The sequence below is a fragment of the Rhinatrema bivittatum genome, chromosome 3 (genome assembly GCF_901001135.1).
Source record: "Rhinatrema bivittatum chromosome 3, aRhiBiv1.1, whole genome shotgun sequence".
Taxonomy (NCBI): Eukaryota; Metazoa; Chordata; class Amphibia; order Gymnophiona; family Rhinatrematidae; genus Rhinatrema; species Rhinatrema bivittatum.
In genome coordinates, this window is record NC_042617.1 from 290,647,668 (window position 1) to 290,791,846 (window position 144,179).

At 45.6% G+C, this 144,179-nt stretch overlaps 1 protein-coding gene across 1 annotated transcript; it reads right to left on the reverse strand.

Annotated features, from left to right (window-relative positions):
• Nucleotides 1–806: 806 nt before the first annotated feature.
• On the reverse strand, nt 807–67,507 carry CTDSP2 (CTD small phosphatase 2). Its single transcript, XM_029594940.1, has 8 exons — nt 67,235–67,507; nt 29,580–29,728; nt 17,257–17,295; nt 10,103–10,204; nt 8,215–8,271; nt 5,456–5,548; nt 3,613–3,798; nt 807–3,155 (listed from the first exon to the last, which is right to left on the reverse strand). The coding sequence occupies exons 1-8, from the start codon at nt 67,296–67,298 to the stop codon at nt 3,030–3,032; spliced, it is 816 nt and encodes a 271-aa protein (XP_029450800.1). The 5' UTR covers nt 67,299–67,507; the 3' UTR covers nt 807–3,029.
• Nucleotides 67,508–144,179: the final 76,672 nt, after the last annotated feature.

Genomic DNA, 144,179 nt, shown 5'->3' on the forward strand with positions numbered 1-144,179 from the left:
CTAGAGGATGGAAATGAAGAAAAGAGTGCATGGGGGTAAGTTGCTGGTGTGATGGTTACTACTCTTAACCAACAAGCCTTCATATTGTTGATACAACTCCATTATTGCGCTCTGCTTTAACAGAAAGAGGAAAAGTAGAATTAATTTCAGACAGCAACCAACAAGGACATGAATTTTACGGTCTTGGAAAACAAATAAGCATGGGGGTAACTTGCTGTTGTGGCTATTACTACCCTTAACCAATAAGTTTTATACTTGTGATGTAACTCCAACATTGCTTCTCTACTTCCTTGGCAAGAGATAAAAGATAACAGGGAAATGGACTAGGACAGCAACTAATAAGGGCCCTGACTTTAAATGGTTTGGAAAAATAAATATGGGGGGTAACTTGCAAGCCAGTTGCCACCCCCTGATGATACCTTTACGGGGGAGACCTGTATGGCACAGCTGGGCAGACTGGATGGACCATTTGGTCCTTTTCTGCCATCATTTCTATGTTTCTATGTAATACTATAAACTAAATTAAACACACAAAGTTGCTTTATTAAACTTAATAAATCCAAAATTAAAAAATAATCAAACATCACATTTATCAGTAATACCCACACATTTATAAAAATACAAAAATGTATTGTATAAAGACAACTGTTTAGTGCTTAGCTATGGCACAAGTTGGATATGTTTTTATAAATGGGTGTGAGTGATAGTGAGTTTGATTGTTTTGATATTATTATTGTTAAAAAAAACTTTTGTACATTTTTGTATTTTTATAAATGTGTGTATATTATCGATAAATGTTATTTTTGATTATTTTTTAATTACTTGGATGTGTTAAGTTTAATAAAGCAACTTTGTGTGTTTAATTTAGTTTATAGGATTAAATCCTTTAAGTAGTTATAACTATCTAGGTCATTGAGCACAGGCTAAGTCAATCCTTTTTTTTTGGTCCTATTATTGCCTTTAAGGATTTGCAGCTTCAATGCCCCTAAGAAAACAGGAACTAAAAGTCCACAGATGCAATGAGTGGAGGGGACCAGGACTAAATCAACCCATGCCTGATGACTGGAGCCATCTGCTAACTCAAGCCATACCCTAGAATTGGCTTTACCTGGTGGTCAAAAGTCTTTATTCAAACTCTGCAACCATGCTGAAAAGTGCCAGTGATAATCCAAATGGCTGGTGGTGATCCCAGTCACCAGAGGAGGAATTCGACTGGGTTTTGGTGACCACAGGGCTATGTCAATCACAGCTCTACAATTCAAAACAAACACCCGCCCTGCGCTGGTTAATTCCAATCTGATATTATTGAAATTGATGCCCTTCAGGTTCAGAGGTACTAATTCCATTTTGTATCTATGGGGAAAAAAATGAATACATCTAGCCCTACATTACAAGTAGAACAATGCAAGGAAGAGATGTAAAAGCCTTAAAATGTGGGATCCGTCAACCATGACAGAGGGGAGCTGTGAAATGAAAGGGCCCTGGTTAGGCCCCCAAAGCCTGAGGCCTACTTTGGAACGTTTCATATAGTGAAAGGAATGGCATTGTCTGTTTTGTTTACCTGAGGGTCATATACAGACAGAAGAGGTATGCACAGGACTGAGGTTTTCTTGTTATTTTTGTGCTCCAGAATGAGATGGAAAGGATAACAAGGAAAGAAAGGTAAGGGGGAGGGGGGGGGGGGAGATGATTTGGGGAGAGAGAGATGCATTGTTTTGAGCATTCTGGCAAATGTGCTGCAACTAGTTTCTTAATACAGTCACACTATGGACTAGACAATGTGGGGTACATGTTTGGTCCTATGCAGCTTGTCTGTCATTTCTGCTCTCTTCATGGATGAAGCCTCCCCACTCCCTTACCTTTCTGAAGCCACCAGCTATTATCAGCTCCATCTAGGACAAACCAATTCATGTATAGCCCCCATGGCTCAGACTGCAGTACAGGATATCAGGGTTTGGATACCCTTGTCTATCAGGGCCAGTTGGGCCTTGGTGCATCATAGGAGCGGGTCACTCAGGCCTGGTGAAGAAAAGATGGCAGCTACCACACTAGTGGTTTCTGCTAGCCAAGGAGCAGCACGGAGTGCACCTGGGAGGAGCCTCGTCTCCAGCCCTAGGGACGGTAGAGGTTCCCAGAGCCTCCAGGGCATGTGATCTAAGGTGTGGAATGTCAAACTATGAGGGATAAAATGACAAAAAAAATTATAAAAAAAAAACTCAGTGGGTAGAAGGGAGAACTGAGGACCTCTCCAGCACTGAAAGCACAGCTGCTTACCACCATAGAAGCTCCACATAATTAACCGAAGATCAGATAGTAATGTCATGTTTGCAGGATTTCTTTGATCAGGCTCCTGGCTCTTTTCATGTTGCTAGCCCTTCAACAGTCTTCATAGCCCCTCCTACTGAAACTGGAGTTCTAAACTAACAACAGGAAAAACAGTCAACTATTAAAATGTACCTGTCGAGTCAGGTCTCTTTCCCTTTGTGCTCTATAAAATTGATCATTTTTGGGCCCTTTTACAATGATTAGTGCAGAATATAGCAGCCAGAGGATATGACAGCAGGTCCACATGAATGTCTAGGACACCCCAATGAAATCCTGTAGACCCCCATTGCAATTCTCACCTACTTGGCTAACACATGAATGACCTGCCTACAATCTGATAAACCAAAACCCATTATCCCCCATCAAGACAGCACGGATGTCATTGCTCATGCGCATCTCAAGAAGAGATATCCTCCTAGAAAAAAGAAAAAAGTGTCTCAGATATGTCCCTTCAAAGGAATAACACCACATGCCTGAGTGGGCCGAGACCTTCACGCTTGGCTAGACAATGTCCGTGAGCTGAGAAGCTCAGGGTCTGGTGTCAGATGCTCTGCCCAGACACCCAGTGCTGGTCTGACATCTGGTACCCTCCCTTGGATGTGCTCTCCACTGTCACCCTGCTGAAAATTGAAGGCACTGTGAGAGTTTTGTGCTTCCTCCCCTCCCCTGCAGGAGTCAGCCGCCTGGTTTCCATGGGCGGCTTATTATGGAGTCCTCAGCTGATCGAGGCTGGTGTAAATATCCTCCGTTTCACTGAGTTCTTCAAAGACAGGGATCAAGCTAAGCAACTCCGTATCAGACATATCATCGAACCAGGACTGAACAGGCACCTGATAACAGAAGAGTCCAATTAGCCACTCAGCCAAGAATGGGGCAGTATTTTGAACATTAGCACTGGAAAAACAAACATTAAGCTGAGAACAGTCAAAGTGTTGAATATTTCTGTCTGAGAAGAGTCAGGTGATGAATCTATGTATGGCTTCATCATGGAATGCCCTAGCTTGACTGTCATGGTCAAGATAATTTTAAATCAATCAGATTGGAGCAAGTGGATGGAATTTTCAAGTGGGTCTACAGCGGTTTGCAAGCCCTGAACATGCAACGTCTTTCCAGTGGCACCACCGGTGACCTCTTGTCAACTGCTAACTAATCGAGATTCTTTTTTTTTTTTTTTTCTCAAAGCAATATTTTAAGTGGACATGGGTTCACTAGAAGAAATGGCCCTTAGCAGTTAACCATAATCCAACAAACCTTCTGCCTGTCCTGGAAATAATTCAGGTTTCTTACCGCATTCTCTGGATGGAAGATGTAAGATGCTGGGGAGTTATCCAGAATGATTGTCTTCTTCAAGTCCCTCCCTAGGCGGCTGAGGTCCTTGACGTAGCAGCCCTGGTGGAAGACGCATGACTCCCGAAAGAGCCGCGCCCGGAAGACGCCACACTTGTCCAACAGGTCTGTCACAGGGTCGGCATACTGCAGAGCGAGAAAGTGAATGAAAGGTCATTTCTCCCTGGGAGTCTTGTGGCTCCACCCCCCCCACCCCCCACCCCAAGGCTTGCCCCTAAGCGTGCACCGATTAGCCTTGGGGGCGCATCACAGCCACCTCCTGTGCTGCTGTGACTTGGCACACTAGATGTTATTGCAAGACCAGACCTTAGGCTCTCCTCCCCAGGCCTGCAAGCAATACCTGTAAATGAACAGGAGCTGTCAGTGACTCTACAGGAGTGTAATCACATACACACTGGGCTCAAGGGATGATTCTGGCAGCCAAACGTGTGTACAGGAATACATTTGCACAATAAGAGACGCTGGCAGCAGCATATTATTAACTTATAATAAAGCAGTTACGAATTGTGCTTTTTTGGGGGGGCAGAGGGGCAGTCAGTGGAGTGCTCGGATCGGCTGAATGCCACGACTGATGCTTTATAATTTAGTATTTCCCAGCTCTTGCTTGATTATGAAGATCATGAACCACTGGCCCCTGGGAACATAAGAAATGCCATACTGGGTCAGACCAAAGATCCATCAAGCCCAGCATCCTGTCTCCAACAGTGGCCAATCCAAGTCACAAATACTCAGCAGGATCCAAAAGAATAGATCCAATCTTTCCCAAATCTACACGGCTAATAAAGGTTTATGGACTTTTCCTCCAGGAACTTATCTAAACTTCTTTACACCCAGCTGTACTAACTGCTTTCACCACATCCTCCATCCGGGAGGAGGACAGAGCAAATTTCATGAGTTCTGGGCAGATGAAAAGGGCAACTTTCTCAAGCTATTTTGAGGCATTTTTTTAAATGTTTATGTTTATTAACATTTTTCAGACAACATAACAAAGAACACGTAACATCCTGTATGTAATCCCCTCCCTTCCTCCTCACTATCTCTTCTCCCCAATCCCCATATTTTTTATACTTTGCTAGTCTTTTAGACATAGCAGGTCTTTATGGTAGTGAATGCACCCAAAAATATTCATTGCTCCTTATTCTGCACAACCATGCCATCCAGCACATGAAAAACAATTTAGGGTATTCTTCTAAATCCCTCATCTCCTCCCCTCTTTCAACCTCCCACCCCAGTCTACATTACTTCTTCCAGTCCTATCTCCCTACCCATTCTAAACCTCCTTAAATTCCACAAAGGGCTTCCAGATCCGAGGACATTATTTATATTTTTTTTTATTTCTTATTGCTGTGGTTCTCTCCACCAAGTATATATATATATATATATATATTCCAGATCTTCTTATACCATGGACTACAAGCTGGGAGCTTTGCTCTGTTTCTGTGCTGCAGCAATTTCGTCCCTTGCTGCCACTAAACATGGCACGATTGGGGACATCATTTTGCCCATAACTCCTTCCCTTTGAGGGACATTTTAGGGTAAGTATGTCAGGAATGGAGGCCGTGTCCTACAGCCCCCTAATGAGGGATGGCAGAACAGGGACCGAAATAACGAACCATTCTTAACCAAAATCAGGGACTGTCCCAGCCCCCAAAGCAGGAAAGTTAGCTATCTCCTGTGTGGTTCTTCGCCTGGCAGGGCTTGCAAAACCAAATAATACAGGGCACGGTGGGGCAACCTTGTAGGTGCTGCGGGTGTGGGAATTAATGGAAGCAACCCCTAGTACCTTGGCAAGACTGGCTGTGAAGAGCACACACTCAAAGAGTTCGCCCATCCTCCTCAGAAACTCATCCACGTAAGGCCTCTTCAGCACGTACACCTGGGGGAAGGAAGAAGAGCCAAGAAAGGACACAGGACAGCGGGAGTATTAGGAGGCAGGCATTCACTTCAGATTTCTACAGTCATCAAGTGTTTTTGGTGCGCACAACTCCCAGGATAAATCAATCTGTTACAGGAGTCCCTGCCTCCAAGAGCTTACAATCTACAGCATCCTGTGACATTACTAATACTAATCATTTACAGTACATAGTGCCATATGATATATGCAGCATTGTTTAGAGACAGATAAGAGAGAGTCCCTGCTCCATGGAGCTTACAATCTAGTTATGAAACAGACATGTCAAATGAAAGGTTTCGGTGACATGGAGTCAGTTTTAGGAAGCAAAGAGAAAAATTAAGTACAGGGATCTCTCTATATTCAATTATATGTCTGCATGCCTTAGAATCAGATGACTCGCTGTCTATTCTAATACAAGACCAAATTCCCTCCATTTTTAATTCAGGTGCAGGAAGTGTCAGAAGGCACTTTGAATGACAAATAAGCCTCATTAGTTATGGCTCATGTGGGTAGCCAAGAAATTCTCAGCACTGGGCCAGCCCTTATGGCTATATAGCTAATGATTTTATTCATTTCTTTTATTTAACTCATTATACCTTGATACTGGGGCCATCCCAGACAAGGTGAAGTGGTAGACATGAGAAGTTCCTAGGTAGAATATTCTGCCTCCTAGTGGCTAGAAGAGAGCTTTTTGGGTGCAGAAGACAAGGCATGCGCACACCCCAGGAGACAAATGACATCTTTGCAATTCAAGATGAGGAAAATTAGAGAAAAGTTGCCCATTCATGGCTACAGCCTGGAATCCACAGGCCCATAGATGACTTTGCCTTTGCTTGTTCAGCCAATTGGGGCAAGTACACCAAGATGCACGTGAGGCAACTGGGGAGGCCACAGACTGGAAAAAGAGATCGCAAAAAAGGAGTGGTCAAATAAATTAAAATTTTATCTGAATTCTAATTCTTCTCTTTGGGTTATGGTTTTAGCCTTTTTCTGAACATCCTGCACTCAGTGTGTTAAGACTGAAATGATATTCAGTTCAAAAACCGTTCACAATGTCCCATTGTTGAAGTTGTTCTCAAACAACTCCTGCTCCCCCACCACAAAACTAATGGTGCCTGCATCAGTGGGGGGCTCTTTATGCCTCTGTCGTATACTGGCCACCTCCCGGAACAAGTAATCGAGGGTAGGCCGCGTTGCCATGGAAACAGCCTATCCTGGATTACTTGAACCCGGCTGTGGCCACTTTCAAAGCTATGTCCTTGTGCCCAGTCGTTGGCAACTGACCCCGCCGTACCGTCAGCACTTTCGGGAACCAAATAAGGCCAGAGGTGGGGAGAGCTGGGGAAGCAAGATTAGTTATCATATGTTTTATCCATTTGTGGCCTGGCCTCAAGTCTTCTGGTAAGGTCTGGCAGTTTGTTTACATTCTTATGGATTATAGCTAATATGAGCAATCCTTTTATTGTCTATAAATATAACTGTAAAAATTATGTGTGACCCAAACAGACTGCCCCAACAGCTTATTTGCTGCTGCTGCTGCTAGGAACCTTCATTCTGTGATGCAGAAGTGATGTTAGCATGCTCCGCTCCCTTACCAGACCATGCTGACCTCATCTCTCCAACATTTTGTTTTCGTGGAAGATCCATTTCAATCTGATTGCTTAAAATAAACTGTGTTTTCAAAAATATTAAAAACCTCGTTTTTTAAAAAAGCCACCACACAGGGCAGATTATTCTGATGACCAGACCCCTTTGAAGCGTTTTCATTTATTTGGCAGACTATTAAATACTGAATGACCGCCCTTCATGCTGTGGGTGGCAAGAAAGAGAAAAAGGATTCTCTCCTAATGGTTCCTGACATAAAGGGGTGTGGGTTTTTTATCTCTCAGAACAGGCCTTTTCCATATTTTCTTATACAATGGTTTTAGAACAGCAGCACCAGCAAACAAAACAAAAATCACTTTAGAAAATTCAGTTAGCTGCTAAAGCAAACAAAATCATCAATATCCTCCTTAAAATCTTCCTTTATCATTCGGATTTATGTCACTCCTGAAGAGATTTTACCATTTAAAAGTTTCTAAAGGCAACTCCTACTTAACTGATCCCACCGCTATTATTCTACGTAAATCAGAAGGTGCTGCTGTGCTGATCATCATCTAGACCCTCCCACTGCCTCCCCCATGAAAGTGCCATATGTAAAGCATGAATACAACTCAGACAGCTGAAGCGTGGATTTTCATCAGAGCCTCATGCAGGCTTCACACTGATACATGTAAAGCATGAATACAGCACAGACAGCTGAAGGCGGGGGGGGGGGGGGGGGGAGGAGTTTGCTTATAAAGAAAATAAAAGGCACACACCTGATAGTTCAAAGAGGTATTGAAAATACAAGTAATAAAATCTCAGAATAAAGAAGAATGGAAACCTGACAATGAGATAACAGAAGGCAAGGGTGCCAAGTAATAAGCAAATTATTTTGAAGACCCCCAGATAATGCTGCTGCTTTAAGCATGAGACAGCTCCTTCTATAAGGCACCCTGGAAAACCAGCTTAAAAAGTCACTCCGTGTTGCCTGCATTATCTGCGTCATTGACCTCAGACTGGCACAGTGAGAAACTGAAAATATAAAACAGATGAATTGATCTCACCTGATGTGTGGTCCCTTCTATCTCCACAGGCACGATAAAATCTGCATTACTGATGGGCTGAGGAAGGCAGGAAGCGAGACACGGGAGAATCAGAGCCAAGTGCGTGAAAAGCGTTAAAAGCAGAGACAAGAGCTCAGGAGACTGGGGGACTCCAGGGGGTTGGGCGGCAGCTGAAAGCATCCTCCTGGGGCATCACTGCTGCAGGCAGGAAGAGGTACAGGTCTCCTTTTTATATCGGAGCACCAGGGCTCCATCACCCCACCCCCCCACCCCTCACTGTATTTTTAGCAAGAAGGAAAACAAACTGGCATTGCTAAAAATAACATATTTTGGGCAACTTTTCAGCATATGACACAGGGAGGATGAGTCTTAGCACAGGGTTTTATGTTTTTTCCCCCCTCTCTACTTAGTAAAGCTTTTTCCCTTGCTCCCCGTTCCCTCCCCCTCCCCCCTCTCATCCAGTTGTGGTTACCTCTCCCTCGTACTGATTTTAGCAAACACTGATGTCATTTTTTTCCTTTCCCTTGATTTTGCTTATATTTAGGGGGGGCTTCATTTGTAGTTTTTAATTTATTTTGCTGGGGAATTTCAATGATTTGAACAAAAAGAAATCCGTGGAAAATTACTGATTTTTCTCATGTGTGGTGTATCTAAATAATCTTTCTACTGATCTTTTGTTAGAACACTGAAATTCCTAGGCAAAAATAAAATTAAACTGAAACCAAAGGTTGCTATTTATATTATATCACATCCTTGACTACGATGAGCAAGGTGCTGTCACTTTTCCCCTACTATCATTTTATAAACACTGAGGGGCGGATTTTCAGAGCCCTGCTCGCCTAAATCCGCCCAAAACTGGGCGGATTTAGGCGAGCAGGGCCCTGCGCGCCGGTGAGCCTATTTTACATAGGCTCACCGGCACGCGCAGAGCCCCGGGACTCGCATAAGTCCCGGGGTTTTCGGAGGGGGGCGTGTCGGGGGCAGGACCGAGTGCAGTGGCGTTTTCGGGGCGTGTCGGCAGCGTTTTGGGGGCGGGTACAGGGGCGTGGCTACGGCCCGGGGCGGTCCGGGGGCGTGGCCGCGCCCTCCGTACCCGCCCCCAGGTCGCGGCCCGGCGCGCAAGAGGCCCGCTGGCGCGCAGGGATTTACGTCTCCCTCCGGGAGGCGTAAATCCCCCGACAAAGGTAAGGGGGGGTTTAGACAGGGCCGGGCGGGTGGGTTAGGTAGAGGAAGGGAGGGGAAGGTGAGGGGAGGGCGTTAGAGGATTCCCTCTGAGGCCGCTCCGATTTCGGAGCGGCCTCGGAGGGAACGGGGGTAGGCTGCGCGGCTCGGCGCGCGCCGGCTATACAAAATCAATAGCCTTGCGCGCGCCGATCCAGGTTTTTTAGCAGATACGCGCGGCTCCGCGCATATCTGCTAAAATCCAGCTTACTTTTGCTGGCGCCTGATGCGTCAGCAAAAGTAAGCCAATTCGCGCTATTTGAAAATCTACCCCTGTGACATCACTTATTCCCCCTGTTTTTATAAATATTGTGATGTCACACCCTTGACTTTGATCAGTTCTTCATTCTAACCCTTTTCTAACAACCGTGATGTTACTTTCCTCTTTCCCCTTGAGATTTGAAAAAGTAAATAAATAATGCAATAAACCCCCCCCCCTTTTTTTTTTTTTGCTCCTCATTATGTGAGATCACATCCTGTCCCCGCCATCATGGTGCCCTGTCCTTATAGCTGGCGGGTGAGGCATGCGACAAAGAAAGACAAAACTATTTTCAATCGTTGCTACGGCTCCCGCTTCTGAAGAGCTCACGGGTCACATCATTACACGTGCAAGATGGACACGCGAGTCCCCCGGCCGATGTACAGTTGACACCCGGGATGCAGTCACCTTGAAAGAGCTGTGGACCAGGGTCTCATCCAGATCAATAACGACGCAGAGCTTGCCCATGTCCTGCTGCTTCAGCTCGGGCAGCAAACTTGCACCTGGGAACTGAGAGGGGGGCACACAGAGAGAGACAGAGGTTTCAGTGTAAAAAGAGAACTGCCGAGGCCCTCAGGCTGCTTTATTAGGTTCCTGTCAGAGGTGTTTTAAAGATTAGCGCTTGCTGATGAGCTTGCCTGGCACGTTGAATGCCTAATTACGGGCCCCCGCTACAAATAAACCTGTTTTCCTGGAATTTGACATCTCTCCCCGACTGGCTGCAGGCTATTTTTGGAGCAGACTGTGCCGCTCCCATCCATGCTCCCCATCCCTCAGTTCCACAAGCAACTCTGACAGAATGGAAGAGGGGGGCGGCAAAGCTGCTATAAACTGATGCTTTCTTGTGGCTTACGCATAGACGTGACTCCCTTCACTCCTCCAGTACAGCCGTGCTTGTAGCAAAAGCTCATCTAAGAAATGTCAGTGTATTAAGAGAGGGAATTTCTGCTTGCAGTGATACTTTCTTAGCACAATGTGTTATTAGCAGAAAAAAATAAAAACTTAGTATACAATGAGCTTTCCTAATACTGTGTATCAGAATTGTGTAACAGATGCACACTGCCTGCTTCTGGGAAATCCTCTCAAACCTGAGGGCAGAGAAATGTTTGCAACAAAGCATCTTAACTGTAACAGGGGGATTTCTTACAGCAATAAAAAATGGGCTGGAGTGAGGACCCTGGATGATCCCAAGTGACCAGGGTCAGGCTCAGGCAGTCCTGGTTTTGCCCTCGGTGTCTCCCCTGGGATTTGTGGTTGTACTTTCTCTAGTACAGGGGCTGCCCAAACTCAGTCCTCAAGGGTCCCAACCCAGTCATGTTTTCAGGATTTCTACAGCGAATATGCGTGAGATCTGTTGGCACACAACGGAGCCAGTACATGCAAACAGATCTCAAGTGTATTCCTTGAGGAAATCCTGAAAACCTGACTGAATTGTGGCTCTCAAGGAACGAGTCTGGACAGCCCTGATCTATGCGAAGCAGGTATGGATAGGGTAAAGGACATATGTAGTATGACAGTCACACAAAGTAACTCACCATATTCCATTAGCAAAAACTATTGAAATCTTTATTACAGAACGTCATCCAACCTATTTAAACAAATTATAAGGACAGTGTAAACCCCTTTTGTCACCTTACGTCAAGTCTCACTTATTTAACCTGTATTATATCCCCCCACACAAAAAACACACTAGACATGACAGACATCACAACATAAACAAAAATTCCACTTCCACAAGGGGGGGGGGGGGTAGGAAAAGGAAGAAAATGCAAAAAAAACCCCAAAAAACTAATAACAAGAACATTCAAGAAAAATCATATTGCAGAGCCCAAAGGCTTCCGAGAGGTTTCCGAACATAAAAAGAACCTTGATTGTATGATGAGGATCCAGAATTTGTATAAGACTGGAACAAAATATTGAATACATGTGCACTAGATTTAATGTTACCAATAATCAAGAAAGCACAGGGTACTGCAGCTCAAATCAGGGTGGATTTATAAACTGAAATAGTGCTAGCAAAGTCTAGGCTATCGTTAAGAGTCTTTTTAAATTTGAAGCAGATCTAAAAAGCACAAATGGAAGAGTTTGCTAATGATTTACGTAAGTTTAAAAACTCCAAGTTTTTGAGAGATGAAAATTTTATAAACGTGGCACCATTTACCAATGGATGGGACCTTTGGGTCCCCGCTCAAGGAACAGAAAAGTGACTTTTCAGGGTTCATCAGATGACTCATGAGGTGACGAGAGGGACAGATATCCACAGGGAGAGGACAATCGTACCTTCTCTTTTGCCTCTGGTTCTTTTTTAGCCCCAACAGATTTTCGGTCACAACATCGAAGCGGACCCCTTTTGAATGGTCCAGGGATGACCCGAGGCACAAGAACATGTCATCGAGAGTCTTGAGACAATCACAGACCATGGACTAGATCTCAACTCCCAGGTATTCATCAGTAGTTAACTTATCCTCTAAGACCCTTAGTTCAGATCAACTATCTGTTTTAGAGAAGGGTCTATCATTTGCACCAACTAATCAACCAAATGAGTTCCAGTTACAACTAGCTCTACATAGGTTTACAGGATCGTTGAGACTAAAATTATTTTTTGTGGATCTAAAAGAGCCCTCTAATGAGATCTGAATAGTGTATCCAAAATCTACATGGTTACCCCTTGGTCCCTTGGATCCAGCTAGCTCCACTTTTGTGGAGTTGGTCAAGAGAGATATTCAGGCTATTAGACCCAAGAGGCCCCTTTATAGCTCTAGTGATAATCTCACAAAGTCTGAACGGTGAGCATTAATACAACTCTGACAGATGAGGATATCCTCATCAAGCCAGCTGATAAAGGGGGCACAGTTGTAATTTTGAACACTGGTGATTATATAGAGGAGACTGAACTGCAGTTGTCGAATAGAGAATTTTACCAGGTACTTACTGTGGATCCTACACTGCAGTTGAAAATGACTGAGTTGATCAGTTGATTGAAGAGGTGTTTTTAGCATAGTGGATCACTGCTAAGGAACGATGACTTCTGTTAGTTTCTTTCCCTATTTGTCCAGCTTTTTATGTATTGCCCAAAATACACAAATGGTTAGTGAAACCTCCAGGGAGACCTATAGTGTCCTCCAGAGGCTCTTTGTTCAAACCACTCTCTATTTTTGTGGACACATTTTTGAGAAGTTTTGTGGAGAAGCTCCAATCTTATATTAGGGTCTCAGGCCACATTATTACAATTTTACAAAATTTGCCCGTTCCCATTCTGGAATTTTGGATGGTAACTATTGATGTTGCCTCCACGAATATTCCCCAAGATGTTGCTATCAGGATTGTACAGGTATGACTGGAACAAAGACCAGGTCCTTGTCAAGTTCCGACTGATTTTCTGGTTGAGTTGGTTCCTTTAGCTATGAAGAAAATTTTTCTGGTTTCAGGGACAGTTTTTTTCAATAGATTAAGGGTGTGGCTATGTGGACTTCAATGGCCCCCAACATTGCCAACCTTTATATGGGGTACTTTCAAGAGCAGATGCTTTCCCGATGTCAATTCAATAAAAATATAGTCCTTTGGAGATGCTACATTGATGACATCATTTTGTTGTGGTCAGGTAGTCACACTGATTTAGACTGGTTTTCGTTATAGTTAAATACTCAGGACTATAACTTACAGTTTACGTCTATTGTTAGTGCTATGGCGATTCATTTTTTGGATATAGCCAAAGTCTAAGATGAGGAAGGTTTTCATTTCTCTGTTTTTAGGAAAGAAACTAATCGAAACACTTTGTTACATTTTGACAGCTGTCATCCTCTAAAATTGAAAGAGAATGTCCCTGTGGGACAGTTATTGAGGCTAAGAAAACTATGCTCATCCACTACTGAATATTATCACAAGGCCACCAACATGTATGACAGATCTATTGAGAGGGGCTATCCTAAGAAGATCTTGAAACAGTCCCTTAAGGAGGCTGGTGAGTCAACCAAGACCTTTTGTTGCAACCGCAACCTCAATGAGAGAGATCTTATTTGATATGTGCTCTGTCTTTTACACCTGACACCTGGCAGGTTCGCAAAAGCATTCTCAAACATTGGAATATTCTAAGTTTACATCCAGTATTCCGGGAGGGATCTACCTTTGCTCTTTCTCATGCTTACAGTTTAAGAGATGGGTTGATCCACTCCACTATGCCATCTCAAATAACACAGGCATTGCAGAAAGGACATTTCCCCTGTGAGAATGTAGCATTTGCCCCTATTTTTCAATGGGGATACGGTGACATTGTCTAATAGACGTCCTTTCAAATTGGGGTAGATTTTAAGAGGCGCGCGAACAGCCTACTTTTGCTTGCGCATCAGACTCAAGCAAAAGTACGCTGGATTTTAGTAGATACGCGCGGAGCCGCGCGTATCCACTAAAATCCTGGATCGGCGCGCGCAAGGCTATCGATTTTGTATAGCCTGCGCGCGCCGAGCCGCGCTGCCTCCCCCCGTTCCCTCCAAGGCCGCTCCGAAATCGGAGCGGCCTCGGAGGGAACTTTCCTTTGCCCTCCCCTCACCTTACCCTCCCTTCCCCTACCTAACCCACCCACCCGGCCCTGTCTACACCCCCCCTTACCGTTGTCGGGGGATTTACGCCTCCCGGAGGGAGACGTAAATCCCCGCGCGCCAGCGGGCCTGCTGCGCGCCGGGCCGCGACCTGGGGGCGGGTACGGAGGGCGCGGCCACGCCCCCGGGCCACAGCCACGCCCCGTACCCGCCCCCAAAACGCGGCCGACACGCCCCCGAAACGCCGCGTCGACCGGGCCCGCTCCCCGACACGCCCCCGACACGCCCCCCTCCGAAAACCCCGGGACGTACGCGAGTCCCGGGGTCTGCGCGCGCCGGTAGGCCTATGTAAAATAGGCTTACCGGCGCGCAGGGCCCTGCTCGCCTAAATCCGCCCGGTTTTGGGCGGATTTAGGCGAGCAGGGCGCTGAAAATCCGCCCCATTATGTTCTGAGACTTCCTGTGACTCCACAGGTGTGACCTATTTAATTTGGTGTCCATGCCACTTATGTGTTGCGATGGCCGGCCACAGAACTCGTGGCCGGTCCCTCTCACCTCCTTTCTGTGACCCTGCCTGCTTCCCTCAACCTCACGGCGCAGTGGAGATGCCACCACCGGCCCCCTTCTGGGTCTATATCGCGGCTAATTCACTGCCGCTGAGTTCTCCTCCCTTCCAAGTTTCCCCTGGCGCGCGCGCGCCTTTCTGTATGATTTAAAGGGGTTGTGGCGCGCTAGAGCTGCCGGTCCCCCCCAGGATGATGTCACTCACTGGGTCTATTTAAGGCAAGCTCTGACAGTCAGAGCTTGCCTTTGCAACAAGGTTCCTTCCTCCTAGTTGCCTCTTGTTCCGGTTCAGTTTTCCCTTAGACTGCGTTGATTTGATCTCAGTTTTGTCTGACCATTCTCGTCTACTGCCTGGAACCGACCACTGCCTGCCTGACCATCCTCGTCTGCTGCCTGGAACCGACCACTGCCTGCCTGACCACGTATTGGCTGACCATCCTGGGACAATACTCTGGCTTGACCCTTGCGCTACACTCCGCTTCCGCTTTACTACCGCTCTGGGAGACCTCCGGAGGCCCACCTAAGTCCAGGCGGTCCGGGTACCCAAGGGCTCAACCTGCGGAAACCCCGGACTGTTATTGGCGAAACTCCAGCTAGCCTCTGTTTCCTTGTGTGCTCCTCCTCCTGGTGGCAGGCGCTCTCTGGGTCCGACCAGAGGACTGTACCAATCCTGCACCAGGCCAAGGGTCCACCTCCAGCGTAACATTATGTTATATAAGCAAGATGATCCGCAAGTTGAAAACACGGATTCAGGAACACATCAGCTGCATTAGGTGTGGTAAACTGGAAAGCGCCTCTAGTTGCTCACTGGGAGAGGGTAGGGCATAAAACTGAAAATCTGAGATTTGTGGCTTTAGAAAAACCTACCCCAAATGTAAGAGGTGGAAATGTCAATATATTGTTGACACAAAAAGAACGTTACATTTCTCAGTGGGGTACTGTAATTCCCGGGGGTTTAAACAAGGAGGTAGAATGGAGTGTTTTTTTTATTAAAAGTAATCAAGAGGTGCACAGAAAAATCTATTGCTTAATCATGTCTCTGGTTATCTTAATTTATCCTTTTTTAAGTTATCTGATTTATATCTGAAAAGTTTTGGGTCCTGAAACCTTTAGTGTCAGGATTAGACACAACAATTCAACATAGGGACCTTTAATAGGTCCAGTTTATTAATTGTTAAGCCGGGTTTTGAACTCCCGGTGTGAAGGGGTTCACATTATCCTGTAAGTCTAGTGTTTATTAAGCTGTATGTCTGCCAAACCAACGGGGGGAGGGGGTTTAAGGAGTTTTCATTACGTGAGCACACTCGCGCTCACGTGAAACAAAGGGATACTGAAGCTGGGCCAAGTGTGTATGTGGGTGAGTCTTTGTTCAATTGTTTGTTTTAAGTTTGTGGAGATTTTTTAGTGATATATTTATTCTTTGCTTTTAGAATAAAAGCGGCAATCCCCTGATGCAGGCAGCAGCGGATGCCGAAATGCTGCAGCGTCGGGTGCTATGACAGTTGTTAGCTTTGCCGACTTTATCTCTAGCGGCGACGGGACAAACGATAGTGCTGCTGGATGGTCAGTATATTGTTAAAACACATGAGTGCACTTTGGTGAAACGAAACGTCAATCCCTGATGCCAGGATTTAAGATGGTTAAGTTTAAATTAGCCACGCTCAAGCCGTTGCGGCACGACTGAACATCTCTGAGTTGGCGACTCTGTATCTTTGTTCCAGAACTACAGGAAATATAACTACTATTGGCATAAAATTTGTGTTGGTGGCAGAGGATTATTAGTGATGAACTTTGGTTGGATTACCAATTTTTTATGGACTTTTTTCATGTGAAGTCTCTTAAATTTGTTTTTTTTATATTTTTCTTGAATTTTCTTGATACTAGTTTTTTCTATTTTTTTTTTTTTTTGCTTTTTCTTCCTTTTCCTTTTTTCCCCTCGCCTTGTGGAAGTGGAATTTTTGTTTATGTTGTGATGTCTGTCATGTCTAATGTGTTTTTTGTATGGGGGATATAATACAGGTTAGAGAAGTGAGACTTGACGTAAGGTGGCAAAGGGGATTTACAAAGTCCTTATATTTTGTTAAATAGGTTGGATGATGTTCTGTAATAAAGATTTCAAAGCTTTTTGCTAATTGAGTATGGTGAGTTACTTTGTGTGACTGTCATACTACATATGTCCTTATCCTGTGTGTTAATAACAGTGGCAAGTGGTTATTTTTTTGTTATTTATGGGTAGGGTAAAACCAGGACAGGCTCACACGATCCAAAATGATGTGGCACCGGCGCCCCCGGGGAACTTAACAATTAGTTCGCACTTGCAAGGATATCAACCTGCAATTCTCGTGGTCTGATTTTCAGGATATCCCTAATGAATATGCATGAGATCTATTTGCATGCACTGCCTCCACTGTATGCAAATCCCTTCTCATGCACTTTGCTGTTCGGCACCTCTGGAGCACATACCTGGTAGAAATGATATGGAAGGCACTGTAGCAGATCCGACTACATGGAAAGAGAAAGAAATCATGTAACCATACAGTAAAATGTCTGTACAATGATAGAACAAGCTGCATTCAAAGGCAGATGGGGAGTAGGGGAAAGGATAAAACAAAACAAAAAAAGGCTTTAAAATCTGACAAGAGTGAGACCACATAACCTGCAAACAAGACTTTCCATGCTGCCACTTCCAAAGATGGCCAAGTTGAAACAACTCCGATTAGGGGCTGCTTACAGGCTGATTCAGGCCCGGTTTTACACTCCCTCCACCCCAACACATGCCGGGCCTTTTAGGTCAGATGTTCTAAGAAAATCAAGGCTAGGGGCTGGTCCACGGGTTGAGAAGCAATCCTCCACATCGTAACGCGGAAGACCTGGCTTCGGTCCTGGGCCTGGCTCCCACGCCCCAAGCATCTAAAAACAATCCATCTGCTATGCAGGAAGCCATTTTGTCCCCCAATGATGGCACTCATCCTTTCTCATCTCAGGACCCATCCACTAAAATAACAGCACGTAGCACTGTTTAGTTTTGATTGTATCTCTGAACCATAAGTACGCATCAGACAGGCACAACAGAAAGATAAAACAAGATCATAACTATTCAAAATGGTTTCCATGTTTCAAGCTTTATGTAATATACAGTTCAACTTGTATGAAGGAAGCCATTTTGTGTAATGTCTCACTTCAGTGGATGCCAACAGAAATTATTTTTTACTATGCGATGTTTATTTCCAGCCAGATGGAAATACCACAAGCAAAATCTGAAAACAAAAGAATTGCTGTTTCGGTGGGCCTTCTAGTGAGCCAAGACATGATGATATCAGTGATGACATTACCAGGCAAGAAAATGTCTCCCCCATGGCAAATGTATTGGAGAAATCAAGTTTACTTATCACTAAATAGGGTTCTCCATAGACAACAGGATGAATTAGCCATAATACGTGCGTGACATCATCCAACTTTTCTCACAGTTCAGTAAAGATACAGAAATAGTCCCAATTATTTTGGGAATCACCGGTCTGATAATGAAGAATTTTAAAGCGCACTTTGATAGGCTGCCTGTAAAGATTACACTCTATGAACTCCAGAAGCAGGTTTCTCTTTGGCACAATCCAAAGGGCACCAAGAAGGGTATTATCAGTAAATTTGAGACCTTGAGATCATCCCTAGCATGACATGGCTTGGGAATGAGGTTCATTCCTGTCAAAATATGTGCAAAACAAATCAATTTGGAGAAACACCCCCCCCCCCCCGATGTTACTAAGCATGAGCAGGAGTTCCCACGCACACACGATGCCTTGTGAGCCCCTCAGCCTCTTCCAGAGTTTAAGCTTTAGCTAAGTATTTTACTTTACAGGGAGGAGGGTGGGTATTGAGAATGGCTAATTCATCCTGCTGTCTATGAAGAAACCTGTTTATAGGTATGTGAGGGTGCTTTGAGGGGTTCATGTGAAAATATACTTGAAAAGCAGAGGAAGACAAAGGCAGTATATAAAGAATTTTGGCACCCCTGATTTACTGAAAAAAGGATTTTTCTCTTCTAGCTTGTTGGTATTGTTTTTTTTTTCAGCCCACAACAGGTAAGCAAACTTACTTTCTCTGTCGACAAGCAGATATGAATTAGCCACTACATGCGGGGAGTCCCGAGATGAGGGTTGTACAGCGGAAGCACTTACTTAAAGACAACCCAGCCCCACCAGGTGAAGGGACTACTGGGGGAACAAGTTGTGTAGAACTGCTTATCCAAAGGTACTGTCTTCTCGGGACATGGTATCCAGATAATAGTTGGGCAAAAAGATTTGAACAGATGACCAAGTAGCAGCTTTGCTAATATCCTCAATAGAAATGTCCCTAAGATGAGCCACTGAAGTTGCCAAGTCTCTCATTTGATGAGCCTCGACAGAGTCTGTAATCTGTAAGTCAGCCTGTGCATAACAGTGTTCTAAGTAGTCCATTAGCCAAGTGGACAGAACTGGGATCAAAAGAAATGAACAGTTGGTACAGGACTGGATATCCCAGATGCTAGGATGTGAAGTCCTTGCAGACCCGGCAAATGCACTCCTTGGAAAGCCAATCGCTAGTCTACCCTCGCATTCCCAACGTCTTTGCCAGCAGATATACACTGTAACTAGGACAGCCCTGGCCAGTAATTGGAGGAGCCCCACTCTGCCGCTGATGAATAATCTAACTCGTCGTCTACATCAATTGGAAGTCTTGGAGCATATCACAGCTACTCGCCATCATCGTTTATCAACCTATCAGGAGGTTTGGGCCCCATTCACCTCTTGGTTCCAAGGTGCCAAGGATATTTAAATCATGGCCACATCGTGCCCTGATGACATTCAAATCCTTACCCATACCTAAAGTTGCTTCTGAGCCCTTGAAATTTAGGGATTTTAACCTTTCCTGGGCTAGGGCTTTCAGAGTTACCCACAATTCGTCTCGCTCGTGATGCATTTCCATATTTCCAAGTTTAACCTGAGGATGTACTGAATGATCACCTGCTAGAATATGTTCTCTCTTATTTTATTTTATTATCAACTATTTGTTACTTGTTGGTGAACTGGTCTCTCCTATAAGCACTAACTATTTTTGACATGTTGCTCATGGCATGTTTGGCATGGGGGGAGGGGGAGGGACATACAAATTATTTATGTCTTTTACGGTTTGGCTCACGTTATTGCTGTTTTTCAATTTATATACTGTATTGTTATTACCCATTGTGCCAATAAAAGCTTTAAATACAAAAAAAAAAAAAAAGAAATGAACAGCTGAAGCTGGACAGTCAGGTTGAGTACTTTTTAGGTAATACGCATGGGCTCTCTTACAGTCCAAGAAATGAACAGCCCATTCTCCTTTGTGTGCTTGTGGGCTTGGAAAAAAAGTAGATAGTACAATAGCTTGATTAATGTGAAATGCCAATACCACTTTCAGAAGAAACTTGGGGTGAGTTCACAGATCCATTCTATTATGAAAAAAATTGAAGGTATAGTGAATACGAACCAGATCCTGTAGTTATTTATTTATTTATTTATTTAGCATTTTTATATACCGACTTTCCAATAACAGAATTACTGATCAATTCGGTTTACATTTTAACAGAACAATAACATTGACAAGTAAATGTCTTACAAAGAACAGGTCGATATAACTTGGATAAGTAAATATGGGGTTAACCAGTAAAGATACATTGCCTAATATAGGTATAAGTAAAAGATACAGTGCCTAATGTAGGTTAAATAAACAGTTGCTAATTATAAGGGGAGGCCTAAGTTAAATAAACAGTTGCTAATTATAAGACTAGGTTATGTCTTCGACTGCCATAGATTAAGTGAGTTCTATAGATGATCTAAATAGCTCTCAGGTGGGTAATCATTGGCCGAGATGTTCCACAGGAAGCTGTTATGGGAAAGCTTGGTTGAACAACCAAGTCTTGAGTCTTTTTTTAAATGTAGATGAGCATTGCACTGCTCTGAGTTCTGGTGGGAGAGAGTTCCAGATTTTGGGGCCCGCTGTAGAGAAGGCTCTTTTGCTTAATGCTGACTTCATCGGTAGTGTATGTAGGTTGTTTTTATAGGCTTGTCTTACTGGTCTGGAGGAGGTGTGGAATCGGAGAGGGATTTTGAGCTCGAGTGGTGCCAAGTTGTGTAGAGCCTTGTGGGTTAATGAGAGCACTTTGAATAGTATTCTGAATTTGACGGGTAGCCAGTGTAGGGTTTTCAAAATAGGTGATATGTGGTCTCTTTTATTGGACTTGGTTAAGATCCTTGCTGCTGCGTTTTGCAGCATCTGTAGGGGTTTTATGGCGTTAGCGGGGAGGCCTAGTAGAAGCGAGTTGCAATAATCTATTTTCGTGAGAATGATAGCTTGCAGCACTAAACGGAAATCTTGGAAATGGAGGAGAGGTCTCAACCTTTTCAAAACTTGTAATTTGAAGAATCCATCCTTTACGATATTATTTATGAGAGATCTGTAATTCATTTGATTATCAAGGATAACCCCTAGATTTCTGACTTGTGTGGACATTGTTAATTGAGAAGACAAGATGGTACTGGGATGTGTGTGGGTTCCGTCTTGGGAGATGAGTAGGTATTCTGTTTTGCTTTGATTTAGAATCAGATTGAGGCTCGTGAGCAAGTTGTTGATGGCTAGTTGGCAAGAGTTCCAGAAGTCCAGGGTTTTTTGGAGAGATTCAGTGATAGGAATCATTATCTGCACATCGTCTGCGTATAAGTAGTGTATGAGATTTAGATTAATGAGGAGCTGGCAGAGTGGTAGAAGGTATATATTGAATAAGGTTGGAGAAAGTGACGAGCCTTGAGGGACTCCTAAGGTGCAGGTGACTGGTTGCGAAACTTCCTTGTTGACCTTGACCTTGTACTGTCTGTTCTGTAAGAATGATTTGCACCATTTGAGGGCCTCATCTCTGATGCCTATGTCTGACAGACGATCTATTAATGTGTTATGATTGACCGTGTCAAATGCCGCCGAGAGATCAAGTAGGATGAGAAGACAAGGGTGTCGGTTTTCCAGGTTTAGTAATATGGAGTCCGTTAGTGAGATAAGTAGAGTTTCCGTGCTTCGTGATTGGCGGAAACCGAACTGAGCTGGAGACAAAATGTTGTTATCGTTTAGGTATTCAGTTAGTTGTTTGTTTACAACACGTTCCATGATTTTTGCGATGAAAGGTAGATTTGCAATTGGGCGAAAATTGGATGGGTTTTCTGGAGAAAGACTAGATTTTTTTAGTAGTGGTTTTACGATTGCCATTTTTAGTGGATCAGGTACTAGCCCTTGGGAGAAGGAGCAGTTGATGATTTGTGCAATGGGTTTGGAGATGGTTTTAGCGCAGGCGATGAGTAGATTGGTGGGTATGGAGTCCTGAGGGTGTGAAGAAGGTTTGAGCTTTTTTAAGATATTTTCGATCTCTAAGGATGAGGTCGGTTCGAATTCCCTAAGGCTAACCTTTTGTGATGGGACAGCAGCTCGAGGTGTAACTGGTGAAGTGTTGATATTATTCTTGGACTGAGTTAGGAGTTTTGGGATCTTATTTTTAAAGTAGGTAGCCAGTTCTTCTGCTTTGCTTGCTGCTTTATCATCTGGGATAGATGTCAAAGCGGGTTTAGTGAGTGATGATACCAAAGAAAAAAGCGCCCTGGTTCACTTACTCTTTGTATCAAAGTGATGGCTATGAGAAACAACGCTTCCAAATGAGAAACATCAAGTCCACCAAACCAAGAGGTTCAAAAGGGGGTTTCAAATGTTGAGCAAAGCCTACATTGAGGCCCCAAGGTTCTGGTGGTTTACTGACCCGAGGTTTGGAATGCCACAGTCCTTTCATAACTTTTGATACCAAAGGGTAGAGAGAGATTATATCCCCTTCCATCTGCTGGTGATATGCTACAATGGCACTGAGATGACTGAAGAGGAGCAAAAGCCTGAGGATGAGAGAAAGAATAACTAGTGAAACAAAAGGGATCCAGACGGCCGATCCTACACCTCTTCCATTGGAAAATACAGGATCTTTTGGTTGAAGGTTTTCTGGCAGAAATTGGAACATCCTCCACCTCTTTGGGAATGAGTAAGGAAGCGACTACTAAACACTCAACCTCCCTGTCATAAGGGCCATCAATGGCAAGTTTAGATGGCAGAGCCTGCCTTTTTACTTTGTGATGAGAATTGGAGATGATACCAAAGGAACTAGAGACTAAAGTGACAGATAGACTAGATATGGGTACCACATGTACCACAACCAGGCTGGCACTATAAGATTATCCTCACCTTGTCCTGAAGGACCTTCTGGATGGTCATGGCAATCAGAAGAATCGGTGGGTATGCATAGAATAAATAGGTGCTCCAATCTAGCACATAAGTATCGAGAACTAAGCTGTAGCTGTTTGGATGCATTGAGCAGAACTTCTCAACCTTTCTGTTGTCTTCTGAAGTGAACAGGTCAATCACCAGTTATCCCCAAGTCATCTGTAATCCCTTGATCCAGGGACCATTCATGCAGTTTTAACACTCTGCTAAGACAGTCCGCCAATGTGTTCTGGAATCCTGGAATGTGGGTCTCCTGGAAATGGGCACTGTTATCCTATCCAGGATCATATTTGAAGGGAGGGAGCAAGAGCCCATATCTCTCTGCTTGTTTATACAGAACATGGCCATCTGGTTGGCCATCTGGATCAAGATTCTCTCAAGACAGTGAGCAAAAGCCCTGAGAGTATAGCAGTTGGCTTGCAGCTCCAAATTAATTTGTAGATGTTTTTTTCACCAGGGACCATGACGCATGGATCCACACAGCACCAGTAGACAGAGTCACTCCATGCGGCAGTACATGCAATGAGAGGCCCACCTTTACCACTTCCGGATTCATCCATCCTGAAGGGAAGCTACCATCCAGAGGTCACTGAGATTTGAAATGATAAAGGCTGAAAGAGCTGATCCCATAGGTTTTGAAGGTCCCACTGAAGGTCTCACATGTGCAAATGAGACAGAGGAACCCCATGCACTGCAGCAGCCATGGGTCCGAAGAGGACTAGGACTGACTGACAATGATGCTCTGTCCTGTTTGAGAATAGACCTTATCAGGCCCCTCAATAATGCAGCTCTTTCAACAGGGCCTATGGACTGAAATATTTCAGCCAATACCAAGTTTGGTTTGGCAAAGTTGACTGGGAAACCCAGGAACTGCAAGAGCCATATGGTCTTCATGAGGGACGCTAGAACTTCTGATGAAGAAGGATCTGTCACCAATGAATTGTCCAACTATGGCAAGGTTTCCCAGTCTTTTCAAGCCCAAGACACACCTTCATTAATAAAATTGAAGATCCTCTGCAGAGCAGGCAGAACGGATATGGAGAGAGGACTCATTTGACTAAAAGAAAATCTAGGAAAGCATTGAAAGCCCCACCAGCCTCTCTTCCAAATTTTAAAACAAAAGGAGAGAAGGAACGAAGACACGCATGAACTTGTTATGATTAACCAGTCCCTTCTATATGGAAATTCAGGAGAAGGGAGAAGGCAGTGTGCTATGGTCAATCAGCTCTGTTACTCAAATTGACTGCCACATGTGATTGCCAGAGCTGCTGCTGCTGCTGCTGCTGCTACTGCAACCACAGAAGCAGCTCTGTGAACGCTCTCCTCATTTCATTCAGCCTGGGGATAAGACAGAGGCTGGAAGGATACAAAGGTGAGCAACATGAGGAGCTGCTATGTGCACTGTGTGTGCTGCACAAAGCAGGTCCCAGCTATCCATGCCCTTCATGCTATCCATTAATTACCACACTCCAGGGATCATGCTCCTACACATTAAAGAGCCACTGCTGGTGCTTCTTGTTGCTGTGATGTATTGAGAACAAAGCCCAGATGCTGGCCTGGATCAGAGCATCAGGCAGTGATGACTTTTCTGTGGTACACCTGTTTTGGCTGAAGGCACACTGGTTGGGAAACACTGAACCATGGGAACATGCAGACTCCCTGCATGCACTACTACCTCATGGTACGTTGTGAGTCCACTTGGGGATGCAGAGAGGCCAAAAGGGAGCACCTTGTATTGGTAGTACATGTCCTTTACCACAAACCTGAGGAACTTCCAATGGATGAGGTGACTGTGGATGTGTGAATAAGCATCTTTCAGATCCAAAGCACACATCCAATATCTTAGTTGAATGAAAGGGAGAATCATCTAAAAGGAATTCATCTTAAACTTATTCAGTCTCCGCAAGTTCAATATAGGTCTTAGATCCCCTTTCTACCCCAACTTCTTGGAGATCAGAAAATATCTACAATAGAATCCTCGGCCACACTCCTGAGGATGGTCAGGTTTGACTGCCTTCTGCTGAAGAAGTGACTCTACTTCCAGTTGTAGTTGGGTGGACTGAGAAGGGTCAGAGCTGAAGACTAGTCCATTGGATCAGAGGAGAGCAAAAGAAATGTAAGCAGTAGCTATACTGCACAGTTTTCAGGTCTTCTGGTCTTTGGCTATATGGAGCCATTCCAAGAGGAAGGTCTGAACCCTTTCCCCTACCAGGGGAGGCAGGGAATCTGGTCTCAAAATATCCAAAACCGGTCCTTCAGTATTAGGTCGTGTCTGCTGCTGAGCCTTTGGTTGATACTTTTCTCTCTGTCGACCTCCAGTGGAACAACTGCGGCTGCTGAAGAATGAAAGGAGCTTAATGCCACTGAAAAGAGTGGAAGGGAAGACTTTGAAAGAATGGACACTTGTAGAGAAAATACTGGCACTGGTCAATGGCAAGGAGGTTTCCTGCCATAGCTAATAACATTTGCAAGTTGGATTGATTTTCTTTAATCAGAGCCCATAAGCTAAGGCAAATTAGAACGAGAGTTTATTAAACTTCAAAGATATGTCACAAAGAAATAATATATTTGTAATTGCTTTCACTAAGACTATTGATTGAGGTCCCTCCCAAGTCAGTCAATCGAAACACAGTCCGTGTTGGGGGGACCATGAAAGCGATTACAAGTGTATTATTTTTTCTTGACACATACTTGAAGCTTAATAAACTCTCGTTCTAATTTGCATTAGCTTATGGACTCCCTACTTTTAGACTACTCCTCTCTGCCTATTGCATTGCTTTTGATGGGCTGGTCATCCACCAATTATTTACATTTTAATCAGAACCACCATCTCTTGAACTTTGTCACTGAATACATTGTACGCTGTACAGGATGATTCTGCAAAATGATCATGTAATTCTATTGGAGGCCACAATAGCCATGTGAGCAATTGGGCACATAGGAAGCAGCCAAAGCCCTGGCCACATTATCAAAAGCTTCATAAGTAGAATAGATTAGGTGCTTCTCACATTCTTCCATGTCCTTCACTGCTCAGTGGAAGTCCACTTGCTCTAGGTCTGTCAAATTCATAAAAGACTTAAGCTTTTGCACGCTTTCATGCAAATATTGTACCATGCAGAGAAGAGGATCTGTGATACGGAGTCTCAACATGAATTCCTGGAAAAAACTTTTTCCCAAACAAGCGCAACGCTTTTAGGTCCTTCCCAGGAGATAAGTTGGAGTGCACTTCGCATGTTTCAGTGCTGATGCCACTACTTGTTGTGACTAGTGATCCACGGCTCCGTCCTGCAAACTGCCACTCTTACCTCCAATCCCAACCAGCTGCCAGATACCCCCGTCATCGGGGCAGAACCCCTGATGCAGTCCGCAGCTGGCCGCCATGCTGCAAAGGTCTGACACACAGGTAAATGCTGACGCACTCCAGAGCTGCCCCTAGGTGTGTGTGCGCCCGAACACCAGTGATTTAAAGGGTCCATGGTGGGAAATCCCCTACGGTGCCCTCTGATGACATCAGCTCTCCCTGGGCATATAAAGCTCGCTCATCCTGCACTCAGACGCCTTGGCAATAGGTCGACTCCATTGGAGAAGTGCTTTGCCAGAGCTAAGTTCCTGGTTCCTGATCCCGCTGTGTGTCATTCCTGAGTTCCTGTGTCCAAGTTCCTGGTCCCTGTCTGTCTGGTTTGTCTTCTGAGTTCTTGTCTTCATGGTCAGTCTTCCCTTCGTCTGTCTTCAGCATCTTGTCTTCCTCCTGTGATACTTTGCCCTCCTCTTCTTTCCTCATCTCATCAGATTGCACTTCTGGCTTTGACCTTGGATTGAACTTCTGACTTGACCGCAGACTGGACCTCGACACTACCTGACTTCCACCTGCCTCTGACCACTGCCTGCTTTCCATTTCTGACTGAACTCTGCCTGCCCTGACCACTGCCTGAACCACAACACTGAGTGAACTCAGCCAGCCTCTGACCACAGCCTGATCTCGATTCTGTTTGCCTGCCGCCTGCCCTGACCGTTGCTCAACCAGACTCTGCCTTCTCCTACTGTGCTGGCCCACACCTTCTTCACGATGGATCTTCACTTCCACAGAAGCCTGTGCCTAAGTCCAGCCTGCCCCAGCACCCGAGGGCTCGACCTAAGGGGAACGAGGGCTGGTAGTATTGAAGCTCCAGTTGGGCCTCTGCATCAGCCAGCACTGCCTGCCAACAGTAGAGACCTGCAGGGCTCCTCTCTGCAGGTTACACCAAATCCCCCTCAGCCCAAGGGTTCACTTCTGCACCACTACTATCAAGCAGTGGGGAAGCTGGACAATCCCAAAACCTGGGGAAGCTTGTACCCTATATTTTAAATCCAGTTTCCAGGCCACCAGCAGGCATGACATCAGTGTCTGCCATATCCTCATATGGAGGTCCTGAAGAAGAATGTGAACTGGGATAGCCACAGAATCTGTGGTAAACTGGAAAAACTGAAAAAGATATCTGTTCTCGGGTCCCTTTCTTTCCTGACACTGATGGACTGTGTATTTGCCAGTTTACCCAAGAACTAGAATAGTAGAGATTCTCTGGAGAAGAAGTAGGCTGAAGCAATTCAGAAAGGGGAATTGAAGGAATCCCCAAAAGATCTTCCTCCTCCCCCAATCATAGGGGAACACAACCTTGAGGAGGGTGACAGCTACTGAAGCAGAGACTTCCAATGTACTGAGGGAGAAATATCTGGTAAGAGCACAGAATGGACAGAGTCCACTTGATCCCTTTCCAACTCGTGATGGGACTCCCATAGAGGAGAATCCATCACCTCATGGCAAGGACTTACTCCTAACCCCAGAAGCTCTTGAGGAGAAGCATGTACTGGTGTGGGAAGTAAGACCTTGGGTGGCCCCACTATGTGGGAACATTTCCTTTGTCTTGGTTAGGAGAGTTTCGAATTTCCCTTTCTGATCTCCAGGGCTTAAGAGGAAAATAAATTCTTCACTTGATCTGACAGCTGAGCTCCCACAGGCTGGGAAACCCTCTGCACTGGAGATAAAGGAGATGCATCCTCTTCAAAAATCCAGACTGATTCCTCATCATTAAGGGCGGTCTGTACAGCCATGGAGGAACTCTACACCATGGCAGCGGCTGGTGCTGATGAACTCCACAACAGTTGCATCAGTACTTCCTGTCGCATGGGGCCCTTGTCCATGGACAGTGCCAACTGTGCCTGCCACCATGCCGTAGCTTCAGTGGCAGGACTCCTGGGCTGATGCACCGAAGCATTCTGCTCTGATGCGACTGACAGCACCCTGGCATTCTGCACTGAGTAGGGCAATTTTGCCTTACAGTGCACAGGGATGACGCCCTGGTTAGCCCCGGGTCTGGGAAGAACAAATGACTCGGCAACATGGAAATCTACAGTGCCATGAAGGAAGAAGAGACTGTACTGACGAGGCTATCTTCTGTCTCGGCGTCAAGGAGGGGCCTGCTCTGGGGGAGTCATGTGCTCATGATATCGACTTTTTTTTTTTTGGCTCTGATAGGGAAGGCCCCCAAATGGGATCCCTTGTATCATTTGGGCGCTCTTCTTTTGGTGTCTCAACCAGTGCTACGGGCTTCCATGTGAAACTCAACTCCTGACTGGAGGCAGATCCGAGAACTGGCACCACAGGAGGGGGAGCCTTCCTATGCTTGCAAGGTTTGAGATGGGGAAGGTCTTCTGCCTCAACCTGTGATGCAAGCCTGATGACACTTTGTTCCTGGATGCGGAGAGGCTCCGCTACCAGGGCTCTTACTCACCGGCACCTTCCTCAGGACCTCCATCTTCCAGGCACGGTGCTACTGCAACCTACAGGACAACCGAGCCCAGCTGTAGCAGTTGGAAAAGGCAAAGAGCAGGCCCAAGCAGCGAGAGCAGACGGTATGTGTTTCCGTGATGGACATACACAGCGTCCACAGAAGCTGCTGAGCATGGGACTTCTTAGTTTTTGACTTCTCCAGACTTATCCTTGATAGGGATTTTTTTTTTATTGTTTTGTTGTTGTTAGAAGTGAAAAGTTCATCTTTGAAGGGCCACTGGGGCAGCAGCAAAAAGTCAGAAAGGCCAAAATTGAAAACATTTAAGAGAGAGACTATGGACGCTTGGGCAAAGAAAAGCTTAAGGGGCTCACGAGGCAGCTTGAGAGCGGGGTCCATCTCGGCACCATCAGATGACATCGCCTACACATTATGGCTAATTCATGCCTGCTTGTTGACGGAGAACAAAATAATAATCGTTAGAATGTGAGGAAATAATTGTGACGTGACTCCATTACTTCATCACTGCCCAGGTAGACGTCAGCATTCCTCTTTTTAATAAAAGGTTTCAAGAAGGACAAAATAAAAACAACCATGACAGTGGAGGAGCGAAATAATGGCATTTAAAAAAAAAAAAGGTTTAAGTCTTCTTCGGGCCCGCTGCCCGCCCTCCCCCACCCACCTGGGCCCTTTCTCCAAGTTTACCTTCGCAATGGTGCCGCTTTCCTCCGTCTGTGGCGGGTGCTCACCCGCGCAGCCCGCCTGCCCGCCATTCCGTGCACGGAGGCAGCAGAAGAGAGCTTTGAAGAGGCTTTTGCTGCGAGGTTTCTTGGGGGAGGACTTGGACACGAGACCTGAAAGCAAAGGAGAAGTGAATGCAAAGGAAGTCTTTACAAGACATGTACTGTATAAAGAGAGTGTCCGTCACACGCACGGAGACGGCGCTGGGTGTGAGGGAGGCGCGTTAATCCCCGTTAGCGCGCGCTACCCCAAAAATGAATTTTTTCCGAAACATTTCATTAAAATTGCCTAATTCGGGAAAAACGATTGCCCATCCCTAATAGATATACACACACATGCATAGAAAGACAGACAGCTAGAGAGAGATTTGAAACTATGAAAGTCAGAGTTGTCAGACACTTTTCAACTGATTCCCAAAGATTAAGATAATATGACTTGACCAAGGTCACCCAGCAAGAATCAGTGATAGAAATGGAGATTAGAATTAAAGCTGAGAGAAATAAAGTGATTTCTCCAAACTCACACAGAGACAATCCATAGCAGAGAGGAATCATCCCAGAACCTCTCCTGAATCATAGGTCAATACTCTAACTAATAGATTACTGAACCTCCCCTAAAGATTTGACAGATACAAGTAGAGAGATGAGTACCATTTCATTTGCCCTCACTCTTTAATGTTTGGGTATTTGCCAGGTACTTGTAGCCTGGATTGGCCACTGTTGGAAACAGGTTGCTGGGCTTGGTGGACCCTTGGTCTGACCCAGTATGGCAATTTTTTATGTTCCTATGTTCTCTCTCTGCTCTTGGGTCCTGGGAAGCGGTTTCTTTACTCCCGTGCTCTCTCTCTCTTCCTACAGCCCTGGGAAGGGATTAGCGTTGACATGCAATAAGATAAAACCAGGATTGGATTCCCCTGTTATTTATGACAAATCCAGGTAGTAATCCTAACTGGGGGTTGAGGAGGGGTCCCTCACTCACTGCATGACAGAGGATCTTTAGTGCACCACCCATCAGTCATTTTTACAAGTGGGACGCAAACCTTGAGAAGATAAGATGTGTCATGCTGCGTCAGTCCAAAGGTCCATTGGGTCCAGCATCCTATCTCAAACAGTACCCAGCAGATCTCAGAGTAGATCCATTCCCTGCAGCTCCATCCCAGCAATAAGCAGTGGCTTTCCCAAGTCTACCTGCCTAATAGTGATTTATAACTTTTCCTGCAGGAACTTGTCCAAAACCCCTTTAAACCCAACTATGCTAGATGCCTTGGTTACATCCTTTGGCAACAAATTCTACAGCTCAATTGTGCATTTAATGAAAAAATACTTTCTCTGATTTGTTTTAAATCTGATACTTGTTAATTTCATGGAGTGTCCCCTAGTCTTATTATCAGGCCTGGCGCTACTGGATGTGCAAACCATGCAATTTAACGGGCCAGAACACCCCGGAGAGGCAGGGACAGAAGCACAGGTCCTGAATGGACCAAATGTACTCTCTATCACATACACATACACTGGCAGCTGAAGACTACAGACAGAGAGGCCCAGTATAGCAACGGCAGTAGCTGAAGATTGAAGAGAGAGAGGATCTGTTCGGGGTCATTGCCAACCAAAGACTTTAAAGAGAGAGAGAGAGAGAGAAGTTTAGCACACTGCCATTGGTGGCCACAAACTGCAGAAAGAGGCCCAGCGCAGGGCTAGTGGCAGCAAAAGATTGAAAAGGGAGAGAAAGGACTGGCATGGGGGACCTGCAGCCAAAGACTACAAAGAGAGGAAGATACCCAGTGCCACACTACCAGCGGAGCCCAACTGCCAGAGGCAGAAGGGTACAGAAAGAGAGAAGCCTGGCTGAGTTAAAGAGGGAGGGAGAGAGAGAGAGAGAGTGTGTGTGTGTGGTGTATGAGAAAGCATGTGTAAGTGAGAGAGGGAGTGTGTGGTTGTGGTTGTGGGTGAGGGAGTATGTATGTGTATGTGAGAGAGAGTACATGTGTGTGTGTGTGCATGTCAGTGATAGACTATGTATGTGTATGAGAGAATGCATGTGTGTGAAGGAGCATGTGTGTTTGTGTGTGTGTGTGAGAGAGAGAGGAAATGTGTGTGAAAGTGAATATGTGTGTGTGTGAGAAAGGGAGTATGTATATGAGATGAGAATGTGTGAGAGGGAGTGTGTGTGTGTGTGTGTGTGAGACAGAATGTATGTAAGTGAGAGAAGGTGTGTGTGTGTATGTGAGTGAAAGAGGTAATGAGTGGCAGTGAGAAAGCATGTGCGTAAGAGAGAATTGTGTATGTGAGAGAGATAGGAGTATGTATGTTGAAGAGTATGTGTATGAGAGAGAACATGTGTGAGAGAGTGTATGTGAGTGCATGTGTGCATATGAGAGAGTATATGTGTGTGTCAGTGTGTGTGTGTTAGAGAGTTTGTGTATATAGACAGAGAGGAGAAAGTATATGGATGACCCCTTGTCATCTCCCCTACCACACACACACACACATTTGTTCAAGACAATCTCAGGATGACTGGAAATCAAAAGTTCCCAGGTATGGAAAGTGGGGAATAATTTATAATCTTTATTAGTTTTAATTATTGGGTGTTAATGTGTCTGCTGTTTTGAAATATTTTATTTGATGTTTGGGAAAAATATTTATATGAGTTTTTCATTATTGCATAGTCTATTTGTTAGCTGTTTTGAAATATTTATCCTTTTATTAGTATGATTTTACTATTATGATTTTTGTTTCATATTACTTGATTTTATTGTTTGATGTTTTATGTGGAATGATGCTGTTTCTATTTTTCACTGTGGCATTGAATGCAAAGTCTGACTTGTTGCGGTTTCCAGTTCAGTTACTGTCTGCACATTTCTATTTATAATTTATGGTCTCTTTATTCTGTATTTGGTGAGGGTCTGTCTGTCTGTGGTCTGCATGTGTGTCCAAGGTGAAGTATTCTGCTATGTGTAGTTTCTGTGTAGGGATTTATAGCAGCTTGGATAGTTCTGTTTTCCTAATAGGAGGTGTATTGGTAATTTAGGGCCTGGTACAATATTTGCAGTGTTGCCTTTTCATTGGCAGAGTCTTTGCTGTTTGAATTCTTGACGTCAGTGCTGTTTTGATGTACCGTATTGTAATTCTAAACATAGAAGCATAGAAATAACAGCAGAAAAGGATCAAAACAGTCCATCCGTCTGCCCAGCAAGCCTCCCATGGTGGTATCCACTGTATCGTGCAGGTTACTTCATGTTTCTTTTAAAGATAGCAACTGCTGCTCTGTGCACTTACCCCCTAGCCTTATGATAACCCATAAAAATGTACTTGCTAGCAACTGAAAATTCAGACCATGCTGTTTCAGTGCTTTGCCTATGAACTTGGCCATAGAAGCAGTCTGAGTTTTTTCCCCAGACCATAAAAGTCAGGACCCCCATTGGTTGCTGTCTGAATCCAAACCCCCTTTTCTCCCTGCCGTAGAAGCAGAGAGCAATGACGGAGTTGCATCAAGAATATAAAGGCTCTTTGGTCAAGGGTAGTAACCGCCGCCCCAGCAAGTTACCCCCCATGCTTATCAGTTCCCCAGATCGTAAAAGTCAGGACCCTCACTGGTTGCTGTCTGAATCCAAACCCCCTTTTCTCCCTGCCGTAGAAGCAGAGAGAAATGAAGGAGTTTACTAATTCAGTTTACTCATGGCTTTCTCACAACCAACATGTATTACAACAGGTCTAACAGCATATGCTTTCCCGGAAGGGTTTTCCGATTGGCACCACAGCACTGCGTGTAAACAGAATATACATGTTGCTACTATAAGTGATATTTTAACCTCAGAAGACTGTAATTTGCATGCCCCTTTTTATGTAAAATCTGTTATTATAAACGCATGGTTTTAATTGTGCGTGGAGACTGCTGTGAGAGGGGGACGGTGGGGCACAAGGCTGTAAGTTTCACCTAAGGTGCCTAATACCCTTGCACTGAGCCTTCCCCCTTCCTCCTGGCCTTATCTTACCCCAAAATGCTGAAATGGGATAGAAGTGAACCCCAGGCACTCCCACCCCGCCTGCCTCAGACCGGCGACGTTCTGTTGTACGAAGGCACTTCTGGGCCAACCAGCGCTATTTCCACCTACTTGTCAGGTGCGTCGGAGCCCCTGAGGATCGATCCTGCTCCAGTCAAGCATTTTGGACTTGTGGATGGGCTAATAAGATGGAGGACAGGTGGATGTCGATATTTAGCTTTAGGAGAAGGAGCTGGGCTTTCTTTCAGACTGAGTGAGAGTGTGAGAGAGAAACTGACATAGAGACTGTTTCTATTGTGTTCTGGTTACTAAAAGAAAACCAGAATGAGGCAGCAGTGATTCTTTGCCCAGGGTAGCAAAAAAGCTAGCACCAGCCTTGCTTCAAACTAATTGAAAGGGTAAGTACCTGTTCTCTATTTACCTGTTCTATCCCACTCGTGATTTTATAAACCTCTGTCAGATCCCCCCTCAGCAGTCTCTTCTCCAAGCTGAAGGGACCCAACCTGTTTAGCCTCTCTTCATAAGGGAGCCGTTCCATCCCCTTTACCATTTTTTGTTGCCCTTCTCTGTACCTTTTCTAGTTCTGCTTTATCTTTTTGTTTTGAGCTGGGGTAACCAGAACTGCACACAATACTCAAGGCGCAGCCACACCATGGATCAATACCCGGGCATTATTACGCTCTCTGTTTTATTATCTGGTTTTATTTTTGCAAATGGTTCCTAACATTCTATTTGCTTTCTTGACCACCACCAAACACTGAGCTGATGATGTCAACATACTGTCCACAATGACTCCAAGATCCTTTACCTGGGAGGTGACTCCTGATGGGGAACCCAACGTTGTGCGCCTAGACTGGGATTATTTTTCCCTATCGCCATCATGCAGAAGCGGCAGTCACTACCCTCAACAGAACTGTGGGGGCAACCTGCACAGAGCGGCAGCTGCTACCATAAGAAACTTGCTGGGCAGACTGGATGGCCTGTTTGGTTTTTTTTTCTGCCATCACTACTATGTTACCTTGCATTTGTCCACATTACATTTCATCTGCCATTGAGATGCCCAAACCTCCTAGCCTCCTAAGGTCCTTCTGAGGTTTCTCAGAATCTGCTGCTGTTTTAGCAACTCTGAATAATTCTGTGTTATCTGCATATTTGATCACCTCACTCACCGATCCCTTTTTGAGATCATTTATAAATGTGCTAAAAAGCACCAGTCCCAGTACAGATCTGTGAGACACGTCTGCATTTACCTTTCTTCACTGGGAAAACTATTATTTAGGGTGTTTCCTGTCTGTTGACCTGTTACCAAGCCACAATACGACACTGCCTCCTATCCCATGCCTTTTAACTTCGCGGAGTCTCTCATGGGGGCCTTTGTCAAATGCCTTCTGAAAATGTATGTATTTATTTATTTTAAAATGTTTGTTGCCTACGTTCAGGGCGGGGTACAAAATACATACATCATTTAAAACACCAATAATACAATAAAAACCTCATACAGTCACTTCATTAGAAACATAACAAAGACCAAGGTCTAGCATACGGGACTATTAGGATGAAATAATCAGGAATAGGCTCTGCGGCATAGAAATGCCTTTTTGAAGTAGTAGACTGATTTCAATTGAACGGGACTTCCAGAGTAAGGATCCTGCTATCAAGAAAGCTCGTTCTCTAGTTTCCTCCAAATGTGCAGTTTTAGGGAAGGAATATCCAGTCGGCCCTGTTTCAAAACAGCAGTGATCCATAGAAACATAGAAGTGCTGGCAGAAGAAGACCAAATGGCCCATCCAGTCTGCCCAGCAAGCTTTCACTCTTATTTTTCTCATACTTATCTGTTACTCTTGGCTCTTATTGGTAACTTTATGGTTCTAATTTCCTCCCCCCCCCCCCCCCCACCACTGATGAAGAGAGCAGTGCTGGAGTTGTATCTAAGTGAAGTATCAAGCTTAATTGGTTAGGGGTAGTAACCGCCGCAATAAGCAAGCTACTCCCACTCCTATTTGTTTACCCAGCCTGTGCCATTCAGTCCTTGTTGGTTGTTGACTGAATATAAATCCTCTTTTCTTCATCTTTCCGCCGTTGAAGCAGAGAGCTGCGCTGCATATATATTCCAAGAGAAGTATCAGGCTTATTTGGTTTGGGGTAGTAATCGCCGCAACAAGCAAGCTACTCCCCCGCTTATTTGTGAATGCAAATCCTTTTTTCCACATTTTCTCTTGCCGTTGAATACGGGTATTAATCACCAGGTTGTAGCCGTCATTCCCATCCTCTAGACTGTAGCCGTCATTCCCATCCTCTAGATTTTAGGGATCCACAATGTTTATCCCATGCCCCTTTGAAATCCTTCACAGTTTTGGTCCTCACCACTTCCTCCGGAAGGGCGTTCCAGGCATCCACCACCCTCTCCGTGAAGAAATACTTCCTGATATTGGTTCTGAGTCTTCCTCCCTGGAACTTCAAATCATGACCCCTGGTTCTGCTGATTTTTTTTGCAACAGAAAAGGTTTGTCGTTGACTTTGGATCATTAAAACCTTTCAGGTATCTGAAAGTCTGTATCATATCACCCCTGTTCCTCCTTTCCTCCAGGGTGTACATATTTAGATTCTTCAATCTCTCCTCATAAGTCAATCGATGAAGACCATCTACCTTTTTGGTCGCCCTTCTCTGGACCGCCTCCATCCTGTCTCTGTCCCTTCGGAGATACGGTCTCCAGAACTGAGCACAGAACTCCAGGTGAGGCCTCACCAGGGATCTGTACAAGGGAATAATCACTTCCCTTTTCTTACTCGATATTCCTCTCTCTATGCAGCCCAGCATTCTTCTGGCTTTAGCTATCGCCTTGTCACATTGTTTCGCCGACTTCAGATCGTTAGACACTATCACCCCAAGGTCTCTCTCCTGCTCCGTGCATATCAGCGCTTCACCCCCCATCGAATACATTTCTTTCGGATTTCCATACCCCATATGATTGACTCTGCACTTCTTGGCATTGAATCTCAGCTGCCATATCTTCGACCACTCTTCCAGCTTCCTTAAATCCTGTCTCATTCTCTCCACTCCTTCCGGCGTGTCCACTCTGTTGCAGATCTTAGTATCATCCGCAAACAGACAATACTTACCTTCTATCCTATCTGTGATGTCACTCACATTGATATTGAACAGGACCGGTCCCAACACCGACCCTTGCGGCACTCCGCTCATCACCGCTCTCTCTTCCGAGTAAGATCCATTTACCATCACACATTGTCTTCTGTCCTTCAACCAGTTTGCAATCCAGGCCACCACCTTGGCACTCACTCCCAAGCTTCTCATTTTATTCACAAGTCTCCTGTGCGGGACCGTATCAAAAGCTTTGTTAAAATCCAAGTAGATGACATCGAGTGCTCTTCCTCAATCCAATTCCTTAGTCACCCAATCAAAAATGTCGATCAGATTCGTCCAACAGGACCTTCCCTTGGTGAAAACATGCTGCCTCTGGTCCAGCAATTCTGCTGCTTGTAGATAGTTCACTATTCTTTCCTTCAGCAGCGACTCCATTACTTTTCCCACCACCGAGGTGAGGCTAACCGGCCTGTAGTTTCCAGCCTCCTCTCTGCTCTTGTGAAGAGGGACCATCACCGCTCTTCTCCAATCACTCGGCACCATCCCCGTTTCCAGGGATCTATTGAACAGGTCACGCAGCCGAGCCTCTAGCACATCTCTAAGCTCCCTCAGTATCCTGGGATGAACCTCATGCTGCCCCATAGCCTTGTCCACTTTCAGTTTTCCTAGCTCTTCCCATACATTCTCCTCCATAAACGGAGTTTCATCCATTCCACTCCCCTCCAGTTTCTTGTTAACTAGCGAATGTCCTTCTCCAGGGTCCTCTTTAGTGAACACTGAACTGAAGTATTTGTTTAATATTTCTGCCATTTCTTCGTCTCTCTCCACACATTGATCCTTTTCATCTTTCAATTTCAGTATACCACTTTGGACTTTTCTCCTTTCACTGATGTATCTGAAAAATGTTTTGTCACCTCTCTTTACCTCTTTGGCAATCCTTTCTTCCGCTTGACTTTTTGCCATCTTGATTACTTTCTTTGCCTCCCTCAGTTCTACCAGATATTCTTCCTTGTACTCCTCCCTTTGGGATTCTTTATATTTCTTGAACACTGTTCCTTTAGCTTTTATTATGTCAGCCACCTCCTTTGAGAACCAGATAGGTTTCATTTTTCTTTTGCTTTTCTTTACTTTTCTAACATATAGATTAGTTGCCTTGGTAATTGCTCCTTTTAGTTTGGCCCACTGTTGTTCCACTTCTCTCTTTTTCTCCCAGCCTTCTAGTTCTTCCTCCAGGTACTTCCCCATTTCAACAAAGTCCGTGTTTTTGAAACTCAAAACCCTGGTCTTCGTGCGACTTCTCTGGATCGTATTAGTTATGTGAAACCATACTGTTTGATGATCACTGGTGCTGAGGTGGGCACCCACCCGGACATTAGAGACATTATCTCCATTAGTGAGCACTAAATCTAGTATAGCTCCCTCCCTCGTAAGCTCCATTACCATTTGTTTGAACAGAGCCCCTTGCAGGGAGAGATGGGAACTTCAGCCATCCTTCAACAGCGACACACAGTGATTGGGCTCAGGGGTCCACCTTAACAGATTTCTGAAGGGCTTGCAGTCATGTGGCCCCCTAGCTGAGGATTGTCTCTGCGAAGACTGACGAGAACTGGGTGCAGATACACTCCCACCCTGGTAATTGTGAATGAAGGCTCATTGCTCTGTGGCCCAATAGAAGTTGATTCCAAGTGTACTGGAAGTCCAAAAGCAGAAGGCGGAAACTGCCGAAACAAATTCAACAGAGGAACTGGAGGCTATTGGAAAGAGGAAGGCCCTTAGGGATATGCAGCAGTTTTTTCGTTTCATTTTTAGTTGGCATTAATTTTGAGTTAGTGTGCACTAAGTGTGTATTAAAAACAAAACAAGCGAAAAAAAAAACTGGAAAAAAAATAACAAATGAAATGAAAAACTGATACAAATTTTTTTTGGCTGCTCACCCCTAAAGGCTATTTCATGTCAATATTTATTTTTTGTCAAACAAGGTATTCCATACTTATCACAATACTTGATCCAAAATAGTAGCCAGTTTTTCTATTTTCCTATTGCACTGCTGGTGAGCTGTCCTTCTGCCTTGTGTGTCCACACACAGACCCCTTACCTGCTCCAATAATGATCTCCTTCCCTCATCCTCTGGAAGCTATTATTATCTAATCATTGCTTGGTAAATTCAGGCTCAGGGAGAGAAGGATGACTTGGAATTAGAACTGAAGCACAGGGATGTAAAGTCACTTCTCTAAAGTTACACAGGAGGGGCCCATTATGTATCTACAGAGAAAACATCCAGAACATCGGCCCCACAGTGGCAGAACTGGGAATTAGAACTTATGTCCCAGGTGCTGTCTTATGTTCGCCTCTGTAACATTTGAATAAGTTTTCCCTCTAATGGTTTTACAACACAGCTCAAGGCAATAAATCATAACACAATTTTGCTGTATCTTAATAGCTGGTTGTGTGGTTCCTCCCCCCTATAATGGGTATTACTGTAAGATTTGTTAGTCAAAGCAGTCCCTCATCTCACAATGATGGCTGACTTCATTTCCTGGTTACAGACTATATTTTAATTTTGAGCAAATGCAAATTATTCTTGTAACTGATTGACCTTAACCCGAAAGAGCAAAAAGAAAAAAAAGTAGTAAGCTGCAACACCTCATTCATCCACTAGAGGGTGCCAAAGATTCACAATTGGAAGTAAGCAACAGTAAATAACAACCATAAATTTGTCTCCCACAGGGATTTCAGCATAAGGAAACGTGATGTGTACTCCTAAACCCTTAAACAGAAATCACTAGGTTTTCTTTTTCTATAGAGACTTCTGTCTTGGTGGTAAGACATGGAGTAGCTGGGAGGGGGTGCAGGGCTTGGAGGGCCTGGGTGTCAGATTAAAGAATAGGCATTTCATCTACCCTGGATGGTAGAGAGCAACATTCTGGCTTAAGCTGCACAAGAGGTTGCCGACATTTTTTCCCTACTTGGCTCCGCTTTAGCCATTTCAGGCTTTGACCTGAAGTGACGCCAGGGAGAAAGAAAAGTTTCAGTCCGTTCTCCCCACGCAGGAAACCAAAGGGGAAAGACAGCAAAATCTGCCTTGGCTACGGAGTGGTAACCTATGAGCCGGTCTCGCCCTATGGCTGGCATCTGAGATGCATCCTTAGCAGTGTGGACAGAAAGGACTGGGCAGGCCGGATGGGGCGATTGGCCTTTAGCTGCCATCATTTACTGTGCTGCGGTGTTATCATGGCAGCACTCAGCCCTTAGCCTAGTGATGGCGAGGGTGTTTGGATTCTAGATCCACAGGTTTTCCCAGGCATAAGGAGAGGGAGGGGACAAAGCCTCAGCAAAAAGCCAGTATGGTACATAGAAAGCCTGATTCATTTACTGTGGCTTGCTGTTCACCGGCAGCTGCTTCCCCCTCCTTCCTCTTCAGACTGGGGCTGCATTTGGACCGTGAGGATACAGCCAGCACCTCAAAAGTGAAAACCTCGAGTCTTCTTGGTTAAAATGCACTCAGAAGCAATGCTCAGTTCCTGCATGTGCCCCCCCTTCCCCAGCTGCCTTAACCACATCCTCTGGCAATGAATTCCAGAACTTAACCATGCGTTGAGTGAAAAAGAATTTTCTCAGATTCATTTTAAATGTGCTACTTGCTAGCTTCATGGATTGCCCCCTAATCCTTGTATTATCCGAAAGAGTAAATAACTGTTTCATATTTACCCGTTCAAGTCCTTTCATAATTTTGTAGACCTTTATCATATCCCCCCTCAACCATCTCTTCTCCAAGCTTGGAATAAGAGGAGAGGAATAGGGACAGCCCATTGACTCAGTGCAGAGTTTAAAGGTTGGCGTGAGTCCTTGGTGCTGCAGGATAGTTGACGCAGCCTTGTAAGCAAACCTACGAGGCCTATGCCAGCAGCTAGCAAACACACCCTGTAATGGAACAGACTGTAGCTTCACCTATACCAGTGACCTCCCCTGCAAGTTGAGCACTTGGGTTCTGGTGGCCGGCAGGTCTTAGGCGGATCACTAGGGTGGAGACAAGAACAAGAGTCCAACAGCACACCTGGTCAGGACAGGCAGCAGGCAGGCAGACAGAGTCAGAGGCAGGACAAGGTCAAAGCAGGCTATAAACAGATGTGGTCAGGTCCAGGCAGAACATCAAGATCCAGAAAGTCAAGCCAAGGGAGGACGAAGACACACTGAAGCACTGGACAAGATGAATGAGTCAAAGCTAGACGAGGCGGGCTGGACGAAGAAAGCAGGAGAAGACAAGAAGAGCAGAACAAGGTAAGGACAAGGCTGGATGAGGCAAGACAAGGCTAGAGAACACAAGGCAAGGCAGCAGAAGGCAAGCTGAAAATACAGGAACTCAGGAATGCTGGCAACACGAACTGCAAATCAGGAGACAGGTGCTGAGGTGAGGATCTGTTGCAGGGCTTTGGCTTAAATAGCCCAAGAGGCTGACATCACCTGTAGGCATCGCTCAGGGGTTCCTGCCATTGCGTGCACATTATGTGTGCACATGTGTGCGTGCACGCCTATGGGAAGGCTAGGTCGTGGTGGGATGGCGGCATGGGATACTGGGTCTAACGGCATTCCTGCCGCGCTGAGGCTGACAGGAGAGACCAAGCGGGATGCGAAGCTGACTCCGGCGGCTTCCAGCCGTGCAGAAACTTGACTGGCATCAGGGAGAGTGCTACGCCTCATGGGGCCTACCCACAGACCGCGAATCAAAACAGCCCCCCCCCCCCCCAAAGCTCCCCGCCCCCAAAGTCTTCTGTGCTTGGGCTTCTGGGAAATTTTCTGTGAAATTCCAATACAAGTTGGTGGGCTTGGAGGTTGGAGGCCGGCTCCCACAATTTTCCTTGGGTCTATAGTTCTTCCAAGAAATAAAGTTTTGTAATTGAATCCAGACCCTTCAAGAGTCTAGAATTTCTTGTACTTTGAACTGGGTAATCTTCTTCAGTGGCCCTGCCAGGAAGGAATCGTTGGTTTTAATAGAGATGTGGAATATGTTGTGAATCCTCAAGGATGCTAGCGATCTACGTTTGTAGGCCACAAGACCCAATTGTCACTTGACTAGAAAGGGGCCCACGAATCATGGGGCGAACATCATAGAGGGCACCTTAAGTCTTAGGTTTTTGGAGCTAAACCAGACTAGGCTTCCCGGGTGGAAGTGAGATGCTGGGCAACGTTTTCTATCTGGTTCTTTAAAACATTTTGCAGATTGGTCTAGAAAGAAGTGTGCTTTGCCACAGTTTTTGGAGCTTCTGCCCCTTCACGTTAGCTGCTGGACAGTTGTCAGAGATGGGAAGAGGTCTAGCTATATGGGGATGGCGCCCAAAGATGATGAAAAAGGGTTATGAACTTATGGAACTGTTCATATGATTATTATGGGCAAATTCCTCCCATGGAAGGAGAGGGGCCCAATTATCTTGTTGTTGGTTCACATAGGCATGCAGAAAGGCCTTGAAGCTTTGATTCACCCGTTCGGTTTGTCCGTTACTCTAAGGGTGATAAACCCTTTCTGCACAGGCCTTTCCAATAGCAAGCTGTAAACTGAACCCCTCGGTCTGAGAGGATGTGAAGTGGTAGCCCATGCAGATGTATTGAATGAATGAATAAATAAATAAATAAATTCAAAAGTGGATGGGAGGCCTGGAAGGGGTGTGAAATGTGCCATCTTCAAGAATCTATTCACTACTAAGAATATAGTGGTATTCCCGCCAGAGAGGGGAAGGTCAGTGACGAAGTCAGTGGCCACAATGGTCCAGGGTTCCTTGGGGGCTGGCAGCAGCTGTAACAACCCTCAAAGTCATGTTCTCACAGTTTTATTCATTGCACACATAAGGCAGGCATCTACGTAATGCTTAATGTTGGTCTTCATCTGAGGCCACCAATAGTGTCACACAATTAATTCCAATGTCCGAGTAATGCCAAGATGACCAGACAGGTGGGAGTCATAAGCTCACTGAAGAACCTTCTGTCATAGGTGCTAGGATACCACAGTCTTCCTGAGCAGAACTGTGAATGTGGCCGCAATCACAATTTTAGCTTGATCAATGATATGCTGTGATGCTTCCAAGGTTCCCTCCGTATCAAAAGAATGGGAGAGAGCAACGGCTCAGCGGATCTTTTCTGCAGGCCGATACCACAACTCAAAGTCAAACTGACTAAAAAACAGTGACCAGCAGGCTTGCCTAGGGTCTCTGAGCTTGCGCCAAATGTTCAAGGTTCTTTTGATCCATATAGATGGTTACTGAGTGCTTGGCTCCTTCCAGCAGATGTCACCATTCTTTCAAGGCCAACTTGATTGCTAGCAGTTCACGGTCTCCTATAGTGTAGTTATTCTCTGCAGGAGAGAACGTTTTTGAAAAGTAGGAGCACGTCACAAGTATGTCGTTATTGTTATGTTGTAGGAGAGCAGTGCCAGATCCAAGGGTAGACGCATCTTCCTCCAAGGTGAATGGCTTGGACGGATCTGGGTGGTGCAAGCATGGATCAAGAGTAAACTCCTCTTTAAGAAGCTAGAAAGCTTGAATAGCCCCCCTTTATCCATTTTTTTGTTTCTGAACCTTTCTTAATCAGGGCTGTGAGTGGAGCCACCAAAGAAGAGTAATCACGGATAAACTGCCTATAATAATTGACTGCAGTGCTTTGAGACCCACAAGGCAGGGCTATCCCAGTATGGCCTTTAATTATCAGGGTCCATCCGTAGGCCTTGGCGAGAGAGAATATATCCCAAAAAAGGAAGTTCTTCTTGCTCGAAGGTACACTTCTCTATCTTGGCATAGAGGTGATGCTCGCGGAGCCTCTGGATGACCTGGTTTACATGGCGTTGATGCTCCGATATTGACTTGGAGAAGATTAAGATATCATCCAATTAGACTACTACATGAGAGTAGAGAAGGTCCCTGAAGATCTCATTGGAAGACTGTGGGAGGACTGCACAACCTGAAGGGCATTACTAAATATTCAAAGTCTTTCATTCGTCACCTTTCCGGATTCTGATCAGGTTGTACACCCCCCTAAGATCCAATTTGGTGAATACCTGAGCACTTCGAAGGCAGTCAAAGAGCTCTGAGATTAAGGGACTACAATAATGGTTCTTTTTTTTTGTAATGGAGTTAAGACAGCTGCAGTCAATGCAAGGATGTAAGAATCCATCCTTCTTCCCTACGATAAAGAAACCAGCCCCAGCAGGTGATGACGAGGGATGAATGATGCCTCGGTCCAAATTCTCCTTAATATATTTAGACACAGCTGGATCCCAGCCCTGGCTCTGACCAGCACTGGTGCAAGAGTATCTGGCACCCTAGGAAAACGTCTGTCATTCACCCCCTCCCCCAACTTACTTCCAGCACAGCGTTCCCTCCTACCAATGGATGGTATTAGTTCTGGCACAGCGCCCCTCTGGGCATCATACTGCCCAAAATGCCGACGCTCTAGGCGACTGCCTAGTTTGTCTAATGGAAGCACCAGCCCTGGGTCCGACTGAGTTGAAAGCAGAAAGGAGCAGGAGGAAACTGCCCAGTGAAAAATAAAGGGGAAGAGATATAGGATAGGTTTCCCGTGATCTTTGCTGATCCCACATTTTGGCTGGCTCTGACTGGTTTCTCAGTGATCCCTCCTTAGAATCTCACTGGCCAGGGGACGGATAGCCCTGGTGCACTGATCACTGTGTCACACACACCACGCATCTGCTGGCAGAAGAAAGTCTGAGTGAGGCACATTGATCTGTTCCCCTCTGGCTGTTATCCGGCTGAATGTGCCACGCCCAAGCTTCTTGGAACCAGAAGAAAAAAAATATATCTTCTAAGAATAACATTGAGGATCCACTTCAAATATGGTGGGCAGAGAAACTTCTTGTGTTTTTCTTTTCTCTCCAGTCTGTGGCTTTGCCTCCGACTCACAAAAAAAAAAAAAAGCAAAACATCAGGCAAATCCCGAGTTGTCTGTAAATATCTAAACTTGTATGTCACTATTTCCAACCAACACCTGGCCTATACTTCAACATTTCCTGTTACAGCAGGAGACCCATTAAGCTGACCTTCCACTTCAAGTTATAGCAATTGTCATGTTTTACCTGAACAAGGATCTCCTGAGAGTGCTTGCACACTCTGAGAAGTTTGTGCCTGATGCAGCCACCTCCAAGGTGCACGTCCCAACCTTGCTTTTTGCTGCCTGAGACTGTGCCACAGGCTGCAAAGGAAGGAAGGATTGATATAATAATAATTCATTCTAATTACTATCCAGTTACAGGGGACCTGGAGGGCCTGGTTTGGGGGGGGGGGTGTCTGTATCTGCCCTACTTCCCCTTAGGAGCAGCATGCAGCTGATACTGGGCTCTGCACTTTGTGCATATCTCCCCCTCTACCCGCTAAGGACGCCAGCTTTTTTTGCACATCCCCTCATCGCCCTGTTAAGGATGCACACCTGGTCCTGTCTCTGTCATTATTACCTTGAATATATCAGCTCTCAACTATCATTGTCATCCACAGACTGGCGAGCAGGCAGTCATCAATGTGATGGCACTAGTGAGTTTTCCTGTTCCTAACAAAATCAGAACCACAAAGCCACACGTGGAATGGAACAGAACAGAACTAGGACTGGATCAGCCTGTTCCCTCAATTCCCTCAACATAGGGGTGAAGTGGCAATCCTACCCAAGAGGAAAGAGTGAGCAGCTTCGGACGACATACTATTTTCTCTTTCGGGTGCTACTATTTGCCTTGCTATTGGGCTCGCCAGCGCAGGTCTTGGAAGCCCTGCTCTACATATGTGTGTGTGTGTGTGTGTGTCTGTCTGTCTGTCTGCACCTGCCTGGCTGAGTGGCGCCGTGGCCTTAAGAGCAGAGCAAAACCAAATGACCCAGTTAAAGGTGGAAGGGACTTTCACTCCATTACCCAAAGGCGGCAAAAGGTTTGTACTGTTGGCCCAAACGCTGGTAAAGAGAGACTTATTTTGTTCTGTGGGAAGGCTGGGGAAGACCGTACCTTCTCACAATGGAAGAGTCAAATAACACAGCGCTGCTCTATACCGGAAAAAGTAAAAGAAAAGGGAGTTAAGAATTAAAAAAAAAAAAAGAATGCAGGTCAATATGTTAAACTACAGGTGAAGTCTGAAAACTATTGAAAAAAAATATATTTTGTTTACATGACTGGAAACTAGAACTGTATGTGAGATTGTGCACACAAAAGGCAGGCAAAAGGCCACTGGCGAGAGTGAATGAAGTGGGTGTGTACTAAGTGAAGGGGAATCAAAGGCAGGTTCTGACATGAGCAAAAGTCCCTTTCGATTGTTTGTTAATACTTTGACAAATTATAAGCATTGCTGCTATCTTGTAAACAATGAGACAATTCATAATTACAATTATTTACAAAAATGAGGGAAATGTCGGATGGGTCCTGTTTTGTTTTATTTTTTTAATTTACATCCCAATGCATTGTGGTATTTGTAGTCCCTGCAGATAACAGCACCGCAGATCCTAGAATGCATCTGGATGAGGCTGTCAGAAATACAGGGCTGGCCTAAACTCTTCATCCTTGAACTGGGTCACATGGCATCTACATTAAGAGCAGTGTTGCCTGTTTTCTTGAAAGTCTGAAGAATTTGATTTTCCTCTGGGGAAACATCTTAAAATCTTTCTGCATGTCGGTGTGAGCCTCACGGCCTGTGCTGCAGCATCCCCAACCATGAAATAGAACAGGTCAAGAACAGATGTAAGGCTGAAGACGATGTTTAATGTGGGACCTCAGTGATTTAAAAAAGAATCTGTAAAAATAGTACAAGAGGTATAATTAGCAGAACAAGAGAAGTAATATCACCTTTCTACAGGTCTCTGGTGAGATGCCATCTTGAAATTGGTGATCAGCTCTAGAGACCAGCCATGTCTGTCGGAAGGTAGGGAAATACAGAATCTGACAGCAGATAAGGACCATAAGGCCCATCTTGTTGGCCCAATTTCATCCTGATGCATAGGGTTGCCAGCCGACTCCAGGTTTTCAGGACAGGTTGATCTAGTCCTGGTTTTACCCCACTGCATGCTGGGACTTATTCTGATTTCCCTATTGCATTCCCTGAGAAAAGCAAGACTATAAGTACCTGCATGCAGGGGAGAAAAAACCAGGACTGGATCAACCTGTCCTGAAAATCTGGAGCCGATTGGCAACCCTACGTGATAACAGTGTCATAGAACCCAGCTAATTCCTGGCTTTCCCTTCAACGTTTTCAGTTTTGGATCCTCAGTGTTTATGCCAGGATTTCTTGTCTGTTACTGCTTTTGTTTCCTCCATCTCCACTGGGAGGCCATTCAAGGCATCCACCTCCCTTTCTGTGATGAAATACTCACTGATATCACTTCTGAGTTCACCCACTCTAAGCCTCATATCAGGACCTCATGGTCTTCTTGTGCATTATTTGTATCTTTGAGGTTGGTTCCTCGAGTCTCATCGCATAAGGCTTTTGTGCAGGCCCCTCCTCCTCCTCCTCTGAGATATTGAGGAGCAGGGGTAGGCCGAGAAACTGTTCCTCCTGGCCTGGCAGTCAGCCCTCCAAGCTCCATCACCACAGGTCACAGCTCCTCCTGGCCCACTGGTGTTCCCGAATGATGTCAAGGAGGTGGAAGGAGTCAAAACTGTGGCAGAATTTAAGCATCTCAATATCAGGGCAAGTCAGGAAAGATCCCACAGGTCAACTAAGCAGACTGGGTGGAACAAGTGGGGCTTATCTACTGACATCTTAAAAAAAAAAAAAAAAAACCACCTAGGGGATCGCACAGGAACCATGGAATTAAAAGCTGAAGAAGATTTCTCCAGAAATCCTTGTGCAGCATCCCAGTACCAGAATGAGCCACCCCCAAGCTCTGCATTCTGCCAAGGTCATCGCCAGGAAGCAGCAGCAGCAGCAAAGTCTCGGGTTACGTGGTGGAGCTGGGAGCTTATCCTCCACATGCTTTTAACACCCGCCGCCACTTTTCTAGTTCTCTTTTTCAGCCTTCTTTACGGGACGTGCTGGGGAAGGCCTCACAGCAACGCTTCTTCAACCTCTGGAGTGCGGCTTTCAAAAATTACGCGCTTCATCGGGTCTAGCGCGCTGGAGAAACGGGGCACCCACCGCCAACAGTGCATGCGGCCAGAGGGCATCCATCCCGGCCTACCCTGCGGGGTGTATGCACGTAAACTGGAGGAGCACTGGGAAGTTACGCCCGACAGCTGAAGAAAAAGACACTCAGATATCTGCACACACACACACACTCACACACACCATCATCACCTCTGCAACCAACACACACAGACACGCAGACAAATGTAAGTTCTCTCTCAAACACACGTGCAAAGCCTCTGGTCCCTGGGCCAACGACTGAACTAAAGTAAATTGGGAGAGGAAATAATACCCAGAACAGTTGTTGATGAGGGCTTACAGTGCCCTAACTCAACCCAGAGGCCGGTTCTGGCTGAGCTGGAAGCCCAAAGGAGGAGGAGGAGGAAACTGCGGGGGTCAAATACAAGGACCCAAGTGAAGCAAGATGCTTGGATGGATCCCAGTGTGGTTGCAATTGTAAAGGATACAATGGTACAGAACTGCCACGTTACCCAGTTCCAGGTGGGAAACGTTTTCGGCCAGTCCTGGTTTTGAACTTGCAATCCCAAAGCAGTGTCTGTTAGGGGTGGGAAATAGGAAATAAAGGCAGTAATTTCCTATTTCGTTCCACTTCGGGAATTAAAAAAGATGAAAGAAAAACCCATGAGGGGGTTAAAAATGCTGGTGGTGGTTGTGGGGGGCTTTATATTTAAATAAATGGGAGGTGCTGGGGCTGGTTTGTTTGGGTTTTTTTAATATGAAATTTAAAAAGAAAAAAAACAAAACAAAGATCCGGGGGTGGCCCCAAAATAGCCCAACTCCGACCCGAAACACCATGAAAAACTTTTGGGGTACCACCCCTAGTGACTGTAATCCCTGATTCTTCCAACTGAAATCACCGCTGTAGGTTCTGTAATGCATCAGGATAAGGTTATCGGACATCTAGGACTGGCCTAAAATCTCCCTCCTGGAGCTGGACAACATGGCAGCTTTCTCCCTCTGCTTTCTGGGAAGTGTCAGACTGTTTTGTTGCATCAGCAGCTGCTGACTCCAAGTTCAGCCAGTCCTGTCTTTCCATCTCTCCTGATCTAAAGTGTCACACTCTGAGGTACTCCTACAATGCTTTGGACCCCCCCAGGTCAACCCAGTCCTGGTTTTACCCACTGCATGCATGGACTGCACTAAGGGAAAAAAAGAGAGACTCCATTTCTGTACACTGAATAGGATAAATCCCACTTTAGATCAACCAATTTGGACTGATGTAGGTTACAAGGAGGAATAGCCTAATAGAGCAAGCAGTAGGCTAGGAAACAAAGGTTCAAATCCTGCTACTGCCCCCTGAGACCTTGGCCTGATTGCTTTATCCTTTGTTGCCTCCAATACAAACATCGATTATCAGCCCTCTGAAGATCAGGACTGTAGACTCTCTGGGGATCAGGAAAATACCTATAAGTCCCTAAATGTAATCAACTCTGAGGTGCTGAAAAGCAGAACATAAAAATCTAAATAAATAAAGTTGCAACTCCTCCTGAACGCCACTGTTCCATCGGAGCTGGCACCAGCTGCTCACCCAGACTGGGTGTTTGGTAAGGGATGCCGAGGAGAAAAATTCACATCCCATATTAATGGCTTTGTACAGTATCTGATTGGCCATGTCAGAGAAACAGGAAGTGATGTCATTCATAAGCCTCTCTTCCCTGACTGTGTGTGGATTTCTCCTTATTATGTGTTTAATCCTCCATCAGTCATTTCTGCCCACCCTGGGGGAGGAAAGCCAATATTTTTACACGACAGACTTAATACTCGACACCTACAGACCTTTCAACAATCCACAGCTTGAGTAGTGGAGGGCGACAAAGATCCCTCCAAGGCCCCGAGGCAAAGGCTTCCACCTTATTTACCATTTATGTCACATATTAACCAACAATTTGCGAGAGTGAACACTTAAGATCCCTGGTGCCACAACACCTCCTCACACCACAAAGAGGAATGAGAAACCCAGGCTCCACCGTGAAAGCAGCACCCATAAGGGCTAGTAAACGATTTCACAAGAGCTACACCTCTTACTATATAAAACGTACCTTGGGCAGGTTTGGGAAACATTTTCTAGTCTAGCTTATTGCTCAACCCAAAATTGCAAGAGCCACAGGTCAGGAATAGTACAGGCAACAGCAGTGCAAGTTTCCCTCACACACACACACACTGCCCCACCACAGAACAGGTACAGCACAGGCAGCAGCAGTGCAAGCTTCCCTCACACACACACACACTGCCCCACCACAGAACAGGTACAGCACAGGCAGCAGCAGTGCAAGCTTCCCTCACACACACACACACTGCCCCACCACAGAACAGGTACAGCACAGGCAGCAGCAGTGCAAGCTTCCCTCACACACACACAATGCCCCACCACAGAACAGGTACAGCTCAGGCTGCAGCAGTGCAAGCTTCCCTCACACACACACACTGCCCCACCACATAACAGGTACAGCTCAGGCTGCAGCAGTGCAAGCTTCCCTCACACACACACTCCCCACCACATAACAGGTACAGCACAGGCAGCAGTGCAAGCTTCCCTCACACACACACTGCCCCACCACAGAACAAGTACAACACAGGCAGCAGCAGTGCAAGCTTCTCTTACACACACACTGTCCCACCACAGAACAGGTACAGCACAGGCAGCAGCAGTGCAAGCTTCCCTCACACACACACACACTGCCCCACCACAGAACAGGTACAGCACAGGCAGCAGCAGTGCAAGCTTCCCTCACACACACACACTGCCCCACCACAGAACAGGTACAGCACAGGCAGCAGCAGTGCAAGCTTCCCTCATACACACACACTGCCCCACCACAGAACAGGTACAGCACAGGCAGCAGCAGTGCAAGCTTCTCTTACACACACTCTGTCCCACCACAGAACAGCTACAGCACAGACAGCAGCAGGGCAAGCTCCCCTCACACACACACTGCCCCACCACAGAACTGGTACAGCTCAGGCAGCAGCAGTGCAAGCTTCCCTCACACACACACACTGCCCCACCACAGAACAGATACAGCACAGGCAGCAGCAGTGCAAGCTTCCCTCATAGGCACACTGCCCTATCACAGAACAGGTACAGCACAGGCAGCAGCAGTGCAAGCTTCCCTCACACACACACTGCCCCATCACAGAACAGGTACAGCACAGGCAGCAGCAGTGCAAGCTTCCCTCACACACACACTGCCCCACCACAGAACAGGTACAGCACAGGCAGCAGCAGGGCAAGCTTCCCTCACACACACACTTCCCCACCACAGAACAGGTACAGCACAGGCAGCAGCAGGGCAAGCTTCCCTCACACACACACTGCCCCATCAGTGTCCATCCCATTCAAACCTTGGTCGATTCTCTTTTGACAATCAGAGATACTATTAATGCTACTTTTGACAGCTTTTAAAAGACAACAGTTCGCCACTGGACTGAGATCAGCAACTCTTATTACACAGCCCACCAGAGGGCTTCCAGATGGTAGCGACACTGGGTCACTGCTGAGTCTAGTCCCCAGGCGAGCATCCCCACCTCTATCCCAGACAGTAAGAAGTCTGGATCTGCACTGAAACACACCACCCAGCTCTCCAGTCCACCACCCTGCTCGTGGGAATCAGCCGGCCCGGTTTTCATCTCTGTTTTACCACCTAGCTGCCTTATTCCAGGATATCGTTCCTCGTTTGTTCATTGACATTTCATTCCCCATCTCTTTACGTCTGACTGATTGAAACATTTACCACCTCGTGTTGCATCCACACCCTCCCCGAGCTTTGAATTCCTTCTGCTAGTTTAGCCTCTATTTGGAGTTTAAACGCATCAGGATGACACTATCACAGTTCCATTACACAACCACATTTCAGCATCCCTCGATTTACTCAGCGCCACCCAAGTGGGAGAGGCCCGGTGGGGGGGGGAAAAAAAAGAGATTTCAAAATCCCGAAATGCATTTCTCTTGCACGTAAAGGGGCCTACCCTCTGCCATTCACAAGGACCTCGGTTTCGTCTCGTGCTCCCCAGGAAAGCCGGAGATACTGAGGAAGCAGCACCCCCGGAAGGAGGTGGCCTCAATCATGGCCTGTGGGGCCCCCCACCCGAGGGCATACAAACCCCCCCCCCAAGTTGTGAATGAAGGCTGATGCCACCCTAGCCCAGACCGGTTCAGCTGGCGGCTCAAAGGAGCAAGAGCAGGCTGCCAGTACAATAAATACACAAATATTCAAACTAACAAATGGAATAATAGAACATCTCAAGTTTGGTGGGTTTTATTTATTTTTTAATAACCATTGAGAGCTCCATCCAAACTGGATCCCAAAACAATTTACAGTTACCCTTAAAGAGCTTAGCTAGCTCCAGCTCAAACATACAGGCTAATCCAGTTCTGGGGGTTTACTCCACTGCATCTGTAGGTTTGCAGTTCCTGCTGTTCTTGTAGAAATTGAAATGACAAATCCAGAGATGCAACCAAGACTAAAACCTGCATGGTTGCAGACTGTCCACGATGACCTGGAGCCTTCTGGTTACCCTGATTATACATGTTCAGGGCTGGAAAAACTGCAGTAACTTGGGTCACCCGAGTGCCTAAAATCTGACACCTGGTGCTGGCCCAGATGGAAATGCCACCACCACCAGTAGGACCCAGGCGCAGGATGACCCCTGTCACTGGGCTGGAAAGAGGGAAAGATGCTGGAGGAAAGCAGAAGCTAGAGGTGGAAGAGTGCCTGCACTCTGGAGGGGCAAGAGGACAAGCAAAGGAAAGCAAAACGTAAAAGCACAGGAAGCAAAGGAATAAGAAATAAACCTGAACGCAAAACAGAAAAAATTAACATGGGAAAAAAAAAAACGAAAAAGTCCCCATCGCATACACATTTTTTGGCTGGCACCTCAGGTTTTCTAAATGCGCTTGCACTTCAGGGCCTTTACACCCAGCGATTCCTAGGATGGAGACTCTGGCTACCAACGTTCATGCCTGACCCGTGTGAGGGTCTCTTAACTGGAAAAACGACTTGATCACGGTCGCACAGAGAGCAAGCGCCAGGGTCGGGATAAAAACCAAGCCGCAGGGAAATAAAGGGAACTCATCCTAAGGTCGGGATAAAATAAAGTGCACCGAGCCTAGCACACAGGTTAGCGGGCGCTCGGATAGGCGTCCCTAAGCCCCCCCCATGCAATAAGGGGATCAGCGCCTCTAAAACACCCGTCCAAACAAAGGCGCAGCTGATAATGCCCATCACATGTAAATGCCATGTGGACGAAGCTATTAGCTAAGAAAATTGCCGTGCGCTCAAGGCAACACTTGTTAACTTGTCAAATTTTACACCTGCCCCGGAGCAGACGTCAAGGCAAAAAAAAAAATACTGCTTTTCCGTGGTTCCTCCTACCCAGGATCGTCGCGATACAATTAGGAGGAGCCACAGAAAGCAGCATCCTGTAGGGGAAAAAAAAAAAGACCTGAGGGAAAAATAACAATTTCTGGGAGCACAAAGCACATGTACAACAATCGATCTCCAGGCCGCACACAGCCACATCTCCCGGGCGCCTGATGCCACGGATGCGCTACGGACGCACAATTTATCCCTAGCTCGCCCGTTTTAACGCGACAGCTCACTTACACGTTGCACCGGGCGCCCAGGAGAGGGGGACGTGCGCGCGTTAAAAAAACAGGTGCAAAACGTTTCCGTGCACTTTACTGCATCGGCTTGTCTTTCTTAGATAGGCTTTTAGAGAGGCAGAGGTCTAATTGCCTGCAGCTTTATTCAAACGATATGGTCCCTTCCTCACTTAAACCCCACCTGGCTCCGCTGCTCCACAATCATGGCCTTATTTGATTTTCATCAGAAGCCTCTTATGAGCTTGTCTGCCTGTCTTGGCCAGACCGTAGGCTCCATGGACCAGGCACTGTCTCTTGCATGTATGTGTACCGTGCTGTGTAACCCTGTACAAATGAGTGGCGGAAGGAGTTCACACACAGAGCTAGTTAGTGGCAGAGTTGGGAAGAGACCTGCCGACTCTCAGGAGTCCTCCTGACTTACCTTGCGGTACTGTAAGGGCCTCAGGTTCTTAATGGGCGGACTTCATTTGTAAAAAGTTAAGGTAAGAGACAAAAGTCGAACTGCTCCTAGCTGGGGCAGCTCTGTGAAATATCAGTGCCTACATTATTTTTGCACTCTGCCAATGAAAACAAAAGCCTGAAACTGCTTGTTTTCTCCTTTATCTAGAAAAGGTAGAGAGAAGGGATGCAACAGTTCCCCTAGAGGAGGAGAGGCTACATAGGTTACTGATCTGCAGAGTGGAGATTACTGAGAGCCGATATGTAAAAGCACGAGTACAGTAGTACAGGCAAATCAATGACAGGGGGTTGTTTTTTTTCATACATCTGTATTTGTAAAACTGCATTGTTTTTCACCTATAATTGCAGTTAACCCTCTCAGCTCTGCAAGTATTTCTACCCAAGGGACCAGCACGGTCTTCGAAGTGCAGAGCATTAGCCCGAGCTAAAAACTTTGTTGATCTTATATAGGGTGTCACAGCCTGAAAAGAATCCCGTTCCTGCAGACCAAGGCTGGGCAAACTTACACTACTGGGCAAATGACTTGTGTAGAATGCTAGCCCCCCCCCCTGTTGTTACTATGCCCAAAAAAGTCATCCATTCCAGGCCTTGCTTGGGGTTTCCCGGAAAGCGCACCATTGCAGATTGTAAGTGGTTCCAGCAGGCTGAGCTGTCTGCATGCGGAGGAGACATGGGGACAGGCTCCAAGAGCCTCTGGAAAAAAAACATGGAAAAGTGGCATTAAAAAAAAATCCTCTAGGACACTTCCAGCCCTCTCTAAAAATTGGATTGTTTAGGTGTTACTTTTCCGAAGATACATCAGCCACCTCCAGTCATCCATTACCTGAGGAAATGTATCCATTACACGTTCGGCATCTGAAAAGACCCAGTTGTCTGTGTTACTGCCTAAGTTAAGAGGTATCAAGCTGACGGGGGGGATGAGACCCTGCAACAGGACCCCTTGCGCTCAGAGAAAAGAATCTCTGCAGCACTTATTGCGCAGGCTTTGGCGATTATTACTCCAGCGCGCAGCAGGGACGACGAATCGATATTGTGACTTTTGTTTCCCCACACACACACACACACACACACATCAGTATCTGACATGATGAAATGATAAAACAGCTTCTCTCACTGATAAGTCTGGAAGGGCCTTGTGGTAGGAAGTCAAATGGAAGCATTGACAAGGAAAATTTAGAAAATACTAGAGTAAGAGCCCATGAAGAAATGACGGGAGGAAGGCATTAACCCACAGAGTCACTCCTCCCACCCTCCCACAGGAACGTTCTTCTTCTCAGCATGTGCACCCTTCCCGGCGGAGAGCGGTACACGCGCTGCTACTCTCCCGCCGGCTGAGCAATGCTCAGGCCACGTTACGCCTGGCAATGCCTAGAAAATGACCATCTACGGCGGTACTTTTAAAAGAAATTACACGGGTAAATGTAACTACTGTCATAGCAATTTCAAAAAGCCATTTTACCCGCTTAGGGGTAGATTTTAAAAGGAGCGTGCGCACGTCCATGTGCGTGCGGTTCCCGGCTCGCGCACAGGGACGCGCCGGTTTTACAACATGTCGCGCACATGTTGTAAAATCCGCCGGCCGCGCACCCGTGCGCCGGATTTTTAAATCCACGCGCACTTGTGCGGGCGGCACGCGGGGGGGGGTGAATTTTAGTAACCCCCCTGCCTAACCTTCCTTCCCTTTCCCCTCTCCACTCCGACCCCTAACCCCTACCTAACTACCCGAAAATTGTTTATTTTTCTACTTACTGCTCCGCCCGAGCAGAAGTGGTTCCCGTGCGCCGGCCGGCTGCCAGCGCGCGTTTCCCCAGGACAGCGGCTAATGGCCACTTTTCCGGCCACCCCCGGCCCGCCCCTTTCTTCAGGGCCTGGCACTTGTGCACGTATCGGGACTTACGCGTGTGGCCTGGCCCTGCCCGTAAGTCCCGCTTTTTTGCTCGCACAGCCCTTTGGAGGGCACTGACACGTGAATCTCTTCTGGACAGTTCGACGGCGTATGTTGTGGCGATCTTCCAAAGCCCACTTACAGGAGTAAAGTGGATTTGCATGCGTAAAACCCTATTTTAAGCGTGCGACTGCTTTTTAAACATCAGTCCCTTTATGTGTCCGATCAGATAATCATTTTGACTGTATTGTGGCATTCATTAAAGAGACAATTAAGAGACAATTAAGAATGAAGTTTTGCCCTTTTATTTGAATGTTTGGGACCTTTATCTAAATTGGTGCAATGCACGTCTTGGCATAAACTGATTTGTTTCTGTCTACACCTTCATAAGCTGGATGGTTTGTTTGCATGTGGGGCGCAGGGGGGAGAAGGGGTAGGGTGGGATTGAAAAGCTTTGGGAAAAAACCTATGAACTGTTTGACAGCATTTTCTGATTGATTTCTGTATGGGTTATCAATGGCTGTTTGTTTCGAATGCAATCTTCTTTATTGCTTAAGTGCAATAAAATGTGAATTATAAAAAAAATAAATAAATAAATTCTGAAGAGACAATCGCTTTGGTAGGATACCAAAGGTTAGACCCAAAGGAAATGAAATGAATCAAGACGTCCCTAAAAAAAGTCAGCCAAATCTGGCTTCTGGAGTGTGGCCGACCAACAATGCAAAGGTAGAAAATTATTACAGAGAGGTTTCCAAGCCTGCAACGAGACGCACAAGACGGAGTGAAGATGGAAAGTTAAGGGCCCTTTCCGTGCAAGGAGGTGCTTTCCGATGGAAGGGCTTCACTGGAAAGTTTTATTTTGGCCCAGGACCTGCAAATCTCATAAGCACCGGGCATCTCTGGAAAATCCCTTTCCAGCCAAGGCTAGGCCTGCACGGGACAGGGGTGCACATCGGGTAGAACGGGGACCCTGCCGCAGGGAGGGGAGAGCCAGGGCAGATCCTCAGCGTTCGCCCTCCCAATAAACCATGGCTGCAATGCACCGTGACAGCCGTGGGCACGCGGGCCCTGCAAATATGTTCCCACTGTTAGACCTTCACGGGCTTAGGGCAATCTGGGCCCCGCTGCCTGGGCCCCCCCCCCCCCCCCCCCCGTGCCACAAGCGACCCTCACTCCGGCGCACAGCTCTCACCTGCAGCCCCGGCGGATCCGTCATCCGGTGAAACATTTGGAGGTGGGAGGGAGGAAAGCTTAAGCGATGAAGGGGAGAGTGTCAGAGGGGACGGGGGGGGGGGGATGATGGGGAAACGGGAGAGGAGATGAAGGGGAGAGAGACAGAGCTGGGGAGAAAAGCGGGGTGGGAGAGAGGGGGGAGAAGAGAGCCAGAAAACAGGAGACTGGGGGGCATATCTAGGGAAGGCCGAGAAGGGTAAAGGAGGAGAGTGAGATGAAGGATTTCGGCATGGAAAACCGGGTGGTGAGAAATCCAGACAGATGTGGATAGAGAGAAATGAGGAAAAGCAGATGAAAGGGAAAGATCAAATGGAAAGAAAAAGTTAGGAGAAAGCAGAGAAGAGTCCAAAACCAGGGGAAAAAAAACATCCAGACAACAAAAGTAGAAAGAAGTATTTTATTTGGTCATTTTATTGATGGGGGGGGGGGCTTTGCTGAATACCCCCCCTCCCCCGTCACCTTGCCTGAAGTTAGCTTTTCAAACTTGTACAGTCTGCTGCCAGCTCTGGCCCGGTCTTCTCCAGGGATGGATGCAGGGGGAGGATGTGGCTGGCTGGGGAGAGCAAGCTGACACAGAATCAACAGGGGCCCTGTCAGCTGGTGGGGACTCGCCTGTCCCCAGCATTCGTTTCCTTGGTAACAAAGGCCCATGCAGGAAGAAAGGTCAGGCCTGTGAGTGCACCCTGGCTCACAGACCTCACACTGGCTCCAGGTCTGATTGCCTCTGGGCCCAGGTCCAGACGTGTGAGGTGGGGGTTAGAGGTGACAGAGCTAAAACTGGAAGATGGGGGGGAGGGATGCGGGGGAAGGGAACAGAATTGGACGATCATCACAGAAGGGGTGGAAAATAAATTTGGAGGACTACTGAAGTGGGGTGAGAGACTTTTGGGTGTGCCCTGGAGCACCAAAATGCTAATCTGGGCCTGGCTTTCTCTTTCCATTCTCCCCTTCCTCCTGCCTCCAGCCACAGGACGAGGGGAAGGGGATAGAAGGAGGCAGACAGGGCCCGGGTTGGATGGGGAGGGCCTGGAATGGTGGGGTGGAGGAGGGTGAGGACCAGAGATGGGGGAGGGCCTGTGCCTCAGCGTCCGCCCTGGTCTCCAGCATGTCTCACTGTAGCTCTGACAGTAACGCCGTCTGCAGCCACCCCATGATTCCACGGGATAGGAAATGCTAAGCAGGGTCAGGCCTAGCCAGTAATAAGGAGCCTTGGGGGCTGCCTAGAACTGAGCTTACAGTCAAATGAAAGGTAAAAAGAAAAAGCCCCACACAAATATTATAGCAACATAATCTGAATTGCAAATCCTGGATCACGCTAAATAGATTCATACACTTGGCCTGACCCCCCCCATCTCTGCAGTATTAACTGCAGGACAATGTTTCTACAGAACGGGATCTAGGGCAGGAAGTAAGGAGCAGACCATTTCCTCAGTCTTTGGGTTCTTTCCCCTCCCTGCTCCCTAAACTCTGGGTCCTCTTAGGTTCTCTCCAGCCTACTCCCACCGGACCCTGATCCTGATCCTTCTTCCCTGTCCCCGATCCCAGGTTTTCTCCCTCCTCTTATACCCTTCCCGGGTTCCTCACCCTCTGGGTCCTCTCCCTTCTCCTTCTATGCCCTTCCCTGATCCCGTTTTCCTCAGCTTCCTCCTACCCCAACACAATCCCAGGTCAGGAGGCAAAGGGAAAGAGGGGGAGGGACAGGCCTGGATTAAGTTTGAACCCTGAGGTACTGTAAAATCCTCCTCCACCTTGCAATTTTACCACCCCAAGAAGCTTTCCGGGTGGGTTGGGGAGAGATGATGGAACCTGAATCTGAAATGGTTAAACATGTTAAACAAGACCTTGCTGTCCCCAGCAGGAATCTGCAAGCATGGTCTATAACCCAGTATCTGTAAAGTGCTGAACCCCATCATTACCGCAGGAGAAGAGTGGAGACTAGGGAGGATATGAAAGGACTTGAACGCATAAATGTGAAACGGTTATTTATTCTTTTGGATAATGCAAGGACTAGGGGGCACTCCATGAAGTTAGCAAGTAGCACTTTTAAAACAAATCGGAGAAAATTCTTTTTCACTCAATGCACAATTAAGCTCTGGAATTTGTTGCTAGAGAATGTGGTTAAGGAAGCTATTGTAGCTGGGTTTAAAAAAGGTTTGGATAAGTTTCTAGAGCAGAGGTCCATAAACTGCTATCAATCAATAGGGAATAGCCACTGCTCATTTCCGGCATTCATAGCATGGGATCTATTTAATGTTTGGGTGCTTGCCAGGTACTTGTGACTTGGATTGGCCGCTGCTGGAGAGAGGATACTGGGCTTGATGGACCCTTGGTCTGACCCAGTATGACATTATCTTTTTGTTCTTATGATGACGCAGACCTCAGGCTCACCACATCAAAAAGTATCTGAGGGTTACAAAGTGCCCCCCCAACCCCCAAGATCGATTCACAGATAAGGTCACCCACAAGTGAAATCTTTACATCTTCAGTACTCAAAAACCATAGTTTCATGCACTATTAAAAGCTGCACTCTCAGGAGCCCATGATCTCCTCACTCAGAGGTCACTGTCAGCCATGAGCTGAGCCTCAAAAAAGCCCGCAGTTCAAAAACGAGTTCCTGCTGAAACCAGTGGGCCACCTGCTCTAAAGAGGTCCTGAGGCCATCAGTCCACGGCTCCTCTCCCCCCATGGCACTTTATCTCCCTGTGCCTCTGGGCTCCAGCTGAACACAAGGTGCTTTGTCTAATTAAGGGAAAATCCTCAGAGAGCTTTACAATTTACGCTTACTGGTAATTTCTACACTCTCCCAATCCGTAGCCTGGCGCTGCCGCATACCGGATAATCCGTGGCCCACAGGCTGGTAGCAAACACGCACCGCTCTGTAACCCTCTGCTACGCTGTGACTTTGCCACCTTAGAAATGGGGCCCACATGTCAAACAGCCACACAAGAACGCCGTCTTAATTTTCAAATGTCCCTCCGGTAATCAAGTCGCTTCGCATAAAGAAGAGCTCTGAGTTGCTGGTGTGCCTGCTTTGTATCTGCTTAAAAAAACAAACAAACTTGATACGATCTGTTGCCGCAAAGTCCAAACAGTTTACAAAGCTCAGAATGTGCTCTGTCAGACAGGATGGCCCCTGCATGATGTTGGCTTAGCTTCCTTTACCCTCAGCGAAAGAAAAAGACCGGCAGCTTGAAGGCAACACGGGCAACTCTGAAAGTCTCAATCTTACGCAGTTGCTTAAAAATAAAAAGACTCAAAATCTCCAAGTCAAAATAACGGAGTTCTCTGTGCTATACAAATGTTATTTAGGTGACCCCGGTCGGTGCAGTAAGAGGGGATGATCTGCCGTTTGTTGTAAGGACCACTGTCAGGATTCCTGTGCTGGAGGAGTAACTTTCTTACAGTGCAGCAAACTCAGACTGGGCACAGTCGGAGCTAACAGGGCCCACCAAGCTTACTCAAACGGACACTTTTTAACCATAGGGTGTCTCTGGCAGAGTTTAGTTATGTTTCGGACACGGTGATATGGACATTCTTCTTGCTGATAAAACAAAGTTTTTCATTTCCCATTTAAACACAAAGATATCACTTCGGTTTCTATTCTGAGGAGCAGAATTATTTTCTTATGCTATAGAAAAAAAAAAAAAAAGGATTTATTTATTTATTTATTTTAAGTTTTTCTATACCGGCATTCGCAATAGATATCGCATCATGTCGGTTTACAATTAACATGTGGATAGGTAACAAAAAAGGTAAAAAACTAACATTTATCTTATTAATAATAATAATAATAGTTGTAGTAATAATAATGATAAAAACATTAAACAAGGGAAGGTTAAGGTATGCAGTTACAATAAAACAAGGGAGTAATACAACTTGGAGCATAGAAAAGAAGCTGGGGATTAAATAGAGAGAACGTAAATGCCCGTCAATGTGCTTAAAGCATTAATGAATTGTCCTTGTGAGGTAGGGATATTAATTAATTAGATATTAATTAATTAGATATTTAGTTCCATGCCATGGAGATCAACTCCCTACCCCGATGCTTATGCACCCCGCCCCCTCCAAATTTTGCAGACTTGAGGCCTGCAAGCAGATCCCACCGTGCACCGGGAGGATCACAGGTTGCCACGCACAGCCTCGAGCGTCACCTGAGCAAGAGAACGCCATGCTTCCAAAATCGACAATTAAAATCTACATGTGCGCTGACCGAGATGTTTCGAACCGCTGCAGGCTGGAACTCGGCATGGGCTGCGCAGGAGGGCGAAATCCCTCGGTGCTAATTAAGCCCAAATCCAAATCGGCCCCCTGTGCGATGATAAAAAGCAAAAGAACGTGGGGCCGGGCTCCCTGGCTTGGGCCCTGGCACTGCGCGCAGTGGCGCGGGGAGGATCCCCTCACGCGCGGAGACCGACCGCACCTGGACGTGCCACGGAGGGAAGGACGTGGCGCATCCTGCCACCCGACGCTTCGGAAGAGATGCCTGCCCTTCTAGCCCTTGGGCCTGCAAGGGTCACCCTCCCCGCCCCCCTCCCCCCCCCCCCCGGTCATGTCGTTTTAAAGGGGATGGGGGGGCACGGATGGGGATGGAAGAGACCTTCAAGGAGAGGAAAAATGAGGGCTGTTTTTCTGTGTTAATTAAGAAAAGAACATCTCCCGATCTGAATTCGCAAGTGAGGACAGCAGTACGGGAGCTTTGCTGTCCAACTCCCACTTTCATAATAAGAGAACCAAAGAGTGTTTGCTCGAAACGGTTTTGCCGGGAGGGAGAAATAAACGTATCAGCAGCAAAAAATATAAAGTCAGCAGAAAAAAAAAAATAAATAAAGCAGATGCTCAGCAATCAGAGTTTGAGTTGAGAAACCAGAAAACAAACAAAACTTCTCTCCAGGTCATAACTGATTACAACTTGTAAAACTGTCACTGGGATTTTTTTTTTCAATCATTATTTTAACACTAAGGGCCTGATTTACTAAGCTCTTTTCCCAGAGACACAGAATGTGTTTGGGGAAAAGAGCTTAGTAAATCAGGCCCTACGTTTCACCTACGTTATCCAACAGTGACAGCATTAAAAATGAGATTCCACCGCTGCACTTTTACTCCGGTGTGATTATTTTCATGCTGGAATACCCCGGCGTGCTCCAAAGAACAGATCTATTGACTGCACTACTGAGGAATGACAGAGCAGGGACAAAAAAAAAACAGCAAGTGCACCCCACTGAAAGAAGCACACACACATACACACACACACACACACACACACACAAACAGCAAACACAGAAAGAATCGCCACTGCAATGCTGCTACATAAAAACAGTGACACATCAAGGAAAAGTAGTTCCACAGAACTGTGCCAGCAGCAAACTCAGGCTAACACTATTTATATTATTTTTAATTTTCAGCTTCAAGAGGACAGAACAATTTTCTCTTCCGTGGATACTCTCCATCTCCTACAGGTAACAAGCTGTTTTTAATGAATTGCAACAAATAAAACAACTCAGAAGAATGTGTGACTGTCACATGTGCTCCCCTCATGCAAAAAAAAAACAAAACACGACAGACTTCCTTCAGGACATCCAAAAACAAAAAAAAAAGCAAAAAACAAAAAAAAAAAAATTAGATTTAGGGAGCTAAGGATGATCTTGTCTCCAAGTCATTTGAAACAACATCTTTGCTTTCTTCACAAATACAATTACGCCCTCAAACCTTTTCCTAATATATATTTTTTGCAAACATTTCTGAAGAATACAGACCTTCAGATTTATGTTTATTGGGTTTTGCTTGTTGTGTTTTATTTTTCTGAAACAGAAGAGATATTTTGGAGCAGGAAAAGTCTTCTCACCTACTGGCTTATCTGGAACCTCATCTGGAGAGGGAAATTTCGGCAAGTTAAGTTTTCTTTACTATTTCTTTACTATTTTTATCATAATTCAGTATTAATGTAAGAGAGACAGTATAAAACGTATATGATTATCCAATGAATCATATAAATGGAAGTTCCAATCCACTTTCCATATAGAATAGATTATTGAAACATGTAACCAAAAAACTGATTGGCACCCCCCTAGATAAATGTACAAACCAAACTGATATACGTGCCTCATTGTAAACCGTTGTGATGATGTATTACTAAACGACGGTATAGAAAAGTTTTTAAATAAATAAATTTACAAGAATTTTTTTCAAAGCTAAAATAAAAATGTCTGCAGCTTCCACAGGTTCTGGTTTCTATTCTGGGGTCAAAAGGGAAGCAAAATGACAGAAAAGGCAAAAAACTGATGACACCTCTGGCACCAGTGGGGCATAATCGAAGGGGAAGCTTGTTGTGGTCCTGACTCTGGTGACTCACGTTATTGCTTTCTTGTTCCTTATTGTTCCTGATTTTGTTATTGGAGAATGTTTTAGCAACACCAAACGCAACCTGTGCTAGCAAAATATTTACTTAGCTCTCAACGTCCCTTATCCTAACTTCACCCTCCGAACCATAATTCAGTAAACAAATTGCCCAACCTACTGATTAAAGATAGGCGGGGGAAAAAAAACGCTCTTGAATTATCTTACATTTTGTCAATTGCAGCTATGCAAACCGATTAGAAAAAAAAAACCACTAAAGGGATGGGGAAAAGGCGAGAGACAAGTCAGCCTTTGTGGATGTTTGTAACTTCCACTGCGACCTCAGGCAGCACTGAGAGGAATCCTTCTGAGACACAAAGCACAGAGTTTCGAAGAAAAACAGATTCCTGGCAGAAGAAAGTGATTTAAGACACAGCTGGCAGGAGCATTTGCTGCCTGCATCTCTGCCCTGGATTGTGGGGAGGGTTGGGGGGGGGCTCAGGGAGCCCGGCCCCTCAGCTGTGACACTTCCCTCTTCAAAAGACCTAATTATGCTGTCAACGCGTGGAAATCCTCCATTCTCCCCAGCTCCACGAGTCCAAATGTTGCCTGCTTCTGCCCAGGGGGGGGGGGGAGCTCCTCTTAGACCCTTGATCTACCCCCAATTCAGGTCAAACCTCTGCAAAAAAAAAAAAAAAAAAAAGGCCAGAGAGGGAAGAGAGTGGAACACAAACAAGGAAACCTCTGTGCCAGATGACAAAGTCTCAAGCTCCTCCTCCTCCCTAGCCCAGCTCAAGTTATCCTCCCCACACACAGCCCCGACCTGTTCCAGCTTCACCAAACAACTCCAGCGACCTCAAAACACTGTGGAGAAGTCCCCGGCCCCTGGGAGCACCCATTCGGCCTCACTGCTCCCCCTCCACAAAATGTGTGGATTTGATTTTCCATATCGTGGTCTCCACAGCAAAGGCGGCATAGAAGCGTACAATAGCAAATAACAAGGCCTTTTATACTTATTTATCTACTTATTTGTTTATCCAGTTTTGTATACCGCCGGTTCGGTTTCGCCATCACAACGGTTTACAAAGTTACGATGTTTAACAGTGTTTCCAAAACGGTTCATATGGTTGCTAACATAGAAGATATCATTTATGAACTAGGTTTGTAGATTAATCAAAACGTATTACAGAACAGAGTAGTAATCACAGCTTTCTTGGGTCCCTCTGTTTTCCTAGTGTTGTAGGAGGGGAGCGGAGTATTTTCGGTCAGTGGGTGAGTTGGTAGGCTTTGGTAAACATCCATGTTTTTAGCTCTTTATAACACATCAGAGTCTTATTCCCCCCCCCCCCCCCCCCAGCAAGCAATACATTTAAGATTGAACGGGTGGCAGCGGGCATCCCACAAGCTTTAGACTTTGGAAAGTTTAAACTAGGCTACAGAGTGGCTCCAACTGGATCAACAGGCCCAGGCCCTGGGTTTTTGTCTCAGGTTTTGTAATCCTGCCTTGAACCTACAGGGAGGGGCAGGATATAAATTTGAATAAATACTGCATCCATATACCAGCAGTTCAGTCACCTTTTGGTGAGCCTTTTAACCCCATTTTGGCAATAATTCAACCAATTCTTTTCACTCCTGCATTACTTCAGAAATTTAGTAGAAAAATACTTTCAAGCATAGTTAAAGGACACCCTTTCAGTATGGCCACTTCTCAGCTTCTTCCAAAACTCCAGGCATCTCAGCTACTCCTGCGTTATAGCATTTCCAGTCCCGGAGAGAGGGGGGAGGGGCCTGGGGATATTACAGAGAGATACACCAGAAAGAAGCAGGACCACCCAGAAAGAAAAGGCTTCTAAAATTAAAAAATAAAATAAGCCCTGAAGGTAGGAAATACAGAAAGCACATTTCTGAGGGAAGCGGGATGAGAAAAGATATTTTAACTGGCGATGGGTTAAAAAAACGAAAACAAAAACAATCCCTGATTTTAGACAGCAATCAGTCTATTATCCAGGCATTACTGGAGAGGCAGCGATTTTATAAGGGAGAACAGACATTGCTAAGAATTCTGCAGTCCCACAGTACGATTACAGGGCTTAATACAATTCTTAAGGATTTTCTCAGCTTCTGTGATTTGACATCAAGAACCATGAAACCCCCCCCCCCCCCCACCTGAGATGCCACTACAGGAGCCAAAGACATAACACTCACAATCTGCAATTGTGGATTTGCATGCCATCTCTGGTTTTACCACTGTTTTTTGTTGGGGTGTCTTTAGAAAATACTGCTGTTTGTTTTTAAAAACTTCTACCAACATTTTGGTAAAAACCTTAAAAAAAAACTGCACCTGGTATTTCTTTAAAAGTACAACTTGCACAATTCATGAAAGTCCTTTATTTAATGAAGAAACCTATATATTTTGAAGGACTCCCCCTGCATCCAATGGTGGAATAAAATGCTGGAATTATTCTGTTATACATTACAAGATTTACAGATTTTAGGAAAGTGAAGGCAATGGGGATTAGAAAGAATCTAGACACCTACAGATGGCAGAAATCGACAGATCCCAAACCTTAATTCAAGGGCTGACGCTGTCCCAACTCTCTCTTTCATAACCATGTGAGGATTTGGAATTCATTAAAAAAAAAAAAAGACAATTACTCTATTCAGAAACACTGGTATTTTCCAAATATGGATATTAAGTTTATTAATCATCAATTTCCATAAATAGTCTCCACACCCGCCCACCCACTCCCCTTAATTCCATAACCTTTTCCCTGAAGGAAAACAAAATGCTAAAAAAGCAAAACCTTATTTCTCCTTGTCAACAGAATCCCTCTCTCTCTCTCTATAGATCGAGATGTATATATACATATAGACGTGAAATCACTAATACAGCTGAAAAAAGTCAAAATGTCACCATATAAAAGGATTGTGGGTTGGGGTTTGCCCCCCTATTTTCAATTTTCCAGCACATCATGCTATATAGAGCTAGTTTCAGCAAGAAAGCCAGAGAAAAACAATGGTAAACAGGAACACACACCATGTCAAGCTCTGCCAGGCGCCCACCTAGTCTGACTTTTCATGTTGACCGAATAAATAAGACCAGGACTGCCATTTCCAGAATATAATTAATAAAAAGTTTCTGTGGCATAACTCCGATTAGGATTTAAAAGCCATTTTGTTCTCCAGGTAGACCTCGCAATCATCTGCAAACTTTCCATTTATGTTTACTGCTGACATTAAATATTCGGTACACAGACAACGCAGAATTAGCATTTTATTCCCCCCCCCCCCCAAATGAAATGTAGAACACTGCACAAAGAAACAGGTGAAAAATATAGCAAACAGAAGGTAAATATCTATTCTCATTTATTTATTCTTCGGATCAAAGCTAACCTAAGCCCAGAAAACATGGAAAATACATTTTAGAAAAGTGGATGAGCGTCTGTAGAAAACAAGTTTAAGTAAACAGTTGTTTAAACAATTTGATATTATAATTTTTATACATATCACTGCAAAACTGGAGAAAAAGGCATGCGGGTATAATTTGGCTAGCTATCGCGAATCCCCATTATTTTTAACATATCACAATTCAAACAGAAAAAAAGGGGGGAAAGATGACATTTGTACACGAGAGCAGCTTCCAAAAAAAGAAGTATGGAACCCTTTGCTAAGAAAAATTTGCAATACAAAATCCTATAATTTATGCTAGGAAGTTGGGCGGCGGGTGGGCTATACTGACATGCTGAATGCTTGGCTTGGAAATATTGAGAGGGGGAAAGCATGGGACTTACAGTAAATCGGGGAAGGGAAGGAGGGGGCAGGTTTGTGTTTAGAAAGAGATGGACACTCCTCTTTTGCTGCCGCACAACTTTGAAACTTATTTTTCCTACCTTGTTTTGCAAGCACAAACGCTTCTTGCTTGTGCACTTGAGAGATGATAGAACTTCTGTCCATCTAACAGCTACAGATCCAGAGCTGGTCCTCTCTCTCTCTCTCTCTGTAGAGCTTGTTCAATTTTCCCCCCTTAGTCTCCCCCTTCCTTATTCTGCAAAATCTGATTTAAAAAAAAAAAAAACATCTCGTTTTTTTTAGAAGGGGGGGTTAGATTTTGCAAAAGGCAGGTCCCCGACCTTACAGTTGGTCCAACATGGAGAATCCAAGCTACAGAAGCAAAACAACAGAGGAAATGGGACATAGACCGTTTCAAGATCCCCTCTACTATAGATAAACAACCCATCCCCGGCAGCCCTTCCTCGCCACGGATCGGCATTTTCACTGCACCCCCGAGCTGGCTGTGCCACGCAATGCGAGCGAGAGGGCCAAGTGCACGGGAAATGCGGGGTGGGGAGGAACGGGGCATTTTCTTATTTTTCTTTTTTTTGCAAAAAGTAAGCTTTGTTTTTGCAGTCCAGGGCTCGAGAAGGGGGTGCCTTGAAACTGCCGGGCCGCTGTGATTGGCTGGCAGGGCAGTGGGAGTATAGAAAGGGCGGGATTGGAGCGGGCACTGTTACCTAACTGCATTCCACTGTACTGTCTTCCTTGTGTCGAAGGCATTGCTGTGTGGGGTGGTGCTTTCTCGCTAAAGAGAATGATTTTCTCTTAAGTGCTCTAAAGATAACAGCAAATACGATGCCTGACCTTGGGGGGGACGGGGGGGGGGAGGCAGCCATAAAGAGGAACCCCCAGAATGGACAAGGGAGGGAAGGGGTAGTGTTTAAGAGAGAGGGAGGCATGGGATTGAGCTTGAATCCTGCTTTGGAGTTTGCGCCTGCTAAGAGGACTGACACCCCTTACCATCTCACTCCCCCCCCCCCCCCAGCTAGGAGATCATCCTCCTACCTTGAAAAACTTGCCTGCCTTTTCCTCCAGTCTTTCTCTAGAGGAAGGCGAGCGGAGTAAAAAGGGCATGTGTCAAGAGACCTGTGATCTAGCATTTCTTGTCCATACTCCTGGAGGTATATTTTTCAATCCGTTTCTCTTCAACGGGGGGAGGCCAGGGGTTGGAACTATGGGGAACAGGGCTCTGATTTCCCCTCCGAAACCTACTCTTGAGTGGTAGTGAGCCAGCTGAAAACGCCTTGTGCATTCTGCAGCTGCGCACACATTGCATGTAAACACCCCCACCCATAAAGTATCACATCGAGAGGCCTTATTTCACCAATTTCTGATTTCAGTCCCGAGAAATAAAACAGTGTGGTTGCCACTGCTGACCTTAGGAGGGTGCGGGCCCTGGATCACTGAAATTATAGTGTTGGGGATGGGGGCTACAACCTGAGGTGGATCTCCCTTATTTCTCCCCCCCCCCCCCCAGGACGGCCCTGGTGGTTAACTCTTTTACTGTGTGAATATGTAGGGGGGGGGGTGGGGGGGGGACGCTCAACAAACAAATTGTGGGTAATATCTTTTTATTGGACTTACTTAATCGTGTGTAACTGGATTCAAGAGTGATGATCCCTTCATCTGGTCTTGCAAATTGAACTAAGGATAAGGTTGCCCCAATACACGAGTAAATTACAGGTTGCATTACAATGGTGGATTGCCAGTAGTGTTTGTTTTTAAATCATTAAAAGTCATAAAGTAAAAAAGGATTGGGGAGGGGAAATGTATTTACAGAGGGGTGAGAAAACCGAGGAGGACAAACAGCATAAGGAACCGAAGAGTACGCTATGTCTGGACCAGAGGGGGAGGAAACACGTGCCCTTATTACGGTCGTTTCACTGTTTGATCATTTTCATTTCAAACGTCTTAAGTTGCTGGGTTGTTCTAAAGTCCCCTTTTAGTACCTTGGCCATAAAAGCATTGATGCAGGGATCTGGCCTGGAGGAGGAGAAAAAAAAAAAAAGGTCCCACAGGGGAGTGTCACCTTGCCCTTCTCTGTGATGGGTTTTATCGTCGTCTGTGAAGGTTTCTCCTTGTCCTTAACTTCTGACCCCTTGAGAAATCAGTGCATGAACGTTTCTTTTTTACTTCCTGTTTATCCTGCCCTGCTGGTCCCCCTCCCTTTCCTCCTCCTCCTCCCCGTCCAACTCTTATCAGAGCAGTACTATGGAGAAATTCAGCGAACGGGACTGGATTCTTTACTTTGGATTCACGCATTAATCACTTGTATTTTCCCCCTTCTTCAGCAAAAATCCCCCCCTCCCCTCATCCAATGTTTAATTGCCATACCGAAAAACTGTGCAATAATTTATACGGATAATTTAACCATTTCTTAAGACAGGTTTGTTTTTATGCTATTCCCGCTTTAGTATATGAAGGATTTCACATACTGAAATAGGGTGACATCTTTTTTTTTTTTTTTTTATACCGAGATTTTAATCCACAGAAGGCAGCTGCTCTGTGTCTGTCTGAGACTTGTGAGGAAATAAGATGTCTGGTTAATGATGTCACCTATTGGGTGAGGGGCAGGGAGGCGAGGGCACCATTGGAAAGCTTTCTCGGGGCTGGGCACACAGAGTGACACTGAACTATTATCTGCCCAGAATTTGGTCACCCCTGGGGTGGCTCTTGTGTATGTGGGTAAGTTAAATGAAACGGATGATGTATTGCACTGAATTAAAAAACACAGTGACAGACCGTAGGCATACTCTATTCAACAAGTGTAACTGCAGAGGTCGGATTCTGAGGGACTGCAGGGTGACAGAGGACATTCACAAATGCCATGGTTAGACGTACCTGGGCTAGAGGCAGTGATTAAGCAGCTGGCCGGATTTAGAGGCTGGGGGTGTGTGTGTGTGGGGGGGGGGGGGTTTGATTCACCTATTTTCAGGCCATAATGAAGGCTGTGGTGATTTTCTATTCTGGGGGGGGGGGGGGGTGTGTGTGGATATTTTATAAATTGGCTTGAGCTTGAAAAACATAGTTGCATAGTAACATAGTAGATGATGGTAGATAAACATCAGTTGGCCCAGTCGATCTGCCTGTTTTGGGGTTTTTGTTTTTTTTCTCAATTACACTACTCTTTCGCTAAGGATATATCCGAGCTATCAACTGTGCAAACCTGACTGCCTGCAGGAATATCAGTCTTTCTCCAAACCAGTCTTTGTTTTTCTAACCTTCTGAGTAGGGGGAGTGAGCGAGCAGACACATTTCCACATCAAAAACAACACCCAGCACCCTCTCTCCTGCCCATGTCTCTTACCGGACCCTCTTAACCTTGTTCTTAACCACTCCTTTCTATTTCCATTCCAAGCATGCTTAAAATCTGTCACAGTACTGGTAAAGAGACCCAATCACAGGAAGCACTGTTAATGAGTATATAATCAGGGATTTAGAGCTGGCCACCACCCCTCATTAGGGAATGCATTATCTGTCTCATTAAAACACGTAGAAGGCTCATTTCCCTTTTTTTGAACATACAAAGTCACTATTATGTCATAAACATCTGGAATTGGGTGGAGGGATCACATGGAACGTATATGAGTGACCTTGCAAATGATGAGCAAGAAGTAAATAAAAAAAAAAATGGATGCCCACCCTTCAGTCATAACCCTGCTTCCTCTAAATACCCTCTCATACACTTATGTAGCTCTGCTCCATATCAAATAATGGATAAAAAGTCAGTAGCAAGACACATATAAATAAAATATTGTTAGAGTCCAAAAAAAAAAAAAAACTCCCACCTGCAATGGCTCAGCAATGTACAAAGTATGAAGAACTGCTGCTGTGGACGGTGTGCGAAAACATTACAAACACCTTAGCTCTCACACCTCTGTAATCTATTTTTTTTTTTCCATAATCGGCAGCTGTCCTGCCCATTAAGATACAGCACTGACCCCCCTCATCTGGCAAAGCAACTGTTTTCTCGTTACAGCAACCATTCAGTATTCAACCCCTGCGCTGCTTTCATGGCAGCATCATGCTCTTCGACACAAGAGTAAGGGTAATGGGAAAAGGAGCCCGTTTGCTCCACATTTAGGGTCCTGCTGTGCATCGGCACAAGGCTGGCCTCAGGGCTGTGCAACCAGTGCAGCTGCAAAAGGCGCTGCTGTTTCAGGGGTGCCGCTGATGCTTAACAGGGGCAACCACTCTGACACCCCAGAGGGGAACTCCATCTCTTTCTTCCCCATTCTCTCGGATCTCCGGGTGATTCCTCCTGGAAAGGGTGCCATGAGCCACCAAACCTAGGGCTGGTCCCGCACCACCCACCCCGCTGAACTGCACACGGCATGCCGAGCAAATCTGTAATTATCATACATGGGGCTCACTTGTCATAAGAACATAAGAAATTGCCATGCTGGGTCAGACCAAGGGCCCATCAAGCCCAGCATCCCATCTCCAGGACCCCCTTGGGAACGTGACCCACATGGTATGAAGCCCCCAGTAAGAGACAGTGGCTGGCTTGGTGTGCAGAAAGCACGTGACACATCTGGGGCCAAAAGAGGGACAGCAGCCACTTATTCTCTCTGCCCCTTTTATAAAACCAGTTCTTTAGTGGGGAAATATATGGCAGGATATGCCTGTGAAGTTTCCTATACCAGGTTGCCGCAGTTTGGGATTTGCCTAGAGTGGGACTGATCAGCAAAAAAAAAAAGCAAAACCCAGGTAATATCAGATATGCTTGAGGAGTGCAGCTCTGATATACTGGGTCGCCCTGAGACCTGGCTGAAGTCTGATGATTCTGTCATTGTTCTCCAACTGTGTTCCCTACTTATTTATTTTTTTTCATACCCCTGAAATGCAGGCTTAAGGAGGGAGGAGTGGGTATTGTTCTGAAGAATTCCATTCCATTTACCCTCTGGCAACCCCTCTATTCATTAAGGGCCTGACTTTTAAAAGCATTTACACACTTAAAATTGAGTTTTACATGTGTGAATGCACTTTGCCCGTGCAAGTGGACTTTTGAAAATTGCTACAGTATGTGCCATTGAATTGTCCATAGGATTTACCTGCATAAGTGCACTTTACCCACATAAATGGCTTTTTAAAATTGCTACAATAGTATGTTACATTCACATGAGTAAGCTCTTCTTAAAATTACCTCCTAGGTGTGGAGGGTTTGCTAATAGTTTGGGGAGCTCAGCATGGATTTGCTATTCTGCTTATTTATCAAGCCCATAGGGATCAGATTGATTCTTTATATTACAGTTTCAACAACTAATTGCTTTGGCCTTTTTTGAGTATCCTGAGTTACTGATTTTAGGGGGTTTGATATCCCTTTAGAAGTGGGGGTATTTCTTTGGATGTTGGTTTGTTTTTTTTAATTAACTTTAAGTTCTTGTTTCAACAGTTTATTAATCAATCTACATGAGACTAGCCATATTTTAGATTTTTGTTGTTGCCGGTTGGATCTGGTGATCCTATGGGCCTTATTTGGGCCGTGGTATCTAGCAGTTTTTTTGGTTGATTTAGTTGGCTGGTTGATCATTGGCTAATTCCTTTTAAATTGATTTGTTTATAATCAACCTGTCATGGCTTCTACAATAGTTAGATTGGTTTATTCTAATGCTAACTAAAGATATGGCTCAATTTTTAACAATATGGGAAGATTTTAACTAATCCTTGGAGGGTTTATTGCTGGAAGATCTGGTAGACAGATGGCACAAGGAGTTAGAATTTAACATCATTAGTATGACACCTCTTGAGCCCTCCACTTACATGCGTCTATTACCTCTCCCTGGTTTTCAGATGATCTCTGAGTTATGATTTCTTGCGACCACGAATATCTGTAGAAGCTTGTCTGAGGAGAGAGAATGATTTTTTTTTTTTAAATTTTACTATTACTATTATTATATAATTTATATTTGTATCATTTGTTTTAATGTTTATTGTTCCATGTATTTCTAATTCTGGTTTTATGTAAACCGAAGCGATATGTACTTGTACATGATCTTCGGTATATAAAAGCTTTTAAATAAATAAATAAATAAAATAAATTTAAATAATCTTACTCTATTTGCTTCAAGAGTAAGATGGTCGTGTTTTACCTGCAGGTTTGGCAGGGCAAGCCTAATCCTGTCTGTGGAAGATCACCACACCAGGGAATGGAATTTTGGGATATTTCCCCACTTGAATCTGAAAGTCATGATAGATCAGCAGTTGTGCTTCATCCGGGCTCAATGCCCTGACCCACATATATAACTTAGATTTTACTGAATTAAAATCTTGGATTTGAAAGGTGGAAACTGCTCCTTGCCAGTAGAAGACCCCTGTATTTTTGTCTTGAGGCTGTATAGCCCTCCAGGGCTGAGACTAGGAATAACTCTCTTATTCCCAGACAGAATCATTTTAAAAGGAGCTCGCGTGCACCCAAAAACGCACGTATTGGGCACACGAGCAAAGATATGTTTAATTTTATATTGTGTGTGCAAGTTCATGTGTATCATTTAAAATATCCCTGCTACGCGTATGTGTGCAGCTGAGAGAGGGGGGGAGGGGAGGGGAGGTGGGGGGAGAGAGAGAATCTGACACTCTATATTATCTCCCACTGTAAGAGAGGCCCTTTCAACTCAGGGTGGGTTTTGGCGGGAGTTGGTGAAAGGGCCCCTCTTACAGTGGGGGATATATAGAGTGTCAGATTGTCTCTCTAACAGAGGCTCTCTCTCTGTAACATGGCACTTGTTGCCATGTTCAGCCTTTGCAAAATTCGGGGTTATGCATGTAAGTCTTGGCTCCACCCCAGAACGTCCATGCCCTTCCCCTTTTCTGCCTCCTTATTCTTGCCGCGCGCCCAGGTACGGACACGCCTACTTCCCGGCTTCTTAAAATTTGCGTTGCTCGCGCGCGGCCCACATACGGGCATACGGGGCTGTTTTGGCACGAGCAACGCTTTTAAAATCTAGCTGAGAGAGTTCTTCTGGGATAGTGTCCCAAAAGAATAACTCTCTTAAAAACAAACAAACAAAAAAAAACAACTCTCCTAACCATCTGTTAAGAAGTGACTTTTATTGAAGATCTCCTGCTTATTGCTTTTGAATAGGGAGGGTAAAGACTGTGGTTTTGTTTAAAGTTTGTGATTCCCTGCTTTAATTTTGTAAGAAAAGAAATATCTTGGGAGCTGTAAAAATGTGGGCTGTTTAATACAAAAGCAGAGTGACATTGCAGTGATCCCTACCAGTTGCACCCTGAAACACGCGTTTTCCTCCATAAGGATAAGAACGCTGTAGCCAGCATCCTGACCTTGAGGACAAAAGAGCTACACCAGCTTGCCATTTTCAGTCCATTATCATATGTGATATGGTGTTTTCCTTTGTATTATTTGTGTTTTCCTCTTGTTGTGTAAGGACTTTTATGGAATATATACGGTACAGAGACTATGGTGCTGCCTCGCTAAAGGATATTAATCCTCTGCTCCAATGCTTCTCATCCCCAGGTCTGCAGACCCACCAGCCAGTCCACACATGAGCTATATTTGCATACAGTGGCCAGGCCTGGATCTGCCAATAGATTACACTAGGCCTGTGCCTAGGGCGGCAAAAATCTGAGGGGGGGGGGGGGGGGGGGAGAGCAATCAGGCCATCTCTGGATTTTCTGTCTCTCAGCTCTGTTGAATCTGGGCTCACCAGAGAACAGCCTTCTGCTTCCTGTTCCAGCCCCTTCCCTCTCAGTGCAGAGAACAGGAAGGGAGGGGTGAGGCTGGAAGGGACAGAGCCAACCCCCAACCCAATACTGCTCTACTCTTTATTCCAGTTCTTCCCTTCCTGTCCAGTGGTGCAGGGAACAGAGCACACAGCAGGGAGCAAAGAAAAGCCACTCTGCTTCCTAATCCAGTCCCTCTCCTCCTGTCAACCAGGGGCATGAGGAGAGGAGGCGAGCCCAGAGCAGAGAGAGCAAAGAAGGCTGTGCCTTAGATTTCCTCTGTTGTCTCTTTGGGGGGGGGGGAAGGGGGAGGGGAAGGAGAGGACACCACCAATGCCCAGGGGAGGCAAAAAACCTAAATCCATCACCGACAATGGAGGCAGTGCATGCAAAATACATTTCATGCATATTCTTTCTGGGTACTTTGACTGGCTGTTTCGTCTAGAGTTGACAATTGCCCTAATTTTTTTTTTCTGGACTGTACAGATTTTTGGGGTACCGTATGGAAAAAAAGACGGAGGGCTAAAATGATTTTAGCCCTTCCGCTGCAGGCTTGCATCTGATCTTCCCCTGCAATTATTGGTAGCTACTCTGTATTCAACATGTGTTGGATACATTTATTTTGTGCTACTTACAGTACATAAACTTCAGCCCACAAATTAATCAGATGCCTACGAACATTTACAGAACTGTAGCTTTGCCCGTGGGCTGGTATAAACAAACTTTTCTGCCTCAAGATATGAGGCTTCACAGGCACAGACACTGGAGTAACATCAGAAAATATTTGTTCACAGAAAGGGTAGTAGAAGCATGGAATAGCCTCTCATTGGAGATGATAGAAGCAAAAGCAATATCAGTTCAAGAAAGCATGGGACATCTACAGAGGAGTGTTAGTTGCAATGAAATGAGGGGAAAGTCAGGGATCAACTGGGGTCTATGGCACTATAGCAGGCATTAAACTGGGTAGACTAGATGGTGTAGTGGGATTGCTTCTCCTAAATGTAACAAACTTGGCTTAGGATGTATTCAGAAGGTAGGTCTCATTGGACTCAATGTTCTCACCACCAACCCTTGTAGCACGTGACTGTACAACAAGTGTGGGAAAGGAAGAAGTAAACAACAGATGCGGTGAGAGAGTTAAAGTCATAATAGAAAGTGAGTTGCTTTGCACTCTGGGCTATGTTTTGGGAAACTGCATACGTTTCTTAAAATATACTTTCAGATATGCAGACGAAAAGGGTATAATTAATAAGAGGCATGGGAGGGAGAGAGCAGAGGGACAGACCAGTGGCTTACCGAGGGGGAGGGCACAGGGGCCAATGCCCCCGGGTGCAGGGCCATGGGGGTGGGGTGCTGATGGCTGACATAGGGACGCCCATTTGGCCGCCAGTGGATCCCATCCTACTGGTGGCTGAAAAACTGGAAGACAGGCTGTGCAACCACCAGTGGAACTCATCCTATTGGCGACTGAGCAGGAAAGCGTGTGCTTCCTATCCTGGGTGCCGGCCACTGTTCCCTCTAAGCTGCGCACGTGAACGGCTACTCACAACTTTTTTTCACGGCCTCGCATAGCAGGAAGATCAGCGGGGCAGGGTAGCACTCATCCCACTACAGCCCGAAGAAAACAAGACACCTCCAAAACTCCAGGTGCACCTTCACCTTCCTGCCTGTGTGGCCTCGGAAGAAAAACATTGCCAGAGCCACATGCAGAAGAGCAGTGTTTGTGGCAAGGCCACTATAGATCCCACCTCACAGTGGCCCGAGAAGAGGAGGCCCGGTAGCAGGCCAGGAAGTCAGAGTGCGTGTGTCGGTGAGAGTAACAGAGCAGGGAATCCCCGAGCAGTAGAGAGTTATAGGCTGGGGGGGGGGGGGAGGGAGGGAGGAAGTCGATAACTAACTGAGGGCGAAAACATCCCCATGAGAAGGGAAAGAAAAATGACAGCAGGGCATGGAGATCCTGGGTGATGCTGCGCTGGACTCCAGATCCCACTTCGCAGCAGCCTGAGAATATCAGGGCCGGCGCGGAGCCCATTCTGCAGTGACCTGTGAAGAGGAGGCCCAGAGGCAAGAATGAGGCTGAGGTCTTGTAGAGTGTGTGTATGAGAGTGAGTTGAGAGATTGTGTGTGTGTGAGAGTGAGTTGAAAGACTGTGTGTGGGACTGAGAGCCTGTATGTTCAGAGAGACAGCATGTGAGAGCCTCTATGTGTGTGAGAGACAGCCTGTGAGAGTGAGAGCCTGTGTGTGAGACAGCCTGTGAGAGCCTGTTTGTGTATGTGTGATAGAGTGAGAATGAGAGCCTGAGTGTGTGTGTGAGAGAGAGAGAGAGCGTGTGACAATGAGAGCCTGAGAGTGTGTTTGAGGGAGGAAAGGAACAGAAGAAACAGAAAAAAATGAGAGCTTGTAAAAGGAATTGGCAAAAGACCAAGACAGGGAACATGGAAAAAAAAAAGCCTGGGACCAACCTATTAGAAAACTAAGATCAGACAGCTAAGGTAAAAAAAAACTTTTTTTAGAGATTGGCATATGTTATCTTTGAGAATGTGCAAGAGTAGCACGTTCTTTATGCTGATCTCGTGATGCACAAGATCGGCATGGAGGAACTGGAAGCCCGCAAATTTTTAATACCGCGGGGCCTGCACAGAGTAGGCAGCAGAATGGGCTTCAGTGCCAGTAGCAGTGATCAGCTCCTCCCCAATAGCCACGCGGCAGCAGTGACAGCAGTAGCAGAGGAATGAGAGAGACTCCAAGGCTTCTGGCAAAAGAAAGAGAGGGGGTCTGCCTTCAGTGTGTTCATGTGTATGAATGGGAGTCTGCCTGGGGGTGTGTATATGTGTGAATGAATAGGCGCCTGCCGGGGGGGGGGGGGGAATCTGTCTGTGTATGAGAATGAATGGGTGCCTTCCTGGGGTCTGTCTGTGAGAAAATGGGTGCCTGCCTGGGTGTGTGTGTATGTGTGAGAGAGAGAGAGAATGAATGCGTGCATGCCTGGGGGTGGGTGGCAGTGTGAGAATGAATGTGATCTTGCCTGGCGGTCTGTATATATTTGTATGAGAATGAATGAGAGCGTGTATGTGTGTGTGTGTGAGAGACAGTGAGAGTGTGGGGTATATATGAGAGAATCCAGGGGAGTAAGAGCTTGCGTCTGGGGGTGGGGAAAAACAAAGAGTCATCCAGGCCAATACAGAACGCTCGGCCGAGCGCACTGTTAGCCCCCGTCTGGATGCGCATTTTTGACGAGCTATTATTACCCCTTATACAGTAAGGGGTAATAGCGCGAGGAAAATGCGTGTCCAACCTCCCAAAAACTAATAGCACCTGCAACATGCAAATGCATGTTGATGAGCCTATTAGTTATTCCCAAGCCATACAGAAAGTAAAATGTACAACCAAGTCGCACATTTTACTCTCAGAAATTAACGCCTGCCCAAAGGCAGTTTCAAGAAGGCTCATCGTCCATTAAAAGAGAGACTTGGGGGTAACCTGCACAGCACGGCAGATACTACCATAAGAAGCTTGCTGGGCAGACTGGATGGACCATTTTGGTCCTTTTCTGCCGTCATTACTACTATGTTACTATGTACCTATATTTACTTAGTCTCTTTCCTATTGTGAGAGATGGTCAAGAGCAAGGGGAAGATTAAAGTGTACTATGAATGTCGGCCATCTTAAGTTTCTGATCCATTTGACAACTATGTGGCAGCGACCAGCAGAGAGGGGAGAAAATGGAGTACAGAATCTCCCCCCCCCCCCCCCCCACTAAGTGTTGTCACAAGGATTGATGTACGCATTCTACCCTCCCACCCTGTGGTCCTCAGAGATACTGGGGCTTTCCATGGGCATGGCGTCCCTTGCTGAGGGTACAGTGGCAGAGAGACTGATGATCGAGAGCCTGAAGAACGGAAACGGATGAGAAAAGGGGGCAGGTAAGCATCTGGTGCATCTGAGCCCTTGGTTTCTCCAAGAGGTGCAGCAGCTTCCAGTAGAGCAGGCAGGCAATGTAGGGACCAAAGCTGTGAGTGATTCTGGAGGGTTTCTGAAGCCAGTTGCTTTTCCTTCCCCCATGAGGGGACCCTTCTGGCATTCGAACGAGGTTGCCTAAGGAAGTTTCTGACGTGGACTTGTGGCAGCAGATGCACAGGATGGAGGGAACCCTGATGGGCCGTTAGTCTCAGTTATGTCATTTTTCCAAAGAATTTGTCCAGCAGATAACAGTCCCGGAAGGAGACAATTCAGGATTGTTGACTCAAAATAGATGACTGTTCCCAGAGAGTGCAAGAACTTTGAACATGTAAAGTCTGCTTTGATTAAGGATAAAAGAAATTTGAGGAGTCAATTGGAGAAGTTAGAAAATGTGATTCGGTGTAAGAATTTGAGATTTTTTAACTTCCCTCAACATAGGCTGATTGTTCCATGAGAAATGTTAAAAGATTTCTCCTGAAAAAATGCCATCTATAAGCAAAACCTATTATATGCCTAGTCCTGGTCATCATGTAGAGGAGAAAAGGGGGAAGACTGACATCTCCTGCTAGTTTAAATCTGACTCAAATTTTGGAAACATCTTTGGAGGAGACAGTGACCAGAGCTACTCTCATGGTGAATTTTGTCTCAGATGTGGACAGAGACGTAGTTCTTTAAGTTGCTCTTTCAGCACAGATTGTCATGTATGAATGTATTTCCTGATTTTTCTCCAGCAACTGTGGTTACATAAACAATTTTTGGAAATGCGTCTGTTAGCGTCATCAGTTGGGACGTCACTGTTTGTTAAATTTCCTTCTAAATGTTTAATTAAACATCCAAGTAACACTTATATTTGTAGTCCTAGGTCTATTAAACATTTTTCCTGCAAGGGATACCTCCACTGGGTGCATCTGAGGGCTCTCAACTGAGTTTGGAAGTCAGGGTATCTGCCGCAGGGAATTTTTGTGATATTTAGAATATTCCGGTGAATCAAAATTCAAATTGTCTTTGAATATTTCTTTACTGTTCCACCTCCCTTCCCCCAGGTCGTTGTGGGTTTGATGCACGGAGCCTCTAACTATGCTTGTCTGATAATTTTTTTTTGGGGGGGGGAGGGAGGATTTCTATATCTTTACATTAATAATGATTTCTTTGCATTTTTGTGTAAATTTGAAAAAAATTAAAATAAACTTAAGACATAACAAAATAAACATGAAACAGTAGGATGCGAACAGTCAGTCACACATTATAGCCTTCCACACTATCCCAGGCCCCCCTGCCTTGCTTTGTACTTCCTGTGTTTACAAGGGAGACCTGGGAAGACTTTCTCCTGCCCTTGGCTCAGGTAGATATATTTGGAGTAGAAGCCTTTGGGCAGGTGAAGTTTCAAAAGGTTGTGTGTGTGGAGAAATGAGCATATCCGCGTGTAAATAGCATGTGCTTGCATACACGCTATTTTATAAACATCAAGCATAAGTGTGTAAAAAAGAGGCAGGCTAGGGCTAGGCCAACATGTTGAGCTATTTTAAGAAAGCCTTAAGCATGTAGATTTGACAACGTACATATGTAATTGCACACCTGTTAATTATCTTGTGTAAGTGATATCAAATACATTTATACAGTACTATTGGCTGAGTGGGCGGTCTGGGTGAAATGGAGGGAAGAACCAGGAGGGTTTTGATGATCTGGGCGAACTAGTGGAAGAACTGGAAAACTGGTTAATTTCATTTACACTAAATAAAATAGCTGGATACGTTTTTGAGATTTATACAGCTATCTTACTTAGCCGGAGAAGTAGTGCTTTTTGTTGAAACTTATCAGACTAACTTAATTCTATATTCGCCTGTATCTTTACATGCTTGCGAATGTTGCAGAAAGATTTACGTGTATTTTATAACCCGTGTGTGTATGATATGCATGGGTTACAAAATACTAGGGTAGATCTGTGCGCAGCCAAATACGCAGGTACACGGGCTCGCGCACAGTTCTTTGAAAGTTTATCCTCATAGCATGCGAGTGAACGACCCCTTTATAGGGACAGTCCGCATGCAGAGCTGGGAGCAATAATGGAGCAGCTATGGTTGGCTGTGCCTCCTGCATGGCCCAAATGTTCTTTTCGGCCCTGAATCTCTCCGCAATACTCTTTCATGATGGTTGTTATTTGGGAAATCTTGAAAAGCTCCCCCTATTCATCTGAAAACTGGGGTGGGGGGGGGGGTGAATTTACCCCTAATAACTGATTGTATCTCTGTTCTCAAACTACATCTTTGCAGCTTTCCTGATAAATGCTCGTTTTTCATGGTTAAAATTTAAATAGCAACACAGTACCTTTTTAGTGTCATTAGTGTAGTGTGCACTCGTTTGGTACATCAGCGCCTTTAGTGTGTCCTTTGGTAAATCAACCCCTTTTTAAGTGACTCAGTTGCTCGACTATCTATTAATAATTAAAATGTTTTTGCCTCCCCTCTGGCATGGACTAGTGACAATACTCAATAATCAGACTTTCCCGAGGTGACTGCATTCAAGGTTTGTGAAGTCTTGTAGCTTAAAAGCACTTTGGGATTTCTTTTGCATTAACAGGTACTCCATAATATTATTTTTTAGGAAAATAACTTTTCCAGTACTTCATTCACTTTTCATACTCAGAGAGGCTGATATTCAGTGCCACTTAGTTTGATAAGTCCCAGTTTAGCCATCTAAGTGGTGCTGTTTGAATATTCAGTTGCGCTATTTATCCAGCTACACAATTAGCCGGATAAGGGAAAGGCGGGACAGGGCATTCTGGGACAGAGCTACTTATCCAACTAACAGCCGGACAAGGGCTGATTTTCAGCCTTATCTACCTTAGGCCTAGATTTATCAAAATGCTATAAATTTTGCGTTGGCTTCACATGGGACAGAGGAGATGCACTACACTTGCAAGTCCCAGGGGAGACAAGATTTACTCATCTGGCTGGCCTCTGTGGTTTCCTCAGCACAGTTTGTGGAGGTTGTTGGTGGGACAGCACAGACTACTCAGACTGAAGATGTTGCATCTGAGGAATCCTGGAGAGGCCTGGATTCTACAATCTTCATGGCTGCTGCTTTGCCTATTCCACTCTTGAGGAGATCTGGATGGCAAATCACTCATCTGGAGATATCTGCAATTTATTGATAATTCCATCAAGGAATTAGAATCCAAGTCCATTTGGTGGCCATTTTGAAGAGAAAATTTAATATGGGTTCTTATTGTTCAAACCAGTTTGCAACTGTGGCCAGAGACAGTTGTTCAAGTTAGACACTGTAGCTTCTGAATTATTATCTATATATTATCAGCGAAAATATAGCAAGCCACCATATAGTTTTTGATGGGACATACAAACGGGCTAAGACAGTTATTCTAGTGCACTCTTTCCTAGCCAGAAAGATCCGAGGCTCTTCTTCAGAGAATCTGAAAGAATTAATTACTTCCTTCGCAACATCCAGGCCACAAGGGCTAAGGACTTGATATTGGGCTGAAGCAACATTTCGAGATTCTGCGTTATGAGATTTTGGGAATCCCCCAACTGAACTGGTCCCCTCAAGGACTATTCCTAAAGGAGTGCGAACCAAATCTGTCTCAGCCAAAAGGAGTTACGAGTATCAAACTTCTTGGTCCCTTCTTAGCTTTAGCAATGTTTTTTTTAAACTAGAGGAACTGGAGGATATGCATACATAAGTCTCATTCCTCAATGCAGGAAAAAAAGTGTCTGACGTTAGTTTTTCCTCTGACCCACTTCTAGGTACAGAAGTCGGGAACTTTTCTGTTGAAAGAAGTCACAAACATATCTACCACAGATGTCCTTCACTTGTGAAATATCATGTCTACCACTGCCCTATCACAGGATCACTCATGGTGGTCTAGGAGCCGACTGAGACTGTCCACTAGGACATTCTCTTTTCCTGCCAGAAAAAATGGCTCTTAAGGTAATCCCCTAACAGAAGGGCCAGTTCCAAATTCTGACAGCTTTCCAACATTGATGAAACAATCTCTGAAATATGACACTTTTGTTGGCAACTGATCTCTGAAAACCCTTAACATGTTCAGGACTTGCCCAAAGCACTAGGAGATTTATGTAATAGCTTTTTGCTACCGTAGCAGACTAGGGACCCTGAGTGTGAAGCCTGTCTATGTGGCCTTTCAAACTCAGGTTAGATTTAAGAGCCTATACTGATGTGCTCATTGTCAAGGTAATTTGGTGAGGAGGGATTTGGACGGGGAAACCTGGGGCTAGATTCAAATAACCGGCCACCAGGACAGAGAGTCCCTGATCTTGAGTAGCTTGTAGGCACTGTGCTCTTGGGGTGCACTGGCCTGTCTTAAACGAAGACGTGCTATAGGAGTGACCAGAAATGTTAAGGCCATGAGGCCCAATATTGTCAGTATGTTCCAAGCTAATGTCTGCTGACTCTTCTCTATCATGGGCATTAAGGTAATTTACTTTGAAATTCAGCTCCCAGGCTACTAAAATATGCATGAAATCTGTATGTATGTACATGTTAATATATGCACGGCAGTGGCTAGACTTGTAGTTTACTTTGCAGATAAAAGACTAACCCAAGTCTGAAATATCCCTAGAGATTCTCCCTCTCCAGACAGCTCCCCCCCCTTCAACTGAAACATTTACAAATAAGAATTTGCCTCAGTTTTGTTGACAGCTTGTACTATGGTGACTCCATGTTGAGTGAACATTTTGAGTGGTTATTTTATAGGCAAAAATAACAAATACAAAAAAAAAAAAAGAAAGAATTGTGGGTCCCATAAAGACAAAATTCGTTGAACTCTGGCATGAGGACTCTAACAATTTGATATTTAACTCTGTCCACAATTTTTCATAAATGTTTAATGTTAATCCATGAAGTAAAGATAAAAAGCAGATGGCAATTTTGTAACAGTGTGTGAAGGAGCATATAAGAAACTCCCTCGGAATGCCTTAAAAGACCGGCTATAGCTATATGTACTGGTCCCTCCTTAACACCCAACCCAGCAAGGGATTCTGGGCTAGGGTGGAGCACTGCAAGCAGGGGTAAAAGGCCAGGCCCCAAGGGATGAGGGGAGGCCCCAGAAAGAGACTGAAGCCTCGAGATAACGAACTGTAAGTTTCAATCGTTTTGTTGAACTGCGCAAGCCAGCCAACTTGTTTCGTTTATTATTGCTCACCAATAAAGAAGCTTATAAAGATTGTTGCCAGAGTCCAGCCCGGACTCTGTTCTCTGGCTAGTCCTGACCGCTCAGCATCATACAGTGCATCTAAGGGTAAGACATTCCAGACACCATGGAGTACATTTTCAAAGGGGATCCGCATGTAAAAATAACACATGTACGCACTGATGTGCTATTTTAGAAACAGTGAGAATATGAACGTATTTTTGGTTTCGTGAATACATTTTACCAAGGAAAATAGAGGCAACTTAGAGGGGCTCCAGGGCAGGACTCAGAAGTACGCAGGGTAGCTGCTGTTTTGTAAGAGATATACGTGTATACATTACCAAACTTGTTTGCACACTTTTACATCTGCTAATCGAGTCACGCTCGATTAGCAGATGTCCAATGAAATCAGACTTGTCTGGGAAGTCTTGGAGCACTGGTGGGGATTTAGGGTGAAGGCTAGGGCAGGGCTTCCCAAACCTATCCTGAGGAGCCCACAGCCAGTTAGGTTTCTAGGATATCCACAATGAATATGCATGAGTTAAACTTGCATATATTGAGTCTCCATGGTATGTAAATTTATCTTATGCATAGTCATTGTGGATATCCTGAAAACCCAACTGGCTGAGGGGGCCACAGGACAGGTTTGGGAAGCCCTGCACTAGAGGGATTGGGTGAACTAGTGGAGGTATCAACGAACTGGTGATCTAAGTACTCACGTATACTTTATAAAATACATTCCTCTATGTTTATTTCTGGGTGTTTATTCATGCACTGACAATTATTCTGCAGAGCAAATATATACATGTATGTTTATAAAATGGATACAGAAAGTCTATGTTTTTTTGCTTTGGAAATATACGTGCATACTGAAACCTGTGTGTATTTTAAGAGCAGAAATTTGTGGTATTTTATAAATTGTGCAGCTCCCGCTGCAACTTATAAAATGGTAAAATTAGGTTTCTTACCTGCTAATTTTCTTTCCTTGAGTCCTACCAGCCCGGTCCAGGCACAGGGTTGGTTTTTTTTTTTATCATATCAGCAGATGGAGACAGAGAACACATATTTTGCTGGAAGCAGCCTTTTAAGGGACTATGCCACCTGCAGCCTCTCAGTATTTCCTTCCCAAAGCAGACTCAGTGAATCCTTCAACCAATCAGACCTCAATACTAACAGGGTCCTGAAATTCCGATAGTACCAGAAAACCATAGAGAGAGAAAGAAAGAGTACTGAGTGAATCAAGACCCCCTTCCTTTGAAATCCTCAAAAAGCGATCCCTACAGGGCAAAGCATGTAGCTCCAAAACTTGACTATCTGAAAAAATCGCCATAAAAACACTGATTTCAACATCAAATTCTTCAGTAAAACCCTCTTAATGAGCTCAAACAGAGTCGATTCTAAGACCCTCAACGCTAACTTGAGATTCCAACTGAAGACTTATCCCCAAACTGGAGGTCGTAACTGCTTCACCCCCTTCAAGAATCTAGAAACATCCAGGTGAGCTACCAAGGAACTGCTCTAAATGTTCCAATAAAACAAGACAACACTGCTATATGGACTTTCCAAATCCAAACATACACTTCCTAGACTCAAGGAACATGGAAACCACCCCTTCAGAGTAACCATTAACTCTTAACCTTCTCCTCACAAAACGTAAGACGTAAGTGAACCTGTTGCTCGCAGACCACCAGAAACAACTCCTGAACCTGATCGAACCTCAAGAGCCCCTGAACCCTGAGTTGAGCCAGATCTGCAAACCATGGCCTTCAGGGCCATTCCGGAGCCACGAGGACCACAAGACTTCGAAGCTTCTGAATCCTTTGAATTACATATCTTATCATCAGACAAGGTGAAAATACAGAGAACTCCCCAAGGCCACGCCTGTGACAGGATGTCTAGATTTTCTGACCCTTGCTCCCTTCTTCAGCTGAAAAAACACATTTTCCTGGCATTTCCATCTGATAACATCAGATCCATTTAAGGTTCCTCTCATTTGAACTGACTGCCAACTGCAACACTTCCTATTCCCTGGGATCCAAGTGTGTTTGCCTGAACATTTTCCACCCCAACAATCTGCTCCACCGAGAGCGCCAGGAGATGATTCTCTGACCACTGAAACAATAGTTGCACCTCAGAAGAAATGTCAGCAAGGTTCTCCTGATAGCCCTTGTCTTCAGACAACTGATGGACCAAGACTTTTCCACAACACTCTAGTGGCCTTGCCCCACATGTCCCTAGAAATTAGCTCCCTAACCACTGAGCCTCACATCCATGGAGCTTCCAACCCCATTCCCTAGGACAAACTGCCATCCGAGAGCTACCATGTCAGACTGCACTTTAACTCCAAATAAAGCGGTAATCTGCTTCGTAATCCTGTGACTGAGAATTCCATTGAGACAGAAGAGCTTACCGCAGGGGTTACAGATGAATCCCTGCCAAAGGAACCAAATCCAGAGTCAATGCCATTGATCACTGAACCTGAAGATAATCCCAAGCTCAGGAAACTGGCATCCTCAGAAACCACCACACTTGAACCTGAAGCCTCTCCATCCTCTCCACTGCAAGAAACACCCTTCTCGTGAGTTGAAAATGGGCTCCTACATGCTCCAAAATCTGAGAAGTTTGATGCTTGCTCTTGGAAAAATCGATTACCCAAACCAAGTTTTGCAACATTCAGATCACTCTGGAGGTAATTATGTGGCTTTTTCTTCTGACCTTGCCCGAATCAACCAGCCATTGAGACAGGGACAGACCAACTCCCCTTCCTTACAGAGTGCCACTGCTATCACCACCATTACCTTGGAAAAAGTTCTTAGGGTTCTTGCAAGCTCAAAAAGTAGGGCCTGAAATTGAAAATGTTCTCCCAGGACTGTAAAGATGGAGAAATCTCTGATGACCTCACCGGACCAGGATGTGGAGATATGCTTCTGAGAGATCCAGAGATGTAAGAAACTCTCTTCTGCATACCACTACAATGACCAAACAAATAGTCTCCATAGGAAAGTGAAATATATGCACCTTTTTAAAATTTAGAATTGGCCTGAACATGCCTTCATTCTTTGGAACCACAAAATAAATGGAATAGCGTCCCTGTCCCCATTCTTCTTTTGACACTGGAATCACTGCTACCACCCACACTGCAGCTTTCTTCCTTGCAGAATGATAAGGGAAACTATGAATGCAACAACTACTGAAACAAGCACACTTTAAGGCATAAGCTCTCTTATTTATTTATTTATTATTTTTATTATACCGAGTTTCATGATATGAATCACATCAACCCGGTTTACAATTAACAATGTGAATAACTGCAGAGAGTAACATGGTAGAACATTTCCCAATTCAACATCAAAAATAATAAGAAACTTAACAAATAAAAACACTGTAACAATATTTAGGATGTGAGGAAGTTACAAAAAACAAGGAAAAATAACTAGGATCTGAAAGGGGAGGAAATTAAAGAAAGAATATTAACATTTTAGCCAACTGTATGAATTAATAAATATGTATAAAATTATAAAATATAGATGGATAGGAATATGATGGATAGGAAGATGGATAGGATATGACTGACAGACCCCACTGGTCTGTTGTAATGCAGGCCCACTCTATGCCAAACTGGAACAACTGTCACCATATTCTCTGAAGTGAAGAATAGACTCCCCTGACTCTCACTGTAAAGGCTATCCTCCCCCATCCCACCTCTGACACCATCCTTGGTGCCTTTTCAGTTTGCGCAAAAAGATTGCGTCCATATTGCCTCTGCGAGTAAGAAACAGCAGCAGAAAACAAGATCATTCTTCAAGACTGATACCATTGGACCTGTCTAACTCTTGGCCGACTGGGAAGTCCTTTGCACAAACTCCTGGGCTTATCGTCAAGAAGCTTATGGGATTTGTATTCATCCAAATGCTTCATCAACTTCTCCAAATCCTCCCCAAAAAGGCGCTTCTCTCTGAAGGGCAACCCCCCAAAACAAGATTTAGACCACATATCTACCGACCAATTATGCATCCAAAACACATGCCTGGCTGAAACTGAGGCAATCATCCCCTTAGCTGATATCCAATTAAAGTCATAAAGGACATCTGCCAAAAAGATCAGACGAGCTTCCTTGCTATGAGGCTATCCTTGGAAATGCCCACTAGAACCTACTGAGCCGATCACAAACAGGCCCTTGACATATAGCTGTCATAAACTGTAGCTTAGAGGGCCAAAGCAGATACCTCAAATACCTGTTTAAGATAGTCTTCTATCTTCCTATCTGGAACATCCTTCAAGACCTTACAACACTCAACAGGAATCGCGGACTTTTTACTGACTGCCGAAACTAATGCATCCACTTTCGGAAACCTCAACAGTTCCAGGGCATTCTCCAGCAAAGGATAAATCTTAACCATGGCTCTACACACTTTAAGACCAGTCTCTGGAGTGTTCTACTCCACCTCAACCAAGGCCTTAGAAGCCTATGAAAGGGGCCTTCACTGGGCCCCTAAGGTTGCTAAAATTGAATCCCCCTCTTCTTGGTTCTACACTGAACCTTAATACGCAGCTTCAGCAGAACATGAGTAATCATTGCCAGCAGTTCCTCTCTTTTAAAGGGCAAACTACCCTCTGCCACCAGAATCTCCCCCTCTTTCAGAGGGTCCGGTTCGAATTGCTCTCCATCTCCTCCGCAGTCCTAAAATCTCCCATCTAGACATCAGCCGAATCTGATGACCTGGCATCCCAGTCCAAGACCCCATCTCTCCTGGCTCTCTTGGGCTGGGGAAGTAAGGATAGAGGAGGGGCTGAGGGACTCTTTAAAGAAAAAAATTTTTTCCAGCCCCTTGCTTAAATAAACAAGCTTGGTGTAATAAAACAACAAATTCTGGAGAAACTGGAACCACTACAGAATCTACCCCTCTTCCTGGGTCCCCAAGCCTCCCCCAGCCTCCTCATGCAGACAGATGGCCTGAACTCTAGGGGACAGCACCAGAAGCTCCCCAGAGCCTTCCCTGTCCTCTGTAGCACAAGACTGAGTTTCCTCCAAAATGGCCACATCAGAAACCTGCATCAGTTCTCCACTGGAGGAACCTGTCCGCTTAAAAGTTCTTTTAGTATTGGTTGGGGGCACTCCAGAATGGTCCTTAGCCCTCCTGGTATAGATCTGATGGAGTCCTGACTACAACCCCATGCTGCCATGGCCCCCACAAGAGGGACATTTTTTCCCATGTTCTACCATGGTGGCCATCTTGGCTGCACCAAGAGGTTCTCAAAGGTTCTCAAAGGTTCTCCCGCCTCTTCAGCCACCCATGCTTACCTCTTTGCCGAGCTCCGAAATGCTGCCTGAAATCTGCACCAGAACTGCAGGGCTGTCAGGCTTCAATCCTACACCTCCTGGCTGCCTTGATACTGCCACCACTTCTTCTCCACAGAGACCACTTCCTTTTCTTTTTTTTTCTTAAAGATACAGGCAGTCAGCAAAATGAGACATAGGAACAAAAAGGAAAGGTTATTTCACTGCTCCGGTGTCTTCTTATTCCAGAGGTCCCAGGCCAGGGGCACCCGGAGGTAGTGGGAAGGGGGAAAGAAGGAACCAGTACCACTGGTTTTCAGTCCCCATTCAGTATCAGGACACAGTTAGAAAAGGGTCACTGATCCCCCTGCTCGCTTCTCCTCAATCAAAGGCAAGGGGAACCAGCGACTAAGCCACCCCTCTGAGAGTCTATCCACCAAATCCCACAGCTGCAGATTTGGCACTTTTACCATTTGCTGGAGACAGAAAAATTAATACAGAGAGGCTGCTGGTGGAAACCAGGTGCTTATAAAGCTGCTTCCCACAAAGCTTTCATTCTTTGTCTCCATCTGCTGGTATGGTAGAAAAACTCATGCATCTGGACTGGTCTGGTATAGAGGATAAGGAAACTAGCATTAACTTCCATGCATCTACTTGTATGTGCAAATACTGCACTACAATAGGTTTGAAAGTTAGGCTCTACTTGCTGAGCACCAGGAAATAGATCTCCCCATTGGCATCTACTGGATACTTCCATGTAACCCAAACTGGCCACTGACAAAGACAGGATGCTAGGCTTGATGGACCATTGGTCTGACCTAGCATGCACTTATGTTGTTATTTTCTTATTTTAACTTAACTTACCTAACAGTTCTAAGAGGATGGTGTCAGTATTCAAGAAAGCATGGGACAAAGCACAGGAAATCTCTGAGGGAGAAGTGTGGATGGGCAGACTGGATGAGCCGTATGGTCTTTATTTGCCATCATGTTCTATGTTTTTTTTTGTTTCTCCAAATATTAGTTTTTGAACACTGAATCAATTAGTGTTAATAAACTTTAAGTACTATTAGTGTAGCACCCTTAAGCCTTACTAAAATAAATTAGTTTAGTTTAGTTTAATTAACTTGATATACCACTCTTCAACAGCAATCAAAGCAGCTAACAATAAAATAAACTATATCAGAGGTAAAATTAATATCATAACAATCAAATAAAAATAAATGAAACAAAATCAATAAAACACCAACAAAACATACAGTATAAAACTAAATGAGGTTCATACTCAGAAGCATTTAGCTGGATAACTCAGATGTTATTTTTTTAAATAAATATTTGGGCATTTATCTGATTATTTGGCTAAAATTTAGCTGGATAACTTGGGGGCATTTTGGGGTGTTTCAGGAGGAGTTATGTTAACTGGATAAGTTAAAGTCATAAAGAGTACCACAGTGTCCCAATACTTATATCCTTCACCAAGAACCTTTCAAATAGATATACCCATTAGGCTTCATTGACCATCATAATAGGATAGGTGTCATCGTCTAGCATAATTTCACTTTCATACTCAACCTTATATTTAATCATTGGTCAATATTGATGTATTATTTTTGTTGTATTTTTTGTTTGCAAAAAGCTTCTCCAATAGTGATACCACCAATAATGTGCACTTTTTATGATTTAATGCTAATACAGCTTAGTATATAGAAGCCACTGTTTATATGGAAGCCACTTCTTTCACATAGTTCCATGGGGCAGCTTCAATGCAATCAATGCATTTTTTCTTGTGAAGAAAAAACATGGTCATATTTCTTTAACCCCATAATGAGTTGTGTGGCAGTATTCTGGAAGACCTGAAGCAGTTTAGTCAAAATACCTGAGGTTCCTTGATGGAGAACTTTACAATAATCAATTTGGTGAATCATTTTGTTCCAAGAAAGGCTTCAGACAATGTATAAAACAAAGATAAAAGAAAGAAGATCACAGCACAGCTATAATCTGTTGCACCATGGTCAACTTAGCATCAGTCTGAACACCCAATGATAACACCACATCTTTTACTGATATATCAATTCCAGCAATTTGAGGAAAGGACATGGTATAGCCCAGTAAACTCCCTCTCCATCCCTCCCCCAGATTTATGTGCAGTGTATTCTGCTTGTAGTGGGTTTACGGAGAAAAGGAGTTGTTCTACAGATGTCTTCCTGGGAGTGTCCCAGAAAGTTTCATGGAGAGTTCAGTGACTTTCCATAAAGTTTTCTTTGCTATCAGTTGCTGCACCAAATTGTACAGAAAGGAGCTCCTGCCTACTAGGCAGGAGTGAAAGAGTTAAATAGTTCTCTTGAATTCTGCCATGTCCGAGGACTTGGCGGGAAGTACTAAGCAAGGCCATCAGGAGAGGCAGCCAAGACTGGTGTCCGACTGTGCCATGCTGCTATTACAGCAACAAGAAGTAAGTTCCGGCATAGCCACTCTTGCACAGTCAAGTGATCAGAGGGCACTGCAACACTGGAGGGGGCCCACCCCCCAACTCTGATTGCCTAGATTATTGCTTAGCCCAGCAATGGTCCTAATGATGGGAGAAATTAATTTGCCTCCATACCTGCCAGTATTCAGGATAGCTGCAATAAGGGATCTATAAGTAGTTCTACTTAATGAACAAAATATATGACCAGTCTGAGACGGAGGCCTGGCAGTGACAAACTGCTGGATTTGATTAACTGGGCTAGGTATTGTTGGACACTTTAGGTCCAGATCTCCAGATTTGTCTTGGAGTTGACTGCACAAGCAGAAAATTGAGACTGAGGTCAATGCTATGTTGCAAGAATTTAAATGTATTCTAATCTGTTTTATCACCCATCTACCTCAAAATAAAAAGGGCCAATTTTACAGTCTCAGTCTATTAGAGCATAATATTATTTGTGTGTGAATGTGGTAAGGTCTAGGACCAACCATAAAAGAGACCAGTTGTATTAGATCACTATGAGATCTATATTTAGACACAGTCCGGATAGCAAAGTTAGCCTGATAAACTTATCTGGCTAACTTTGGAGGCATATTGTTAGCTGGCTTATTTTAAGTACTTAGCCGGCTCAGAATATCAGAGTTAGCTGGTTAATTTAGCCGGTTAACTCAACTCCTCCCAGCTGGGTAACTATCGGCTACAATTTAGTGAGATAAGCACTAAATATACCCAGATAAGTCATTTAAGCAGATAACTTTTCAGTTAGCTTTCTAAATGGCTTTTGAATATCGCCCTCTTAATTCACAATAAATTTTGTTATGCTAGTTTCTGGTAAATTGTGTGCTTCTCTCCAAACCTTATAATTGTGATGACCTGCCCAGAATTTTGAGGGCTTGAATTGATTTATGGGTATAAACATTTATTCTCTCGTAAGTGATCACATCTATTCTTGATTAAGAAAATAAAAATATAAGAAATGCCATGCTGGGTCAGACCAAAGCCCATCAAGCCCAGGATCCAGTCTGTGACAGTGGCCAAAGTCACAAGTAACCAGCATATCAGTTGTTTTAAACTGTGATATATATTTAGTTTCTACTTAATCTAGGTGTTTATTTGTCAGAAGCTCTCTTTTAAGACTAGACGTCTATGTTTAACATGCAATATTTCTGAAATAACAGCTTTGCAAAAGTAACATTTCATCCTGTGTCTATTAAAAATGCCATAGCACAGTCATTTCATTTGTAACCCTGTAAGCCGAACTCTTGCGATTCCCCGGCACCCTTGGGAGCAGACATGTTATCAAGAGTCACTGATTACCTCCCTGATACTGGATCTGATTGGTTCATATTGGCTACGATGTTAGAAATGACATCACACACTCTCCATGAACCAATCGGATCCAGAGACTGTGAGGTAATTTGACTTGCTGGCCAGCACAGCTGATTGGTGTGGAAAACTTTGCCAATGCATTAGCAATTAAACTACTAACTCATTCACAACCTTGTTTCCAGCCACCTGAGTTGTAAAAAATTCAGTTGGCCCTTCCAGATTTTGAGGTGTTTACAACAGGTTTTAGGAAATTATAAAAAAAAAAAAAAATCCTGCTGTACAGGAAGCCGATTCTCCTCTGTCATTCTGTTATAAATGGGCTCAGACGCCAATGTCAAAGATTTGAAATGTTTCACAGGGCCCATCGGCTTAGAGAACGCTTTCCCTTCCTTCGTTGGGCCTGTAGCGATCAGTGAGACACTGTGGAGCCCTAGGACTCTGGTTGCCAGGCAACCATTTCAGGGTAACATACATAATGCATTCATAATTCCCATTTCATAGCTCAGGAAGCTGAGATGGTGGCCCATGGCCTAAATGATAAGTCACAGTGCTGGTGAAAAGCAGAGAGGCCCGCCAGGCTGGGTAAAGCGAGAGAGGCCTGCAAAAGAAAGGAGAGAGCCAGGCTAATAAACTCATCTCCCTAAAACCTCTTGCTGACAGCTTAGGACCAGAACTCACAATCTGAAAGCGATATTTTTTGTTACATAAAAAAAGGAGAGAAAATACATAGATACTACAAAATAAGAGGGAGACAGTCCCAAATTATTAAAAAATAAATACAAACATTTATTGAAAAATGTGTTTTGGGAGGCTGTCTCAGTGCTGTTGTTGTACACTTCCACGCAGAGGACACAGATTCACTTCCTGGAACAGGCTTTCTCCTTGGCCTGGCCAAGGCTCGAAATGCTGTAGAGGCAGCATAAGAAGCCCCAAAGGGGGAGGCGGGAGGAGTCTGGGCCATCACACAACAGCGACACCTAGTAGCCAGGCTGAAGCAGCCACAATTTATGGCCTGAGGAAAAAGCCTGGGACGTTGTGAAGCTAGACTCCTGGTGCCGCAGCCGAACAGAAGCTGGTTTCTTCTGAGCGGGAAGCCCAAAGGAGTAGGGGAGAACTCCCAGGCAAGCTATAGATAAGGTGTCTGTATTTTACTCTCTAAAAACATAAGAATAAGCTTTAAAAATATGAAAAAAGATTTTTCTGTTTGACTTCCAAAAACTGGTTTTGAGAAAGAGAGAAGTGGAGGGAGGGTCAGGTGGGGAGACAGGAGGATTTTATTATGAATTTTTGGCACAATTTGTAGGTGGTTCATTGAGTATAGGGCTAGAAGAAGTGTGTGTGTGTGTGTGTGTGTGGGGGGGGGGGGGGGGGTAGAGTGATTTCTGTTATAGGGAGGGGGAAGATATGGTAGGTTGGCGGAGTCTGCAGCTAGGAAGAGGGATGTGGGGGGAGGGTGTTTAAGGAACATAAAATGTATGAGTGGAAGTGAAATTAATCAGGAGTTGTTTTTTTATCATTGTTTATCAAATGTTAGATCAGTGGGACATAAGCTGGAGTCTTATGTCCCACTGTCTTATGTCCCACTGTCTTATGTCCCACAGTTCTAGTTTTTTGTTTATAATGCACTCCTGTTCGATGTAAACCAGCAAGATATGTTTTCATGATTGCCGGTATATAAAAACTCTAAATAAATAAAAATAAATAAAATAAATATTCATGATTTTGTCCAATAGGTTGGATATATTATTTCTTACAGAGACTTGGCTGTCAGAGGCCACTGAGGTCTCTGTCTCCGAAATGTGTCCAAGGGGTAATTTCACTTTTACGTCAGGACAGGGAGGGTAAACGAGGTGGGGTGGGTTGTACGTTTCGTGATGATTGGCAATTGGTACAATTACCACTTGTAGGTCTGACTGATTGTATTTGATGTGAAAATTGGATTTGGAAGCTCCTACTGATTTAGTGGTGGTTTACCATCTGCCAGCATTACAGGAATGTTCTATACAGGAGCTGCATGAGATGGTAAAAGGGGTCATCTTACAATTTTCCTTCTTATTGATTGTAGGAGATGTGGTTTGTACACAGACTTTGAATTTTAGGAATGTTATCTTGTTGTGGGCTGAGACAGTTGGTTAAGGGACCGACGCACGAGGCTGGTCACGTCTTAGATCCGGTGATTGATCACGGTTAATAAAGAGGAACAGATTTGGTACCTTGCTTAGATCAAAGGGCATTTTTCTTTTCTTTTGGGGTAAACGGAGGAGACAAAGGTTAAGGGGTATAAGGAAGGGACAGTGTGATCAGGGAAAAGCGGATGCAAAGGTATTTAGTGGGAAAGGGTATCAGGGGGACTGGAAGAGGATTTGGAGGAACAATTACAGGGTTGGAATAGTTTGCTAGCAGTCGCTTTGGATGATATTGCCTCTAAAAGGTAATCAGTCTTTCCAATGGTATGGGGATGATTTGCGTAAACTGTGTAGTGGGGTCAGAGCAGCGGAGAGAAAATGGAAGAGATTAAGATCGAATAGAAAATTTGGGAGCTGGAGGAAGTTTGCCAGTTATTACGGGGAGCTGGTGGTGTTGAGGAAAGAAAGAGGCATTTCTTGCCATATTAAGTTAGCTGGTGAATGCCACTAGAGTTATTTCAGATGGGTGATCGAGCTTTTGGACTGGAGGAAGAGAAGTATTTTCTCAGGTGTGCCGTCTTGTATAGACTTTGCTGAATTTTTTTGGGAAGAAAGTTAGTAATCTTGAAGCAAGGTTGAATGCTGTAGATTTGGGGTTGTCTGTGAAGGAGAATTTGAGGGGGGTCGTTAGCTAGGGGGGCGTTTGATGGAGTCTGCAGCAGTTACTGCAGTTGCTCTGAAACATATGTTGAAAACTATGAGGCTGTCTGGAAGCTTACTGGATCCTTGTTTCCCATGTTTGATTCGATCACTGACAGAAGAAAGTTTGGTAGAGATGGTACCTCAAGGAGGGTGTTTTTCCACTGGGGTTTGAAACATACAATAACATTAACTATATTAAAGAAAGCTCCGCTTTATCCTTCTTGTTATGAAAATTACAGGACCAGTTGTACATTTGCCAATTCTATATACAATTTTTGAAAAAAAATGGTGGCAACACAGATTTCTAATTTTGTGGAAAGATCAGGTGGTTTAGCGGATATCCAGTTTGTATTCGAATCAGCTTATAATACAGAGGGTGCACTGATATCACACTGGATGATATTTTGCTGGATTCGGAAGTGGGGAAATCAGTTATGCTAATTCAATTAGATTTCTCTAGTGCTTTGGATTTGGTGGATTATGGAATTAGTAGAAGCCAGCAAGCGGGGCTGAGTGGAACAATAGGACCTTGAATTTTATCTCTTTTGCAAGATAAGTATCAGAGAATTCCAATTGGAGGTGAGTTTTCTCAGTTAGAAAAGGTGTGACATGGGGTGCTGCAAGATTCCTGTTTATCCCCATTCTTGTTTAACATTTTTATGAGGCCTTTGCAGAGCTTTTCCAGATGTCAGGAGGGATATTCATGCCGATGACATCCAGTTCCTGGTTCCAGTGGAGGGCTACTTGGATGAGGTAATTTGTTAGATAAAAGTTTTGCTTGACTAAAATTGCTGGATGGTTACATCAGTATTTCCCAGCCCTCTCTGGAGGCACACCTAGCCAGCCGGGTTTTCAGGATTGCCATAAATAATGTGCATGAGATAGATTTGCATACTCTGGGTCTCCAATGTATGCAAATCTCTCTTGTATATTCATAATGGATATCCTGAAAATCCGACTGTTTAGGTGTGCCTCAAGGAGGGGGTTGGGAAACACTGGGTTACGTGATACTCAGCAGGTATTAAATAAATCAAAAACTGAGATCTTGTGGGTAGAGAGGGTTCTTGAGAGGACTCCATCACTTTTCATAAAACAAATCTTGGGTGAACAGACGATTGTGAGTTCAGATAAAGAGGGGGGGCCTTGGGGTGACTCTCGATTCAGCATTTTTATGGAGACCTTTTTGAGTCAGATATGTAAGAAAGCTTATTTACGGCTTAAAAGAATTGCCAAATGAAACCATTTTTGGATAGCGATCCAGTTAAGATTTTGGTGCTAGCCCTAATGTTGGGGGTGCTAGATTACTATAATGGGTTGTTGGTGGGGTTACTGGACTGTGTGATTAAAAAACTGCAATTGATCCAATGTAGTGCTACGAGGCTGGTGTGTGGAAAGTCTAGGAGGGAGCAGTTTCCTCTTTGTTAGCAGAGAGAGTGAATTTTAAAGGACCATCCGTGGGCTCTCACTCTATCCGGTCCAATGGGCCTCAGCAGATGCAGCTACGGATAATAGAAGGACTAGGAGGATTTCCACGAAGTTAGCAAGTAGCACATTTAAGACTAATCGGAGAAAATTCTTTCTCACTCAACGCACAATTGGGCTCTGGAATTTGTTGCCAGAGGATGTGGTTAGTGCAGTTAGTGTAGCTGGGTTTAAAAAAGGATTGGATAAGTTCTTGGAAGAGAAGTCCATTAACTGCTATTAATCAAGTTTACTGGTTACCCTGGTCGCCAAGCTGCCTCAGGCTCAAATCTCCTTCACCTTCACCAGGGGGCTCGGTTCCTCTCAGACTACACCACTGAGTTCCAGACTCTGGCTACAAACTCAACTGGAGAGAGGACTGCCTTCGCTCCATCTTTTTAGAAGGATTGTCGGCCCCCATAAAAGATGAGTTGGTAGCCCATGAACTCCCTGATTCTCTAGAGTTCCTCATTGATATGACCAGCCAGATTGACCACCATCTCCAGGAGCGTATCCAGGAGCTCCAACCCCCAGAAGACTCACAGCCGCTTCCAGCTACCCTCGGCACCTATCTTCCCCATCAGAGTCGCCTCCTTCCTCCAGACCTGCACTGAAGAACCGATGCAACTGGGGTGAGGGCACCTGACCCCTGAAGGCTTGGTTCTGACTCTATTGCAGCGGGTCAGGCCACCGAATAGCTCGCTGTCCAGTGAAGCCGGTAAACTCTCGGTCCTAGAGCACAGTGGGAGGCTGACCTTAGGCCTTACCTCTCCGGTTCCCCCATTAACCCTTCCGGTGACAATCTCCATTGGCAAACAGAACTTTACCACCTTGGCCCTAGTGGACTCTGGAGCAGGAAGGAATTTCCTAATGAAGGCCCTTGTGGATTTTATTTATTTATTTATTTATATTCATTTATTTAAAAGTTTTTATATACTGCTAATAAAATTAGTAACAATCCATCTAGGCGGATCACCTTCAGATACCCACACTCTCATGCCCAGTCCCACTGGTTCTTTCCTCCATCCATGGGGATCCTCTGCCGGGTAAAATTACCCACACCACAGTTCCAGTGAAACTATATACCAGCTCTCTCCACGTTGAGCACCTGGCTTTTCACGTCATTGAGAAGGTCATCCATGCTATGGTCCTGGGTTTATTCTGGCTCCAGCAACATTCACCTCAGTTTGACTGGGCTTCCCTACAGCTTTCCCAATGGGGCCCCGATTGCCACAGTTCCTATCTGGAAAGGGTGGAGACCCCTCAATGTCTCTCCCTGTCCACCATCTTGTCGGGCCTTCCTCCGCAGTACGCAGAATTCGCCAACATTTTTTCAAAAAAGAAGGCCGACTGCTTACCCCTCAAAGAGTAAGACTGCACCATCAAATTGCTACCTAATGCTAAAACACCCTGTGGAAGGGTATACCCCTTGTCTCTTCCGGAAACAAAAGCAAAGTCCGAGTACATTCAAGAGAACCTAGACAAGGGGTTCATCTGTTGCTCCACCTCTGTGGCAGGTGCAGGGTTCTTCTTCATGGGTAAGGACGAGTTTCTCCGCCCCTGCATGGACTATCGGGGCCTAAATGAGATTACCAGAAAGGATCGCTAACCCTTTGAGTTGTTTGACCGGCTACAGGGAACAAAAATCTTCTCCAAACTGGATCTACAGGGGATTTACAAATTAATTCATATCCAACCCAGCGATGAGTGGAAAACGGCCTTCAACGCAAGAGATGGGCACTACAAGTACTTGATGATGCCCTTCGGCTTATGCAATGCTCCAGTCGTGTTCCAAAACATGATGAATGAGATCTTCCGGGACCTTTTCTATGAATGTGTTGTAATGTACCTAGACGACATCCTCATCTTTTCCAGGATCTTGCATCACATCACCGGAACATTCGCCGGGTACTCCAATATCTCCAGGACAACCAACTATATGCCAAGCTAGAAAAATGCTTATTTGAAAGGGAAAGTCTCCCCTTCCTTGGATACATCGTCTCCAGTAAGGGCTTTAACATGGACCCCAGGACAACCAACTATATGCCAAGCTAGAAAAATGCTTATTTGAAAGGGAAAGTCTCCCCTTCCTTGGATACATCGTCTCCAGTAAGGGCTTTAACATGGACGTAAGAGTATCCAGGACTGGCCTCAGCCAAGCTGACTATGGGCCCTGCAAAGATTTCTGGGCTTTGCCAACTATTACAGACATTTTATTAACAACTACTCCAAGATACCTGCGCCTTTCACTGCCCTCACACGAAAAGGAGCCAACACCAAACTCTGGCCACCGGAAGCTGTGAGGGCCTTTCAAAACCTGAAGGCCACCTTCCTGCAGGAGCCCTGCCTTCATCACCTGGAACCCAAGCATTCCTTCATTGTTGGAAGTGGATGCCTCCCCCTTGAGGGTAGGGGCCGTCTTAAGCCAGCACTCTTCCAAAGGCTTCCTGTTCTTTTTTTTCAAAAAATTCTCTATAGTTGAATGCAATTACAGGATTGGCGATAGAGAGCTTCTGGCAATAAAACTGTCTGTAGAAGAGTGGCGTCACTGGTTGGAGGGAGCACATCATCACATAACCATTTACACTGACCATAAAATCTTGGAGCACTTCCACCAAGCACAACATCTCAACACCTGACAGGCTCGCTGGTCCTTATTTTTTGCCTGCTTCAATTTCGAGCTCAGATATAGGCCTGCAGCCAAGAATGGTTGTGTGGATGCTCTTTCCCGCTCGTTTCTGACTCAAGACACATTGGAACCACTCAGACACATCATTGATCCAGCTTGGATCCTCCTCGCCTCCACTATGACCATCCCACTAGGGAAGACAGTAGTTCCCCGCAAACTTTGAGAAAAAGTGTTAAAATGGTCCTAAGATTCCCACGTTGCAGATCACCCTGGACGAGCCTGACTCTTGCGATGCTCCAACAATACTACTGGTGGCCCCAAATATAGAAAGATATCCGGGCTAATGTGGACTCCTGTCCCACCTGCACACAGTAGAAACCATTGACAGAATTATTCTGGGAGCTGTTAGAGCCATTGCCATCCTCCCAGGAACCCTAGACCCATTTGTCCACCAACTTCGTAGTGTATCTCCCTCTCTCTAATGGTAACATGGTTATTTGGGTTGTAGTTGACCATTTCTCTAAGATGGCTCATTTCACACTGCTACTTGGTCTTCCCTCGGCTCCAGAGCTGGCTCAACTCTTCATTCAGCATGTTTTTCATCTCCACATATTGCCCATATTGTCTCAGATCAAGATACTCAGTTTACAGCTAAATACTGGCAATCCCTATACAAAAAATTCAACATCTAGCTAGAATTCACAATGGCCTACTAGCCTCAAGCTAACAGACAGTCTGAACAGACCAATCGCACTTTGAAAATCTTTCTACGAGCCTATACCAATACCCTCTAGGACAGAGCTTTCCAAAGTGTGTGTCGGGACACATTAGTGTGTCGCCTGTAGTGTGGAGGTGTGTCGCCCGGTCCACAGGGCCGGCGGAAGCAGGGAACTATAGCAGGAAGATCGGCGGGCAGTGGTGGAGCTTACATCACCACGGCCCGAAGAAAAGGGTCACGTTCACTCCTCCTCCTTCCTGCCTGTGCAGCCCTGGAAGAAAAACGTTGCCGGAGCCGCGTGGGCAGGAAGGAGGAGGAGCATCTGCTGCGTACAGAAGAAGAGCAGCATTAATGGGCCGTTGCGGATCCCACGTCGCGACGGCCCGAGAAGAGGAGGAAACCCGATAGCAGGGCCACTGCAGATCCCACGTCGCGGCAGCCCGAGAAGAGGAGGAAACCCGATAGCAGGGCCGCTGCAGATCCCATGTCACGGCCAGGGAAGATCAGGGCCTCTGAAGAGCCCATCCTTCGGCAACCCGTGCAGAGGGACAACATGTGCCAGTGAGAGCCTGTGCTTGAGCAAGAGAGCATGTAGGAGTGAGAGAGCCTGTGTGTGTGAGAGTGAGACAGCATGTGCACGAGAGAGACAGTATGTATGTATGTATGTATGAGAGAGAGGCATGTGAGAGTGAGAGCTGTGGATGTGTGAGATTGCATGTGAGTGAGAGCCTGTGTGTGTGAGAATGTGTGAGATAGCGTGTGAGAATGAGAACCTGATTGTGTGTTTGAGGGAAGACAGATGGAGAGAAAAGAAATAGAAAAAAAGACCCTGTAAAAGGAATTGGCAAAAAAACAAGAAAGGAAAGGTGGAAAAAAAAGCCTGTGACCAACCGATTAGAAAACTAAGATCAGACAGCAAAGGTAAAAAAAAAAATTACTTTTTAGTGATTGGCACATGTAATCTTTGGGAATGTGCAAGAGTAGCACTTTCTCTATGCCGATCTCACAATGTACGAGATCAGCATGGAGGAAGTGGAAGCCTGCAAATATTTATTATGAGATAGGTTGTGTTGTGAAACATTTTATTTATGTATATATTTAAGGAAACATACATAAATTGTTGAAATACATTTTGTTCGTTTAACCTTTAACTTCTGGTTTGCTGGTAGACTGAATTACTGTGTCACGAAATTATGTTTGTCTAAAAAGTGTGTCACCAACATGAAAAGTTTGGAAAGCTCTGCTCTAGGATGACGGGTCATCCCTGCTCCCATGGGTGGAATTCTCTCACAATTTCCACTTTTGCACTGCCACAGGATTTTCCCCCTTCAAGATTGTATATGGGCAACAATCACGGCCTCCTTTGCAATTCCTCTGACCATGCCTTCACTCGCGGTGCACATGACAGCTCAGGAACACCACAGAAATGCTTCAAAAGACAACCAAGAAAACTACTGACAGGCAATGGAGACCGGCATCTCAATTTAAGCCAGGGGACAAAGTCTGGCTCAGTAACCATCAGATTCGTTTTCATGTGCCCTCCATGCACCTCGCCCCCTGGTACATTGGGCCATTTGTAGTTACTCAGAAATTCAGCCCAGTAAGCTATCAACTATGATTGCCTGCATTTTTGGGAATCCACCGTTTCGCTCCTGAAGCCCTTAATCCTCTCATGGCCTCCAGGAAAAGGCTGTAGCCTCAAGAGATCCCCTCAGAGGAGAATACCACATATCAATTAAGGGAGATTCTAGATGTCAGAAGGCACCGCAAAAGATGGGAATACATCCTCTCATGGGAAGGATATGGACCGGAGAACACATGGGAGCCAGCTTCCAACATCTAGATAAAGGTCTCCTACGTGAATTTCACGCCAAGTACCCCAAGAAACCCAAACCCTCAAAGGGGGGGGGGGGGTAGAGGAGGGAGTACTGTTGCGATTGGCGGTCCGCGGGTCCATTCCATGGACTGCTGCTCTTACTGCCAGCCCCAGTCCCTGGAAACCCACCACTTGGGAAGACCTTCCCGGGAATGTGCGACACCTCTCCGCATTCAGCCCGTCTTCTCTGCCACAACTCCTGTCACCAGGCCGAGCTTCCTGGGCAGCGCGGCAGATCCCTGCACCGGTCTTGCCACCACCGCTGCTCCTGCTTCAACTCTCTCCTAGGGCGCGTGCGCACTGACACTGTCCCACTTAAAGGGCTAGAAGCGCAAAACCTCAGAGGCGCTCCCCGAAGAATTCACCTAGCCAGGACTATAAAAGGCTGAGCTTGTCTCCCATCCTGTGCCTCGACAATAGGTCGACCACTTTGCGGTAGAGCTAGTTGCCTCAGTGTTGTTTCAGCGGTCCTGCTCCTGCTTTCTATGTTGACAGCCTGGTCTATGTTCCTAAGTTCTTGTCTTTGTCTCCTTTGTGATCAGTCTTCAGCCCTCACCTCAGAGTCTTCTGTGTCCTGTTCCTGCCTGTGCTGCTCCTCGCCTCCCTACCTCCTCTCCATCCCTTGTTTCCCTTGGACAGATCTCTGTCTTTGACTTCGGCTTGGACACTGACTCTGACTGGACTCTGCCTGCCACCAACCACTGCCTGGACACCGGCTCTAATTGTACTCCACTTGCCACTGACCACTGCCTGGACTCTGATCTAGATTGATCTCTGCCTGCCTTCGACCTTTTATCTGGTCTCAGCTGGGATCTCCGCCTGGGCCACTAATCTGAGGTCCTCCGATTGTCACAGACCTTTGCCACTTCACGCTGTGGACGAACCTGGCTTCCCTCCTGCGCTGGCCTGCAACATCTTCACCACTACGATTCTCCATCAGCACAGACACCTGCACCTAAGACCAGCCAGCCCTAGCACCTGAGGGCTCAAACTAAGGGGAACGTGGGCTGGTATTGGCGAAGCTCCAGTTGGGCCTTTGCTTCAGCCAGCTCTGCCTGCCGAGGGTGGGGACCTGCGGGGTTCCTCTCCGCAGGTAGCACCAACTTCCCCTTGGCCCAAGGGTCCACCTTGCCAACATCCCCTCTCAGTTGTTTCTTCTCCAAGCTGAGGAACCCTAACTTGTTTAGTCTTTCTTTTTAAGGGAGCTCTTCATCACTTTTATCAGTTTTGCTGCCTTTCTCTGTACCTTTTCATCTTCTGCTATATCTTTTCTTACGATAGGTTGACCAGAACTGCACACAGTACTCAAGATGCAATTGCACAATGGATTTATACAGAGAGACATTATGATATTGTCAGTTTTATTCTCCGTTCCTTTCCAAAAGCAGGTCCCAGCTACAGGATTACTTCTTGCCACTTCAAGGTGACGCTCTCCTTCCTGGTGACTTTGCTCTTGTAGTGAGTGCATGAGTGGAAGTGAGATCACCCTGTGTCCCTGCAGATATACCCCTCTAGCTGCCAAAGCTCCTCCAGATCTGCCACTGTAGCATCCAGGAGACCATATACATTCTCTGAGCTTGATGTAATAAGTATACATTTACTCCTATTTATGCATGCAACTTTATTCATGATTTAATAAGGATTTTAATGCACAAAAAAATATTTAAACAAAGCGGAGTAAAAATATGTGCACAAATTAGCACACATTCCTACAAATGTCACATTAATGAAGCCATTAGCTATTACTTCACAATGCAGGGAGGTGCGTTAAAGCCCTGAAGGCTTTACTCCTGTTTTTTTTAAGGCTGGTAATTTAACTCCTGAGTAAAGTTAACTCACATTTCTAAGGCTACTGTTAGTCTGTGGTGCTCTGCCAGTGTGGTCACAGACCTGGAGTTCCTGGGTGCAGCGTTCCTAGACTCATGTTTCCTGGGACCAGGCTGGCACAGTACCATAGATTAATACTGGCCTTAGAAATGTGAGGTCAACATTACTGTACCTGTGACCCAGGAGTTACATTTTTCAGCCTATAAAAATGGACTAAGCATTAGAGTACCCAAGTTCAGGACCCTGAGCCAGAGACCCTCTGCTTCAGGACTCCCCAAGTCATAGGGACTCTACCCCAGGACCCCCCGAATCAGCAATGCAGAATTATCATATATGCAGCTGTCTATCATTGTGTAAGCTCTTTGGTGAAGGCACTTATAGTAGCACAATTATCCTCATCCTGCAGAGCTCACTGTACCTTGTTGCCTCATGCTTAGCTGGATTTGCATAAGACTCGGGAGAACAGCTGGCAGCAGAACTGCTGGCAGGCAGGAGCTGCAGTATCTGAATTGTAACTCGTCCTGAGCTCAGATTTGGAAAAGGCAAGTAATTAAAGCACGGGTTCTCAACCCAGTCCTCAGGGCACAACAAGCCAATCAGATTTTCAGGATGTTCACAATGAATATACGTAAGAACATAAGAACATAAGATATGCCATACTGGATCAGACCAAGGGTCCATTAAGCCCAGTATCCTGTGTCCAACAATGGCCAATCCAAGTCACAAGTACCTGGCAAGTACCCAAACATTAAAGAAATAGATCCCAGGCTACTATTAATCAATAATCTTTATTAATTAATAGCAGTTTATGGACTTCTGCTCTAGGAACTTATCCAAACCTTTTTTAAACTTGTGACCTTGGGCAAGTCACTTTACCCTCCATTGCCTCAGGTACAAACTTAGATTGTAAAGTCCTCTGGGGATAGGGAAATATCTACAGTACCTGAATGTAAACCGATGTGATATCTCAGATCGAATGTCGGTATATATTTAAAAAACCCAAAATAACGGCCATAACCACATCCTCTGGCAATGAATTCCAGAGCTTAACTATGCGTTGAATGAAAAAGAATTTTCTTGGATTTGTTTTAAATGAGCTACTTGCTAACATGAGATAGATTTGCATACAATGGAGGCAGTGCATGCAAATCTACCTCATCCATATTCATTGTGGATATCCTGAAAACCTGGCCTGTTTGTGGCTCTCGAGGACAAGAGTTGGCCACTCCTGTGATAAATCCTTATTAATTAATTCCAAACATAGTCTTTAAGGTGGCGTGACCAACTCTGTTCCTCAAGAACCACAAACAGATCTGGTTTTCAGGATATCTACAATGAATATGCAAGAGATAGATTTGCATACACTGCCTCCACTGTATGCAAATATATCTCATGAATATTAATAATAGCTGGCTAGACATGCCTCAATACTATGATGCTGTTTAGGCTTAATAGGTTTGTGCAGTGATCCTCAGACTTGATCCTCAAGGGCCACAACCCAACCCAGTTTTCAGGATTTCCACAGTGAATATGCATGAAATCTATTTGCATGGAGAAAGCCTGAGTGGGTTTCAGCCCTCAAAGAACATGTTTGGGGATCCCTGGTCTTCTACCTAGGCCCCTGAGCCTCCTCCCCCTGTAACCTAACTCATTGTAGCCCTGTTTTAAAGACTAAGACAAATTAGACAATAAATTAGGGATTACACCACCACCACCACCACTAGATACCTTCTAAAATATCTCTTAAACTCTCTTTTCTGCAGCCCTGTGGGCTTTCTCCTTTGTGCAATAAGGACTGTCTTAAAAGCTTCTAAGAGCTTTTCCCCTTCATTAAGGCCTATTGTCTACTCCTTTGCAGCCATGAAGAGATATGAAAAGCTGTCCACAAGTCACTGAGATAAAGTCTAAGACAGCCCAGGTCCAGATTTAGGCATAGGCAGCATAGGCAACTGCCTCTGGCGCCAAATTCTTATAGGCACCGGAGCATTGCTGAGGGTGCTGCCGTCTGGGCCTGCTGGTGATTTACTTTTTATCCAGCCACAGGCCGCACCAAGATCATCAGGCAGCTAAAGTCAGCGCTTGGCCTGTGAACCAGGGCTCGACTTACAGAACTTGTATCGGCCCCGCCCCTTGCACAGATGTCCCTGATAGCAGGAAGCCCGTGATCGGAGTAGTAGATGGGGCTGCCAAGGTCTGTGAGCGCGCACCCAGCCTCACAGGCCCCGCACTGACTTTAGTTGCCTGAAGTTCTTGGTGCGGCCTGTGAATGGATAAAAAAAAAAAAAGGGGTAGATTTTAAAAGGTGTGTGCACTACCCGGCACACACACATGTATGCCTGATTTTATAGCTTGCGCACACAGGCGCGCGCAAGTTATAAAATCAGGGGTCAGCGTGCGCAAGGGAGTGCACAATTGTGCACCAGGCACGCACTGAGCCCGCGCCGAGCCTGTGCCAAGCCGCGCTGCCTTCTCCCGTTCCCTCCAAGGCTGCTCCGGAGGGAACTTCCCTACCCTCCCCCACCCCACCTTCCCTTCCCCTACCTCCCCCGCCCTTTCCCCCCCTACCTTTTTCTTTTTTTTTTTTTTCTTGTTGCAAAACTTACTTCAGCTCTGGGGCTGCCGGCACGCGATCCCTGGCAAATGGCCGCTGTGCCAAGAGCCTCTGACCCCGCCCTGGAACGCCCCTTTAGTAAAGCCCCGGGACTTACATGCGTCCCGGGGATTTACGCGCTTCTCCGGGACGTTAGAAAATAGGCCCAGCGTGCGTAAGGCCAGTTACACGCGTAAATCCTCCAGATTTACCCGCATAGCGCTTTGAAAATCCGGCCCAAAATCACCAGCCCGCCTGGAGGTGAAAGGAGATAGACGGGAAGTCAAGGGGTAGGGGGAAAATCTGAACATGGCCCCACAACCTCAAATTATTTTTTTTTGGGGGGGGGAGGGGAGGACAACCCCCTTCCACCACCAGTGTCTATGAGCGCTGCAATTTTAAATCCAGTCCTAAGAGAGCCTACAACACTCACATAATATTTAACTAAATTCCAAGAAAGAGAAAATATAGAGAAATACCACATATCTTGCCTTTCAGAAATGCAGCCAGATACCTGCAGTACCACCTTAAACTCCCTTTTCTGCAGTCTTGTGATGCATTACTCCTTTGCCCTTAGTAAATTTTGACTGCAGACTGTACCAAAACCTTATCAGGCATTCTCAAAAAGGATACTGCCTACAGTCAGGTAATATATACAATACCTGAGGCATTAGAAAAAAAATATATAATTAAAAGTGACACTAAGATAAAGAGGACACAGGAGGCTTTCATATGTCCAAATTATAGCTGCTTTTTCTCAGTAAGGAAAGGACACATAAGGCAAATATATCAATGAACCCAACAGAGATCTTGCAGGTGACTTGTGTATCCCAGAGGAAAACAACAAAACACAAGAAATGGGGCACCCTTTACATCAGGGACAGGCAACTGCAAACCTGGAGTGCCATAAACAGCTCTGCTTTTCAGGACATCCATAAAGAATATGAGGTATGTCTGTACACAGTGGGGGCAACACATGCAAATATACCTCATGTATATTCATTGTGGCTATCCTGAAAACCGGCGCTGTCTTTTTCACTCCAGGACTGGAATTGCTTGCCCCTGTTCTACATCTAGCCCAAAGAGCAGTGAAATTGCGGAACATTTTTGCCAGTAGAGGCCATCATGACTATGACATTGGCGGGCCTGATGCTGTAATCAGACTTTCGGGAAAAGTGCTGATCCAAGGATTTAAACTCATCCCTCCATTTGGGACTGGGAAGGAATATTTTTCACTGTTGCAGATTTGGCTACAGAGGTGGAGTTTTTTTTTCTTTCACCTTCTCCTGAATTTCCATGCAGCAAAGGATATTCGGCAACCAGAAAGTTGGAATCCCTGGACCTCTGGTATTCTTTCAGTCTAACCAATTATATAACTATATGGGTAACAAAATACTGCATAAACTGTTTCCCTTGATCAGCTTCATCTTATGCCCTCTGCCTCTAGCAGCCTTCTTGAATCTTGAACAGTTTTTTATAAAAATCTTATGGTTTGTTTAAGTATCATTCAACTGACAAGTCATGTTGTCAATGAGAACTCCTGGGCCTGTTGGCTGCGAATAATTCCCCTGGCAAGGCCAGTTCCTGCAGTGTGAGCAGGGAAGGTGTAAAGCTTGGGCTGAATTTTCCTGGTCGATGTCATGGGGCCACTCTCAGTGACTGCCTTAGGTTTGCCATCAGCTCAGTTGAGCTGGCTACTTGTGCTCTTTAAGAAGGGAGGTTCCCTCTTATTTGGAAAGCAAGCATGCATATATTCCACCCTATCTCTCCCAAAAATCTTTGGCTTCCCATCAGTATGCTGTGGTGTGGTGGGCATGAATGACTGAAGAATGGAAGAAAGGGAAGATTTTATTTGAAGACCCTGAGTCCTTCACTGACCACGCAACATCATTAAGTCCCCCAGTGACACTCGTACAATGTCGTGCCTGGGGAGTGGATGACAAGCAGAGAGGATTTCAACAAGAGGGAAGTGAATGTAAGAAAAGGAAAAAAAGAAAAGGAAAAGGAAGTAGAAAAAAGACAATGTAGAGAGAAAGAGAATAATATACTTATAGATATTTTATGCTCACTATTTACTTATAATCTTGTTGTACCCATCTTGGGTCTCCGTCAGGTGAGGAAGGAAGTATATAAAAGTGAATACTGATGGGGGGGGGGGGGGGTTAGGTTTAATGTTAAAAAAAGGAAGATAAGTAGGGAGTGTGAAGAGATGTCTGAAAGAGACCAAAAAAGAAAGGAGTAGAAGGAGAATGTGGAACCTGGCAGTGAAGTAAAAATTGAGAGGAAAAGATGGAGGTGAGAGAGAAGGAGAGACAAAGATCTGCAGCTTGTCCTCTACCACAGAATATCAGAGGGGAAGTTAGGCCAGGGCTGTGTTACTCTGAGATATGGGTAAAAAAAAAATAAATCCCAAAACAAAGGCAGACTGGGGAAAAGCAGGGCAGGAGGCAGCAGAGGCTCCAGGCGGCCTATTGGCAGAATCCCTGGAATGTCAGATAACCTATACCGTAGAGGTCATGTGACATCATACCCCACGAGTCAGGAGCTAATATAGCAGCAGGCTGCCGGCTATCTCCTAAAAAGGGAAGCGATAGCCGCAGATAGGGTTACCCCGGCCCCGGCTCTGTTTACTGTTTACAGTTAGCCCCAAGCAGACCCCTGTCTGTTTACCATTGACGGGCTGCAGTCCTTCCTGCCCCTCACGCTCGCCCCCTCCCTGGGCATCTTGGCCTTAATCGGATGTGAGCCCTTTGGGACAGGCAAGTGTCGCCCGCACGGTCTGCGGCTTTGTTTGGGTGTAAACCTTTTGCGTCCGATGCAGTTAGGAGCAATCATGCCCTAGCTTCTCCCATCCTCTCCCCAGCCAACCCAAAAAAAAAAAGTGTGCTTATGCAGCGCTGTGTACGTTGACTCTGTATTGAGCAGTAAAGGTGACATTAGAAAAAAGGATTCAGATTGGCAGGAGCATGGGCCGCCTTAATCCCTTGTGATCATCTCGGGTTAAAAGACTTAGTTCGTGCCAAGATCGCTGGTTTAAAACAAAACAAAACACAAAAAGCGCACCTTGATAACTCTTCCCACCTTCCCGGAAACGAGGGCAGTTGTGGTTTAGGGTCCTCTGCGCCTCCAGGCGTTACATTAAATGCCTGTGATTGCCCTGTCCCGAGGGGGACCCTTGCTTAGACGGGTCCCTGGAATTAAGCGATGTAACAATTATTATTTGTGGTCGGGGGGGGCGTCTGATGGCGGGGCTGCGCAAAACAAGCGGGTGCCCGTCTATTTTACCCCGCATCCAAAGGCTTTGCTTAGGTGTAAGCCAAAAGCCAGCTGAGCCGCAGGACAATGAGCCTTGGCAGCACAGGCGACCCCTGTTGGCAGATGAGAGCCAAGGAGGCGTTGAGCCTCAGAATAGGGTGCCCTTGCTGTTCTCTGACAGCATGGGGGCTCTTAGATAACCTGCTGCTGGCAGGTGTGGAAAGGTTTTCAGAAGTTTACCAGAATTGCCGGACAGAATGGCAGGAGAAGCAACAAAGGGGAAGCAGAGCATCCCTTCAATTTATTGGTGCCTCATTTAAATGCATTTTTTTTTAATTATTATTTTCTTTATATCCTGGCAGCTTTCAACTGCTCATTTCTGGTCCTCTGACTCAGGCACTCCTTGCTCACCTGGGGTTTAGGCATCATGAGCCTCCATACAGAGCTCCTGGAGCTTTCCCCTTGCCTTATTCTCTCCTCTCCTTACCCTTCCATGGACCCGCCCCAAGTCTAGCCTTCGCAGCGACAGTCTTTGGCCAAGAAACACGGACTGGCACCGTATGTTCGATCACAAGGTGTCATCAGTGCTGAAAGGTTCATTTTCAAGTGATAATTTTGAGTTTTGTGGATATGCGGTGCGTTTATAGTAGTATGCCAGCAGATGTTCATGTAGCCTGGCCCGATCCTAGCTCTGCTGATGCTGCACTACTGGTCACAAAATAATAGCCTTTCCATGAAGTGGAGAGGGAAGGTGAATTTAATGTTCTTTTTTTTTTTTTTTTTCCTGTTGCACCTTTGGACTTCCAGCTCCATCAGAAGCAGCCTGTACTGGGGACTACAGCACCTGGAATCTTTATTTACAATGTTCCCACTAGTCTGCAGGCATGCATGGCCATGCACAACATGGATCCCTCCCACACACAGCTGCTGTTTGTCCATGCGCATTTTCAAATTCACAGGCCAGTACTTCCTGGCTGTTGATCTCATGCAGTGCAAGATGGGCAGCCAGGAAATGCCAGCCCACGAGTTTAATATATGCTTGCAGGACTGGCCTGGGATATGTGGCAGAGGCCAATACTGCCAGTTGCTGAAAAAGGGGATGAGGCCTGCATGCCTCTGTAGCTGAGGGATGGTGTCAGGAGGAGAAACAGCCCACCATGGATATTTCCGCACCCTTTTACCCCCACCCCCCCAATATTCACTGAATGAAATGAGCCGAACAGTAGTGCATACGGCGTACACACTCACAAATTTTCAGGAACATTGTTTGCAGCTGCTTTGGGTTATCTCATTTTTAATCCTATTGCTGTCTTGTCCAGATTATAGCAACAGTCCCTGGCCAGGAGCCACAGATGGGTTCACTCCACAACCTGCACCCTGAGTCTAGCCACTAAGTACTGCCATGGTGCAATGGCTATGATTCCTTCTTGATACTGTGAGAAGGCCTGTCACCAGGCAAACTGGCACCCCAATCAGACTGGGGGGGGGGGGGGGGGGGGGGTTTCCATCTCTGATCCTGCAATGATGATGATGATGCTAGTTGCAGTCCTCCTATGACCTTGTGAAGACACATTTGCATGAGAGCTTAATCTGTAGTGGTAGCAGCAGCATGGCACACTAGCACTACAACCCTCAGGCAAGGCACGTTCAGGACTGGCTTCTGAGGAGTGCAATCTGTGCAACTGCACAGGGCGCCATGCACAAGGGGGCGCCACTATGCTGGTGTCCCTTCAAGTCCTCCCGCATCAAAAGAAAGAGAGGATTGGGGGGGGGGGGGGGCATTGGAAAGAAATAAGGGATGCTCTGGGTGGAAGGAGAGAAGTGGAGACAGTTTGTTGGAGCCACAACCACTCCAAAGGAGGGAATGCTGTGCCAGAGCTGCCACCACTATAGGGGAGCTGAGTACCAATTTCAAATTTTGCACGGGCCAATTTAGCCTAGAGCTGGCCTTGGACATACTGGCACCCCAGAGGTTAATCTCTCTCACACATCCATTCCAATGGCCATGGCCCTGGCCTTTTTTAAGTGGAAAGAAAGGGGAAAAAAAAAGGTCTGGTTTCACATTTTGTTCCTGTCCCATATCCTAAAAGCGTTCCTCTCTCTGATGCACTTCAATGGAAATTAAGATCTGTACAGTGAACGTCAAGCTTCGGGAGTTTAAAAAAAAAAAAGGTTAGGTGGCTAAACTGCTTCCCGTAGGTGTACCATGATCAATTTTTGGATTTTACCCCTGCAGAAGGAGAAAAAAAAAAGCCATTCTCCCCATCTGCACATGCATCACGCTGCATTCAAGCACTGTCCATCTGCAGGGTCCCTTGGAACTTTACTGACTGGGCTGTTCCTTTAAGACTTTCCAGACGTTCGAGAGTGCATTTCAGTGCACTGGGATCCTTAGGGCTTTCATCCCAAAGCTCTACTAGCACAGCTTCCCTCTCCCCCACATTCATACTACAAAACAGCAAAGAACAAGGCAGGGAAAAAAAAATCTTCAAGAATGTGAAAACAAGACACCCTCCAGTTCCCCAAGCTCCTACAGACGGTGGCACGGCTGTTTACATTTTGTCTGCGTTCTGAATTTCCTCGCCCCCTTCCCAGGCCCCTGCCATAATCTCTGAGGTTACTTCCTATTGCTCTCGTATTGGCTATGCATTCCTGACTGTTGAGAAACAGCATTCCCCTCTGCAGGCAGATGTTATGGAAGCTGGCGGCCTGCCGCAGATGGAAAAGTCCATTTTGGAGCTCATGACAGGAAGTGTCCAATGCCCATCACCGTTCGTACAGGCACTGCTTGCTGAGCCCGGTCCATTCTCAGGAAGGGCCAGGAATGAGCCCCAGTCATTTTATAGCCAAAAAGCAACTGCAAACAAAACAAATATGGCTTTCTTACATTCCTTTTTTTTTTTGTTTCCTGAAAATGCCAGATGAATAGATTATGTCTTGTTTTCAACTGGGCCGCGAAGGCACAGGGAGGTAGTGCGACTGGCCCCAAGCTGACACAAAGAGTCGGCGTCAGAGGGAAGCACGGAGCGGCAGTAGCCACAGAGGCATTCACGGAGCGGGATGCCAGTGGCCAGTAGTTGGTGTTCACCTTCACGGAGTGGAAGGATGGAGGGCTGCTATCTCAAAAAAAAAACCAAAAACAAACAAAAAAAATAAAAACAGGGGTGGGTAAGAGTATGTGGTAAGGGTGTGGCCTGCTTGTTACAGCAGTTGCTACCCCTAATTGAGCTGGACGTTCACTTGGATGCAGATACGGCGCTGCTCTCTAAATTGGTGGTGGGGTGGAGGGGAATTAGGGCTGGAGGGTACTGGAAGCCAATAGTAACAGGTGGGAGAGAAAAAAAGGGGAAAAAAATGGATAAAGTGCGTAGCTTGCTGGGCAGACTAGATGGGCCTTTTGGTCTTCTGCCGTCATTTCTATGTTTCTATGTTTCTATGTCCCAGGACCCCACTGCAATCCAGGCCTCAGGCATCAGAAACATGCCTGGTTTTCAAGATTTCCACATTATGCAAATTGATCTGGTTTGTGCATCAAAGGTTTGGAAGCCTATGGCAGGAAGGGGCAGAGAAGGGGAATCCTAGATTATAGCAACAAACTGGCCCCTGTCGGTGACACTGGAGGACTGGCATGAGCTCACCACTTGCATTCTTCTGCATGAATACACAGATGCCCCAGATCAAAATTACAGTACTACATCTTAAGGGAAAAGTGTGTTTTTGAAATGATTTTATTGCTAAAAACATCTTTTATTAAAGGAAGTGGAGCTGTAGAACCATTATTAGCCTGATCAAAGTAAAATTAGCTAAAAGACAACCAGCAAAGCAGTTGGAGTGGGATGATATTTATAAGGCTAAAAAGTGCTTGAAGATGCAAGCTTTTGGGGCTATTAAGGTCCCTTTCCTCAGGCAACTTGTACTTTAATCAGTTCTTTATGGCACATGAAAATTTCACTTCCATGTGTGGTCTAGAGACAACTGTGAATAAATTTCCAGGCCTCAAAATGTACAGGAAGCTTGTTTTTTTGGTTTCTTTTTCATTTTTATTTAGAGAGTCAATGCAGGAGTTGCATTTCATATCATTTCACCACAGTTTGCCTTCACTATGAAGTCTTATACAAGAAACCCAAATTGTCCACAAGAGTGACCTATCCGAAATAGCAGAGATCAGGCTTCTATGCCGTACTTTAAAAATGCTCAGTAAAGATATACCAGGCATCAGGAAATGTTCCACCAAGGTTGTTTATGAGGGTGGTGAGTTTCACAGGTCCAGAACTCGCCAACCTATCTGAAACCAAGCAAAGAGACATGGCACAGTCGTATGCCAATCTGTCTGCCAATAGTAAATGTCAATTGATTTGCAATGTGCCAGCCTACACCTTGGTCTTGTGTCTCTACCCAACATTACCAGAGTTACATTAGACTGATGCATGTATAAAGACACAGGGAAAACATAGAAAACTACTAAATTATAACCAGTAAGATAGATTCTTATACATTAAAAATGCAAAAATAGGCTTTAGAAGGATGATAACCAACTCAGAAGAAAGATATTTAATTAGTAGTCATTTGTGACCTCCATTTCCAGTAAGGGTCCCATAAATTATCTCCTCAAGTTTTCTGTTCAACAGGTCAGCCCTGGAGGGAGGGAGCCCCTGTCATTATGTAATGATGACACCTAGTGGCCAGATATAGGGCCCACGGTAGCTGTTCAGATTATTACAAGAGGGAGCAGGAATGAGCGTTGGATTAGAGAAGCACTGGGGTAACCTGCAGGGAGAAGGTGGTTACCACCATAACAGCGGTGGTATGACCAGCACCTTTGATCTCTCAAGGCTCAGTGGGCACGGGAAGGCCTGCAAAATACAGCCCTTCCCGCAAAATCCCTTCTCCATAAGCTTGCCACAGGAGACCAGGAGTTAAGAAACCGTATGAAACAAGAAACAGGCAGTGGCTACTACATCTTTCCTACCCTCCCCCCACCACCCTAACCTACCTACGCGATCCCAGCATCCTTAATGCAGCATATAGCAGCAGCCATGTGGAGCCTCGGGTTGCTTCCCGTTCCTGTGCAGCATGGAGCTGGAGTATTGCGCTTTGAACCATGCTGCACTAAGGCACCCCCTTATGGTTCAAGATGCAATGTTCGGCCCCATGCTACACAGGAAGAGGAAGCAGCTGAGGTGCTTTGTTGCTGCTGCTATATGCTGCTTGCAGGATTCTAGGATAGGTGCACATGGGTGAGGAGAGAGAGAGAATTTCAATAGGTACTAGTGAGGTGATCGAAGGGGAGGTAGAGGTGAAAGATAGGGAGGGGTTGTGGGGAAGAGATGGGTGGGTGTGCATGTGGAATAACATAAGAAATTGCCATGCTGGGTCAGACCAAGGGTCCATCAAGCCCGACAACTTGTTTCCAACAGAGGCCAAACCAGGCCACAAGAACCTGGCAAGTACCCAAATACCAAGAAGATCCCATGCTACTGATGCAATTAATAGCAGTGGCTATTCCCTAAGTAAACTTGATTAATAGCCATTAATGGACTTCTCCTCCAAGAACTTATCCAAACCTTTTTTGAACCCAGCTACACTAACTGCACTAACTACATCCTGTGCACTAATTGCACTAACTAGGGGTGTGCATTCGTTTGCAACATATTGGCAATCCGCAACGTATATGCCATATTCGTTGTATTCGTGGGGGTCACGAAACGTATGGCGAACCCCCACGAATATAATGTATCACTAATGAATAACCCCCCCACCTCCTGACCCCCCCAAGACTTGCCAAAAGTCCCTGGTAGTCCAGCGAGGGTCCTGGAGCGATCTCCTGCACTCGGGGCGATGGCTGCCGGTATTCAAAATGGCGCCGATAGCCTTTGCCCTTACTATGTCACAGGGGCTACCATTGCCATTGGTCGGCCCCTGTCACATGGTAGGAGCAATGGATGGTCAGCGCCATCTTGTGCTCCTATCATGTGACAGGAGCTGACCAATGGCATCGGTAGCCCGTGTGACATAGTAAGGGCAAAGGCTATCGGCGCCATTTTGAATACCGGCAGCCGACGGTCCGAGTGCAGGAGATCGCTCCAGGACCCCCGCTGGACCACCAGGGACTTTTGGCAAGTCTTGGGGGAGTCAGGAGGGTGGGGGGTTGTAGTTAATTAAATTTAAAGGGTTGGGATGGGTTTTTTTTTTTGGGAAACAAATACATATGTAACTAATGAACAGATCAGGGTCCCCCGAGAACGGTTGCAATGGATTTGGGTCCCAATGAATACGAATACCGAATGGGACGAATTCGTCCCTGCTGCACATCCCTAACTATCACCACAAGGTCTCTCTCCCAGTCCGTGCACATCAGTCTTTCACTACACATCACATACAGCTCTTTTGGATTACCGCATCCCAGCTGCCAAGTCTTCAACCACTCTTCAAGCTTTCTTAAATCACTTTTCATTCTCTCTTCTCCTTCAGGCATGTCCACTCTGTTGCAGGACTTAGCATCAACCACAAATAGACAAATATTACCTTCTATCCTTTCCGTAATTTGCTTACAAAGATATTGAACAGAACTGGTTCCAAAACTGATCTATGTAGCACTCCACGTAACACTGCTTTCTCTTCAGAGTATGTTCCATTTACCATTACACGTTGTCTCCTATCAATCAACCAGTTTGCAATCCATGCCTTTACCTTGGCATCCACTCCTATGCTTCTCATTTTGTTCACAAGCCTCCTATTCGGGACTGTATCAAAAGCTTTACTAAAAGCCAAGAAAATCACATTGAGTGCTCTTCCCTGATCCAATTCTCTAGTCACCCAATCAAAAAAATCAATCAGATTTGTCTGACAGGACCTTCTCCTGGTGAATCCATGCTGCCTCGGGTCCAGCAACCCACCAGATTGTAAATAGTTCACTATCCTTTCCTTCAGCAGAGTCTCCATTAATTTTTCTAGCACCGAAGTGAGGCTAACTGGCCTGTAGTTTCCAGCCTCCTCTCTGCTCCCATTCTTGTGAAGTGGGACCACCACAGCTCTTCTCCAACCTTGCGTCATCACTCCTGTTACCAGGGATCTATTGAACAGGTCTTTCAGCGGACCCACCAGCACATCTTTGAGCTCCCTTAGTATCCTGGGATGAACCTCATCCAGCCCCATGGTCTTGTCCACTTTCAGTTTTCCTAGCTCTTCCCTTACATTCTCTTCTGTGAATGGAGTTGTGTCTACCCCCTCCCATCTAAGGTTTTATCAACCAGTGACAGGCCTTCTCCAGGGTCTTCTTTAGTGACCACCTAACTAACTAACATATGTGTTTAATATTTCCGCCGTTTCTTCATCTGTCTCTACACATTGCTCTCGTCGCCTTTCAATTTCACTAACCCATTTCAGGCATTCTTTCTTTCTGTGATATATCTGAAAAATATTTTGTCTCCTTACTTTACCTCTTTGGCAATCTTTTCTTCTGCCTGACCTCTTTTTCCTCTTACTCTTGTTTACTTTTCTAACATATAGATTTGCTGCCGTTGTAAAAGCTCCTTTTGATTTGACTCACTGTTGTTCACCCATTTTCTCCCAATCTAGTTCCTCCTCCAGGTACATCCCCATTTTGTCAAGGTCCATATTTTTGAAATTCAAAACTTGGGAACTTCATCTGATTTATCTGTATCCTATATGTAATATCAAACCATATTGTCTGATGATCACTGGTGCTCACGAGGGCACCTACCCGGACATTAGAGACACTATCCCCATTACTGAGCACCAGGTTGAGCATCACATCCTCCCTCGTGGGTTCCATTACCTTGTGTTTGAGCAGAGCCCCTTGAAGGTCAGCCACTATCTCTGTTTCCTGTGGATTCTGCAGAAGGGATTCTCCAGTCTATGTCCGGCAGATTGAAATCTCCAAGAAACACATCTCCCTTCTTTCCCACCTTTTGGATGTCTTCCACCAGATCTCTGTCCAGCTCTTCTGTCTGTGTTGGAGGCCTGTAGATCACACCGAGGTAAATGGAAGCACCATCTTCTTTTTTTTTTAGGACAGCCCATAATGCTTCTTCCCTACCTTACATCCCTTGCATTTTAGTTGCTTCGATATTGCTTTTGACATAAAGAGCTACTCCTCCCAGTTTCCTGTCCACTCTGTCCTTCCTTAACAAGTTATAGCCCGGGATGACCATTTCCCAATCATGAGACTCAGTGAGCCAGGTCTCTGTAACAACAACAATGTCCAAGTCCACTTTCACCATTAGGGCCTGGCAGGTCTGGGATTTTATTGCCCAAACTACGAGCAATTGTGGTCATAGCTTTCCAACTTTTCTCCCTTGGTTTGCGCTCTTCCTAGTCATCTTGTTTGCTTTTTTGAACTGATTGTTTGCTTTTTTGAACTGATTGTTATTTTCTCCTCCTACTTTCTGTATTGCTTGGGGATGATAGACCAGTTTCATTGGCCATCTCCTGCCACCCCCACCCTCTAATTTAATTGCCTGATAATGTATATTTTGAATTTGTCACTTAGCATCCTCTTTCCTGCCACTGACTGATTCATTTTCCATTGCAGAAAAGGCATTATATAAGGGTAACAGTGGGGAGATTGGATGTCTCTTTTTTACAGGCCTTATTATGCCAGAGCCCACTATAATCCAATTATTCCTGGGTTTCTGAATCCTGGATGTCTGATTTTTTTCTGTGGGAGGGGGGGGGGGTGGATATACAGGATGCTGCAAACTTGGGGAAGCTGGGTGTCTCAGATCCTTACCGTTTAGCCTTTTACTGTTCTCTACATGGCCCTAGCCTCCAATCTTTCCAAAACCACTTTCTTTGCACCAGGTTTTGAGCCAGGAATTGAAATTCTCTATTTGACATAGCCTTTCCTTTCTCTTTTCATGAACGGTTATACTTCCAAAAAGGCAATGGGCTTTGCCATGTGTCTAATCTTCCCTAGATTTTGGAAATCTTTCTGTACTGCATGGACACCATTTCTATCAAGGTCCTTGGTCCCCAGACATAGGAGCCAACTATGTGGGTACTGAGCACTCCCAATACTGAGCAAACTACTTCAGTGTGTCTAAGGAGGAGCAATCTGTGTTGTGTTCAGCACCCCCAATCATTTGGAAAAGTTGGCTGCAAACCTTGGGGAAATTGGGGGTCTCAGAGTCACAGCTCTTGTTCTACAAGCGCCCACTGTAAACCATTTATTCCTGGGCTTCTGAATTCCCTGTGGGAGCTGGGAGAGAGATTCCCGATGCTGTAAGGAAGGGGAGGTTATTTGAATCCTGGACAATTTCTCTTTCAAATGAGGCAGCCCCTTTTATGTTGCAGACAGCTGAAGGCAAATTGGACACTCCTTTTATTCTCCAAAAGGTAGGCCTTGAGACATAAGCACCACAATTGTTACACTGGTCGATACAGTAACGTGCAGTTAAAGATTGCCCGTCTGTAACGTGCTGGGAGCGCGGTCACTTAAATAATGACATGCAAGGATTCTTAATATTCTGTATAACTAGGAAAACTAGAAATAGATTTCAAACCATGCAAACCCACATAACGCAGAAAAAGATTTACAGCAATAAAAGCACTCTAAATTATCGGCTAACAAAATACAATTCAAGGTCAGGATTTAGCTGAGCACAAGGTCAGATAGGTGTCTCTGTAGAGGCACCTGTGGCATCAGGGAGGAGTTGGGGACATAAGGGAGAAGGAATTGCAAGAGATAGCCTGTGGCCTGTTTGTTCATGCACTTGTGTCGTCTGCAAATCTGATCACCTCACCCTTCACTCCCTTTTCCAGATCATTTATAAATATATTAAAAAGCACTGGTCACAGTATAGATCCCTGGACCACTCCAGTATTTACTTTTCTCTCTAGAGAAAAATGACCCTTCCAATGCCAAAAACTGCTGAAATCTTCTGAGATTTTTTTTTTTTTTTTGCATCAGAAAGATTGATTAAACCCTGAGCCATGGTGGGCAGCCTTATTGCTGATCCTGGGTCCGTTTTACTTCTGAATGTAGCTGTCCCAGTCCCCTGTGCCATTGAGACACGTTGGCTCGTGCTTACACAGGTGGGGACACTGCCGTTCTGTGCACGGTTTTTGGGTGTGCAGCTGAAGGAGAAAGTCCCTCTATTACTGGCATCAGTCTCTCTCTTACCAGGTCACTGCTGTGCAGAAAAAGTGAATCACCCATCTTCTGCATGCTCTCAGACTTGCATACTCTTGGAAAACGGTCTCCTGGTTGAATTTTTGGAATCTTAATTTTTGTGATCATGGAAAAAATTGAGAAGCTGAGCTTTGTTTCTTTTTTCTTTTTAATTTCTCTTTCTGTTGAAACACCCACCCCAGTTTCTCCCTGTGCTTTTGGGCTTCCAGCTCAGTCAGAGCCAGACTTGAGCCTTCATTCCCAATTACTCAGGGAATCTCCCCACTGTTTTACCTCCCTTCCTAGCTTAATTTAGTTCAGCCGTTGCAGAACAATCCTTGACCAGGGGCCCTGCAATCCCAGCAACACAGTACAGGATGCCAGATAAAGCCCAATTGACCCAGTAAGGCTTCCTCTAGTTTGCTACCAGCACCAGCTCCCTCTGCTATGTCTTTTACCTTCCCCTCTCCCACTGCCCTCCAGATTTGTCCCAAGCATTTCCAAAATCCGGTACAGGGCTGACTTCTACCACCTCCACACTAAGGCCGTTTCTTCCTCTGGTTCTTACAAGGACACTCAGTCCCACACCCAGTTCCCCTTTTTCTGTCTTATTCCGAGATGTGCAACAATCCATACGGCAGCCACCAAGCCACTGCCCAAAACATTCGGCCATGGTTGCTCTGTGCAGATTTCCCCAGGCTTCTTGGAAGCCTGAAGCAGCCACAGCGCTGTTCTTAGGACTGCAGCTGCTGCTCTACATATGTTACTCAGATGCCTTCCTGGAAGCCTGGCGCAGTCACACCCAGTGCCCCCACTTTTCTGTGGCAGGTTTTGTAAGATTCTGTGGCGAGAGTTAGCAAATTGTATGGAAGATCTTTCAAAACTATGTGATAAATGTGCATAATTTTGCATATATGTGCATATTTTTTTTAATTCTTTATTTATTAATTTTAATACATAAACAAAACAATTTTGCTTATAAAGAAATATTGCGGTTCCATTAATAAACACAAGCATACTTATTTTTTGCCACCATCATTATTAAATAAAGTAAAACCCTCTATAGTCTAACTATTTGAAAATTATATAAGCCCTGGTGTGCAAAAAAATTTTTTTTTATAATTCTTTTACATTATTCAATATATTAAGTCCCGCTCCTAGCAGAATACTATTTGTAGATCCAGAAATCTTTTAAGGAACAAAATAGTAGGAATATATCATAATTAACAATCTGCACGTAACAACACATCCATTTTTATCTATTAGGTTAAGATGTTAATTTTCCTGGCCTCGATAAACTCCCTTAACTGCTCAGGAATAAAAAAAACATAACGTTCATTTCCTTTCATGAGAAAGCATTTGCAAGGAAACAGAATTTTAACAATATAGCCCAGCCCTATAGCCTCTTGTCTAAGGGTTATAAAACCCCAACGCCTGGCCTGAGTAGCTGGAGCTAAGTCAGGAAAAATTTTTACAGCAGCCTCATGAAAGTTAAGCGGATATTTCCTAAAATATGCTTTCATAACTAGGCGGATATCTTTAACTGTTATAAATGACACCAAAAGTGTTCCCCTGCTTATAACATCTAGTGTAGAGTCCTCAAGGAACCCGGTTAAGTTCCCTGCAAAGGGAACACTAGTAGGGTTTCCTGAACGCGTCGATGTAGGAAGAAAAAAGCAGGAGTTAATGGATGGTAGGTTTACTTCAGTTATTTCCAGATTTGCATGTAGGAATCTCTTCAAAGTTGTGTATGGGATTTCCCCCACAACTTTGGGAAAATTAATGAAACGTAAATTCAAATGTCTGGATTTATTCTCAATAAATTCCATACGTCTGGAAATAGCTTGACTATCTTTAATCGCTGCAGTCTTATACTGTTGGAGTTATTTTCCTCTTCCAAACCATTCACTTTCTCTTTTAAACCGTCTAATTGTGTTTGCATAACAACTGACTTGTGAACGCTCTGTAAGTTAGAAGTTTCCATTTTTTCATTCATGGAGTTTATTGCCGAGGCCATGCCAGCCATAAACTCTCAGAGAGAGTCTAAAGTCACCTGTGCAGGTCTCACAGGGATAGCGATTAGATCTTTCTTTGTGCTATTTTCTGGAGACATACCTTCTCCCAGGGTTATACTGGTTACGGTTAGCCCCTCAGACCTCAGCTTTTCCACCGGGCTGGATGTAAAAGGGCCCACAGCTATCCCGTCGGAAATCAGTGAGGTGACCTCTGGAATTAGGCCGGCTTGAATCGCTGCCGCGCCTCCACTCCTCGTCTCCTCAGCTAAGCTCTGCGTAGGTGGCTCCCTCTGTTCCGGGCTTAGAGAGACCTCCCCCGTCGGCAAGATCAGCTGTTCCACGCTCTCCTGCACATCGGCTTCCTCGGTTCTCTGTTGAGGTGTTGGACTCACAAAGCGAGTGATCTCTGTCTGGATCGTCGTGGACGGGTTCGTTTCGGTCGGGTAGGTCCGAACTTTACTCTTCCTCTTAGCGGGCATTTTTCAGAAAAAGAAAGCAGCAAAGGCAGAGCGCTCCCGCTTAGGTCTCAATACGAGCAGCCATCTTGGCTCCGAGCAGCCATCTTGGCTATATGTGCATATTTAAATGGAAACTTTCTTCTTACAGTATAAAAATAAAATGATTTTCTGACATTTCTGTCTCCAGTTTATTTGTTTGTTTTTTTTTTATTTTAGTGGAAAAGAGATCTTAGTGATTGGCGCTGGCAAGTAAGGAGGGGAAGGGATCCCGGGCAGGAGGGTAGCGTGATAAGGAATGAAGGGGAAGGAGGGAAGAAGGATCAAGGATAGAGGAGGAGAAAGAGGGGGATCTGTGATCAGGAGAAGGGATGATCCATTCACACCATTCCCCCTCCATCTATCCTCTCTCTCACACCGCACACAGCACACCCCTCCAATCCTCGGTCTCTCCACACACACATCCCTCCCATCTCCTCACTCACACTGCGCAGCCCTCCAGTCACCTCACTCACACCCCACAGCTCCTTAATTCCCTCATTCTCTTGCTCCTCCCGATTCAGTCACCCCCCTCTCCTGCATCCCCTCCAATTCCCCAGCACCCACTGTTCCCTTCCCTACCCATACCTTTCACTTACTATAGGGGAAGGGGGAGGGACAAAAGGTTAGGAGATGGAGGAGAGGGATAATCAGGAGCAGAGGGAAAGGGGGGGTGAGAGGAGAAAAGAAAGGGGGCTCATAGAGGGGGAATTGTGGATCAGGAGAGGGAGGGAGGAATGATCCACTCACACCCTTCCTGCAGGAGATCCCTTTTCTATCTCTCATACACCCCACATCCTTTCACTCACGCTCACATAGAATGCAATGTGACAAGGCGACAGCAAAAGGCAGAAGAATTCTGGGCTGCATAGAGAGAAGAAAAAAGAGGAGATGATGCCCCTTGTACGGGTCCTTGGTGAGGCCTCACCTGGAGTACTGTGTTCAGTTCTGGAGACCGTATCTCAAAAAGGATAGAGACAGGATGGAGGCGGTCCAGTTAAGGGCAACCAAAATGGTGTGGGGGTCAGTATTGGAAGACTTACGAGGAGGCTGAAGGATCGAAATATGTACACCCTGGAAGAGAGGAAGTGCAGGGGAGATATGGTACAGGCCTTCAGATACCTGAAAGATTTTAATGATGCACAAACTTTGAACCTTTTTTTTTAAAACTCTTTATTTACAACTTTTCAAAACTTAAACTTTTTCCATTGGCAAGGAAACGGTAAAACTAGGGGTCACAAATGAAACTCCAGGGGGGATGACTCAGAATCAACATTAGGAAATATTTCTTCACAGAGAAGGTGGTGAATACCTGGAATGCCCTTCCAGAGGAGGTGGCAAGGTCAAAAACAGTAAACAAATTTTAAAAAGGGCATGGGATTAACACTGTGGATCCTTAAAGGCTAGAGGTGAAAATGAAGAAATGGGTGCATGGGAGTAATCTGCATGGAGCAGCAGTTACTATCCTTAATAGAAGGCATGGGGATTACTACTCTTAACCAATTAGCTTTCATGATTTTGACACAACTGTAACATCGCATTCTGCTTCGACAGCAAGAGGGGGAAAAAAGGAGTATTGGATTCAGACAACAGGCAATGCTGGGCCCTGGCTTTTATGGTCCGGGGTACTGATACGCAGGCATTAGGGGAAAAGCACAGGACTGCTTCTAGGGCCGAGTCCAAAAGCAAAGCAGGTTCAAGCAGCATTGTCTAAATTATGAAGAAAACTGCTCACCTTGCAAAAATGTTGCTAGCAGTGATTTTGTTATGGGTTTGACAGTTGCTTGGATTTGATTGTAAATATTACTACCCTTAACTCGAGGCGTGGGGGTAACAGCAGCAGTTACTACCATAAGAAACTTGCTGGGCAGATTGCTGGACCATTTGGTCTTTTTCTGCCGTCATTACTATGTTATGTGAAAGAGAACTCCGATCTTCCCAACTGGCTCCGCTTTCCACCCCGCCTCTGGCCTCTGCTAGACTGTCCTGCACCAGACTTCGGGCCTTTAGTTGCTACGCACCAAAGATCTAGAACGTGCTTCCATTATCCCTCTGCTTGGAGCCCAGCTACCTCACCTTCAGGAAGAAGGTTAAAGCTTTTCTTTTTAGCCAAGCATTCCCAACACAGACTTCCTGTCCATCAACCTAGCTACCACAGAAGTATTCCTATTTCTACAGCAACAACAAAATAACCTAACTATGAATCTGTCTTTTAAATATTCAGATCCTCAACCAACATTGTTGACTTTACACTACTGTAAGCTGCTTTAAATTGATTGTAATCCGTTTTGAGGCCATTCATGGTAGAAAGTGGGATCTCAAATACCAATAAATAAATAAATGATCGGCAGACAACACCAGACCATGCATAACGAGGTATCTTCTCTACCACACCCTGCCCAGCACCCATCGGGAAATTTGTTTCATCAGTTGAGGATCATTTCCCAGGAGAATAATTTTTTTTTTAGGTTAGTTACTACTGACATGGCGTGATGCTTGATGATACTGCAATGTTTTCCTTCCCATCCTGCCTCCAGTTTGCCTTTGATGTCCACTAAATAAGGTGAGTGTTATGGATAAAGCCAGCATAGCTGACAAGGAGAGTTTTCAGGCTCGTCCCCCAATCTATTTTCTTCTTCACGTCAGCAATTCCATTTTGTTCTTGAATTTTGGATTTTGCGGTCACCTCCAGAGATGGCAGCCTAATAGCGGAGCTCCCGACCTGACTCTATAATCAGCCGCCATCCCGACGTTGAATTTACTTACATCGGCAGTGCGAACATGTGAGTGTTTCAGTTTGATCCCTGTTATGTCGCAACTGAAGAAAAAAAACGGATTTGAGGAAGTTCTCCTTCTCCAGCCGGGACGTTTCTCAGGCCCTCGGCTACGGCGAGGAGGAAGACATGTCCGCTGCTGTCCACGATTCCAATGCAGCGGAAAACGAGATCTGCCCCGGAGATGAGGCGGAGTGGACACCCTCACAAGCAGAGTTCCACCAGTTTGGCGAAATTCGCCAGGACATGGCGAATATCAAACAAGAGTTCAGCAGCATTTTTGCAGAGCTGCTGGGTGAAGCTGTAGACCTCGGTAATCGCGTGGTGGAGGTGGAATCGCAGGCGGAAGAGCAGGTCACTGATGCAGTGTCATGCTGGGAAGAAGTGGTAGGCCTTTCTCATTCGTTGGTGGAGATGGGAGATCATATGGAGGACCTAGAGAACAGGTCCAGGAGGTCAAATCTGCACTTTCGGGGTGTCCCTTAACTGCCTGCATTTAAGCTTTCAGGTAGTAACCAGATTTGCACCCAAGAGCTGGATTCTGTAGATGTGGTTGCACCTCTGCCTGATATTAAACTTGAAAGAGCACAAAGAGCTCTTGACCAACCAAGAGGCAACCTTCCTTGTGATATAGTAGTCTGCTTTCATGACTTTACTCTGAAGGAGAAGGCGGCCATGATGGCCAGGAAAAAAGGCCAAATTACATGGCATGACCATCAGGTGGACATTTTTCAAGATCTCTCTCTGATTAGCATTCGTAAACGCAGAGCTTTTTGGGACATTCTCACTATTTTGAAGCGTGAAGACATCCGTTACAGATGGACTTTTCCATTTGGCCTTCAGTTTACTGTTAAAGACCAATCAACTAAAATGAAAACAGTGGAAGCAGCAGCGGAGTTTCTGCGTAAGGCTGGTATTTCTATTCCACTGGTAGAGTCCACAGCAGCTACTGGGTCTCGTTTGGAAAAGAAGAGTGATTGGCCTAAATGACAGAGGGTTCAAGCATCCAGTCGGTGTCTCAGGAGGCAGCCAGACTCACACTTGTCACCTGGAATGGCGAGAGTTGGATGAACAATCTCTATCAGGGACTTTTTATGTGTTTTGTCCTGATGTTTATCTTATGTCTTCTGTTATGAGTTTTGTCTCATTCACTGCTGGGGTGGGTAAACCCTACCTTTTTTAAGGTTGAGTTTAAGGTTTTCTTAGTTAGGATGATATTCAGGCTGAGCTGTTTTCAGTTTGAGTTTTTTAGCTCTGAGTTGGGGTTTGGGGGCTAATGCCATTTTTTGTGGTATCTTCCTCTCAGGGGGATTATGCACCTCCTGGGGTGAGGTGTAGAAGATTTTGGAAAAAGGGGAGTGGGAGGTGGGCTGGGGTTGAGTTTTCTTCCAGGGTTAGGACCACCTTGTGTATTTAAGGCCCTTGTTCATCTGGTTTTACCTGTGGGTGTGTCTGTAAGGCTGCTTTGGCAGTTGATGGGGGAAGTGTGGGGTTGTCTTTTTGAAATCTGTTTCTCATTCTCTTACGAGGGATGTGCAGAGGGACGCCATACTTTGCATTCGGGATTCGTATTCGTCGGGGGGCAGATACGTTGCATTCGGCAAGGGGGCCCCCCGATACGTTTATACGTTAATTCTTATTCGTTTCCCGGCTAAAATTAAATTAACTACAACTCCCCACCCTCCTGACCTCCCCAAGACTTATCAAAACTCCCTGGTGGTCCAGCGGGGGGTCCGGGATCCATCTCCTGCACTCACACCCTCAGCTACCGGTATTCAAAATGGCGCCAATAGCCTTTGCCCTCACTATGTCACAGGGCCGACTGGTGCCATTGGTCAGCCCCTGTCACATGGTAGGAGCACAAGATGGCGCTTATCTTTTCAGGTCCTTGAGACGTTTGGGCTGGGATCCACCTTTCTGATGTGGGTTAGAGCACTTTATGACCAACCAAAAGCCCATGTTAGGGTTAATGGGAGATATTTGGGATTATTTGATGTGGGCAGAGGCACCCGGCAGGGATGTCCACTGTCCCCTCTTTTGTTTGCGTTATCTCTGGAACCTTTTGCATGGAAAGTCAGGAGTTCTGACGCCATTCAAGGGGTAAATGTAGCCGGGAAGTCATATAAAATGACTCTATTTGCCAATGATCTGTTGTTCACGCTGACAGATCCTGAAAAGTCCCTTTTGGCCCTTCTTGGGGACATGAGGCATTTTGGTTCTGTGTCGAGGTTTAAGGTAAATGAGGACAAGTCCGAGATTTTAAATCTTTCTCTAGATGGAGTTCTGGTGGAGCGCTTACATCAGGTGCTCCCCTTTAAATGGGCTTCCAGGTCTGTGAAATATTTGGGGGTTCGAATGGGGTCTGATTTGTCAACTTTATTTGCCTTAAATTATACTCTCTTATTTCAGGAAATTATTCAAGACTTGGAGAGGTGGAACAGATTTATATTGTCTTGGTTTGGCAGACTTTCCGCTGTTAAGATGAACGTTCTTCCTCGTCTATGTTATTTGTTTCAAACATTACCATTGACAGTCCCTTTACGGGTACTTAAAAATTGGCAGAAAGCTTTGCTGCATTTCATCTGAAAGCGTCGGCTGACCAGGATGGCGAGAGCAGTGCTGTTTAGACCTAAAAGCCAGGCAGGGTTGGGAATTCCAAACTTGGAATTTTATTATGCAGCTACTCAAATAAAAATGATTTGGGAATGGCACTATAGAAGTAAGAGTAAGGTCTGGGTTGATTTAGAGCGGGATATGTTTGGGCTGCCATCATTGGACACAGTTGTGTGGTGCGCAGGGACATTAGAGCTGGAGTATAGCAGGGGTTCCCCTTTTACTACACACTCTGAGAGTTTGGCGTTGTTTCGCACACAGCTGGTGGGGGCCAAACGTTACTGGCACACTACACCTTTCCTTTATACTAAGGATTCTCCACCAGAATCACTTGCTGCTGCAGCAGCCTATTGGAAGCGTTTAGGTATTGAGAGACTGGAGCACGTATGGGGAGCTGGGTCCATCATTGCTTTTGATGTATTGCGTCAATCTTTTCCCCTGGAGGAGAAAGATAGATTCCATTATCTGCATCTGGCTTCTTTTGTCCGGTCCAAGAGGATTGCTACAGATCTTAGCAGAAGTAAATCCATGTTTGAAGTCTTCTGTGCTACAGCAGATAAATTAGAAAAGATGATTTCTAAACTCTATAATTTACTAATTGGGGGCCTTGATTACAAACCAAAACATGTTCTGCTCTGGGAGAAAGATCTTTCTGAAACTTTGGAAGGTGAGGAGTGGGATATGTGCTATCAGGCGCTGGGGAAAAGCTCTGTATCTTCTCTGATTTTAGAGAATGATTATAAATTATTATATAGGTAGCACCTCACCCCGGATAAATTAGCCAGAATGTACCCGGAGACTTCAGTTCTTTGTTGGTGCAGCTGTGGGGATTGTGGTAATTGTTTCATGTTCGGTGGACCTGTTCTAAAGTTTCTGGGTATTGGGATATGGCATTAGAGCTTGTGGCTGAAATAACCAACATTAAATTACCAAAATCCCCAGGGTTACTCCTGCTCTCTATGGGCCTTCTTGACATAGATAAACGATTCAGGCGTCTCATGGGGTATATTATAGCAGGGCTGCATTGTGAACTTGCTGCCTGGTGGCAGAAAATTGAGGTCTCACAGAAATTACATTTGGAGACGAGGATGCCTCGGCTTTTCACCATGTATAAACTGACTGACCACCTCAATGATAATATTCTGAAAATACCTGGAGTTCTTCAAGATAGGGTATCTATTGATTCAAAGGTCCTTACGGATGGAGTATTTGTTTGTATGGGTTCTAATCCTGGGGGACATGGGATGGGATTGGGTGGGGAGGGTTGTTCAGGGGGGAGGATAGGGAGGTGGGCATGGGGGTAACTAAAATGTTGTTGGAGCTAATAATTTGTGTTCGGCACTGTGGTTTGCTGTCTTGGTTATGATCCTATTTGCTGTTCTCGTATTCTGTATATGCTGTTATTGCTAATAAACAGTAAAGAAAAAAGAATTTGGGAATCTACATCTGGTTGTTACAAGCTTGCTTGACACGGCCTTGGACCAGGGTCTCTGAGTAAATACATCTGAGCAGACTGGGTGGGCCAAGAACGGCACGGCACCAGCACAAGAACCTCTTCCATTAAGCACATCAAGGAACGGCAAAAAAACAAAGGTTTAAACAAGCAAGGAGGTGCTGGACAGAGGCAGGGAAACTGTAAATGGAGCTCAGGGTACCCCACTTGCAGGATGGCAGGCGACTGGGAATTTGGAAGTCATTCTGCGCTGCGGTGCTGCCTGTCATTTTTTCTTTTTTTGTAGGGTGTGGAATGGAAGCGCTGCTCTATTCTATTCCTGGAATAATCTATCTGGGGGCTAAGCAGACCTACTTCTTCCACAAAAGAAGTTTGGAAATGGAGCATATTATCATGCAGGGATTTTTTTTTTTTTTTTTTGCTCTTTCTTGGTTATTAAATCGGGTTGAAAGCCAGGCATTTCTCTGGAGCGCTGTTTTTCTGTCTGCATTACAGAGGAGGCTTGTCCCAGGCTCAGCTCCACACTCCAATGCAGGGAAGTGAAGTTTCTAAGAATTCCACTGACAGATCTCCGGAGGCTTTCCAAAACATCGGCCTTTGACGGGGGGATTGTTGTTTTGAACAGTTTTCGTCTCCGCCAGCTCTCCAACATTACTGTTTTCGCCTCTATGTTTTGCATTTTGCCAGTCTTTCCGAAACTGAGATCCCACCTGATATACCCGAGCCTCCGAGAAATTCATTCCACCGCCAGCCAGACTCCTGCAAAGCCCCTATCCCCCCTCCCCCAACTCACACACACATATCCTTTTTTTTTTTTAAATCTGTGCTCAGTGTGAATCACGAACACTTTGCAAGGGCATCCGGCGCAGCATGAATTAACGTCGTAGTGCGGCCGCGAAACCTTGGGAAAGTGTACCTAACTGATCGTGACATGAAGAAACAAAAATCTTAAGCGAGGAGAATGCTAAAGCGAGCGGCAGGAATGTAAAGAATGCGAGCCATGCCCGAGCCCCGCCGGGGAACACATCCGCCTGCCCTCCGTGGGTGCACTCGCTGTGCCTGCTGCACGTGTTCTGCATGCGGCCTTAGGGTTTTGATTCTTTGCAGACGGGGCAAAGGAGAAAAGTCCCAGAGGTGGCGGCACTGCAGAAGTAACCGAGTAACCAATTTCCACCATGTCTTTCTTCGGTCGATTTAGTGTGACAGCCTTCCATTGCAAGAAAAAGATTTGCTAGTGGCGGGGCGGGGGTAGTAGGCCCGTGTTTCCCGCTTGAATCTCCCTAGGCTGTCACCGAGTCCCTTCGAGCGGAGATAACGGGCAGAGGTGAATATTATTAGCACCGCTCTCGGATCGGATCGGATCGGACTGCTGCAGAAGAGGAGCCTCCGTTAAGCGGATCTGCCCGTTAAATTAATCGCTAGCCCCTCCGAAATAACTTTCAGCGGGCAGACTTGGGAGTAACACGAGGGGACTGTTTCAACTCTGGAAGGTGGCGGGCGCCAGTGGAGGCGGTGGCCGCGAATTCAAGCCGGCCTGGGGCAAGCACGGAGGATCCTCGGCGGTGGGGGGAGAGAGGGGTAACGCCGGAGATCAGGCAGGGCCTGTGGCGGGGCAGCAGGGAGTGGGGAACGGGCAGAGAGACTAGTTAGGCCTGGAGGGCTGATGACTTCTTAGGGGTTTTCCTCCGCTGCAGGACACTAGAACCAAAGCAGGGCTTGGGGCCCTTAATATACCGCTTCTAAATAGAGTATTCCCTATAACAGGGGACCCCCCCCCCCCAGCATGGTGCCAGTGAATGGCAGCACCTCTCCTACTCCTCCCTCTCCTGCTGTAGGTGATCCGAACCGAGCGCTCCCCTAGCATTTTAGCTTTGCTCAGCTCTCCCCAGTCGTGTCAGGACCCCAGTCCGACCTTCCCCCTACTCCCTTCTTCAAATGGGAAGCAGTAGGCTCCCCCCCCCCCGCCTGCATGCGACAAGCTGGTGCATCAGAAGGGAGCAAGGGGGCAAATTGACTCTTTGTGCGTCCTTGTCTCGGGCCTCTGATCAATAAGCATGCAGAGCATAACAAACACCCATCTGCCATTCCTATTCAAGAGGACTGCTGGGGTCTCCCTCTGTCTTTGTGCCTCGGAGGACATGCCCTGTAATGGAGACAGCAGCCACTGCTGAATTATTCAGGGTTTCCTTTGATGGCCACTATAGATATAGATATATATATATATATATATATATATATATATACATTTTTTTTCCTGCGGCTGCAGTTCCCTTTCGCCAATAAATGCAATTTCCTCATTTTCTACTCCGGCTTTCCTTCTCTGGCATAGTTTTAACATCACTACCCTTCCCCCCCCCCCCCCCCCTTTTAAAGGAGGCTTCCAAAGATACTAATGAAATGCAGAGAGGTGCTGCAGGCCAGTTTTAGAGAATCATCAACTTGCTATGGCACCACAGATCCCTTGGCAAAGCTGAGTGATGTCAGTGAGGCAGAGCATGGGGGCACCCATGGGGCCCACTTCTTACTGTCTGCCCTGGGCGTGTAACACCGGCCCTGTTTCTTGCCCTCATCCTGAGACACAGCAGCCCACGCACTGGATCTGTCAGCGGGCGCCCTTCAGCTAGAGATCGATCCCCTCCCGCCTGCCTTGTCTCCCCCTGCAACATCTGTTGCCCCCGGCGACCAGAATGCATCCTTGGTCCCTGGGTCTGTGCTTTCAGCTGGTCCCTCCCTTACCAACACCTGCCTTGCTGACTCGGGGCGAGAAGGGCGAAGATTTCCTTAAACAGTAAAAGAAGTTACTGGTCGGCATCCACATTCAACCTGCAAGGGCGGAACAGAGAACAAAAGGGATCAGGGCTCAGGACAGGAGAGCATAGGAAGGGGAGAGGGGCATAACAGGGGACCCCCCCCCCAAGAGCTTACAAGCTGGGTGACGGAGTCAGGTGATAGAGCGGATGAAGTACACAACAGGGTAAATTAATGGGGGGTTGGGTGGAGGACAGGAGGCGTGATGGAGGCCTGGGGGTCATGTTGAGGTGAAAAGCTTGGTAGAATGAATGTGAGTGTTCGACGGGGATTTTCCGTAGGAAACCACTCCGTTCGCTCTGCTCCATTCGGTCCTAGGTTTTGTTTGGGTTTTATTCTACTCTTAGCTCCAGACTTTGCACTGGCCCTGCAAAATGTCACACAGGGATGGGAGGTGAAAAGCCAGTCCTACTCCGGGATTGCAGCATGGGGCAGCGTCTTGGAGTAGAGTTCTTTTTTTTTTTTTTTTTAAATGAAGGGTATTATGCGCAAGACAATCTGGTACATGATGGATCCAGCGTCACAGCCCACCTCTAAGTCACACGTAGTCATATCACTCCACCCTACTCCAGCCCCAAGGGTTGCATACATTGCAAAGGAGACAGGAGTGTTGGAGCAAGAAAAGGAATTTGCAGCCCATTCCAGGATCAGAAAAATAACTCAGAAATGGAGAGAGAACAGAGCCATGGACAAGAATGGTTCCATACTCCTGTCCTTCCAGACAGGGCCAGCAGCAATGTTCCCCCCATGTTTGAAAACCCGTCCAGGCCAGGAGGGGATGAGCTCCTTGAAGTTGGATATTCCATCAGTAGGAAATTCTTAGCTTCTGGTTTGTCAAGGGAGGAGCGTTTTTTTCAACAATCAAAAAATAATTTCTGTAAAAAAAAAAAAAAGTTTATTAAAGTTAGACCTCCGGGTGATAAACAAGATGACTCATCAAACAAACACGCATGAGGGTCTGGAACTAGGCCGGTATTAGTCGTTTTGTTCAATCATTGCACAACTGCATGCCAAAATGGAAGATTTAGAGGACACAGCTAGATAAAGAAGCACCCAGTGCCACTGACTGACATTTTGAGGGTAATTTTCAGAGTCATTTCAATGGGTAAAACAATGCTTTACTTGTGAAGATGGCCTTATAGAAACTTGCTTGCCTAGGGCCAGGGCCGGTGCTAGCATTTTTGCTGCCCTGAGTGAACAATTACTATACTGCTGCCCCTCTCCCACCCTGATTCATTCAGTTTCTGTCCCAGTCTGTCAAAAAAAAAGCCAAGCTCCCTCCAGCAATTTATAATAATTTATAATTTTTAGAAAAGTGACAGCCGTTCCCCCCCCCCCCAGCAGAATCCATGGTCAAGGGAAGGGTATTAGGTACCGTAGGCAAACCTTACAGCCGTGTATATACCCCCACTCCCACATCCTCCACAGACACATGCAATTAAATCAAGCAATAAAATCAAGTGATATAAAACATCATTCATATTAAAACCATACTAATAAAAAAAAAAATGTCAAAACAGCTGATTAACATCCACTAATTTAAAAAACTTGCATAAATGTGTTCTAATATTTCCAAAACACCAATAAAATATTTCAAAACAGCAGAATCAAAATGCGCCCAATAATTAAAACTAATAATTTAAAAATCTCCTCCTTTCCATACCTGGGATCTATATGTGACAAATCCTCACAACAGGTACACACAAGCACACGGGCTGTGACACAGAAACAAACACACAAAGGCTCTCACCCAGACACACCCATATACACATGCACTCACACACATACACAGACAGGCGGTCTCTTCAGGCCACAGTGGGATAAAAGCTCCAACACGGGCCCACCACTCTTCCTGTGCTGGGGGGGGGGGGGGGGAGCTGTGCACGCCCGTGGGAAAAGTTGTGCATGGGCACACATGTGCAACTTAAAGGGAACGCTGCCCATGGCTCCTCATTTTCAGCTGCCAGTGGCTTGAGCTCCGCCAGCAGCCCCATGGCCTCTCCTGCTGCTGCCAAACCCCCCCCCCCGCCAGGTGTGCTGCCCCATGCAATTGCATGCTTTGCACACCCAACCGTGCCGGGGGGAGGGACTCAATGCAGTGTGAGGAGGTGGTCCCAGAGGTGAGGGAGGGGAGTGGCTTGAAATTAGTATCTATATTTAAATCTTTCTAAAGCGTGGGGGGTAGTGTTTCTGGGATAAGTTTTAGAGGGAAAATACTGTCAGCTGGAAAGTGGGTGCAAAAAAAAAAAATCTGGAGTAAAACTTACACACACACACACCCACCCACCCCTGGGCTTTGCACCAATGCAGAAAGTTACAGAATCATGCATATGCTAGAGCGAACTATTTTTGCCATGTCAGAGGGTAATTTTCAGCAGCCTGCATGCGGCTAAAATCCGCTGCTGCTTTGTACATCCGCTTTAGAGCAGGCATAGCTTTCTGCATATGCATTATGCTCACACTTTCGGAAATGAAAAGTATGTGCAGGAATGTTTGCCCTGTCCCCAACTGCCCCCCACCAGAACACCTACCATGAGTGCAGGGAACAGCAAGCGTGTAATTGAGTTGTGTGCATATTTTTCCCTGCACAACCCCTGAGTGATTTTCAAAAGCAGATTCATACACACAAAGCAGGGCTTACACATCTAAATCCTTCAGAAAATTATGCCCATAATGCTCCTCTATGATGCATAAGCAGTTGCCTTGAAAACTTAACTTGCAGTTCTTATCGATAATCAAGTTTCTGCTGTAGCTTGGACGTTAGTGAAACATTTAGTAAAGTGCACTAAGGAAAGGTCCATGATTAGATTCATTTTCCAAACACTCAGAAAAGTCCTTACATTATTGACTGGCTGTGACCTGATTAATTTTGAGTAGACAGTAGAAATTGTCACTTCACAGAAACCTGGGGCTGGAGAGTACTAGGAATATTATTTATTCAAAGGCAGGAATGGGCAAACTTTAAATATATATATATATATATACACATACACACATGGAGGGCTACATTACTAGTCCTCATTTGCACCAGGGATGGGAGATGGTGGGTTCCCCCTAGAGATTGGGAGAAAGACTAAAAAATATCGCCCACATTTTAAAAGCCCGGTGCGCGTAAAAATCAGAGGTTATGCGTGTGGCCGAGCCTTGCTCGTGCAGCGCACATTTTGGAAAAGGCCCGTCCACACGCATAACCCCTGCTACACGCAGAACATCTGGGCCAAGTAAAAGGGGCGGGCCAGGGGGCATGGTTGGATGGGACAGCGCCATTAGACGCTGTCCTGGGGAAGCACATGTTGGCAGCCGACCAGCACGCGGAAGATACTTCTGCTCCAGCAGAGCAGTAAGTATTAAAATAAAAAATTTGGGGCTAGGTAGGGTTAGGTTAGGGGTCGGGAAGGAGAGGGGAAGAGGGAGGAAGGACAAGGTTAGGGAACTGGGAACCGGCCGATCGCATCGCCACTTGTAGGTTGTAAAATTCCACCCCCTCCGTGCACGCGAGTCGCGGGCTGCACAAGCGCGCGCAGATGTTAAAATCAGGTGTGCATATGCGCGCGGACATTGCATTTTATAACATGCATGCACCAATGCGCGCATGTTATAAAATGATTGCATCCATGTGCACACACCGGGAATCGTGCGCATATGGACGCACGAGCGCACCTTTTAAAATCTACCCCTATATACACATGGCTCTGTGTGTGAGGGACTCCCCACCTCTTCCTCCCAAGTTCCCAGCCCCTGCCCCCTCACTGCTTCACTGAAACAACTAAGCAGCTTCTGGCATGCTTAGAATAAAAATGTTACTCTCCTAATTTAAATATCCCCAAATTTACCGGTCATCTCAGACATGGAGCAGCAGCAGGAGATAGCAGGGGAACAGGTGGGTATGGCGTTGTTTGCCAGTTTTATTTATTTATTTTACATAAGATATGCCTTACTGGGTCAGACCAAGGGTCCATCAAGCCCAGCATCCTGTTTCCAACAGTGGCCAATCCAAGTCACAAGTACCTGACATGTACCCAAACATCAGCAGCCTTAGCATCGTGTGTGTCCCTACCAGTGTCTTCATGGAGTGCCTTACACTGTCTGCTTTTTGTGACGTTGTGCCTTTCCTGATGACGTCTGTAGGGACACATGGAACTCCTGCATCAGCGAGCCAGATAAAATGTTCCCATGGGTCGATTTTAGCCCGAGGGCTATACCTTGCCCACTCCTGTTCTAAGAGCTTCAGAGCCTCAATGCAGTGTCTCAGTTTTAAGAAGACACAAAAATCCTTGTTCTGCAAATCATAATTCTCTTTAGCTCTTCAAATGTACATAAAAAATGTGCTGCCCGTCAATAAGATCTGAGATAGCTGGAAAAGTCCCCCATCTGTCCAAAATGTGAAAACCCTAGCCTGCATACCTGAGGGGAAATACTGTGCTGATAAAAAGTTTGTCAACAGCCCTCGGATGGTCTGTATTTTAGTACAATATATGCGCAAAACATAATTAAACCCTAACCTAAACCCCAATAACCCCATTGAATAAATAACTCTGCCAAAAAGGAAATATGCTAATTATTTATTCAGTAAAAAGATTCAGCAAGTATCCTTGGGTGAACAAATATGTGAACCATTCATTTAGTCATTGGTGGCACATCCTTGAGCAGCAATAACTTCAACCAAGTATTAATTGTCGGATCATTCTCTCACCTCGCCCTTGAGGAATTCTGAGAACTCTCTAACTCTGAGACATTTGAGAGCTTCCTTGCATGAAAAGCTCATTTTGGTTGTTGCCACAACATTTTAATATAATTTAGGTTAGGACTTTTGACTTGGCCAGTCCAAAACACAAAATCTTTTCTGACATTCTGTAGTAGATTTACTTTAATGTTTAGGGTCATTGTTTTGGAGCCCCACTCTTGGGCTCAGTTTCAGCTCATGGACAGACGGCCTGACATTTTTCCCTTGAATTTTCTGCTATAAAGCAAAATTCATGGTTCTGTCGATGATGGCAAACTGTGCAGGTCCTGATGCAGCAAAGCAGCCCCCACACCAGAGGAGGGTGTGGAGCTCAGAGCGAATTAACCACAGTGGGGACCTGGAACACTAAAATTAAAATGTTGAGGATGGGGCTACCATGGAGCTACAGGGCCCCCTTAAAAAGTGTAGGGCCCAGGGCTTTTGCTCCTGCTTGCCACCACTAAGGATGGCACTGCACACCCTGATACTTCCACCACCATTTTTTTTTTTTTTTTGTCAAAATAGTTTTTATTAGCCAGGGTGGCAGAGACAACCAGCAAAAACACCATACAACTTGTAAAACACAATACGTAAGTGCATGAGTAGAACAATACAAACATGGTAGAACCAGCAAAACTCAAGGCACTGCCCAGCCCAATTTTTCGTTTTTCCCCCTCCCCCTAGGTCCCCCTCCCAGAACCCGAACCCCCCTGCCCCAAACCCCACTCATTCATCCAACATTCACACCTTACTGTCCCCCCTCCCCTGCACCTTAGAGGACCACTTTAGAGTATACCCATTGCGACATAGTTCCTCCTGCAACGATTTGGGGAAAGTAGTAAAACAATTATCCCAACAAGACTTCCACCACCATTGACAACTGGGATGAGGTTCTTACCTTAGAAGGCAGCGTCTGTGTTTTGCCAATCAAAATGTTTGTTATTGCGACCATTAAAGTTCAATTTTTGACTCATTTGATTATTCCAGCAGTCTAGAGGTCATCCATGTGCTCTTTGACGAACATGAGGCAGGCAGTAATGTTTCTTCCTAGCTATCTTCCCATGAACACCATTCCCGTTTAGTATATTCCGGATGCAACGAGAGAGGCCTGAAGATCTTTAGATGTTAGTCTGACCATGTGACCTCATGGATGATTTTATGGTTTGTTCTTGGGGTGACTTTGGCAGTATGACCACTCCTAGGTAGAGTCACTGTAGTTTCAACTTTTTCCATTTGTAGATTGCCTTGACAGTGGATGATAGGGATGTGCAGGGGAAAAAAATGTGTTTTAGTTTTCTTTTCAGGTGTTTTTCCCATGAATTTTGGTTCATGGATTGCTTGATTCGTTTCATTTGTGTTAAAAAAAAAACCCAAATCAAACAAAAAGAATCCTAGCCAAAAACCGAAAACTAGGCCTCCCTCCCGCTCTTCCAGAAAAATTCTGGGACCAGGATCCCCCCCCCCAGCCCTCACTTACTCCGCCCAGTGGGGATCCACCAGCTACGACTAAGTCGAAGCCTTGGACGTGGGTAGGCAGAGGCCATGGTAGGTCACTGTTGCTTTGGCCTACTCAAGGCCAACGACTTGGCCTAGGCCAGAGCCCGGACCTTGGGCTGCAGCCCAGTCCAGAAGCCAGGTCCTGATGCTAGGACCTTGGCCCAGACCCTATGCCACAACCTGACCCGGACGCCAGGTTCCAATGCCTGAGCCTAGGCTGGGCCCAGGCCCAACCCTGCAACCCGAACCGAAGGCTGGTCCCAAAGTTAGGGCCTCAGCCCGGCACAGGCCCGATGCTGTGACCTGACCCTGAGGCTGGTTCCTGACGTCTGGGCTAATGTCAGAGCCCGAGCCCAGGTCCAACGCTGTGACCTGACCCAAAGGTGGGTCCAGATGCCAGGACCTCGGCCCAGGCCCCACACTGTGACCCGATCCGAAGGCCAGGTCCCAAACCAGGATCCAGACCCAGGCCCTTCGCCGGGGCCTCAGTCAGGAGGTCCCAACGCCTGGGCCTCAGCCCAGGGTCAGTCCCAGGCCTCAGAGCCCAAGCCTGGGAGCTCCTCTTCTCAGTCCTCTTCTTTCTTCAGCGCTTCAATGCCAAATAGCAGTGTCTGCTGGGGTCATGCAGGAGTTAATTATCTCTGGGGCATTCACCTCAGCGGATGGCACCATTTTGATGTACGGCATTGCTGTACATCAAAATGGCTCTGTCCGCTGAGGTGAATGCGCTAAGGTTAACTCCAGCGCAACCCTAGCAGATGCTGTTATTTGGCACTGAAGTGCTGAAGAAAGAAGAGGACTGAGAAGAGGAGCTCCCAGGCTTGGGCCTGACCTTGGTCCGAGGCCCAGGTGTTGGGACCCAGCATCCTGGCAGAAGCCCTGGCTTCAAGCCTAGGCCCTAACTTTGGGACCCGACCTCCGGGTTGGGTCGCAGCATCGGGCCTGGGTCCAGGACAAGGCCCCAATGTTGGGACCCAGCCTCCAGGTCGGGTGGCAGTGTCGGGCTTGGGCTCCAGCCTAGGCCGAAGCCCCAGCATCAGGACCCAGCCTTTGTCGGATTACCTGATGGATCAGGTGTATATTTTCTTTTTTTTTAATTTTCGGGAGTCTTGGCCGAGTCTCGGCTGTGGCCCCTGTTTTGGGCCTCGGCCTATGCCCTAGGCGAGGCTCCGGCTTTGGGCCTAGGCCCCGCTGTCATGTTCAGGCATAGGTCATGGCCACTGCTTTGAGCCTCGGCCTATACCCTAGGTGCCTACAACTAGGCCCAATGCATTGGGTTAAAACAAAATTATCGAATAAAGTTAGCTTCATTCAGGGGTGTCCTTGATTCAGTTCGGGGCCCCCCCAAATGAAACAAATTAGCCTTATTTGTCACATTTTGCACTTTCATTTTAAATAAATGCACATCCCTAGTGATTGAATGGAGTCCCAAATGTTTAGAAATGGTCTTGTGATCCTGTCCAAACAGATAAGCATCAAACACTGTTTTTTGGGGGTGCTCTGAAGTTTCTTTTCATTGCGGCTTGATGAGTTCTCGCTACCTTTTATGGTGAACGCTCAAAACCTTTTGGACACCCATGTGGGACAGGATGCCCAGGCTCAGTCATGCAGATTTATGCTGCAGGGTGGTTTACTTATTACCCAGTTATTTAAGCACCTGATTCTAATTAGGCAATTAATTGTGCTAAGGAAACTAGGGGTTCACTTACTATTTCACACGCACTGATTCTGAAGTAGTCTTCTTGCTCCTGCTTTGTACATTATTGTGTCTCAAGAAACATGGAACTGTTTAATTTATAGCCTTTGTATTGCATAAGAAAAAACTGGTTTCAATTAAACAAGGGCATCATGGTAAGAACTTGTAATACATACTCATGATTATACTTTGGGTTCGCAAACTTTTTCTCAGCACTGTATATATTGCCACAAATAGGAAGCTTAGGGGGATTTACTGGGATTCCTGCCAAGACATCTGCACAAAAATTCCCCATGCTTTCTTAAAAAGGTATAATAACTGTATGATCTTTAATATGTGTGGCAGTCTTTTAAAAACAAGCATTTGCATCAACCTGCGATTCCTTCTCACTGTGATTAACAATCAGAGGGGGGTTGTGCTGGGGGAGCTCTGTGGCAATGCTGCATGGCACCATACAGAGGGGTCCACGGTTCAATCCTCTTGTTGGATCTTCTGCTCCCCGGGTCGGCTGGGGCTGGCACCCTCTGCTTGGGGGTGGGCTGGGGCTAGGGGATGTGTCCTGGCCATTGCCTAACGACAATACTTAGTGGCTGGATGAGGGCTCAGGGTTGGAGGGTTATGGAAGGAGCCCTGGTGTGTAGACAACACCCCCATCCCAGCTGAGGACTGGCACTGCAATGACTAGACTGACAGGAGAGAGGTGGGGGGGAATAAAATAGGAGGGAAATGCCTAGGTAGCTTTGAACAAAGCTCATTGTGGCAGATCCCAGGCTCCACTTCCTATTGAGCTGCAGGAGGAAATTGTCACGTAACAACATACATACATACATTTATTTATTTATTTATTTATTTATTTATTTATTTAAAAACTCTTCTCTACCGTCGTTAACTTAATTCACCATCACAACGGTTTACAGAAAGGCACAATAAGGAAAAACTATAATTGGTATAGATTACAAATTATGCATGTGCCAACATAAAAGGGTAACATATTTTAATAAGAGAAACTGTGTTTTTAAATAAATAAATAAATAAAATAAATAAAATAAATAAATAAAATCAGAGGGCTTTCATTTCCACAGGTCATAGGGAAACAATCCAGTGGTAACCTGATGGGTTGATCCAGATTTTCCTGCATGCAACGGTGGGGGAGCAGGGTAAAGCCAACAGAAGTGTGCGTGTAAGGCATTCAGAGGCTCAGATCCGGCAGCTTCCGGCCTGATGACATTTTCAAATATCACCCAGGCCTGCAGTGGCAGAGAGAGGAACCCATCCACGGTTTCTGAGGCAGATGGATTTAAGGTGAAATCTGAAGAACACCCCCCCCCCCCACCCCCTCCTAAAAAAAAAAAAGTCTGACAAAATCCCCTTCACATTTTTGTCTTTCCTTCCAAGGCAGGTTGAGCAGAAACTCTTCCTGGTCTGTTGAATCCGTTTTCACGTTCTTTTTTTGAAGATCTTTTTTCACATCTTTAAACACTAGGACTGAACCTGATTGTTGGGGGGAGGGGGGGGGGGAGAGTGGATTTACAAAAAAAGGCAAAGGCTTAAATGTCCACGGATTTATGGGCTTAAATGTCCAACAGAAAAGTGAAAATCTGTGAAAACTGCTCGTTAGCAACTTACGCTACTAAAGCCCATTTCCAAGGGAAAAAGATAAACGCGTGACAAGCAGGCAGTTTTACCAGACTACTGTGACACAGCTGTGTTCATAAGCTTGTCACTCTCATCATTTCCCCATGCAAAAACAAAAAAACACTCAATTAGCTGTATTTGTGCAGTGCGAGGCTTGGAGTGGCCCCGTGGTAATGCTGTGCACTGCCACACAGGAGGGACCCAGCTTCCGTTCCGAGTCCTGGCTTCTGCTCCCCACATTTGGCTGGGGCCACGGATGGGGCGGAGGCAGCGTTCACAGCCCTCGCTCAATGGTGACATCTACAGTCAGATGCACAGTGTCCATGGGTCCTGGGCTCTGGAGAGAGGCATGATCTGCAGAGCCAGGTTAAAGGACTGTCACTGCAGGGAGGGGAAGACGGTCTTAAAAATGAGAATAAGCACGCTCCCTCCCCCAGGTAATTACAAAGGAAGGCCCCAGGCACCGTAGCTAAAGAGAGGCTGGCTCTGACAGAGCTGGAAACCCAGAGGAGCAAGAGGAGACTCCAGAGCCACAATAGAAAGCAGCAGCACGTTTTTAAATAAGGCTACATCATGGCAGCCTGATACTGACTGCCCAGTTTTCACTCATACTTTTTGAGGGACTTTAATAGTTTAAGGAACAGATGTGTATCTTGAGTAATTTGTATTCCTTTTCACAAGTCTGTTGGCAACAAAGTAGAGCCAGCTGACAATCTTAACTACAAGGTTGGCAGATGAGGCTCTAATATTTTTTTTATACACAACAGTTTCCTCCTGCTCCTTTGGGCTTTCATCTCATATGGAACCAGCACCATGACTGTAATATGCTGCCAACCGTGGGCTGCTGCAGTGGCTCCTAGCATCCCAATCATCTGATACATCCTGCACATACCTGAGAACTTTTGATTCCCTGTCACCCTGAGATTACTGTCAGAGTGTGTGTGTGTGGGTGGGTGGATGGCGGAAGTGCACAAACTTACTCTTATAAACATACACACATGTTCGCGATCACTTTCAACACACACACACACACACACACGTTCATTCTTACATGCTCTCATTCCTCATTCTCTGACACATTCTCACATGCTCACTTACAGCTTTACTCCTCTCAATTTCCCACATGCACACCCCTCTCACACACATGCTTGCTCACTCACTTCTCTCCCTCTTCCACACACACACATGTCCACTCACCCTCATACCCATGTTCATTCACATTTTCACTTCTCTTCCTCCTACACAAACACACACACTCTCACAGACATGCTCTTTCCCCTCCCCCATGCACACACCCATTCAAATATATATCACACTCACACATGCCCCCTCACATCTATATACAAACACACATGCACAAATACCCCCCTCACTGACTACCTCTCCCCACCCCAAACTCACCAGTAGGGCCACCTCCTCCTGGGCTTGATGGATTACACACCTTTTTTAGGACTGTTTTCTGGTCAGAGCAGGGCACCTTTGGCATCCTGCACTGGCGCCTACTCCGATAAAATAGTAAGAAGACTCCTTCTTCCAGCCAATAGCAGTAGCAGCAGCAGCATCTTCTACTGCTGCTTCTGCTATTGGCCTCCTCCCTTCTTCCAGAGGCCAATCAGAGGCCTCCTCCCGACTACACTGACTCCTTGCTTCTTCATCTCTTCATGCCCCTCTCTGATCTAAGAGGGTAAGGTTGTGAGTCTGTAGACTGCCTGCCTCCAAAGACCAAGGCATTTTGTTTGTCGTGAGGTTTGAACTCTGATTTTTTTTCCGTACACAACCTACGGGATGTGGGCTGTACAATCTTGGGTGTATTTGCCCTGCGCTGGTGCCTTATGATAAAATAGGGCCAGCATTGGTCTGCAGGCGCAGGAAGAAGAAAGGAGGCCTCTGATTGGTCACAGGGCAGGGACGAGGAAGCAAGCAATTGGCCCGTGTAGGCCAATCAGATGCCTTTTAATCTGCCTTCTTCCCTAGTGCAGCGGCAGCAGGGCACTTGGAGATTTCAGGATACTGAGGGAGCTCAGAGATGTGCTGGCGGGTCCGCTGTGTGACCTGTTCAATAGATCCCTAGAAACGGGAGTGGTGCCGAGTGATTGGAGAA

What these genes read in the sequence shown, in the direction of transcription:
- CTDSP2 (XM_029594940.1), bottom strand. Translation starts at nt 67,298, where the DNA reads ATGGACAGAAGTTCTATCATCTCTCAAGTGCACAAGCAAGAAGCGTTT. An exon ending in TGGTCCACAGCTCTTTCAAG is followed by an intron (nt 8,272 to 10,102) that starts GTGACTGCATCC and finishes TGCCTTCCTCAG; the next exon opens with CCCATCAGTAATGCAGATTT. An exon ending in TCACAGCCAGTCTTGCCAAG is followed by an intron (nt 3,799 to 5,455) that starts GTACTAGGGGTT and finishes CTCGCTCTGCAG; the next exon opens with TATGCCGACCCTGTGACAGA.